This window comes from Leucopleurus acutus (assembly GCF_964270905.1).
Source record: "Leucopleurus acutus genome assembly, chromosome: X".
Lineage (NCBI taxonomy): Eukaryota > Metazoa > Chordata > Mammalia > Artiodactyla > Delphinidae > Leucopleurus > Leucopleurus acutus.
The window spans coordinates 103,793,711-103,937,889 of record NC_139148.1 but is presented as its reverse complement, the minus strand read 5'-3'; the positions used below and the strand labels follow the sequence as shown (position 1 = coordinate 103,937,889).

The following is a 144,179-nucleotide window of genomic DNA, read 5'->3' as shown; positions in this document are numbered from 1 at the left end:
CTTTCTCACTAAGCATAATTTGGTGATTCATCCAGGTTGTCGTATGTATTCATAGTTTGTTACTTTTTCTTGCTAAGTAGTATTCCAAGGTATGGATGTGCCAGTTTGTGCAACCATTCATCCACTGAAGGACAGTGGGCTGTTTCCAGTTTTTGGCTATTACAAATAAAATTTCTATGGGCATTCGTGTACATTTTAGTATTTTTTTAATTCTCAATTTATGTCACCCAAGAACCCAAGAAAGCCTCCTTCTCCTGTATACTAGGACTTGTTGAAAAAAATCCATGTTTACCTTACCCATACTGGCACAATTTTATGAGAAACAAGTTAGACTAAGAAAAGAACATGGAGTTACACTGTATTTTCTCACTGAATTTTTTAATTTATCTGTCTCTGTCCCTCGACTATGAACTATATGGAGGCAGGGATCATGACTGAATTGCTTCTACTCCTAAGGCAGGGCACAGGACCTAGCATAGAGTAGGTGTTTAGAAAATGTTAGGATCTCTAGGGTGGGTGGGGCCCAGGGATAGATGTTCTATGAGAAACTCCACGGATTATAATAGGCAGTCAAGGTTGAGAACTACTATTCAGCTGAATAAATTAATATATAAAGGAGAAGAAGGAAAGCTCATGATAGGAGAGGGCAGACTCAGGACAGAGGTGTGGATAATGATGTTCTATTATCCTTCTCCACCTTAAAGAGAGAGTTCTGTGTCCAGATTAACCTCTAGACTGCATGGTAGAGATCAGTAATTTCCAGTGCTGTGTTTGAGAAGTGCTATTGTTGAATTCCTACCTCTGACTAGGGCAAAGAAAAGCCAGCTTTTGTCTTCCCTGTGGTGTTTTCCCTATTTGAAAGGCTGCCCCACTCATCTCTGGAGGCCCAGACACCTTGAGGAGTTTGATGGAAAAAGCAACTGGTGATATGAATTACCTGGAGGCGCTTATTTGTTTAGATGGCATAATTACATTTGGCAGAGCTTTGGAGGAGAGGAACAATGGCTCCTTATATTACTGGATCGCCTGTAAAACACAGCCTAAAATTGTCCCTTGACAAATGCCAGTCCTGCCAGACCTCAATAAAATACATTGGACATATAAAATCACAACAGGGGCTGGGCACAGACTGGGGAAAGATGACTGAATGTGCAGGGCCCAACATTTAAAAACACTGGGGGGATTCTGTAGACACTACAGGACCTGATTGAAGGACTGTTCAAAGATTGCAAAACACCTCAGTGAGTTGGTTCCTGAGATCAGAAACAGAAGACAGAGCTGAAGAAGGAGGGGAAGGCTTGTAAAAATACCAGGGCCTGTCAGTCAGGAAGACTTGTTCTTGGGGCTCAACTGTGTTGCATATCAGAGTAAAGCTGCTGGGGGAGGCCTTCAAGATGGCGGAGGAGTAACACGTGGAGATCACCTTCCTCCCCACAAATACATGAAAAATACATCTTCATGTGGAACAACTCCTACAGAACACCTACTGAACGCTGGCAGAAGACCTCAGACTTCCCAAAAGGCAAATAAATCTACACGTACCTGGGTAGGGCAAAAGAAAAAACAGACAAAAGAATAGGGACGGGTCCTGCACCTCTGGGAGGGAGCTGTGAAAGAGGAAAAGTTTCCACACACTAGGAAGCCCCTTCACTGGCAGAGGTGGGGGGTGGGCACAGGGGAAGCTTCAGAGCCATGGAGGAGAGCGCAGCAACAGGGTTGCAGAGGGCAAAGCAGAGAGATTCCCGCACAGAGGATCAGGGCGACCACCACTCACCAGTCCGAGAGGCTTGTCTGCTCACCCGCGGGGGCGGGTCGGGGTGGGAGCTGAGGCTCGGACATCGGAGGTCAGATCCCAGGGAGAGGACTGGGGTTGCCTGACGTGAACACAGCCTGAAGGGGGCTAGTGCGCCACAGCTAGCCAGGAGGGAGTCCGGGAAAAAGCCTGGACCTGCCTAAGAAGCAAGAGACCATTGTTTCAGGGTGTGCGAGGAGAGGGGATTCCTTCCCTGTCTGCCCAAAGAAGGCAGAGCACCACCTAAAAGAGCTACAGAGATGGGCGCAAGCCGTGGCTATCAGCTTGGAACCCAGAGACAGGCATGAAAGGCTAACGCTCCTGCTGCAGCCACCAAGAAGCCTGTGTGCAAGCACAGGTCACTATCCACACCTCCCCTCCCGGGAGCCTGTGCAGCCTGCCACTGCACTGTACCATTTTTCTAGGTTCCCATAAATGCATTAATACACAATATTTGTTTTTCTCTTTCTGACTTACTTCACTCTATATGACAGTCTCTAGATCCATCCACGTCTCTATAAATGACCCAATTTCGTTCCTTTTTATGTTTGAGTAATATCCCATTGTGTATATACACCACATCTTCTTTATCCATTCCTCTGTCAATGGCAATTAGGTTGCTTCCATGACCTGGTTATTGTAAATAGTGCTGCAACAAACATTGGGGTGCATGTGTCTGGCTTTCTCTGGGTATATGCCCAGTAGTGGGATTGCTGGGTCACATGGTAATTCTATTTCTAGTTTTGTAAGGAACCTCCATACTGTTCTCCATACCGGCTGTATCAATTTACATTCCCACCAACAGTGCAAGAGGGGTCCCTTTTCTCCACACCCTCTCCAGCATTTGTTGTTTGTAGATGTTCTGATGATGCCCATTCTAAATGGTGTGAGGTGATACCTCATTGTAGTTTTGATTTGCATTTCTCTAATAATTAGTGATATTGAGCAGCTTTTCATGTGCTTCTTGGCCATCTGTATGTGTTCTTTGGAGAAATGTCTATTTAGGTCTTCTTCCCATTTTTGGATTGAGTTGTTTGTTTTTTTAATATTGAGCTGCATGAGCTGTTTATATATTTTGGAGATTAATCCTTTGTTTGTTGATACATTTGCAAATATTTTCTCCCATTCTGAGGGTTGTCTTTTCTTCTTGTTTGTAGTTTCCTTTGCTTTGCAAAAGCTTTTAAGCTTCATTAGGTCCCATTTGTTTACTTTTGTTTTTATTTCCATTACTCTAGGAGGTGGAACAAAAAAGATCTTGCTGTGATTTATGTCAAAGAGTGTTCTTCCTATGTTTTTCTCTAAGAGTTTTATAGTGTCTGGCCTTACATTTAGGTCTCTAATCCATTTTGAGTTTATTTTTGTGTATGGTGTTAGGAAGTGTTCTGATTTCATTCTTTTACATGTAGCTGTCCAGTTTTCCCAGCACCACTTATTGAAGAGACTGTCTTTTCTCCATGGTATATACCCTTGCCTCTTTTGTCATACATTAGTCGACCATAGGTGCGTGGGTTTATCTCTGGGCTTTCTATCCTGTTCCATTGATCTATATTTCTGTTTTTGTGCCAGTACCATATTGTCTTGATTACTGTAGCTTTGTAGTATAGTCTGAAGTCAGGCAGTCTGCTTCCTCCAGCTGTTTTTTTCCCTCAAGACTGCTTTGGCTATTCGGGGTCTTTTGTGTCTCCATACAAATTTTAAGAGTTTTTGTTCTAGCTCTGTAAAAAATGCCATTGGTAATTTGATAGGGATTGCATTGAATCGGTAGATTGCTTTGGGTAGTATAGTCATTTTCACAATATTGATTCTTCCAATCCAAGAACATGGTATATCTCTCCATCTGTTGGTATCATCTTTAATTTCTTTCATCAGTGTCTTACAGTTTTCTGCATACAGGTCTTTTGTCTCCCTAGGTAGGTTTATACCTAGGTATTTTGTTCTTTTTGTTGCAATGGTAAATGGGAGTGTTTCCTTAATTTCTCTTTCAGATTTTTCATCATTAGTGTATAGGAATCCAAGAGATTTCTGTGCATTAATTTTATATCCTGCTACTTTACCAAATTCATCGATTAGCTCTAGTAGTTTTCTGGTAGCATCTTTAGGATTCTCTATGTATAGTATCATGTCATCTGCAAACAGTGACAGTTTTGCTTCTTCTTTTCCAATTTGGATTCCTTTTATTTCCTTTTCTTCTCTGATTGCTGTGGCTAGGACTTCCAAAACTATGTTGAATAATAGTGGTGAGAGTGGACATCCTTGTCTCGTTCCTGATCTTAGAGGAAATGCTTTCAGTTTTTCACTGTTGAGAATAATGTTTGCTGTGGGTTTGTTGTATATGGCCTTTATTATGTTGAGGTAAGTTCCCTCAATGCCCACTTTCTGGAGAGTTTTTATCATAAACGGGTGTTGAATTTTGTCAAAGGCTTTTTCTGCATCTATTGAGATGATCATATGGTTTTTCTTCTTCAATTTGTTAATATGGTGTATCACATTGATTGATTTGCATATATTGAAGAATCCTTGCATCCCTGGGATAAATCTCACTTGATCATGGTGTCTGATCCTTTTAATGTGTTGTTGGATTCTGTTTGCTAGTATTTTGTTAAGGATTTTTGCATCTGTATTCATCAGTGATATTGGTCTGTAATTTTCTTTTTTTGTAGTATCTTTCTCTGGTTTTGGTATCAGGGTGATGGTGGCCTCATAGAATGAGTTTGGGAGTGTTCTTTCCTCTGCAATTTTTTGGAAGAGTTTGAGAAGGATGGGTGTTAGCTCCTCTCTAAATTCTGATAGAATTCACCTGTGAAGCCATCTGGTCCTGGACTTTTGTTTGTTGAAAGATTTTTAATCACAGTTTCAATTTCATTACTTGTGATTGGTCTGTTCATATTTTCTATTTCTTCCTGGTTCAGTATTGGAAGGTTATACCTTTCTAAGAATTTGTCCCTTTCTTCCAGGTTGTCCATTTTATTGGCATAGAGTTGCTTGTAGTAGTCTCTTAGGATGCTTTGTATTTCTGCGGTGTCTTTTGTAACTTCTCCTTTTTCGTCTCTAATTTTATCGATTTAAGTCCTCTCCCTCTTTTTCTTGATGAGTCTGGCTAATGGTTTATCAATTTTGTTTATCTTCTCAAAAAACCAGCTTTTAGTTTTATTGATCTTTGCTATTGTCTTCTTTGTTTCTATTTCATTTATTTCTGCTCTGATCTTTATGATTTCTTTCCTTCTGCTAAGTTTGGGTTTTGTTTGTTCTTCTTTCCCTAGTTCCTTTAGGTGTAAGGTTAGATAGTTCATTTGAGATTTTTCTTGTTTCTTGAGGTAGGCTTGTATAGCTATAAACTTCCCTCTTAGAACTACTTTTGCTGCATCCCATAGGTTTTGGATTGTCGTCTTTTCATTGTCATTTGTCTCTAGGTATTTTTGTTTTTGTTTTTTTTTTTTTTTTTTTGCGGTACGCGGGCCTCTCACTGTTGTGGCCTCTCCCGTTGCAGAGCACAGGCTCCGGACGCGCAAGCTCAGCGGCCATGGCTCAGGGGCCCAGCCGCTCCATGGCATGTGGGATCTTCCCGGACCAGGGCACGAACCCGTGTCCCCTGCATCGGCAGGCGGACTCTCAACCACTGCGCCACCAGGGAAGCCCTCTAGGTATTTTTGATTTCCTCTTTGATTTCTTCAGTGATCTCTTGGTTATTTAGTAACGTATTGTTTAGCCTGCATGTGTTCGTGTTTTTTATGTTTTTTTCCCTGTAATTGATTTCTAATCTCATAGTGTTGTGGTCAGAAAAGATGCTTGATATCATTTCAATTTTCTTAAATTTACTGAGGTTTGATTTGTGGCCATAGATGTGATCTGTCCTGGAGAATGTTCCATGCGCAGTTGAGAAGAAAGTGTAATCTGCTGTTTTTGGATGCAATGTCCTACAAGTATCAATTAAATCTATCTGGTCTATTGTGTCATTTAAAGCTTGTGTTTCCATATTAATTTTCTGTTTGGATGATCTGTCCATTGGTGTAAGTGAAGTATTAAAGTCCCCCACTATTTTTGTGTTGCTGTCAATTTCCTCTTTTAGAGCTGTTAGCAGTTGCCTTATGTATTGAGGTGCTCCTATGTTGGGTGCATATATATTTATAATTGTTATATCTTCTTCTTGGATTGATCCCTTGAACATTATGTAGTGTCCTTCCTTGCCTCTTGTAACATTCTTTATTTTAAAGTCTATTTGATATGAGTATTGCTACTCCAGCTTTGATTTCCATTTGCATCGAATATCTTTTTCCATCCCCTCACTTTCAGTCTGTATGTGTCCCTAGGTCTGAAGTGGGTCTCTTGTAGACAGCATATATATAGGTCTTGTTTTTGTATCCATTCAGCAAGCCTGTGTCTTTCGGTTGGGGTATTTAATCCATTCATGTTTAAGATAATTATTGATGGGTATGTTCCTATGACCATTTTCTTAATTGTTTTGGGTTTGTTTTAGTAGGTCCTTTTCTTCTCTTGTGTTTCCCACTTAGCGAAGTTCCTTTAGCATTTGTTGTAGAACTGGTTTGGTGGTGCTGAGTTCTCTTATCTTTTGCTTGTCTGTAAAGCTTTTGATTTCTCCATCAAATCTGAATGAGATCCTTGCCAGGTAGTGTAATCTTGGTTGTAGGTTCTTCCCTTTCATCACTTTAAATATATACTTTTTTCCTATATTTTTTGGTTGCATGTCTTTTGATCACCTCTTCATCCAATACACCGTTTGTAGTACAATTTCTATAGAGAGAACAGAAAAACAACTCGGTTTTTTTCTGAGAGTTTGAAAAGTATTTTGCAGCTTCACAACTCACCACCACTGGTCAATGTCATGTAAATTTTTTGGATTGTTATAAAATTTGGGAAATCCTCCATCATTTCTTTTATACATAAGCTGTAAGATTTTACGATGTGTCACGTTTTTTAAGTAATAACTAATCTTAAATAAGCTTTAGATTTACCACTTCAGAAATGTTTCCACAAGTCATTCCTATACTCGTACAGCCAGCAATAACTTAACTATATGCAGAAGTGATAGCAAACCACATAAGTATATCCCACTAACTCCAAATAAATGTATATGCAATTTAATTTCTCTTTGGTTTGATCCCCAAAAGAATAGCTCTGATGAAGACAGAACTCTCCCTAGAAAACAAAGCAAGGTAGGGAATTCCCTGGTGGTCCAATGGTTAGGACTCCATGCTTTCACTGCCGAGGGCCCAAGTTCAATCCCTGGTCAGGGAACTAAGATCCCACAAGCCACTCAGTGCAGCCAAAAAAAAAGAGAAGCAAAGCAAGGCAGAAAATATGAAAAGGCAGAAGTGTTTTCTGGGTAGGAAGAAGGTAGAAGACACTCATTCTTAATATACCTTGTATCATTCAAAGTTAATAAAAGTATTCCCTTCCCATGTACGTTTGAAAGTATTCTAGCGTTGTGAATTCTGTTGTAGAATTTGGAACACCACACCCCAGAAGAATGAAGCCTCTGAGGAAAGCTGGTGGACCTAACTTAAGGTAGGAGAGGTTTCACCCCCATTGAACTTCAAACCTATGCTGTGGCAAAAGATTTTCTAAAGGAAGACAGCAAGGGAATTCCCTGGAGCTCCAATGGTTTGGACTCTGTGCTTCCAATGCAGGGGGCACAGGTTCAATCCCTGGGTGGGGAACTAAGATCCCACAAGCTTCACAGCGTGCCCCCCCCCAAAAAAGAAGAAGAAGAAGACAGCAAAGACCAAAATCCTAAAGGAAAAGATGGACAGATTTAACTGTATTAAACTTTAAAACATCTGTGTGGTTAAAGTAAACAAAATCAAACATCAAACAAAAAAACTAGAAGAAAAAGTACCTGTCATTCATATTACAAAGGCTTAATAGCCCCAGTACAGAAACCCATTAAAAATTTTAAAGCATGAGGAATCTAACAGGAGAACCATCAAAGAACATGAACAGGCCATTTACAGAGGAAGAAATACAAAAGGCAAAAGTTGAAAGAACTGGCCAAGATTTAGGGAAACTAAGCCCTCTCACCCTGTTATCAGGAATGTAAATTAGTTCACCTTTACATGGGGCAATTTGACAATATAAAAATAACACTAACATTTATAAAGAGCTTACTATTTACCAAGTACTCTGTGAAGTGCTTTATACTGATTGAGCTATTCAATCCCCACTCAACTTGTATGGACATTCAATGTGCATCATGTGTAATAACGAAAAACTCGAGATTCCTCAGACACTGAACAATAGGGTTTGGTTAAATAGAACATGGAATCTCTATACAATGGATTGAAATAATTTATATTTACCAACATGGAAAACCCTGTAAAATGCAGTAAGTTTTTAAAAAGGCGACAAAAGAGAATGTACAATATACCTGTTAAGTAACAAAATTCAACTAAGTTGTTTTTTAAAGATTTATTTATTATTTATTTATTTTTGGCTGTGTCAGGTCTTAGTTGTGGCACACAGGATCTTTGTTGAGGCATGCAGGATCCTTCGTTGCAGTGTGCAGGCTCTTCGTTATGGTGCGTGGGCTTCTCTCTAGTTGTGGCATGCGGGTTTTCTCTTCTCTAGTTGTGGTGCACAGGCTCCAGGGCACGTGGGCTCTGTAGTTTGCAGCACATGGGCTCTAGTTGAGGCACGCAAGCTCAGTAGTTGTGACATGCGGGCTTAGTTGCCCCTCGGCACGTGGGATCTTAGTTCCCTGACCAGGGATCAAACCCACGTCCTCTACATTGCAAGGTGGATTCTTTACCACTGGACCACCAGGGAAGTCCCTCAACTGAGTAAGCTTTAAAGATTTTATTGGCTTTATTCAACAATTCATGAATTGGGCAGCATCCCATCTAGCAAATAGAAAGGAATTCTGAAGAGCAGTACAAAATAGAAGACTTTTACAAGCAGAAGGTGGAGGGACAAGGAAATTACTAGCAACTAGTGGATTGTTTCAAGCAAGGTCACCTTCCTTTGGGGGACAGCAGGGGTCTATCAGGTGGATTACCTCACTACGGCTGACCAGACAATTCCAGACTGACTGGAATTACATTCCTGGGAGAGGCTGAAACTGCAATTAGGTTAGGTATTAAGTCTCAGTTTGGTGATGTGGGCTTAGCACAAGTGACTCCATTTGGGGCCTATTGTCTCTTTTTTAACAATTCCCCCCTTCTGATGAGACTCTCAGCTTAACTGGGAGATGTGATCAAAATTTAAGCATTAGTGGCACTTTCAGCTACCACTCTGAACTTCCCACAGTTTTTGCTGATCCTCTGTGTAGTATTCACAGGTCATGACTTTTTAGCTGAACCTCTGTGTCATTCACGGGTCATAACTTCAGGTTCACAATTTTTTAGCTGGTCGTTCTCTTCGTTCTTTCCTGACATTCCAGTCTTAGAACATTTGCTTGGTGGTGAGCAGCTGCAACCATGCATTTAAAGCTTTTGAGAGAACACAGCACACCAGGGAGACTACTATGAGTGTGGTAAGCAGGATAATTCCCAAAGTCTGGAGTGCACTTTGGAGTCATGGTCCCCAAGACCCAAACCAATCAACTACATCAAAGAAAGAACCCGCTGAAGGAGTTACTTTCTTAAGCCAGTGGCTTATTCAGTGATCTTATACAGCTGAGTTTCAACTTCAGCAGTACTAATCCAGGTGCAGCAAATGGTGCTGGCCACAGCACAAACAACTCCTTGCTCAGCTAAAAGATAATCAAGGGTTATCTTTTTATCAAGAGCAATCTTGATCAGAGAGTGTAAGGATTTTTGTTGGGCAGCTATGGCTTTTGCAGTAGATTCTGTAGTATTTTCGAGAGTTAAGGAGAGGTTCCTGATCATAGCCTTACTTGTATTCACTCCTAACCAGGGAAGTAGGGACCTGCCAAAGGAAGTGAATCCTGAATCATGAACACCTCCTGGGAGGTCTTTTCTAACTGGACGATGTAAATTCAGGGGAGTTGACCAATGAGGTGTCTCAGTTTGATTGTGGACAGCTAGGGGCACAGTTAGATAACCTAAGAGGCATTGATTGCTCAGTTATGCACCAGCCATCTAGGCATTCATGGGCTCAAGGAGAATGACAAACACCACAGACAAAGATAAATCCTGTCAGGGCACAAACCATTCCCACCAAGGTGGTATTTTTAATGGATTGTTGCATTTGTCCATTCAAGCCAGGGGTCAGTTAGGTTTTCAGCACAATTGGAAAGTAAACCTCTAAGCCTGAAATGAAAAGTTGTTCTAATTCCTTGCAAAGATGAGTGCTGCTGGTGAGAGCTTTTCATGATTGGGGGACGATCTGATTTAGATAATCATAAGAACATGGGGGTGCATATGTACTATGATTTATACAGGTATTTGTATCTAACTGGGCAAGTACAGTTATAATTGAAGAAAAGTCAAAGAAGGCACAGGATGTTCTGGCCATGAAAGTCAGACTCTAAGTGACTCCTGGTGGGGGCGGGGGGGCGTCAATTGGGAATAGAAGAGAAATTGGTCACAGGGAGGACCAGGGGGTCTTTTGGCATCACAGATAGGCATTTTTGATGACAAATCCAGCAGTCTGAAAGGTTAACTCTATTAGCAATGGCCTGGAAGAGTAAAGGAAAGAAAGAGAAGGAGAGAGTTTCATGTTTAGCTAAAGTATGAAGTCTTGATCTGGCATCTTGGCAGTCTACATCAATGTTAGCTACTTCCCTTCCTCTGATTTGGAGTCTCCAGTGTCTACACAGGACCAGTTGTCGGGTGCAGCCTTCTTTAGCTCTGAGATGTGTACCCAAGGTTCAAGTCCCTGAAGTTTGGCTGCCATCTGGATAAATGAGGAAGACCTGGTATAGTCCCTTCCAAGAAAATTTAACAGCAGCCTTTATTCTTAGTGATTCCAAATCAGAAGGGTGGGAGAAAATTGGAAACGTTAGTTTGGAGAGTTATAGCCAGATATTTGAGGAAACTAAAAGAATTGAGGATCCAGTCCAGTTTACAGGTATATAACAAAACTTCAAAGACAGTTAACAGGACTAAAATCTAGTAGCTACAAAGGTGCAAACATAATTTTTCTCTCTACAATCACCCCCATTTTTTTACCAAGATAATCACAGTAAAACTAATTTGTTTGCATTAAAACTGGCCTTGTTATTTACATAAGTGCAGCAAGAATAGTGATTGACCATATAAGTTCTTTTTAAGACAGCTTTGCTGGAACTTTTCATAAGAAATCTCAGCTTGAACTCTTAAAAGCCTCTGAGGACAGGAAGCCTAGCCAAGATTTTGCCTATAGTTGTGTGAATTCCTCTCTTCTTCAGATCCCCAAAATATCCTGAGCTTTCTAAGCCTGCCAGGAAGTGACCTTCCTTACTTACCTGGTAAGGCTGCCGGGAATCCAGTAAGCAAAGTACCAGGTCGATGTTTCTGAGAGGCTTTATTGGCTCCATGAAGTCAACCTTAGTACCTTAAAGCTGTCTGGTCATATCTGAGTCTATGCATGTGTCTCTCAAATATGACTTTCCTGTCAAAGCCTTGGTATTGTAATATAGCCAGTGTTTCTAATTGTGTTCTGTTACAAGGAGAACAAACAAATCCTTATTGAACTTATTCAAATAACTAATTAGGGCTTCCCTGGTGGTGCAGTGGTTGAGGGTCTGCCTGCTGATGCAGGGGGCGCATGTTCGTGCCCTGGTCCGGGAAGATCCCGCATGCCGCAGAGTGGCTGGGCCCGTGGGCCATGGTTGCTGAGCCTGCACGTCCGGAGCCTGTGCTCCGCAACAGGAGAGGCCACAACAGTGGGAGGCCCGCGTACCGCAAAAAAAAAAAAACTAACTATATTGCCATGAAAAGAATACTCAAGAGTTTCTAAATTATGGAGGGATTGGGTAGGGAGAAAAAGTACATGTTTCATCTTTGCTTACAAAGGTATACTTTACCAAATTGCTGCATGTCATAGCTAGCTTAAGAGAAAAAGTTTCCTTAAATCTGGAAAAACAAAACATTAAGGAACCAGCAATATTTCAACCAAAAAGTCATTAAAAATTATAATCATCCTCCTCAGTTCATTCAGACCCATGTAATTAATACTTGTTCTGCTTGAATCCAATTTTTCCATTAGCTCTGGAAATTCTCACTGAGTTCAGCTTTATGATATTAAAGTTATCAGAAACCTGTACTTGTCAAAGTTCATTCCGTGAATCTCCTTGAAGATGGAAGTACTTTGCAGGAACATTTTTACAAAAGTATCAGAGTAAAAGAGTAACTGTCTGTAAAAAGACTTAAAAAATGCTCATTGTTAAAGATCTGATGAGAATTAATTACAATGGAATTGATGAAGAAATTTGGTTATTTCTGTGACATACAACATTTTAAGATAATAACTGGAATTATTACTGATAACATACCAGGACACTTCAAATTCCCAGGAATTTCATACAATTTCTGGATCACATATATCTATACAAATACAACATAAAGAAGGCTTAGTACTACTTATTTGACAATGCTTCCCATGTAATGTAGCATATCAAATATGCCTAATAAGTTTAACATCTCTCTTTTTCTAAGGAGAGTAATTCTGTTGTGATTTTCCAGGGGCTTCTGGAAAAATCTCAAAGTTACTTCCAGGTCAAAAAGACTTCATTTAGAATTTGATTTTTTTTTGGTGGGGGGGGTAGTTTTCAAAAATATCAAAAGGCTTTAAAAATATTTGGTCAAATAGGATCATAGGTCACTGAAACAATACTTAATTATCTATTTAGCCATAGTGACAATTAGACTTCACAGGCAAATACAGAAAATTAAATACTTGTAAACAAACAAACAAACAAAATACCTTAGCTCTTTTAATAGAGAAGACTCAATTTTCTTAAGTAATCAAAGACTTGATAAAGACAATGTGAAACAGGAAATTATTATTATTATTTTTTGCGGTACGCGGGCCTCTCACTGTTGTGGCCTCTCCAGTTGCGGAGCACAGGCTCTGGATGCACAGGCTCAGCGGCCATGGCCCACGGGCCCAGCCGCTCCACAGCATGTGGGATCCTTCCGGACCGGGGCACGAACCCACGTCCCCTGCATCGGCAGGCGGACCCTCAACCACTGTGCCACCAGGGAAGCCCGAAACAGGAAATTATTTTGATAAGACACAAAATCTTTATCTTCTAGGCAAATTACTTAAAGAAAAACCATTTACAATCTCTTACAAGAGCAGATCAATAGTGCACAAAATCTTTGTCCTTTTAACAGAGAGAAAACCAAATTCTAATATTGCACCAGCTACTTTTGATATTAAAACTCATTTTTCACTCAAATAAATTCATTTTAATATTAGCCAGCTTAACCATGCATAAAATTATTTCCCGAGATTCCTTTCCCATAAACCTTTTACAACTTTCTTGTTTTACGTTTAGATTTTGTCCTATGTTTTCCTTCTTTTCCATTCTGAAATAACCAGCCTTAGGACAAAATTACTTCCCTTTCCCTCAACAAAAATGCATTTCCATTCCTCATACCTTCTTTTACTGAAAACATACATCCTACTTTCCTTGCATACGGAAACTTTCCCTTATTATTTCTAGTAGTTTTAATTACATATAACTTTTAACCCTTAAAAACTTTAATTTCTACTGAAAATAAATAAGTAAACAATTGTGAACTATTTTATACATTAGCATTTTGTGGCAAATTTATAAACATTTTATATTTTCTAGAAACATATGCTTTTTCATAGTGATTTTTTTTCAGTGTGGCACAAAACATGTTTACTAATAAACCCAAATATCTTTAGCTGCTCTGTAAAACAAAACCAAAAGTGGATAAACCTACATTCAGTAATTAGTGTTTCAGTATTTCATCTTATTTGGAAATTATCTAGATATTTAATGACTATCATTTAATTTAACTTAGCAAAACTTTAAGGTTTCAGGTTACCAAAAAGATTTGGGGAAACTGCTTAAGCAGATATACTGTAAAATATAATTATTGCTAAAAAGTTCACCTAAAAACTCTTATCTCACTTACATCTATTTAATTCACTTGTTTTCAACAATTATGCTTAGATTACTTCATCATACCAAGTTATGTTTCTTACTGACAAGTTTTATAACAGAGATATCATGAACTTATTTGACTAATAAACCTAGGTAGAATAAAAGTTGTATGTCTGCATTATATTCAATGTTGATAACTCTAAAGACATGTCTATTTTAATTAAACCAACAGATTTAAATTAGCTTTAATACCAAATATTTTCCTAGATCACACGAACCTGAAAAGCATTTGGGTTAGTTTCTATTATATTTTTTGAGAATTTTATAAATACTTAATTCATATAGGCATTCATTTTCTTTAAGCCAATTAAACAGAACTCTTTTACAAATTAAGTTTGGCAATACCATCTGGAGGTAAAAAAAAAAATACCACACATCTACAACATATATAGAGACACACATAAACATACAGATGCAAACTTTATAGTTGAGACTTTATAGTTCTTGTCCTAAAATTTTAACCATGAGACAGATATGATAATATAAAACTCACTAGCTTATAAAAGAACAGTTGAAATAAGTATACCTGCTCCAATGGCTATGGCTAAAGCTTCTTCTAATATTTGTGGAGAAGACACTGAAGATTTGTATTTGTCCTTAACAAGTAACCTTATAGAAGCTGTAGACCAGATTTGGGGCAAGAGAGCTTTTATAGCAGTTTGTATTTTTTAAAAGCCTTCCCTCCACTTTTTTCTTTCATTCTCAGGAATTGGCAATGGTCTAGATAAGAGTTCCCAGAGAAAGACTAGATAAAACATTTACTTCTCAAAGGCTCAGGGAAAGAATGCAAGTTCCTCCAAGAAGGACTTTTGTTCTTTAAAGATCAGAATTTTTACAATACTTACAAGCTTTCTGAGATAAGTAGGGGAGGTTTTGGGATAGGTAAAAAAGATAGGTGGACTTTGCATTTTTTCTGGAGCCACATTTCTGGTTTTGCAAAGATCTGTAAGATAAGGACAGTTGCTTTTAATTTCTCAAGAAATTGGGTTGCAACTTAAATGGCATCATAGGTTGTTCCACTCATCCAACCACATTATCTTCAATCTGCTTTTCTGTATCAGGGAGAAGATTCCAACTAAGATGAAAACCAAAATATTTCTATGTTCTGGATTTAGAAATATTTGTCTTTGGAATGTTTTAGTAAATCCTTCCACAAAGCCTTCAGAAGGTTTTTCTTTCCCTCTGGGTGTATAGTTTTCATTTTAGCTTGGGGGAGAAGGCCTTTAAAAAAGTTCCCAGGGCTTCCCTGGTGGCGCAGTGGTTGAGAGTCCGCCTGCCAATGCAGGGGACACGTGTTCGTGCCCCGGTCCGGGAAGATCCCAGGTGCCGTGGAGCGGCTGGGCCCGTGAGCCATGGCTGCTGAGCCTGCGCGTCCGGAGCCTGTGCTCCGCAGCGAGAGAGGCCACAACAGTGAGAGGCCCGCGTACCACCAAAAAAAAAAAAAAAAAGTTCCCAATAGGCTTTGAATATCAGCTTCTATTTGGCCAACTTCTGACCGCAGAGCTACTTTAAAAAAAAAAAAATCCTTTCAAATATCTTGTCAGGTTTCATCCGGGAAAAACAGTAAATATTTCTGGCAGTATTGAACAATTCCTTGGACTAAAGAGGCGCCCCCAAAGAGGGTGCAAACGTATTTTATTTTCCTTTCTCTACAGGATACAACAGACAGAGATCTGGGAGAGCCAACTGTAGCAAGAATTATTACCCTTAGCCAGCTTCTGCCAGTTTTCCCAGGATCCTATCTGCAAGCTCTGAGTGGGGTTTAAAGTAGAGAGTGTAAGCTCTGGTATCTACCAGAATTTGGTAAAGTTTTTGATTGATTTTAACTTTAGTTTCCCCTTGGCTGCTTAAGGGAATAAAGTAGCAGTTTACTAGAAAAATCCCTCAGAGTCTCATCAACTCTGGCCCCTCCTTAGAAGGTAGATATGGGGGCATTCAAGCTGATGTGAAGAATTTGCATAGGACCTTTGAGGATCTCTTTTCCAGTATCCTAGTTGATTACAATAGATATCAATCTCTAGGACAGCATTTTGATGATGGACCCCTAGGAGGGTGTAATTCAGGAGGCCTTGGTGTTGTTTTAGATACCTTTTGTGTCTTTGATTTTCCATTAGCCTTTTACAACAAAATTTTCACTGAAGCTATTTTGGAATCTAGAAGCCTTTTGGAAGCTTCTACATATCAATTAAAATAGGTATCCCATTCTGTTTGTTTGATTTGGGAAGCTTTGCTTTTTAGTGAACCTCTTAACTGAACGATCTTGTCTAGTTGGAACATTCCTCATAATGGCCATTGTAATTCTAGGATTTTTTTTAGCAAGATTCTGCCATTTTTGTAGATATTTATAGCTTCCGGGACCATAGTTCTTACACATAAAATAAGCAGGTGTGCCAAAAGGTGGTGCATTCAACTCTTTGGAATTTAAGGATCCCATTTCTTTTAGCTAAGCCTTTTTGGTCTCTTGGAGCCAAACTACAGTAGTCTGTCCTTAATCACAGGGGAAACATTCCAAGAAAGACCCCTAGTGGATGCCTGAAACTAAGGATAGTACCAAACCCTATATATATTTTTTCCTATACGAACATACATACATATTGTAAAGTTTAATTTATAAATTAGGCACAGTAAAAGAGTTACTATAATAACTAATAACAAAATAGAACAATTATAACAATATACTGTAATAAAAATTATGTGAATGTGGTCTCTGTCACAAAATATTTTATTGTACTATACTCACCCTTCTTGTGATGATGTGAAATGATAAATGCCTATGTGATGACATGAAGTGAGGTGAATGACGTAGGCATTGTGATGTAGCGTTAGGCTACTATTGACTTTCTTATGATATGTCAGAAGGATCATCTGCTTTGGGTGATCCTAGATCATCGAGCCATGATGATGTTGATGGCTGGATGTCAGGAGCGGACAATGTCACTGGTTGGGGATCCTGGGCAGGATGGAGCTGGAGGGCTCAAGGTTTCATCAAGCTACTCAGAATTGTGTGCAATTTAAAATTTATGAATTGTTTAATTCTAGAATTTTCCATTTAATACTTTCAGACCATGGTTGACTAGGGGTAACAGAAACTATGGAAGGTGAAACTGCAGATATGGGGGGACTACTGTAATACCTAAGAGGGTTGTGCTGCTGCATTGGGGATTGTGTGGTGTTTTACAGCATACCTCATTGCATGGAAATTTTCTTGAGGTTGGTGATCAACTTATCCTAACACAGGAATCTTAGAGTTAGGTGGTGAGTGCTCCATCAGTTTTTAAGTACTTGACCCATGCCCACCAATTTTGCGACTTTTGGCTTCCAAGAATCCCATTAGCAATAGCCCTTATCTACACAAAACAAGACAAACAAACATGTGTACCTTAACACACCAGCAGTAACCAAGAGATGTTACTGTGGCCTGGACAAGAGAAGGCCCTGTACACACCACCAGCAATTCCCAATGTGGAACCTGGGACTCGGGAAAGGACTGAACCAGCAGACCCAGCAAGTGGGGACTACAGACTGGGATTCTAAACAAATGGGGAACTATTGACAGAATCGCCAGCAGTTCCCAACGTGGAATCTGGGGACTAAACTAAGGGCTGGGGTTTTCCAGTCAAATAGGGGATTGTGGTCTAACTACCAGAAGGTCCCAATGTGGAACTGCAGAAAGCCAATTAGAATGAAAGCTCAAGGCAAAGAGTGGAGCTCAGAACCAAGAGGAACTTACCCACGGCCCTCGGAAATGGCGAGAAAGAGAACTCAAGGGGTTCACAAGGTATCACGCCTGTGTTTCTCATTGTCCCTGAAGCCATCAGAAGTCTCCTTCAGTCCCACTGCTGCCACCGAATCTGTTAAAGAACAAAGTTCAACTGAGTAAATTTTAAATATCTTATTGGCTTTATTAAACAATTCATGAATTGGGCAGCATACCATCTACCAAATAGGAAAAAGCTCTGAGGAGCTGTACAAAATGGAAGACTTTTACAGGTAGAAGGAGGCAGAACAAGGAAGTTATTCTAACAAAGAGCTGGTTGTTTCAAGCAAGGTTACCTTCCTCTGGGGGACAGCAGGGGTCCATCAAGGAGATTACCTCTTTAGTGCTAACCAGGAAATTCCAGACTGACTGGTTAAGATTACATTCCTAGGAGAGGCTGAAACTGTAATTCGGTTTCCTATGTATTAAGTCTCCATTTGGTGACATGGGCTTAGCACAAGTGACTCCATTTTGGGCCTTATCTCCTTTTTTAAAAAATAAATTTATTAATTTATTTGTTTATTTTTGGCTGTGTTGGGTCTTTGTTGCTGCACATGGGCTTTCTCTGGTTGCAGCGAGTGAAGGCTACTCTTCGTTGAGGTGCGTGGGTTTCTCATTCCAGTGGCTTCTCTTGTTACAGAGCACAGGCTCTAGGAGCGTGGGCTTCAGTAGTTGTGGCTCACGGGCTCTAGAGCACAGGCTCAGTAGTTGTGGCGCACGGGCTTAGTTGCTCCACGGCATATGGGATCTTCCTGGACCGGGGCTCGAACCCATGTCTCCTGCATTGGCAGGCGGATTCTTAACCACTGTGCCACCAGGGAAGCCCCCTTATCTCCTTTTTAACATAAAATTTCCATAGTATAAAAAACTGTATGAATATGTGTCTATATATGTATATGTATACAGAAACATCTCTTGGATATGTACACCAAAATAACAAGGGTTGTTTCTACGTGGTGGGAGTTTTAGATGATCTTGATTTTCTGCTTTATACCTTTCTATTATGTCTTCTGAATTTTTGTTATCACTATTCCTGCTGCCCAGGAGTAAGGTCAGCTTGATGAGCATACAACCTGTGCTATCACACAGGGTCCCACGCTTAGAAGAGCCCATGTTTGGTTTAATATTCTGCTGTCACTATTTTGAAATTCTGAGTAATTCATGAACAAGGGGCCCCACATTTTCATTTTGCACTGAGCCCTACAAATTACATTGCTGGTCCTGTCAGGAGTATAGCTTGCCTCTTCAACTCTCATCCGGAAATGTGTTGTTCTACAACCACCACGTGAGAACTTGCTACTCTCATTTTTGTTCCTTCAAGTAGAAGGGTAATACCTCTCAACAAGGAGGCTTTTCACCTATTTTTTCCACTGTCAGCAAGACCATCAATCCTCTCCCTGAAGGGAAGGGAAAGCCTCTGAGGGCAGATTATTTTTTCTTCCCTACTAGATTTTAGTTTTACACTCTCTCCCAGCCCCTGACAGGATGGATTGCAGGTGTCCATAATAGAGTACCTACGTTCCAACATGCCAATTCTAGGAGGAGAAAAATCTGTTCTCCTGTGATCCACAATCAATCCCAGCCACTACTCTAGCATCAAATGCATATGTGTACATTTACATATGTGAATTATTGTTAAGTCATTCTATAATGAGCCTTCGTGCCTAGAGCCTTGCCAAGCAAGGTTTTCATAATATCCCTAAGTAGTTTAGCAACAACTCAGAGCAACAACTAAAGCCAATCTTCATAGCTATCAGTGAATATACCCACGCCCATATTCATGAGATTTCCTTATAGTTTATTCCCATCAACTAAGCTTTTTATTGTCAGGAAGTTTCATGTAATTCTCCACCTGGAGATTTCACTGTGCATTCCTTCCTTTGGATCTTTTATAAAGATTTTTTTTTTAAACTAGCCTCCCCACCAATCCCTAAGAAATCGTATTTTCAAAATGTCAAAATAATGTCCTTAACCTCCTTTAACTCTACGTCTGTTTCTTATTTCTAAGGTGATATCTACTGAGAGGAAAGAGGGTCAAGGTCCTATAGTGACTCAATTCCCTTAAAAACAGTGGTCATGGGAATTCCCTGGTGGTCCAGTGGTTAGGACTCTGCGCTTTCACTACTGTGGGCCCGGGTTCAATCCCTGGTTGGGGAACTAAGATCCTGCAAGTGTGGCATGGCCCCAAAACAAACAAACAAAAACCTAAAAACCAAACAAACCCAAAACAGTGGTCATAAGATCTTGTCAAAAACTTTTGGAGGTCAATTTATATTATATCCATCAAATGTCTTATCTGCATGCTGTTTAATCCTTCAAATAAACCCACTTAGCTACATAAGAATTATAGAAATCACCACATTTCCTCTAAGGAGTTCTTTTGGTTCAAATATCCTCTACTAGCTTTACTGACATGACATCAAACTCCCCAGTTTTTGAGTGACCTCCATTGTTCCTTAACTGTCACATAAACAAAAAACTTTTAATTATGGATATTTTCAAACACACACAAAAGTATAGAAAATAGTGCAATGAAGTTCCAGGTAGCTACTACTCAGCTTCAGCAATTATATTTGCCTATCTCAATCATCACTTTTAAATTTTGTTTCTCGATTTAGAGGAAATTTTGAGCATTAGATTCTAACTAGGAATACAGCCAAATTCATATTCTCACTTGAAATAAAGCTGTCACCTAAGTAGCAGTTATCTAGTTAAAATCAAAGAGCATCCCCATTTCCATCTCTAACCAACCTGCTTTCTAACTCCCTCTCCTCCCGCCCCTGAGCTGCAACTGGCACTTGTCCCAGCTAACTGGTCTAATCCTTTCAACTACTTAAATGTAGGACAGAAGGACTTTGAGAATAGATTTGCTTAGCATACTGCAGAAGAGGCAAAATTGCCCTCTGACCACTGCATCCCAGGGCAATCATTTCAATTCTTTAACTTCTGTAGAAGTGAACAAATAACAGCATTGGAATAAAGCTTATTTTTCAGAACTTTTGTTCAAAGCTCAGTGTAAAAGCATGCCCACGTCTATCCATGTGAAAGTGGATATTACACAAAGTAGGCAAGAAGAGCAAGGCTCAGAGGGAATAAGATGGAAGATTAAGTTATGGATCAAGGGAAAGGAAGTAATGTTTCTAGGCTCCCTCTGGGAGACTTTATCTCCTTTATCTTCCCAGCAACTTCAGGTATAATCTAATTCCCATTTTACATATGAGGAAACTGAGGAAATTCAAACCTCAGAAGTCCTATGGCTCAAGACACCAGTTTGTTAATGTTGCAGGAGGAACTGAATCTGATCTATTTGACTCCAGAGCCATGCCTTTCTAAGTCAGGAGCACTGGAAATTGGTTGGGATCCCCAGGACAATCCTTTCTGAGGCCTGAGCCTGCAAACAAATACCACTTTGTAATAAGACTTTCTCTCTTTCTCACCAGATGGTCCCCTAAATTAGTTGAAGCCTGTGGGCCTTAAATATAAAATAGGCAGATGCATCTTGATTATAATACAGCAGTTTGGTTTTAGTTGCAAGTGTTATGCTTAAAATGCAAGAATGTGATTGATTTACAGAATTTTTTTTAAAGGATAGGGGTTTTTTTGTGCTTGGCCAGCCCAGCTCCTGAATGCCTGGCTGCTCTCCAAAACAGACAGAACTACACCTAGGCAGGCCACCAAAAGTAAGGGTTCTATTTCTCTGGGACAGCCCTGAGCAACAGGACCTTCGCCCAATCCATACTGCTGATGCTGCCTCTATGAGACCCACCGGAGGCAGTTCTTGCTCTTCCTCCCTTAGCCAGACTAGGCAAGAGGTATTTCGTCAAGAAGTCCCCAGCTTGCTGGAATAATATCCACCTAGCTCCTTCTTTGCCATTGGCATTTACCCTAGCCTGCCTGGATCTAGAAGCTGATTCCTCTGGACTAAAGATCGTGCCTCTTCTCCAATGAGTTGAGGGGACAAGAGGCAGCTTTAAAACTTGCTTCTCTTTTACTCACACTTAGTATGCCTGTTTCGTCTGTATGTAAAGACTCCACTCACCTACAGCTATGAAAAACCCCGCTCTAACTTTGGAACTGAGAAATCATTCTTTATTCAGACACGTGCTTCCTCCACAAAGCATAGCAGCTGGGTGCATTGGAGGCAGCAGTGAGGGTGCAGGATCCAGGAGGGATGGGGAAGAAAGCAATTCTGAAAGGGAGTGAGGAGCAGTCTCAGGGAAGGGAGATGTCATCAGAGGGTTAAGCAGGCAGCAGGAAGGAAGAGGAATTCACTATCAAGGAGAAATGGAGAAGGGACTAAGTACCAAGCACTATGCTAGATGCTTCACATATACCAAGTGAGGAGGGACTGGAAATGGAGAGAAATTTATGAATGCTATTAAACTAGTGCAGGCAAGAAGTAATTAGGGACTTAAGAGAGTGGTGGCAGTTTGAATGGGAAAGAGAGGACAGAAGCAGGATTCACTGTGAAGTGAGGCTCGGCCCAACTTAGCAATTGATTGGGTGTAGAGGTCAGGGAGAAGGAAGAAACCAAGAGCTTTGGTTTTCATAATAAGTGACTGGGAAGATAAGAGGAAATGATTGTCAGGAGATGGATTTAGACAAGGTTAATCAATTCAGTTTGGGGCCTATTTAAGCTTTAAAATTTTTTTGTTATGCAAATTTCAAAACATAGACGAAAAGAGAGAATAGGATATTGAAGTCCCATATACTGTTGACTACCTAAGTCAACAATTATCAACTCACAGCCAATCAATACCCTTACCTATTCCTTCTCTCCCCAACGGGATTATTTTGAAATAAATCCCGGACATCATATGATATTATCCATAAACACTTCAGTATGTATTTCTGAAAGATATTCCTAACATAGCCACATATAATTATCTCACCTAAAAAGGTAACATTAAGCCTTTAATGTCATCAAATACTTAATGTCATCAGTAATTATTCAAACTTCCTCAATCGGCCCCTTGTTTGTTTGATTTATATAGTTGATTGGTTAAAACCAGGATCCAGATAAGCAGTCCCATTGAATGTAAGATTCTGTCTGAAACAGCCATATGGAGGTATCAAGCAGGCAACTGAAATTTTGGGTCCAAAATTCAAGAGGTAGAGGCCAGAAATATAGATGTGGAAATCATCTTCCCAAAGAGAATCGTTGAAGCTATTTGAATAGATGAAGCTATTGAGTATGTATTAAAGGGGAAGAATATAACAATAAAAATGGCCCAAGGATAGAACCCTGGGGAAAAACTACATTTTGAAGAGAAGAAAGAGACTGAGCATGGGGACGAGGAGGGATTAGTCTGGGAAAGAAACAAGAAGCTGAAAAGTTGAAAAAGAAAACAAGATAGTGTTGTCCCCGGAACCAAGAAATGAAAGTGTTGCACAGAGGGAGGACCACACAATTTTCCTCACTCAATGTTTTCCCTCAAAAGAGCCTTGTACTAGGACTCAGTCCCTACTCTACTGTGTGACTTTCTAGCTGTGGTACAAGTTGAGCAAGTCACCTCCCTAAGTCCAAGATTCTTCAGATTTAAAAACAGATAAGACCAGTCCTGATTAACAGGCTGCTATGAGGATCAAATGAGAATGGAATCATGTGAAGAAGGCCTTTGTTAACTGCAAAGCACTGGACAAACAGGAGAGGCTGTTCGTTCAATACATCCTTATTGTTATTTTTATTAATTATGTGAAAATATAACTGCTGAGTGGAGGATTTAAAGTTTTTAATATTAGGAAATCCTGAATTTGAAAGGCCATGATTCTTCAAGAGTCTCATTAGATATAATGGCCGGCTCTTAGGAGCATCTATTGTGTGCTAGACACCGTTCTAAATCCTCCACATACCTTAACTCATTTGATCCTCAAACAAAATCTTATGAGATAGGTACTACTATTAACCTTGTTTTACAGATGAGGAAGCTAAGGCTGAGAGAAGTGACCTAACTTGCCCTAGGTCACACAACTAGGAAAGTAGCTGAGCCAGAGCTTAAGCCAAGTCTTTCCTATGCCAGAGCCTGACTTCTTAATCACTACACCAAACTTCCTCTTAAAAATATGCCTTGGAAAATTAGAAGACCACCATATTGCAACCCTAATGAATTATGGATCTAGGCATCAATGGCAGCTACCATCACAAAGACAACCAGACAGGGCTTCCCTGGTGGCACAGTGGTTAAGACTCCACCTGCCAATGCAGGGGACATGGGTTCGAGCCCTGGTCCAGAAGATCCCACATGCCGCGGAGCAACTAAGCCCATGTGCCACAACTACTGAGCCTGTGCTCTAGAGCCCAGGAGCCACAACTACTGAGCCTGCGTGCCACAACTACTGAAGCCTGCGCACCTACAGCCCATGCACTAAAACGAAGAGCAGCCCCTACTCGCCGCAACTAGAAGCCCATGCACAGCAACAAAGACCCAATGCAGCCAAAAATAAACAAAACAAAATAAATAAAACATAAAAAAAAGACAACCAGACATAATGTTCCTGAAGGAAGCACATGCCACCACCTATGAGGTAATTTTGCACCCCCTCCCTCCCCCGCAAAAAATTGAACCTGAATCAAACAAAGCTTTTAGATTAGGGTTATGGTTGCCAGATGAATTTCAAGATGCCCAGTTAAAACTGAATTTCAGATAAACAACAAATAATATTTTTAGTGTAAGCATGTCCCATGCAATATTTAGTATGTCCCATACACTAAATTTGGGACACAGTTATACTAAAAAAGTATTCATTGTTTATCTGAAATTCAATTTTAACTGGGAACTCTGTATTTCTATTTGCTAAATCTGGCAACCCTACTTTAGATCCAACTACCCATTTATAAGGAACACAAACGGCAGAGAAACATATTAAAGGAACCAGAATAAGGCTATCTGCACCAGACTGGGTAAATGTACAAGACAAACAACCAGACTTCTTTAACAAAGAAATGTCAAGAGCGAGAGAGAAAGAGAAACCTATAGACTAAAGAGACTTAAAAGACACAAAACTCTATCACTATGTGTAGACTATTTAGATTCTGCTTCAGATTATTAAAATACCACGACACTTGTGATATTATTGGTAATTTGATCACTGTCAAGTAATTCCATAAGTATATTAAGGAATTATTCATTTTTTAGTTTTCTAGTGGTATTGTGGGTTTTTTTAAGAAGCCCTTATCTCTTATACATTTTGAAATGTTTATGGATGAAATGACATGTCCCAGAAGTGCTTCACAATAATATGGAAAGGAGGGAAGCGGAAAGAGTATAGATGTAATAAGATTGGCTTTGAATTGAGGATGTTGAAGCTTCCTTAAAAAGTACACGTGATTTCATTATACTTTTCTATTTCGGTATATGTTTGAAGTTCCCCATAATAAAAAAAGGCTTTTGAAAAAAACAATACCTAAAACAGAGCCTGACCTACTGTAAACACTTAATACATATTTGTTGGCAGGCAAATGGGTTTAATTTTAAAAAAGGAAAGCTTCCAGATGGTCATCAAATGGAAAAACATTTTAAAATGAGATTGCAAGCATGAATATGCCTGAAAACACAAATGAGATTCATTTAGGGACCAAACTATACTCAAATGGAACCAATAATGAATTTGCTCAGACAAGGGAATTTGTTTATTAAAGATGAACAGTTGTGAAATTCTGGGCAGAAGAGGTTCATATATTATAGCTATTAATTTTGGTAAACACAGAAGACATTTTTAACCCTTCAAAAAGATGTTATGCAGAAAACAATCCACCTTAGATTTTCTTCAATATTTATTATTCCACTGAACTGTTGTAGAAAGTCATGTTAATTTCCCAAAGGCCTTTGGACAGATTTCGAAAATTTGAATGTTCAAATGCAAGTGATCGCCAATTACTAAAAATTAATGACTTCTCATGCTGAATAATGCATGCACTTGGCAGGAGGACTTTACCAAAAATGCAGTGTTGTCAGTTTTTAATGCAATCTTGCCTTAGCTGCTGGGTACATGAAGGCAACCAAATTCAAAAGCAACCCTCAGCCCCCCACACACAAGGAGCAGGTTAGTGTGTTTACTGAAGTGTTTAGTGCAGGTGAGATAAGCTGTTTATTTTATGCTTAATGTTACACTATATGGATGCACCGTAATTAATTCAACCATTCTCTTATTGATGGATATTTCCCACTATTATCAACAACAATGCATTTGACCTTATACATTTAGCCTTACATTCTGGTGCTTTAATTTCTGGGGGAGAGATTACAAGAAATGGGTTAGCTGGGCCAAAGAATATTTATAAATATTTTTAATTTTAGCAGAAACTAATTGCATGTATTTTTAAAATTAGGGCTACGATGTGGAATGGAATTTTAAAAATGAATCACCTAACTACAAATCAACCATCTCACTAACCTCACTTCAAATGCAAAGTATGTTTAAGCTCTGATTTAAGTAGAGAACTGGGTTCTTAGACAATCTCTCATTGACAGCACTTTTGGTGTTGAAAATTCCATGGTTTATTCTGTTTCAGAGCATCTTATATCAGTACTTCCAGTTTGGTATTCCTTCCTGTACTAGAAGGAAGCAGCATCTTAAACTGACTCCTTGCCACTGTCTCTGAATTCTGAGTGCCATTTCTGTCTTTCCTTGGTCCCTTTTTGCAAGGAGCGACTGGCTGTCCGCACTCTTTAAAAGGTATTTTTACTGGTATCTTTTCCTCGTATTCTTTTTGTCCCTCTAATTTTAAAGATCTTTTTATTTGCTGTTCTTCAAATTCAAAAATAACAAATGCTTGTTATAACCAGTGAAACAAGGCAATAGGAGGATGTATAAACACAAAGCTAATCATCACACGTCGACCTCCTGATGTGATCAATATTAATAGCCTGCTGAGCAGCCTTCCACAACTCCCCTTGCTCATACAAACAGATCAAACATATGTGCACATATGTAAAATTCTGTTTGTTTTCACCAAAGTATAATCATACTATACACATTATTCTGCAACTTGTTTCACTTAACTATATATATATATATATATATATACACACACATATATTTATATATATGTGACAATAGACAATATATGTTATTTAAGAAAATATAGTGGAGATACTCTGCAGTCATAAGTTCTTTTCCAGTTCTAGAATTCATTTTTGTATTCCTTTGGAGAACATACAGTATTTGTAATGAATTGTTTAATGTCTTTCTTCCCTGCTAGACTGAGAGCTCCTTGAAGGCAGGGGGCTAATTTTGTTCACCACTATATCTCCAGAATTTAGGGTAGTGCTGCCAGAACAGTAATTGCCTTTATAAAATCTATTTGTTCATTGTTTCAGTGCTTCTTGAAACCTTCAGTCTACTTAAACTGGGTCATTGCCAATACTCAAATGTACGTGTCTTTAGGAACTCAGGCCTGAGTAAATCACCACTCAAAGTTATTTAGATGGAAACTGGTGACAGTACATTTTAAAAATTTGTAAGACTTCGTGCTTTTTAGCAAAAAACCCTTTCTGCCACAAAAAAATGAATTTTAAAGGACAGATCACATGTTTAGCAGAAAGAAAGCTAGCTCTACACTTATAATTAGAGCTGAATTCTAGTCCCACCTCTGCCATTAATTACTGTGTGGCCTTTAGAAAGTTCCTTATCCTTTCTGGTCCTGGTTCATCTGTTGCTCTAACATTCATTAATTCCAAAACTATGTACTGTCCCCTGCGTGCAGCACTAGGTTAAGTGCTAGTGATACAGGGGTGAGTGATATAACAGCTAACAGTTAACGAATGCTTACTGCATGCTTGGTTTTTTGCTAATGGAGTCAAAGGCACTATCTCATTTAATCTTCCATGATAGCACTACCGTGATACTTTCTGTACTTTACAAAGGAGGAAACTGAGGCATAGCGAGGTAAAGTAATTTTCCCAGCATACCAAAGGACGCGGTGAAGACAGGATTGGAAGCCGGACAGTGGGGCTTCAGATGCCGTTCCAACAACCTTAGTGATCCTTGCCCTCATAATTCAACGACTATTGGCCTGCATTTAATCCCAGCACAGTACTGGGTGGAGCGCCCTCTTGTCAATGGGACGGTGCAGTGCCTCAGGTGCTTGTCAGAGAAACCATTGAGAGACCTGACACGATCTCAGTCAGGTGAAACACTACCTCGCTCTCGCAGTTTCCACAACCGGAAAATGAAGCGGTGGGACGTGTCAGCGGGTCGTACGCACGCACGCCTTTCTGGGCGTCCCATTGGGTACGGGTGAGCGTGCGGGTCACGCAGCAGGACGCGCTTCTCTGAACTCGGCACGGGGCGGGGAGAAAGGGCGCGCTGCGTGCGCGCGGGCCCTTCCGACGTCGACGCGGGCGGGCGGCTCCGCCTGGCCTAGGGCTCCTTTGCCCCGCCCCGCTGCCCGCGCCGTTGCGGCGTCTACTTCCGGGCCCTCACCACCTTTAGCGAAACCAACGAGAAGAAACCGCCTGCATGTAGAGCAGCCCGACCAGGAACGTATCCGAGTGGCGCGCGAACGTGAGAGGAAAGCCGTGCGCGGCTGCGCTTTACCGCCCCTGAGCCGCTCTAGACGCGGGTGAGTGCTGGGGCATCGGCTCGCACCTGGAGCTGCCCACGGAGCAGCACCCGGAGCGGCCTGACCCCGCCCCTCTCCGGGGAAGGCTTGGGCCCTGGCCCACTCCCAGCGTACTCCACGCGGTGTGTCCGGGCAGGTGCAGTGTGAGGAACAGTGAGGGGGCTAGTTAGAGCGCCGGCTTCCTAGAGGCGCTCCCTCGGCCCCTCCTTGGGGTGTTGAGATGACCATGTTCTCTCCCTCACTTTCGTTCTCCATTTCACCCTCCTCCCTTTTCCATACTCCACCCCAACCGCCTTCATCTAAAGGATTCATCTCAAAAACCACTCCGGTCGTTTCTGCCTCGCTTGTGCTTGTGTGCGGTTTTAAGTTTCCCTTGCCTCTGCACCAAATATCCTATCATGTGCATCTCTAGATGCTACTCCTTAGAAAAATTTGTGCAAATGATTCATAAGTAGTATCCCCATCAGGAAGAATTCTGACATACATATACCATTATCAATCTAAGAGACACTAGTGAACTATTATATAAAGGCCAGACATATTGAAAATTGTGTAATATGAAATGCCAAAATCCTATATAAAATAATTCATTTTGGAGTGCATCTGACAATTCTAAAACAAGCAGAGCTTGTTTCCTGTGAATTTTCTTTCCCTTATTAGAGCTGTGTTTGTTGACCAAGTTCTGTGAGTGACACAGGAAACCTGTCCTGCCTCTTTCCCACCCGACTTCCCACCCCTCCTTAGGAATTACATCTGTCAAGTTGTTCCACACGTTGTCCTTCTAAGGTAATGGAGGTCAAAGTCCATTTCCTCTAGAAGAAAACCAAGGGATGGTTTCCTTGTAGCAGTACAGTGATGCTGGATGCAAAATATCAATTATGGTTAACAGATCCTACATGTTTTTCCATTTGTAGGAAAACAAGGTTATTCAGTAACTTTTTATTAAATTCTCAATAATATGGGTGGAAGCACTGTTGAGATCTTTATTCTGTAATAGAAAAACCATTAAACTGATGCCAGGATATCTGATTTCTAGTTCGGTTCTATTGCTGACTGTGACTTTGGGTCAGTTACCTAACCTCTGTGGACCCTCTGTTTCCCTATCTGTAAAATGAGAAAAGTGACATTAGATAGCTTCTAAGGCCACTTTCAACTTTAAGAAACAAAGGGAAAATCTAAGTAGCTCAGTAGAACATTCCTTGTGGAGATAGAAGGGAGATTGGGAAAATCTCAACAGTTGTATTTAATGTTGGGTTTTCTTTTAATTTCTAATTGAAATAAAAGTGTAGACTTTTCCCTTTTTACTTCCCCAAAGAATAAGAAAATGCCTTTGGAGGAAATAAAAATGTTCATTAATAGTCCCCAGATATGCCTATATTGACTCAGTTCTCATCCAAATAATTTAGCTATTTTCATTATGGGCTTTTATTATTATACATCAGTTAGTTGAGATACTGTATTGGAAACCATTTAGTCTTAGGAACAAAAGGGTAAATATTAACATATATGGTATCAATTCCAAGATGTACTCAAAACACCTAAGGACAGCAGCCATCAGTTAAATAAAGCACTAGGTTGAGAACAGAGGCCAGCACAGATACCATTGGTGATTTACCAATTGTAGGTGGTTTTATCTGTTCAATTTAAGGTTTTGTTGTAAAAGTCCATTTATATCCACAGAGGTATTTAAATAATATAATGCAAGCTTGTGAAATGAAATTCCTTTAAAGAGAATGATGGACAGACAACCTCTGTAATATCAGTTTCTGGGGTTAGTGCTTTGGTTTAGTACTTGGTTAATTAAATCCCTATAGATGAAGTGCAAAAATAGCCTCCCAGAAAATTCTATGGCAGCAAGATGTTGCTGCAAATTTCCACTTTGTACTGAACAGTAATCAGGTGTCATTGGAAGCAAAAAATTCTTAAGACTCTCTTGTGCTACTTGCACTGACTCGATTTCAAGCTTGGGAGCCTTTTTTTTTTTTTTGACATTAAGAGCAAAATGTAAGTATAGGGGGAATATCAAATCAAATCACTAGACTCCTTTTCTATTAAGTATCCTAAGGATCTTTTTCTTCTTTATAGGAAAAATGCTTTCTGAAAGCAGTTCATTTTTGAAGGGTGTAATGCTTGGAAGCATTTTCTGTGCCTTGATCACTATGCTAGGACACATTAGGATTGGTCATGGAAATAGAATGCACCACCATGAGCATCATCACCTACAAGCTCCTAATAAAGAAGATATCTTGAAAATTTCAGAGGATGAACGCATGGAGCTCAGTAAGAGCTTTCGAGTATACTGTATCATCCTTGTCAAACCCAAAGATGTGAGTCTCTGGGCTGCAGTGAAGGAGACTTGGACCAAACACTGTGACAAAGCAGAGTTCTTCAGTTCTGAAAATGTTAAAGTGTTTGAGTCAATTAACATGGAAACAAATGACATGTGGTTAATGATGAGAAAAGCTTACAAATACGCCTTTGATAAATATAGAGACCAATACAACTGGTTCTTCCTTGCACGCCCCACTACGTTTGCTATTATTGAAAACTTAAAGTACTTTTTGTTAAAAAAGGATCCATCACAACCTTTCTATCTAGGCCACACTATAAAATCTGGAGACCTCGAGTATGTGAGTATGGAAGGAGGAATTGTCTTAAGTGTAGAATCAATGAAGAGACTTAACAGCCTTCTCAGTATTCCTGAAAAGTGTCCTGAACAGGGAGGGATGATTTGGAAGATATCTGAAGATAAGCAGCTAGCAGTCTGCCTGAAATACGCTGGAGTATTTGCAGAAAATGCAGAAGATGCTGAAGGAAAAGATGTATTTAACACCAAGTCTGTTGGGCTTTTTATTAAAGAGGCAATGACTAATCACCCCAACCAGGTAGTAGAAGGATGTTGTTCAGATATGGCTGTTACTTTTAATGGACTGACGCCTAATCAGATGCATGTAATGATGTACGGGGTATACCGTCTTAGGGCATTTGGGCATATTTTCAATGATGCATTGGTTTTCCTACCTCCAAATGGTTCTGATAATGACTGAGAAGAAATAAGAGCATGTATATGATCACCGTGTAGGACATGTGGTGTTATTTGTAGTAACAACTGCATATCCAACACAGCAGTATGTTTCTTTTCTTTTTTTTTCGTTTTCAGTTTGGTGGCACTGGTTTATTCACACATTGAAGTTTAGTAATACATATTGAAATAGGGTGGGGTTTTTTTCCTTAAAACACACATGAGAATTTCAACTGTGTTGGAAAGAAATGTTTTAATAATAATAATTTTACAAATAAAGAATATATTTATAAATAATATATTTATGTGATAAATTCTGAATTATGAACATTAAAATCTGTGTGGCACATGTTTTTGCTGATTGGTTAAAAAATTTAACATGTCTTTTTAGCTTTCTAAGATACGCAAATGAAATCTCTAGTTGTGAATTTGTGATTAAAGTAAAACTTTTAGCTATGTGTTTCTGTTACTTCTAGCGTTGGTTTATGTTCTAAGCCTTCGCAAGTGCCAGTGGATTTGCTTTCTCAAAATACACAACCAAGCAATAAAGGGAATGTTCCCAACCACTGTTAAAGTGAAAGTTGAAATCTATCCCTGAGAGAAAAAGTGAAAATTAATTATAAATGTTAATAATTTTCCTGGGAGCTAATTTAGTGGCCTCCCTCAGCATACACAATTTCAGTGTAACCCTCTGTACTTCTCTATGCAGATATTGAAGTTGGAGTGGTGACTGTAAAGAATGTAATGTCATTTAACTGTATTGTTTCCCAGTTAATCAAGCTCTCAGCTGTGGCTTGGATAAAAATACATCAGTTGAGATTTATTTACTCCTGCAGAGCAAACGAGTTCTGTGGAAGTCTTCTTTGAAGAACTCCTTTCGGAAGTCTGGCAGTTTCACTTACTTGAATTGAGTCTGTCCTGGCTTTTGTTTACCTGTTCAAATTTTTAGATTTTTCCCATGTTCATGATTGCACCATATCCAACAGTTTTTGGTGTGGAGGCCTTAACCTCACCATTCACCTTGGATTACTCTGCCATTTGCCTGATTTCGGTGGCTACCCAAAAGCTTTATGGATGGTGGATACAACAGCTTCTGTGTTTATAAATGTGTGAAACACTTGGAGCTGACTTGTCCTACAATCAGGCCTGCACATGCCATATTAAGTCAGATCCATAAGCCCCCATAGGGTGTGAAACCATGACATTTTAGAGGTTAATTTTTCTTATAACTGGCTTCATGATGTTAATGGTCTCCTACAGCTTTTGCAAGCCAGAAAGAATTTCCTCAAGAGGGCCTCAGGCTTCAAATTATTGATCATCAGAGTAGTGTGTAAAACCCTTTGTTTTAATTTATAGATTTTCCTCACTGGGGCTCTTGATTAAAATGAAAGGTTATTAATTTTGAAAAATAATAAAACCCTTTTATCAAGCACCAAAATATGTGGTCTCAGATGTAATTACTACAAACCAAATCATATTCAGTGTGAGTGCAATGATAAACAGTATCTCACTGAGTGTGACACCCAGTTTACAAGTGTCACATTGCCCCCAACACCAGTATCTTAAAACTTTTTCTACTATATTTATCGCCTTCAATTACATTAGTGTATCAAGGTATAGTTGTAATAAATATATTAGAAAATGCATTCCATTGTTTGATTTCCTAGTGGGTACTAAAGTAACAATTGCTTTTTAAACCAAATTGATGCTCTTGATTGTATTTTTCTTTTTTTTTTTTTTTTTTTTGCGGTACACAGGCCTCTCACTGTTGTGGCCTCTCCCGCTGCAGAGCACAGGCTCCGGACGAGCAGGCTCAGCGGCCATGGCTCACGGGCCCAGCCGTTCCGTGGCATGTGGGATCTTCCCGGACCGGGACACGAACCTGTGTCCCCTGCATCAGCAGGCAGACTCTCAACCACTGCGCCACCAGGGAAGCCCTTGATTGTATTTTTATACATGAGTATTCCTTTATAAAATGTTAGTTGTCTTAAATAATATGCTGTCTCCTTGAACTTATTTGTACCTAGTCTTGTAGATAAATTTGGAATCAGTAACACAGAAAATTGTGCTACAGAAGTCATGGTTACAGATTTGATCATCATGCATTCAACAGCCAAAAACTATAACCCTAACTCCACTCTGTTATTGGGAAGAGAGTCGGGAAGAGTGGAGGTCTAATGGGAATTGATCATGATTGTGAATATATTTTACATATGGCTGGGTAATGCCTACTATATTGGACAACACAGGTCTAACCAGTTCTGGAAGTGTGAGGCCCACTGGCTGAGATGTGAATGAGAGAAAACTTCAAGTTTCTTCTAAAAGTTATATTTATCTTTCTGGTTTTCTTGAATGCAGGGAAACTGCAACCTGACTTGCAGCAGGCCCCAGGCCATCTCCTTGCACAAGTTCAATCGCTAGACCTTCTTTCTCAAAACATTGGATTTGGAGCAAAATATAGATTAGACCCCTTGGCTTTTTTTTTAATGTAGCTAAAATACTGCTTGTGTATCAAATCTGATTTATAATGCCCAGATTCAGGGAACACCTGTATTAGAAAAGTTACTGAAAGCACAGAGTTTAGTAATGGTGTACCACTAACTTTCCACTCAGTTAAAGTATTGTGTTCCTTTTAGTGCTAGCTGACTTGGATTGATGCATTCAATGCATGTCTGAGTGTTTATGTGAAGAGCCTGTTTGTAAAAGTTTAACTTTCTTTTGGCATTCAAAGAAATTCAGGGAAGGTTTTGCCAACCTTCCCACTAAGGAGTCCCCCAAAGTCTAATGAAAAAATAATCACTCAATTCCAGTATCATCAAAGATAAAATACTATAAAGTATTCAAAGGGTAATGGGGGAAATGACTTATTTAGAAAGTATGAAATGATGGTATATGTCTGGGGTCTCTAGCATAACAGAAAGGAAAGTCCACTTTTATTAGTGTGGAATCTATATACTATACTACTCCTTGTATATATTGAGTATCTATGAGCTTAACACTAGACCTGGTATTTTGTGGAAAGCAAAAAGAGCCCAAACACATGATTCATACAGGGAGTCAAATAATCATTTCATGTAAGCTTTGCACGAGCAATAAAACAAGCCACTGTTTACTGTTAGAATATGGTGGTCCTCTTTGCCTTAAAAGTCCTCAATTTGATAAGTGCTATTTCTCTTAACCCACACAATTCCCATTTCTTTGATAGTTTTAACTGATTCCATGCAAGAATGGCCACATTGGTTTTGCCATTGCTTTGGCAATTTAGTGAAAGCCCTGGCAGGAAGAGCAGGGCCTAAAAATAAGACTCAGATTTTCTATGAATGGATGGATGGATGGGAGTGAGGACGGATGCCATTAATTATGGGACAGGCTTGTGTTTGGAAAAAAGTAAGAAATGCTTCTAATGAGTGACTGATAAGAGACATCCACAAAGGTACTCAAAGTGCTGAATAACTGGGGATGTTCTAACAGTCAAAACACCAACCCCATACCATCTGAGGGGAAAAGGGGAAAAGTGGTCCTAACTTGATGAAGACTTTATTTTTTAATTAATTTTTACTGGAGTGTAGTTGATTACAATGTTGTGTTTCAGGTGTACGGCGAAGCGAATCACTTATACATATATATATATCCACTCTTTTTTAGATTCTTTTCCCATATAGGCCATTACAGAGTATTGAGTAGAGTTTCCTGTGCTATACAGTAGATCTTTATTAGTTATCTATTTTATATATAGTAGTGTGTATATGTCCATCCCAATCTCCCAACTTATCCCTCCCCCCAATGGAAGACTTTAAATACTGGCACTGAGAATCTTCTTTTCCATATTTGCCACTCTAAGGTATTCACCTCCAGAAGGAAGCTTCAGGGAATACTGCCTGTTCTCCATCCCAATGCCATCCAACAGAAATATAATGGGAGCCGCATGTGTAGTTTAAAATTTTCTAGTAGCCACATTAAAAAAGACAGAGGTGAAATTACTTTTAGTATTATATTTTACTTAACCCAATATATTCCAAAATATTGTCATTTCAACATGTAATCAACAGAAAAAATGAGATAGTTTACATTCTTTTTTTTATTAAGTCTTCAAAATCCAGTGTGTATTTTACAGTAACAGCACAGATCTAACCAATTCCAGAAGTGTGAGACAACACCCCACCCCAGGGCTGTCATGTGAATGGGAGAAAACTTGAAGTTTCTTCTAAAAGGCCTGTTTATTTTTCTGGTTGTCTTGAAGGCTACGGAAATTGCAACCTGACTTTTAGCAGGCCCCAGGCCATCTCTTTGCATGAGTTCCATCACTGGATCTTCCTTCTCAAAATTAAGTCATTGGATCCTCCTTCTCAAAATTAACTCATTAGATCTGGAGTAAAATATTGATTAGACCCCTCAGCCTTTTTCCTTAGATTATAATTGAACCAAATTGCTCCTGTCAATTTTAATATTCACTAATCCTTTTCCCAACCTATCTTTTGGATGTATTGATAGTCACAAAGCAGCTGCTAGTTCTGCCTTTGCACTTACACTCTACCCTCATCTCCCCCACTTAACCAACCCTCCCCCTTGTATCCTTTAAAAATCCAGGAAAGGCTTCTAAATGGTATAACCTTTAAATGGTCACAAATCACCTAGCCTGAAGGTGACAGAAAAAGTTCCGACCTCAGGACTAAGTTCAATTTCAAAAGATTCTCCCAGAATACCCTGCTAATGAAGAGGGAAACAGAACATTCCTCAGAAGCACACTGCAAGCAACCCAGTCTTACTGCATTCTAATCCTACCCATATTTTCCCACTGTGGAATAGAGGCTTGGCTAACTTACACTTCTCTCCAATAGCCCATAAACAAAGATGGTGATGCAACTGTGGGCCAAGATTAACATTTTATGAAACGTGAGGGGAGATTTTCTGCAAAATAGGCGTTGCGGGAGGGAGGTAGGGAGGTTTAAGCAAATTCTGAGTGTAAATTCTTTATACGTGAAGTATGAATGGAAGGTAGAAAAAGTCTCTTCTAGCATGTAATCTCTTTGTCAAAGAATATTTCTCTTGACTGTTTTAACACTTTACCACTCAAGTATTTTTACAAGTTCTGAATTAATTCCAAGTGTTTTATGTATTTTTTCATATTTACATACCATCTTGCCTGAAGTTCTTGCTATTTTTTTTACATCTTTATTGGAGTATAATTGCTTTACAATGGTGTGTTAGTTTCTGCTTTATAACAAAGTGAATCAGTTATACATATACATATGTTCCCATATCTCTTCCATCTTGCGTCTCCCTCCCTCCCACCCTCCCTATCCCACCCCTCTAGGTGGTCACAAAGCACCGAGCTGATCTCCCTGTGCTATACGGCTGCTTCCCACTAGCTATCTATTTTACATTTGGTAGTGTATATATGTCCATGCCACTCTCTCACTTTGTCACAGCTTACCCTTCCCCTCCCCATATCCTCAAGTCCATGCTCTAGTAGGTCTGTGTCTTTATTCGTGTCTTACCCCTAGGTTCTTCATGACATTTTTTTTTTTAGTTCTTGCTATTTTATTCAACCATGGTTAAATTTTAGAAAAATTCCAGCTTGTTCTAAAAACTGTTTACTTGCATATCAGTGATACTTAGCTTTATTATCAATAAATTAAAAGCTTAATTTTGAAATTTTGGTGCATTTTCAGGTGGCCTCTCATCTTCCTGAAGGTTGATACTTATTTGCTAAAGGCCTTACAGATGTTGAGATACTTAGCTTTTAATGCATTTGTATAAGCACATTTATAGATTTCAGAAAAATTGTCTAGAATTATCCTACTTTTAATGGTGAGAAAACGATGCTGTGTTTAAATTTTATTTTAATATTAAAATATTAGATTTTTTAAAATAAAAAATATATGATAATGTAAAAATAAAAAAAACCAGGCTTTGCAATCAGGGACACTTAGGTTCAAATCCCAACTCTGCCATTTATTAGCAGTGTATCTTCAGGAAAGTTATATAACCCTTCTGGAGCCTTAGCTTCCTCACTTATCAAATGAGAATTAAAATCTACCTCATGGAATAGTCATAAAGATTAAGCAAGATATGTAAGTAGAGCTTGTGCATATAGGAATGTTATTTATTTCCCTTTCCCTCTGACCCATTTGAACAAGTTTAACTAGCACTTTACACAGTTAAATATGTATCAATCCTTTTATTAAGTATCTTTCTGGTAAAATATTAAAATATTGATGTGAATAACAGCTGGTATTGAATATTCAAAGTCACAAGGGAACTCCTTAATTAATAGTTCTAAGATAACATCTGTACATTGAATCTGTGCCATGCAATAAAACAGCTCTTCCTCAAGCAGCTTTTTAATAAAGTAAATATTTTTTAAGGAGAAATTTGGAAGTTGCTTTTAAGAACATTAACTTAGAACATATTCCCCCTTCACAGTAAATTAGACATTATTGGAGCCGAAATTGCCCAAATCAGTATGGTTTCTATCTCCTCACACTTTAATCAAGATGCTTCTATTTATACTGACAAAAACCACTGCTTAAGTGACACTCTTGCATCCCCAGTAAATGCATCTGGGCATTCGGTACTTGAGAGAGAATTGGATTTGACAACACCCAGAAGCTCACGAGGCCATGTGCCTTCTTTCAGACCTCTGCATTTGGGAGCAAGAAAGCAGAATTACTTTGTGGACTCCTTTCAAAACATTTTACAAAATATAAAATTTTTATCTTGTAAAGCACAAAATAAGTGCAGTGTAAGTTTCCAAGTTTTTACTATATTTTAACCCCTACTTTTTTTAAAACAATAAAGCATTGCCAGTGAAAAATATCTTCCAGTCATGTGCATTTTTGAAAGCGATTTAGGAGATAGAGATTAATTTGATGGGTTAGAGACTGCTGTTATCCCACCAAATGAAGCTGTTTCTACTCTATATTCAGATACAATTCAGGTCGAACTTTTTGCGGGATCTTAGTTCTCCGACCAGGGATCGAACCCGTGCCCCCTGCAATGGAAGCACGGAGTCCTAACCACTGGACCACCAAGGAATTCCCAGGTTGAACTTTCTTAAATCCAAAATGTTTACACAAGCAAACTTTAGAAAGATCTCAGTCTCACAAAAGCATTCTTTTTCCTAATCCTGGATAAGTTAGCTCTCTAAGAAAGCTGTCCAGAGCCTACAGGGCAAAAAGGACTCTCCTCCCATCCTCCTCACCCTGCCCAATTTAATCCAGATGTTTAAGTGAACAGTGAATTTTGGCTTTAAAAAATGAATTCTGAATGGGGCAGCATTAGAACTGATGAGAACAGTGTCCAGACTAACAAGTACAAACCAAATCTTTCAGATCATGAAAAACTAAAAATTTGTTAAAACATTGGTATGAAGGGACTCCCCTGGTGGCGCAGTGGTTAAGAATCCGCCTGCCAATTCTGGGGACACAGGTTCAATTCCTTGTCCGGGAAGATCTCACATGCCACGGAGCAGCTAAGCCCGTGCGCCACAACTACTGAGCCTGCACTCTAGAGCCCGTGCTCCGCAACAAGAGAAGCCACCGCAATGAGAAGCCCACACACTGCAATGAAGAGTAGCCCCTGCTCGCCGCAACTAGAGAAAACCCACGCACAGCAACGAAGACCCAACGCAGCCAACATAAATAAATAAATTTAAAAATAAATTAGGGAACCTAGATAAACAAAGTTAAATATTTACCACATTTTGTTTGGGCATACATTCATTTCATATTCCCATTAATATATAATTGCTACATTATTAATATTCTCATGAACAAAAGAGTGAAATATTTACTATAATGAAATACGTCTATAAATTTAGTCATTTGCCATTCTTGTATCTTCTGAAGTACTATGCTTAGAAATATTGTATCCTCGGTAGTGGATTTGTACATGCAGGGGGAACTTGGCTGGATATAATCATTATTTGACAAATGCCATATGACTTTATGTTTGGGGACTATCAAATCCCTCAAATTAGAAATGTTCATAGCTGTCCTTTGGATAAATCCAGCTGCTTGTTTTGGGTCCAGAACATTAAAAAAAGGAAAAATGCAGCTGCCAACAAAACACCACCAAACCACTATAATAGTCTGCTAGAAGAGGGTTTATCAGGCCTTTTTATATTACCACACAATGGGACAACAATCTGAGTTGGAATGCTGAATTGTTGCAACTCCAAGACATCTGGATTTTTTTTAACCTCACATTGGATATAATCTAGGAATATTTTTATATCTGGTTCATGTATAATTTGCAAATTTTAATGACTGAAATTGGAAATGTATTAGTAACTTCCTACTGGCTTTATAAGTTGCTATTGGGCTGTCACCATTACCCAGATTTTTTTAAATGTAAATTTACTCACTAGACTGGAAGCTCCTTAAGGGTAAGGGCCACTTGTCTATTATTCATCTTTGTGCCACATGCCTAGAACCTAGTGGATATTCAATAAATGTCCATTGAGTTGAACTGACCTCGGCTGAGGAAAAGTGTGTCAGATGCACAAAAATGACTAGGTTGTAGGTTGGCTTGACACAAAATGTGTCAAGCTTGACACCCTAACTAAAAATGAACTGAAGACACATTGCCTGTGAGAAAAACAGGCTCTCCCTGTATTCCTACTCTCAGGAATATGGGAAAACTAAGTCACCTTTAAGCATAGTGCATAAAGAGGCTGATAGTTAAACCTCTTTGAATTGGCTTCCTTGCATGACCTAATGTTTAGAAACAGACTGGGCTCCAACCTATGGAGTGACACCCCGGATTAACTCTATAACCTGAGGCCTCAGACACAGGGGGAGCAGGAAATATACATATTTAGTCCATATTACCAAGGCAACAAAGTCAATGTACCTGAACATAGTAGGAAAACAAGCACAGATGATGTTGAATATTTTAAAAGTGTTCCCCACACCCACCATAACAGTGGTTAGAAACATGGATAAATTATTTCTGAAACCACACAATTAAAACTTCTCTAATATATGTGTGTGCTTTGTTTTTCATTGCTAACACTCCATAGGCAATCTTGGTCAATTAACATTATCTTAGTACCAAAAATAAGGTTCAAAGTTTGGTTTTGACATAAATGACTTATTTTCTTTTTAAGCATATAAGGAGCTATAGACCTCGAATAGGCTGCCTCTCCCCCAAATGGGGAAACATCTGAATTTGAAACTAGTAAATCAGCATAAAATGAGACTATCTGTTGAAGAAACCTACCCTGAAAGATCATTTATAATTGTGCTACTGATGAGATTATTTACACTTTTATCCACCAGGAATAAATAATAAAATATAAAAATATAGTAAGCTGTAGAATATAACTGTCATAACAAAGAAAAATATTCTACATAGAACTAAAAAAGGATATAGGAAGAAAAGTATCAGGGCACCTCTACAGGCTAGGAAAGAAAGATTTTGGCAGACATAAGCATTCTAATTAATGATGAAGCAGGAAAAATTCTCCAAGCCTTACCCTGGCCCAGATGAAATACTCCCCCAAATTATCAACCTTCCTTTACTCTTATCCATCTTCACCAAGAAACTTCCTGTTTACTAATTGTTTACCCTAAGCAGACTTACCACTATAAATTAATACATTTACATTCTAACGTGGGAATCTCCAAGTCTTATAGGTTTTGTTACTGGAAAATAGTTTCTCAATCTGAGTCAGACCCTGGATCTATACCCTTCACCCATGTTATATCTTGGGAGGCCCAGCTTCAACAGCCAGCCAAATGGTGTCTCTCTTTTTACTATCCACCCTCACTTTTCTCACCAACTTCCAACCGTAACACAGGTCACCACAATCTTGTAAATGTCTGTATCCATCTGAAAAATAAAATCACATGTCATATATTTGTAAACAACCAAATGAAGATGGCTGAAACACAGTATTGGGTTGGCCAAAAAGTTCGTTCGGGTTTTTCTGAACAACAAACTTTTTTCCAAACAAACTTTTTGGCCAACCCAATATAACAGCAATGTTATTAGGAAGAAAGACCTGTTATCACTGTATAAATTCATAACTGCTGTTTAATTCTCAAAACAGCTTACTGTTCTCACTGAAGTAGGTCCATGGTCTTCATATGCCACTTATGATAGGAGATACGCATTCTTTGGGGAATACAGTGGGGACTCAAATCTGGAAGTTCTGGGCATCTGTGTAGTATGATTCAAGAGAGGGCATTAAATAAATTGAACTGGAATCTGATCAAGCCGATCTGTTTACAGGCTATACAGGGAGTACAAAAACAAGTTAAATTACTTTACAGTGATACAATCAACAAAATCCAGAATGTGGGAAGAAACGCTATATGACAAAACAACTAGATTTCTTACATAATTAATTTAAAGGGAAAACGGAGGGGGAACTTAGAGATTAAAACAGACAAATAACAACCAAATGCAATATATGGACCTTGTCGGATACCAATTTCAAGCAAACCAATGGTTAAAAAAATAAAAAGAGAAACAATTGGGTCCATCTGTCACATAATTGAACACAGTTCAGATATTTGACTTTATTAAGAAATAGCTGAGACTTCCCTGGTGGTCCAGTGGTTAAGAATCTGCCTTCCAATGCAGAACATGGGTTCGATCCCTGGTCGGGAACTAAGATACCACATGCTGCGGAGCAACTAAGCCCGCATGCCGCAACTACTGAGCACGCAAGCCACAACTAGAGAGAAGCCCACGTGCCACAACGAAGATCCCGTGTGCCACAACTAAGACCCGATGCAGCCAAAAATAAAAAATGAATATATATATTTTTAAAAAGAAATAGCTAAAATTTTTAGGTGTGATAATGATATTATGGGGTTTTTTTAAAAATACATATTTCAAAGACATACTAAAGAAACTGGATGAAATGATATATCTGAGATTTGCTTCAAAATAATCAGAGAGTGGGGTGGGAAGGAGTGAGATAGAGATGAAATAATATTGGCCACGAATTGAAGCTGGGTGATGGATACAGAAAAGGTCCATTATACTATGCTACCCATACTTTTCTATACACTCAAAATTTTCCATAATGAAAGGTTTAAAAACAGCAACAGCAAACAAAAAACACATACAAAAGAGAAGGGGAACTTCTAGGTGCCCTGGGGTAATGGGATAAAAATCCCAGTCTAGCTTCCAGCCCCATTAAGTAGTCAGATTCTCTGGGGGGGGTCAGCCATATACTAGCAAGTTCATTTACCAAATCTTGCCCTTCATCTTACATCATTAGCCTGAGAAAGGACATTAAGTTGTCTGAGTTTGGTTACTTACCAGACACCTTTTAATGTCCAAGTTTGTAACCCAAATTTAACTTGAGTTTAAGAAAAAATAAAATAATTTTTGAAGCTAACAGAATTTTAGCATCTGTTGAATTTATTCAGCATAACCACAGAGGTATTGTCTTCATGTTGTCACACATAGACACAAACACAGATACAACACAATATCCATTTTTAGCCCAAGTGCATTCCTTCTGAGGCTCATTTATATGTCTTCATATGCCACAGCCCATCATTTAAATAATGGATATTTTCAATGCCAATTCCTTTGTTGACTTTCTCACTGCAGAAGGAATAAAGCACATAAACGTATTGTTAAGTATTTTTATAGGCTTACTCATGGTAAGTATAATTCAGGGTGCATTGCTATCTTGAAATTATTGAGCCACATGTAGGGAATTTATTTATATTACACTAACATTATCATCTACATTAAACTACATTACTCTGCTGCAGTTCATGTCTTAAAGCGATTCCAGTGATCTAACTAGTGGGTCCACAGAAACAGAGTAATGATGTCACCAAACCAGGAGAACATAAAAGTGTTATAATTAACCCTGAAACAAAATTAATAGGAATATTTTGGTCATGAGTTCCAACGTTTTTAAGTATATTGACTATATTTTGGTAATATATCTTTAATATTTCCTTAATATTTTATACCACCATGTTAAAATATAAGATAAATACTGTGTGGTACTAAATTATGTCACCGTTTTTAAAAACTAGCAGTAAAATATCTTTCCCCACACCTAATCTAAATCATACTAAATAAATAAAATTCCTAAAATACCACACACATACATATAATACAGCTGTGTTGGCGCACAGGTTCTTTTCAGAATGCTAAAGGAAGAATGCAATCCCAGAGACAAAATAGGTTTCAATGGCTTCCTAAGTGTTAGGAAAAATCAGAAATGAGGCTTCTGTGCTTAAATATTTATAAGATATGGTATGAATGAGAGCAAATTTCACCTGTAATTCTGATTCTTCCTGCATAGGTTACCTATATCTTAAAAGCTAAGGAGGCCTAACAGGAGACTTACATATCTTCTGCAGACATCTTCATGACTCCAACACACAGAGCATGCTGTTTTCCTTCTGCCATGATTGCCTGAAAACACACAGCTAAGAAAACTATTTATCTATCAAAATGCCTTGGAGAGGGGGTGTCACATTACTACTTAAGCCACTGTGAACCCAACTTGCACCTTCGCCTAGTCCATTAACTCCTTGAGGGCAGGGACCTAGCAAAATTTATGGGCAGATTGCAAATACTCAATACATGCTAAATGAATGAATCTAATAATCATTCTCTGTTGTTAAGTCAAATGTTAATAATACCATAACCCAATGCCAACAAAAGAAGAAGAAAAAGAAGTCATGCAAAAAAGGAGACAAAATTTCTTGCATATAAATATTAAAAATAGAAATAAATATCAATTGTTCTAGTGCTTTAATCACTAAATGGTGGTTTTATATAAAGGATACATTAAAACAATAATTATATCCCCAATCAATCTTTAAGAGTCCAATGTAAGTTGCAATCTATCCAGAACAACCAGAATGTTCTTGGTTATCATTTGAAGTGTCTAGAATGTTAAACACTGCAGTACATATTTTAAAAAGTAAAGGTTCAAGGGTACACAGCCCCTCTCTGTACTAGTTTTGTAACTTTCCCAAAGTCTATAATTATTTCAAAATAAAAATTATTTTAAAAGTAAAGGCTAAGTACTAGGAAAATTTTCCATTTAGGGGAAACCCCAGAACTATAAACTTTAAAAACAGAAAAATCATAAACATAAAAGGGTAACCTGTCCTCACAGAATACTTTTCTCCCTTGGTTTTCAAGTCATTCATTCATTCAATGTTCCACAAATATTTGATCACCTATTATGTGACCAGTATCTATATCAACACAAGCTGTTCCTAAGATATAAATATATTGATACAACTTATACTACCCCTTAGATATAACTGCCACAAGAGAGAACACCCTCCTTTTGAGCACAGGACACACTCTTAAACCCACTCTAATGGCCTTTCCGCTCCAGTGATTTCCCCATTCCCACCAAGTATGGTTCCTTTTCTCAACCTGAGGCAAATGGCCACTTTATCTATGACAGAGAAGAAGATGTCCTCCTGTCCAGACTAGGTGAATAAAAACTAATCTGGAATATAGCTGAAACAGCACTGTAGAAATGGAAATAATGCAGAATTATTCAGCTCCATCATGAGTTGAATAGATTCTTAAGGACTATCTGGGACTTTATCATTTCTCTTTGAGAAAACATGTTCTGAGGCCCAAACAACCAACTTAAAAATGAACTTTAGGGGGCTTCCCTGGTGGCGCAGTGGTTGAGAGTCCGCCTGCCGATGCAGGGGACACGGGTTCGTGCCCCGGTCCGAGAAGATCCCACATGCCGCTGAGCGGCTGGGCCCGTGAGCCATGGCCGCTGAGCCTGTGCATCCAGAGCCTGTGCTCCTCAACGGGAGAGGCCACAACAGTGGGAGGCCCACGTACCACAAAAAAAAAAAAAAAGAAAAAAAATGAACTTCAGAATAAATGTTCATTGGAACTTCAAAATAAAACCACTGGGATTGCCAATGGTTCCCACTACTCACTTCTAACATTCCACCTGGTGCTTAAGTTCCTTTCCCTTTTGAGTGCTTTTACTCCAGGGTATCTGGGGTAATTCAAACATAAAAGTAGCAAGATGATGTCCAAATAAGTGATCCAATCATATCATATACAACCTCTCTATTAATAATTAAGAGTTTTATACTGTGTCCTGAGTCTGATAACACTGGTCTCTAACTGAGCTGAAATGCAGCTGGGACTCTTTTGTTACTTGTTCTCATTTAATCTCTAAGATGGGACAGAATTTAGTCTCAAGAAATAATGTTGCTTCCCACATCTTCAAATGTAGCCAGAAAGGCATGAGATAACAGTAAGAGTAACCTCCAAAAAAGTACATCTAATGTTCTCTGGGATGACAGATCTTTCAGCAATAACAAGAATACAATGAACACATTTTTCAACAGTTACAGCCTGGGAAGGATACAACAATCGTATCTACTGCAGCAGGGTAAAGTTTAGCTCCAGGAGAAGTTAAGCCTGGACACATGATATTTGCTCCACTGAGTACAAATTTGATGGCTCCTTTATCAACCTGCTGGTGTGGCAGGATAAAAGGATCTAGAAGAAAAGAAATGCATTACATAAATTAGTAAGACTAATGACTCAACAGAAAAAGGCAAAGGACATGAACAAATATTTCCCCAAATTACAGTATTCTGTGACACATGCAAAATAAAACTGAAACACCCTCCTTCACTTATCAAATTGGTATATATTTTTAAGAAAAGTATTTCCCAGTGCTAGCAAGAGTGTAGGAAAACTGAAATTCCCATATATTGCTAGAAGACTTATAAATGGGTACAAGCTTTCTTTAGGACTACCTGGCAACATGTATCAACAGCCTCGAAAAGGTTCAAACTCTGACTCAGTAATTCTACTTCTAGGACTTTATCCTAAGAAAAAAATGAGAGATGTACAATATATTTAGATAGAAAGATATTCATTATAGCACTAATATTTATATTAGAAATAAACTGGAATCAACCTAAATGTCCAGCAATAAAGTAAGAGATAAACGACTTAAAGTATGTCTATAATACCTATATAATAGGACCATGTTTTTGGAGAATACCCTGGGAAATATTCAAAATATATGATAAGTGAAAAAAGCAGAATAAAAACTGCCAGAAATGGGGCTTCCCTGGTGGCGCAGTGGTTGAAGAGTCCACCTGCCGATGCAGGGGACACGGGTTCGTGCCCCGGTCCGGGAGGATCCCACGTGCCGCGGAGTGGCTGGGCCCGTGAGCCATGGCCGCTGAGCCTGCGCGTCCGGAGCCTGTTGCTCCGCAACCGGAGAGGCCACAACAGTGAGAGGCCCGCTTACCGCAAAAAAAAAAAAAAACTGCCAGAAAGACCTGTGGTTGCTAGGGGTTGGAAGAGACGAGGAGGTGGGAAGGATGAATAGGTAGAGCACAGGGAATTTTTAGGGCAGTGAAACTATTCTGTAAGATACTGTAACAGTGCATACATGACATATGCAATCGACAAAAACCACAGAACGTACAACACAAAGAATGAACCCTAATGTAAACTATGGACTTTCGTTAATTATAATAATGTATCAATATTGGTTCATCGATTGAAGCACGGCAATGCAGGATATTAATAAGAAAAGAAGGATGGGAAGGAAGTATATGGGAACTCTCTGTACTTTGTTCATTTTTTCTGTAAATCTAAAACTGCTCTAAAAAAGAAAGTCTATTAATTAAAAAACAAAAACTATTTAACAGAGAGCCCAATTTAAAAAGGAAAAAAATATGCATTTACACATAACACACAGACACACACACAATACAGGAAATAATGGGATGGAAGTACACTGATATACTAACCATGGTTACCTCTAGGTCATGGGAATACAAGTGATTTTACTTCCGTATTCTACAAATCTCTAGAATGAACACATACTCCTTCTGTAATCTTAAAAAATTTATTTGTGTGTGTGTATGTGTGTCTATTAATAATTCGTAACCTAAAAACTAAAGGATCCCCAAAGGATTTAAAACAATATCTATGGGAAAAACTTTTCAGGCCTCTCAGGGCTCTCTAGGAATAATAACAATAATTGGTAAAATGTATTCATTTTAATGTCTTACCACTAGCTCTCCCACTAGTCAGAGAACAAATAAGTCTTTTTCCTACCAAGACTAGAAATTAATTTAAACACAGCTCCAAATTAAACATCTTACTGAAAAAAAGGAAGCTGAATGAATGAATGTGTTTACTACTCAAAAGCCATAATTTGTTTTCTAGATCTCCATCCTCATTAATATCTGTCCTTTAATAATAATGATAATGATGATCCTGATCATGGGGATGATGACAAGTAGTAGTAGTGGATGGACATTTACTGAACAATTACTACATCATAATAATGGCTATTATATATTGAGCACTTACTATGTTCCAGGCATTGTGTTAGGTGCATTACATGTGTGTTACTATCTTATTTAATCCTCACAACCCTGGGAGATGTAACATAAAATTGCTTCCACTTTTAAAGATAAGGAAACAAAGCTTAAGTGACTTGACAAAAGTGACATGCACTGGGAATTGAGCCCAGACCTGCCTAACTCCAAGTTCACACTTTTAACCACCATATCATCCTGCTTCTTGCACAAGAATAACTTTAAGATGTTCTAAAAGGTTGGTTCCCAGCAAAATATTATTAAACAGGAACATCTTTTTCTTCCAACTTATCGTGAAAATGCTTAACATATAGAAAAACTGGAAGAATAGTTCAATGAGCACCTGGATACCATCCACTTAGTTTCAACGATCGTTCATTAGCACTTTGCTATATTTGCTTTATCTCTTTCTATTTATACACACATATTTTTTTCCTCTACCATTTGACACTTCAGACACAATGCTTCACCATAAATAAGCACACATGCCAGACACATACTGGCTTGAAAAGCAGAAATTTTACTTTGCAGTTGAAAAACTCTTGTACACTGGGATAGCATCTTCCTTTGGGTTTTCTTTTGTAATGTAATCAATCTAACAACATGCAAATGTGGGTACATAATAAACATTATTTTGTTTCTTAACACCTGACCTTGGCACTCAACTAACAATAACTGGGATTCCATGCTTTCCCTTATACAGACTTACCTCTATGAGGCAAATCTGGATACAAATGTAAAAGAAAATGCTCACAGCACTTATCACAGTTTGTGAATATATATTCGTGTAATTATCTAATTGTTGTCTATTCTCCCAACTAGACTGTTAGCTTCCTAGGGACAGGGACCATATCTATCTTTGCTTCCTATCACATTCTCAGTACCTAGCTCAGTGCCTGGCACAGAGTAAGTTTAAAAAATAGTTTTTGAATTAAGTAATGAATGAATGAATGCTCTTTCTTGGGCTTTCTGGAATGCATAATGAGAGAATTTGCATTTTTCAGATTTACCACAAGATGGGGAGGGGGGAAATCTTTTTAGTTTTATATTCCATATAGCCTAGTACTAATAAGTTAACTACCAGAAGTCACTTTCAACTCCTTTTGTGTCTTTCCATATGCCCAAATACATATTTTCTAACAAGACTTACATTTGTGAAGTAATCTTAGGGTTGGATAAAAAGGCCCTTCTCTTTGTCTAAAAAACAGTAACTCTCCATTTACTGTAAGGATCTCTATATGTTCATGGCTGTAAGACAAATGTCACAAAGTACCAAGTTAGATATTTTCTTTCAAAAATGAATGTGCCAAACATCCTTTAAATAATGTATAATATGAAGCATGCATATACAGAGATACAGTAAGCTTTAAAAAAAAATTTCAATAAAGATCCAGGGCAAAAAAAAACATTTTTTTTAACGCATACCAGTCCAGTAGAGAAAAAGGAAAAATATGACCTGCTACAATTTTATTTCACATTTTATTATTTTAAATTCCTTTTCAGATAATTAATAAAACAAATCTCTAAAGCACAAACTGAAATAAATCCAACTCTGAATAAAAACATTTAATTAACTCTTTAATAAAACAATCAGTACACAAAGCCACATTTTCACAAACATAGAAAAACACTTGAAAATACAAATATTGATAAGTTTTAGAGTTACTCATTTAGAGTAGATAAATAGTTAATGTGACGATAATTACATTTATTATGAGTGCAATCTAATCATTCAATATTCAGCTTCTCTGAACTTTACATAGAAAAAAATAAAGACTTACCATCGCACTATTTTGACAGGATCTTTCTTAGGCATGATTTGATTAAGCCATGGTTCAATACCTGGAAATTGTTCTAACAATTGGTTCTTAATACCCTTTATAACTGAGGTTTTCAACTGGATGCAGTTGGACACATTTTCTTTTTCATCAAATCTGCCAAATGATTTTTGCAAGGAAAAAAAAAGGCATTTCCAAGAAGACATATCAGAATAGCTAAAGGTATTGTTTTAATTAGTCATCTATTTCCAAGCAAATATTTAGACGTCTAAAATAATTATGAAATAAATTGTTTTTTTAATACCATTTCCCTTTTATTGTGTCCAGCACAAAACCAAAGTCTTAATACAATATTAAAATAAACTGTCATAAAGTCACAATTAGCTGGGCGGGGGGGGCGAGGGGAGAAGGATATGAGGCATATTTCACATTATAATCTGTAATTAGCTACACAAATGCCTCTCCTGGAAAATCTTACTCAACTCTACCCAGGAAGAAACAGATTCCCACCTATAACAGAACCTGTGTAAAAAAACAAAAGCAAAACAAAACAAAATGAAAATACCCTCAAGCGTTGATATACAAAAGACCAACCCAAATATAACAGTGAAAATCGGCCCCTCCTAGGCTATGTAATCTGCTGAGATTCTTTTTTAAGTGATGATGACAACGGTATTTAACATCCCTATTTATTTTTGCTCAAAATGTCCTGCACAAAACCCACCTCCCTTTGCCCATGATCCCCCTTTGCTTTTTGCGTCTACCAAATCTGGAAGGCAAACCCACTAGGTAGGTTCCAAAGAATTTTTGTCTTCCTCACACTGAATAGCCTATGGGGCAGTCACGCTATTTTCAAGACAAGGTTCATCTGGCAGCTAGGCAATAGGTATCACAGTCCGCTAGCTTCCTGTCACCCAGACTCCTTCACTCCCATGACCCAGGAAGTCAAGCCTTCCCTTATTCAGTTCATAACTAGTAACCACAAGGCAGTGAGTGCAGGGCTCTCCTCTCTGCTAAAGAGGATATGTCCCCAAATCACAGTGCAAGGATGTGATTGGTAGAACCCTAGGAACGGAGATAGGACTAGGAAAGGGGGCAAAAGAGAAAGAGAGGTAAGGAGAAAGAAAATGAGGGTGGGAGGACCCAAACCCAACTGAGGATTAGGGACGAAAAGCTTAAAGAAGTGTTGCTAGTTGCCAGTTGAGAGAATAGTTCTATAGAAAACCTTAGGGAGTAAGGATGGCAGGGGCGGGGGAGAGAGAAAGAGAATCTTTGCTCTCGCCCTCTTCCCCACCCCCACCCCCACCCCCTTTGTGAGCAGCCAACGGAGGCCACAGCATGTCCTTACTTCTTGAACATGATCCAAGGTGAAGGGGGCGACGATAGGGAAGGGCCCGGAATGGGGAAAAAATTGAATTAGCAAGGGTCCGGCAGATCCCCTTACACGAGGAAGGCCGGAACTGACAGTCGGAGCTGTTGTCGTTATCCGGAAAGGGAGACAGCCAGCCGCACTTTACGGTTCTCAGAGAAATTTGACTACTTCCGCTCCTTAAAATCGTCGGCTCTTTTGCCGGCCCTTTTTGGTTTACCGATCCCTATCCAGAGCGGGTAGCTGAAAAGGCGGGACTTGTGAAGGAAGAAGAGATAGAGCAATCATTGTAAGAGCAGGAAGAGAAGATGGAGGGGGCGGGGCAATCAATCAAGGCAGTATTTAAGGCCGTTGCGTCACTACGGGTTCCTCAAAGGGTCAAAATTCTTCCGTGTTTCATTGCTACCTACAGTTATTTTTTAGTGGGAATGGTTTTTGTTCCCTGAGACAACCGAATGGATTGGTGCTTACCGACCAGCTTGAAGCCAAGCAAGCCTCTTGACATCATGTTTATGTACTCGTGGGCTTGCCAAATTTAGCAAATAAAAATATAGGACGCCCTGTACAGGACATTTGGATTTCAGAAAAACAATGAATACTTTTTTTAGTATAACTGTACCTCATCCAATATTTGGGACATACTTATACTAAAAAAAGAAAAAAAGTACGTGCTATCTGAATTGAATTGGGCGTCCTGTATTTTAATCTGGCAACCATATTCACTGGCCACAGTGAGGTGCCCCCAAAGAATTATTCACTAGGCTGCTGTCCCCTGCCTCACCCCCATGGCTATAAGTTGAGCTATTATAAATATAAAGAGGTACCTTCCCTGAATGATGGAATGTCCTGTAGCCGATCGATACTAGACTAATCCGATTGAAGAGATAACAGCTAAAGAAACACGTTTTACTTACGTGATTTTAAAAAAGAGCAAATCAAGGGTTTTGATCAGCAAAGAAAGCATAGAAAAATGCAAAACCTAAACAGGCACTACCCAGGCGGTGGGATGGGTGTGCACTGATCTGTAAAACAAATACACCAGTCTCTCCAGGGAGCAAATACTCTATAATGGGGAGATGGGCCTTGGCAATGACAGCAAATGGTATTATGTGTTTGAATTGTACTGCTAACTCACCTTGCCTTGATTCTATGGTAGCAACAATCTTCTGATTATAATTTAGCTTCCCACGAAGATCTGCCCGGAAAGGACTTGCTATTTTCAAATCATATCTGCGTGAACAATTGTCTTTATAAATTAATAAATTGGCATTATGGTTTATACATCAATCTCTTGAGAACGTCCTTAGCGTGAATCCGCATTCCCAGCATCAGTCAACTCTGTGACATTTAAATATCGTTTATGAACATACAAAACTGAAGCCCAGACCCCAAGCTGTGGTTAGTGCTACACTGTTAGGCTTCTTACAAAACAGGAGAACTTTCCTCTACTGGCAACTCACATCGCCCTGGAAGCCTGCCATGTAACAGTAAATATATTATAACAACTATAAACAGTTATAATTAAGCGGTTGGAGGTAGGAGAAAATAAATATTTTGTGTTCAATCTAAACATAACACCTTAGTAATAACAATGTATTCCACTAGTAAATAAAATTTAACTTGATGAACTCCAAAATTTATAATACCTAGATGGACTTCCTAATTTCTTGAACTTCCTAATTTCTTGAACCTACTAATTTTAGACTTATTAAAAAGTATTATGCTGAGTATTTGCAGTGCTAGAAATAAGAGCTAACTTTTAATTCTATAAAAATTATACATAAGGACTTCCCTGTTGGGCCAGTGGTTAAGACTCCACGCTTCCACTGCAGGGGGTGCCAGCTTGATCCCCGGTGGGGGAACTAAGACCCCACATGCCGCGTGGGGCGGCCAAAAATAATAATAATAAGGTTTTAAAAAATAAAAATAGGGCTTCCCTGGTGGCGCAGTGGTTGAGAGTCAACCTGCCGATGCAGGGCACACGGGTTCGTGCCCCGGTCCGGGAAGATCCCACATGCCCATGAGCCATGGCCGCTGAGCCTGCGCGTCCGGAACCTGTGCTCCGCAGCGGGAGAGGCCACAACAGTGAGAGGCCCGCGTACCGCAAAATAAATAAATAAATAAAATTTATACATACTCTAAATTATGACAAATCCCACATGCATGGAATAGATATATAGCTACATGTGCATACATATTTTAATCCACTTTCATATACTCTGATAATCACAGAAACTGAATCTGAATTATGACAAATGCCAAGTTAGGTCATTAGTATTAACGAGGGAGATATTTAGTTCTGTATGTGTACATGAATACCTTTATTCATAACCCATCTACACAGATACATAAGCAGGGCCCACTTTTCACTGTAATGTGTTTCTGGTTTTGTGTTGTAAACAGGATTATTTTTCCAAGGTTATAATTGGGGGTTTACTCCTGACAGAACTCATCTTCAAATAAATCACTGCTACAACAAACAATATGTCATAAAAGAAGAAATACCTCAAAATAAACCTCTTCCAAAATTGAAATAATGAACTTCATTTATTCATGCAATAGTTATAAAGGACCTTTATGTTTTAGACATATATGCTGTCTATACTAGAATTCATGCATAGATGTTCTGTGCAATTTATTTTACAAGGGACATCAATGTACATGCAGCACAGGACACAAAAAACCCAAGTCTAGCATACAGTTTACTAAAATAAGTAACCTAGCTATAATAAGCATTAAATATTTAATGATTGTATTTGCTGTCTTAGAATTTTGAAACAATTTTATAGGATCATCTTGACATAAGACTCTAAAATGCTGCCCAAGGAAGTTTACAGTAAGGCCTCCTTTTCTTCTTCATAAGCTTCCTTGAGCAATAAGCATGGTACCAAAACCCTTCAGAGTATCCAGTAAAAAATGGTTTCTTTAGGAGGTGGGCCATAGCTTTGAACACTGGAGGAGGTGCTTTCACTGCAAGAAAGAATTGGGCCACTGCCAGACCCCTACTGGGTCTCTCATCTCTCAGAATCTACAGCCTGTGAAGTCTTCCATTAAGGTCACTTTTCCCACAAACCGCCCCGCAGCCTTATACTTCAGAGCCACCTGCAGCCTGACTTTATATCCCCCACAAGGTCAAGACATACCTAAGAATCACACCACTACCCCCACCACCAATCACTGTGCAGAGCACAGGTGAGAAAATGCATTGGCCACGGCCTGGATCTTTCCATACAGAGCAATATAAGGAACACCAACCAAACAGCATCATCAACCTCTAGTCCCAAATACAGCTAAATTTGGAGAAAGCTGAGAGACCCCTATTTATCAAAAGACTGTCAGAAGTAACCATCTTGACAAATTTATGATAAGCCAAACTCACTGTGCCTCACTTACATCCCTATTTTCTTTTGTCATCGCCCAATATGTAAGCACCAAGTTCAATCTATTATTATGTGACCTTGGGCAAGTCACTTAAACTCGTGTGCCTGTCTTCTCATCTGCAAAATAAAGGCTCTACTTTATGAGGTTGTTATGAGGATTAAATGAGAGAATACAGGCAACGCATTGTTAAATTATTAGTATTGTTATTATTAAATTACTATTGCTGTCATTGTTATTCCTCTCTTCTAACCTCATTCCCATATTCCTCTGTGCTTCTTCTCCTGCCACCTGACCTCTCATTACTACCTTAATTTCCAGGTGCTTCTGCTATGCCTCCCTGGAACACAATTCCATGATTAACAAACTCTCCTACCCATCCTCCAACTTATCCCTGAATGTCCAGTGATATTCCTGGCTTTCCAATGAGATTGGAGCTTCCCTTACAGCCCTTTCAAGTGAAAGTGATTTACACCAAGACGCTGCATGTACTAGGGAGTCAGGAGGTGATGTGATGCCCTCTTCCAGCCACACTACAACTTCTAGACAATTCCTCCTTCACCCTCAGGTTAAAAAAAAAAAAAAAAAAAACCCTGATTCTTCTTCCTCCAAGTTTCATACTATCTGGTTACACCTCGACTTCCTCTTTGCTGTCCTCTACTCATTCATTGAAGATCCTGGTTCACAGCCTTTCCTCTCCACCCTAGAGTCGTTAAGCACTGCAAGAGAAAAATCACAGTTAAATAAACAGGTACCACCCTGAATTCATAGCCACCAGCCTCAAATGGACCTTCAATATTCCTGGGGAAATCCTTTCATGTTTTCAGGTCACTCTCTCATTCTCCCCAGGGATTCTTTCAAAGCTTGCCCATTTTCCTCAAAACTCCAACACCTCAACAGCCCCTTCAATCTACCAAATAACTCACCTCTTAAAGATAAGATAGAAGTCTCCATATGGGAAACCAACTTCCTACTACCTACTACTACTAAACTAGGAATATATTCAGAGCCATCCTCTACTGTTAAAATGAGAGAGAGCCCTCTTCCAAGCTAGGTCTAATTCCTCCATCTTCCAGATCCCTTTCATGTACAGGTCCTCAGTAACCTTACTCAAGCTGTCATTACCTCTGTCCTCTCCCTCTCTACTGGCTCCTTCCTCTCAGCTCTTTCAACGGAAATACATGAATACACCCACATCGTATAACATTCAAACAACATGGAAGTATAATGACCATAATCATAGCTAGCATCTACTGACTACTTACGCTATGTCAGGCACTGTTGTGAGTGCTTTCATGTATTAACTTATTTAATTCTCAGAGTGACTTTATGAAGTAGATACTATTATTATTTCCATTTTATAGATGAGAAAACTGAGGAAAAAAGAGGTAAAGTAGCTTGCCCAAGATTACCAAGCTATGAAGTACCAGAATCTGGAATATATATATATATATATATATATATATATATATAGTCACTTTGCTATACACCAGAAACTAACACAACATTCTGAATCAACTATACTTCAATTAAAATTTTTTTTAAAAAACACACACAGGGCTTCCCTGGTTGCACAGTGGTTAAGAATCCACCTGCCAATGCAGGGGACATGGGTTCAAGCCCTGGTCCGGGAAGATCCCACATGCCCCAGAGCAACTAAGCCTGTGTGCCACAACTACTGAGCCCACATGCCACAACTAGAAGCCACCGCAGTGAGAAGCCCACACACCGTGCAGCAACAAAGACCCAATGCAACCAAAATAAATAAATTAAAAAAAACAAAAAAACAAAAAACACACACACACACAGCCATGCTAACCAGCTTCATTTAAAATTCATGATCACTAATCTCAAGTGGGCCCTTAATGCTGCCTGGCAATTATAGTATATATCCTTAGACTAGTGCTGTCCAATAGAACTCTCTGCAATGATGGAAATATTCTGTAATCTGTGCTCACCAAAACAGTAGCCATCAGCACATGTGGCTACTTATGTTTACATTTAAATAATTAAATTAGATAGACTTTGAAAAACCAGTTCCTTAGCCATATTAACCACATTTCAAGTACTCAGTAGTCACATGTGGCTAGTGGCTAAGTATTGGACAGTTCAGAATAAGCCATTCAGTCTCCCCTAGATGACTATTTCTCTCCTTCAACCCCCAACACCTTTCACAGACTCCCACCACCCCATCTACCCACTTCTACCAGCATCTCAAACACATGTCTAAAACTGTACTTCTAGACTCTCTCCATTCTGTCCCCTCATACACTCATCTGTCCCCAAACCTATTTTATCCACAGTCGTCAGTTATTGACAACTCCATCCTTTCATGTGCTCAGACCTGAAATCTTAGGAATTTCCTTCACTCCTCTTCCTCTCACACTCCACCCCCAAGTCATTGGTAAGTCCTATTGATTCTTCAAAATATATCAAAAATTCAACCACTTCTCATGACCTTCACAGCTACCATCCTAGTTCAAGCCATCATTATCTACTTCCTGGATTGTTTCAATAACCCCCAAACTGGTCTTTTACCTCTGTCTCGCACCACAATCTGTTTTCAACACAAGCCAGATTTTCCTATTAAAAGTGAAATTCAAAGTAAAGTCTTTTCTCTGCTCAAACCTCTCCAACAGCTCTCCATCTCAACTAGAGTAAAACCGATATCTGTACAATAGCTTACAAGGTCTTTAATTGTCTAGGTTCCTGTTACCTCTTCAATTTCATTTTCTGCTACTCTTCCTTCCCTTTTCTTACTCTTCTCCAGTCACACTGACTGCCTTGCTATTTTCCAACACACCACATCTTAGGGTCTTTGCACTGGTTGGTCCTTCTACCTGGAAAGCTCTACCCCAGATCTCCACATGACCAATTCCCTCACCTCCTTCAGACCTTTGCTCAAACGTTACCTTCTCAGTAAGGTATTGCCATAGTCTCTCCTTTTAAAAACGCCATCTAGGGACTTCCCTGGTGGTCCAGTGGGTAAGACTCCACGCTCCCAATGCAGGGGGCCCAGGTTTGATCCCTGGTCTGGGAACTAGATCCCCGCATGCATGTAAAGATCCCGCATGACGGGCTTCCCTGGTGGCGCAGTGGTTGAGAATCTGCCTGCCAATGCAGGGGATACAGGTTCGAGCCCTGGTCTGGGAAGATCCCACATGCCACGGAGCAACTGGGCCTGCGAGCCACAACTACTGAGCCTGCGCGTCTGGAGCCTGTGCTCCGCAACAAGAGAGGCCGCGACAGTGAGAGGCCCGCGCACCGCGATGAAGAGTGGCCCCCGCTTGCCACAAATAGAGAAAGCCCTCGCACAGAAACGAAGACCCCACACAGCCAAAAATAAATAAATAAATAAATTTATAAGATCCCGCATGCCACAACAAAAAGCCAGCGTGCTGCAACTAAGTCCCGGCGCAGCCAAAATAAATAAATAAATAAGTATTTTAAAATGCCATCTACCACCCGCCCCCACCCCTTTACTCAGTTCGGTTAATAATGACCTCCGCCTTGCCAAAACCAAAAATCATACTCAGTTCTCATTTTACTCAAACTCTCAGTAGTATTTGAGTTGACCATGATCTCCTTCTTGAAACACTTTGGTACCTTGACTTCCTTAACACCACCCTCTCCTGATTCTCTTTAGCCAGGTTCATAGCTTTCCATACCATCTATATACCATGGACTTCCAATTTGAAATCTCCAGCCTGGATATCTCCTCTACACTTCAAACTATCCAAAGTTGACATCTCCACTTGAATAATAGACACTGCAAATGAAACATGTCCAAAATAGAATCCTTGATTTCAGCCCCTTCCCCAACATGCAATCTTCTTCATCTCAATAAATGGGAGTCCCACCCACCTATTTTCTTGGATCAAAAATCCCTGAAGCCCTCTCTTTCTCTTACATCCTTCATTTAGTCCATCATCAAATACTATCACCTTTACTTTCAAAATATATCCAAAATCTGATCGCTTCTCACATACCTCCAACACTATGACTCTAGTCAAATTCACTATCATCTGTCACCTTGACTACCAAACTCATCTCTTACTTATTTTGCTTCTTGCTTTCACTCTTATGCCTGCTGCCTTACAGTCTATTTTTTACACAGCAGGTAGGATGAACCTTTTAAAACATAAGTCAGATCATGTAACTCCCTTGCGCAAAACCCCCAGTGGCTTCCCATCTCAGTTATAATAAGATCCAAGGTCCTCATCCTGCCCTGAAGGCTCTACACAATCTGGCCCCCATCCACCCCTCCACCTCATCTACTACTACTCTCCCTTTCTCTGCTCCAGCCACATTGGCTTTCCTGCTATTCCACAAGCATGCCAAGCATGGTCCCTTGCTTCTCAGAGTCTTATTTTTTTTCATTGGTTCTTGGATGAATAGAATTAAATTAATCATAATCTTTGATTCATGGCACATTCTCTTTATTAATACAAGTATGGTTCATTTTTAATTAGTTTTTTAAATAACATAATAAGTATCCATGAACCTAATAACTAAATCTAACCATATGGCCCTAATCTCATTCCTCTGCCTTCCCCCACCCCCTGGCAAAGAATCATTATCCTGAATCCTGTGTTCATCATTTTGTGGTGCTCCATTTAATACAATTTTATGTCATACATATATATGCACACACACACACATATATATACACATACATATATAGATATGTACATATCTACATACATATATGGATATATATATCTTTCTTAAAAGTATGATTTTTATTATAATGTATTTTAACTTTATACAGCTGTATGCTGTATGTACTCTTTGGGAACCTAATTTTTCCCCCTCCATATTTACTTTTCTGAGATTCACCCATGTATATTTGCATGTTGCTGTGGTTCATTCATCTTGATTGTTGTATAATATTTCATTGTATGAATAACACTTCAAGGCCTTGGCACTTTTGCCCTCTGCCTAGAATGTGCTTCTCTTAGATATCCACATGACTACCTCCTTCACTTCACTCACGCCATTATTCAAATGCCACCTCATCTTAACACTACCTAAAATAGTGCACCATTTTACACTCTCTCTTTTACTCTTCTTTACTTTTCCCCATAGCACTTATCACTACTGCTCTGAATATTCTCACTTTGCCTCTCCGGATCCACTCTCCCCCTTTCCACCCTGCTCTGTGCCCTGCAGCAGATCTTTATGATCTGCAATAATAGGCTTCCTTGCCTTCTGGTTTCCCCTTTGGTTTTGCCTGTGAGAGATACCCTCAAGAGACAGGAGGGTGGGAGAGACTGGAGTTGTAGCATTTATTCCCCAGCTCCCTCCCTGCTGTGATTTTCCAGCAGCTGTGACGCTCCTGTCTGGTGACTCTCTCTTATTGCCATACTTCTCTCCAGGTTGACTCAGGGCCAAGTTATGGTAATGTCTTCTCATTCCCCTCCCACCTGTGGCTGCTGAATCATTTCTTGTCCTTTCACTTACTATTGTTTACAACTTTGTAAATACTCCTTCATTAAATGCTTATCAATCCTTCTGTTTGAATGCACCTCTCTTTTCTGCCAGTACCCTGAGTGACAGGACTGCCTGACGTTAAAATTATTTATTTTTGTTGTTGTTGATTGTCTGTTTCCCCCAGTAGATAGTAAGCTTCAAGAAGGTAGGGGCGGGCTTCCCTGGTGGCGCAGTGCTTGAGAGTCCGCCTGCCGATGCAGGGGACGTGGGTTCGTGCCCCGGTCCGGGAAGATCCCACATGCCGCGGAGCGGCTGGGCCCGTGAGCCATGGCCGATGAGCCTGTGCGTCCAGAGCCTGTGCTCCACAACGGGAGAGGCCACAACAGTGAGAGGCCCACGTACAGCAAAAAAAACAAAACAAACAAACAAACAAAAAAGAAGGTAGGGGCTTCCCTGGTGGTGCAGTGGTTAAGAATCCGCCTGCCAATGCAGGGGACACGGGTTCGATCCCTGGCCCGGGAAGATCTCACATGCCACGGAGCAACTAAGCCTGTAGGACACAACTACTGAGCCTGCGCTCTAAAGCCCGTGAGCCACAACTATTGAGCCTGCATGCCACAACTACTGGAGCCCACGTGCCACAACTACTGACACCTGCACGCCTAGAGCCCACGCTCCACAACATGAGAAGCCACCGCAATGAGAAGCCTGCACACCACAATGAAGAGTAGCTCCCACTAGCCACAACTAGAGAAAAGCCCACGCATGGCAACAAAGACCCAATGCAGCCAAAAATAAAATAAATTAAAATAAAATAAATTTTTTAAAAAAGAAGGTAGGGACTTTGGGACTTCCCTGGTGGCGCAGTGGTTAAGAATCTGCTTGCCAATGCAGGGGACACGGGTTCGAGCCCTGGTCTGGGAAGATCCCACATGCCACGGAGCAATTAAGCCTGTGCGCCATAACTACTGAGCCTGTGCTCTAGAGCCTGCGAGCCACAAGTACTGAAGCCCGTGTGCCTAGAGCCCATGCTCCGCAACAAGAGAAGCCACCGCAATGAGAAGCTCACACACCACAACAAAGAGTAGCCCCCACTCGCCACACCTAGAGAAAGCCCACGTACAGCAATGAAGACCCAACACAGCCAAAAATAAATAATAAATAAATAAATAATTTTATTTTAAAAAAATAAAATAAAAGAAGAAGGTAGGGACTTTATCTGACTCCCTGCTATATCCCCAAGGCCTAGAATAGGCTGAACTCATAATAAGCATGCAATAAATATTTAAGTGAATTATCAATACATATAATACTGCATTTTAAATGCTTACACACAAAAAATTGCTTGCACATACCTCTTTCAAAACAAATGCCATTATTTCTTTAAGCTACATACGTAACAGAATTGCAGAGTTGAGGGTTAAGTGGATATTTCATTTAGTAGATAGCACCAAATTTTCCTCCATTCTCCTATAGAAGGAATCAGGGCTCCATGGAGAAATGGCTGACTCTAGGACTGGAGCATGGAAAATATAAAATGAGTCGGGAGCACCATAAAATTTTTTTTAATTATAAAAAACTGAACAAACATAAAAACAAAAACCGCCTGCAATTATAGAGGTATGTCAAAGGGATATAGGAGCCAACTGAAAGAGCTTCCAATGGCCAAATTTGAAACAATATGAGCAACAAAATTATCATTGGATTATAATTCAAAGTATAAAATAAATATCAACAAATCCATACTGATATTAATAAATGATTGAATAAATAAATTAAAGGAGAGTACACAAATCTCTTGTACAGAAGAATTCCAAATAATTTATGTAGATACTTTCTCAAGCCAGTGGAGCATAACTGCCCACTCCTTAAGCGTAGGATGTGCATAATGACTTCCTTATAAACAGTGGAGTTTGGAAAGAGAGAAAGAGAGTAGTGTTGCAGTAGAGAAACAAGCCAAACACTGTCTCAGCCAGGCAGTCAAGGTTCACCTCATCAATGATAAATCATGTTGATAGCATGTACCCTTGGTATGATGTATAACTATGGAAAATGCATCAGACAAACTCAAATTGAAGGATATTCTACAAAATATCTGACCGGACTCCTTAGAACTGTCAAGGTAGTCAAAAACAAGGGAGGTCTAAGAAATGGTCACAGCCAAGAGGAGCCTAAAGAGATATGACTAAAGATGATGTGGTCTCCTGGATGGGATCCTGGAGGAGAACAAAAGGGGCATTTAGGTAAAAACTAAGGAAATCTGAAGAAAATATGGACATTAGTTATGAATAGTGTATCGATATTGGTTCATTAGTTGTGATAAATGTACCATAGTAATACTAACAATAGGAAAAACTGGGTACAGGGTATATAGGAGCTCTCTGTAATATTCTTATATATTTTCGGTAAATGTAAAACTATCCTAAAAGAGTTTGTTAAATGTTTTAAAAATACCCTATCAGGATGGCTATAATTAAAAAGACAAATAATATCATGTGTTAGCAAGGATGTGGAGACACTGGAACCCTCACACATTGCTGTGGGAAGATAAAACAGTACAACCTCTTTGGAAAACAGTTTGACAGTTCCATATAATGTTAAATATGGAGTTACCAAATGGTCCAGCAATTCCACTCCTAGGTATCTACCCAAGAAATGAAAACATATGCCCACACAAAAACTTGTACATGAATGTTCATAGCAGCATTATTAATAATAGCCAGAAAGCAGAAACAACAGAAATGTCCTTCAACTGGTGAAATAAATAAATATGGCTTACCCATACAATGGAATATGATTCATTCATAAAAAGGAATGAAGTTCTGATGCATACTACTACATGGATGAGCCTTGAGAATATTAGGCTAAGTAAAAGAAGCCAGTCACAAAAGACCACACATTGTATAGTTCCATTTATATGAAACGTCCAGAATAGGCAAATACATAGAGAAAGAAAGCAGATTAGTGGTTGCCAGGGTATGGGGAAAGGTGGGAATAGGATGTGTCAGCTAATGAATACAAGATTTCTTTTTTTTTTTTTTTTGGTCAGCAAAGAGCTCTGCTCTTTATTGAACGTGTTACTAAAGAGGTTTAGTCAAAAAGACCAAAGCCCATGTCATCATCAGACTCTTCACATTCTTCTTTCTTTACGTCTACTTTCCTCAGCTGGGGCAGCAGTGGTGGAGGGGGCAGGACTTCCTGCTGGTGCAGGTCCACCAGCTGCTGGGGCAGGTCCACCAGCTGCTGGGGCAGGTCCACCAGCCCCCACATTGCAGATGAGGCTCCCAATGTTGACACTGGCCAAAGCCTTTGCAAACAAGCCTGACCAGAAAGGTTCAACATTTACACCAGTTGCTTTAATGAGGGCATTGATTTTATCCTCCATGACCATCACCTCATCGTCGTTCAGGATGAGGATGGAGTAGATGCAGGCGAGCTCTAAGACGGAGGCCATGGTGCGGGGGAGTGCTAGGCAGGGGCTGCCCGGCGTGATTCTAGTCGCCCGATGATGTGAGGGCCTCACCCCAACGCGGCCTTAGACACCTAAGTGGCAGCTGAGGAAAGGGACAGGATTTCTTTATGGGGTGATGACAATGTTCTAAAATTAGAATGTGGAAATGGTTGCACAACTCTGTGAATATACTAAAATCATTGAACTGTATGCTTTAAAGGGGTGAATTTTATGGCATAAAAATTCTATCTCAAGAAAGCTGTTATCTAAGGGACTTTAACCAGAAAAAAATTCTAAGTGTGTTGATTTTGGGGGCTCTTTCTGTTGCTAATTTGTAATGTTATTGCACTGTGATCAGAGACTGTTACTCCTATGATTTCTGCATTTTTGCAGACTAATAAATGAGTCATTTTGGAAAATGTTCTATGGGTATTTGCAAAGAAAACACAATCTATGTTTGGACAGGGTAATCTCATATATATTATATATATATGTATATATATATATATATATATTCAACCTTGTTGAGTAGTGTTATGATCTTCTGTATATCCTTACTTATTCACATGATCTGATGATTTCTTAGAGAAATATTTTACTTCAAATATGCCTGAAAGTCTGGCCAGCAACCCCAATCTTATCTCTTATTAAGTTATTCTGAACTATTTCAAACCTTCTCCACTTTTCTCAAATTTTTGCCACCCCTCCCTTAACCATCACATCCTACTTTATACATAAAAATGGAAAGGAAGATGGGATTGCCTTCATCTGCCTGGTACCAAACAAACAACTTACAACTGTCTACCTTCATCCCGTTCCATTTAACTTTTCTCATTCTTCTGACAATAGAAGAACTACCCCTCCTTCTGAGACCCATTTCTCCACCTGCACTTGGTATTCCATTCTTTTCCATTTTCTCAGAAACCTTGCCTTATCAATTATCCTGTTTCTCTCTTGATTCTTCAGCACCTCTCTCTCTGGAGTCTAATTCTTCTCTCCTTGAATCTGGGCTTGTCTTAGTGACTTCTTTAACCAAAAGAATGCAGCAGAAGTGATATTCTGGAATGTATAAGGCTAGGACAAAAGAAGCCTTGCAGCTTCCACCTAGGCCTCTTGGAACACTTACTCTTGGACTCTTGAAGCACCATGTAATGTGTCTGCCTACCCTGAGTCCGTCCTTCTGTGAGAAGACCCAAGCTAGCCACGCAGAGAGGCTGTCTGGAGAAAAAGATGTCCAGCCCGCCCCCAAATATTCTAGTTCTCAGCTATTCAAGTCATCCCAGCTGAGGCCCCAGACATCATGAAGCCAAAATGAGCTTGATGTGCCTTGTCTTAATTCTTGACACCAATAATTATCAGATATAATAATAATTATTATTACATTTTTGTTTTAAGCCACTAAATTTTGGGATTGTGTGTTAAGAATAACTAGAAAAGAATAACTAGAATGGGGACTTCCCTGGTGGCACAGTGGTTAAGAATCCGCCTACCAATGCAGGGGACGTGGGTTCGAGCCCTGGTCCAGGAAGATCCCACATGCCGCAGAGCAACTAAGCCCGTGCACCACAACTACTGAACCTGCACTCTAAAGCCCACAAGCCCGTGTGCTACAACTACTGAGCCCACATGCCTAGAGCCTGTGCTCCTCAACAAGAGGAGCCACCACAACAAGAAGCCTGCGCACCACAACGAAGAGTAGCCCCCGCTCGCCGCAACTAGAGGAAGCCCGAAGACCCAATGCAGCCAAAAATAATTAATTTAAAAAAAAGAATAATTAGAATGGTCAAAAATGACCTTTGTGTTGCTAAATGTAATTGACATGTTTTCATCCTCATTTATTTGACCTGTCAGTAGCTCTTCTTTCAGGGAACCATTGCCTCTTTTTGAAATACTCCCTTCCTTTGGTTTATCTGACACATCACTCTCCTGGCTTTCCTTATACCTCTCTACCCTCTACCTCCTTACCTTCCTTTACTCAACCACTGAATCTTAACATTTAACTCAGTTACAACCCTTCTTCTCACTTTACAGTCTCTCTTTAAGTAATCACATCCATATCTGGGGCTTCAATTACCCCCTGTTCATATATCTCACAAATTGAAGTCCCCAGTTTTTCTCTGAACTACAAAGATTTTTATGCCCACTACACATCTCCTCTTACATGTCTCAAAACACCTCCAATTCAACATATGCAAAACCATAGTCTTTTCTTCCACCTCCCCCTACAAACCAAAACCAATAACCTGGTCTTCTTGCAGTGTTCCCCATCTCCAAGAATGGCACCATTGTCCATCACTTGCCTTTTGCAAAGCCAGAAACCAGGAGTCACCTTTGCTATGTCCTCTCTCTCATCTTCATGTGCAACCCACCCTGAAGCCCTATCAATTTTGCCTGTTAAATCTCTTGAAACTCTCTTCTTCTCTCTCAATGTTGACCACTTGCACCACCTCTAAGATATCTTCCGGCATATAGTTAGAGTCTTCTTGCCACGCCATGTGGCTTGTGGGTTCTTATTTCCCCAACGAGGGATTGAACCCCGGCCCTTGGCATTGAGAGCCTGGAGTTCTAACCACTGGGCTGCCAGAGAATTCCCAGTTAGAGCCTTCTAATTGAGCTCCTTGCTTTGACTTTTATCCAGTCAATACCTTTTACAGTCAGAATTGTCTTTTTCACTTTTAATCTTTTCAATGATTCTTATTGTGCTTAGAATAAGGACACAATTAACATAGCCTCTGAGACCCTGAATATTTACTCCTTTAGTCTCATCTTATAAAATTCCCCACTTGCTGATTGTCTACAGCCGAACCAGCTCTTTTGTCCCTTGTATGCACTGAGCTTCCTCCTACCACAGGGCCTTTGCACAGACTTTTCCCTCTGCTTGAAATATTTTTTCTTCCTCTTCACTCAGTTAACTTCAAATCTCTGGGGAGGTTTCACTTGCTCAGGGAACCTTCCCTGACCTCTCACACCTCTGTGTACCTCTCCTACAGAGCACTCATCACGGTTGTAATTTTACATGTATTTGAATGAATATTTGAATAATGTCTATCTCCCTGACTAGACTGAAAGCTTCATGTGGCAGGCACCAAGGCTGTTTTGCTTGCTACTATGCCCAAAGTACCCAATACAATGCCTGGCACATATTAGGTGCTAAATATATATTTGGGGGGGGAAGTAGGGGAGAAAGCAGGAAAGGGGATAAGGAGGGAAGAGGGAAAGGAGGAAAGGGAGAGCAAGAAAGGGGATCCTCCACCTATGATTGGTTATTTGTAAATTTGTATTCTGTTAGTATCCTAACAGTTTTTGTCACTAATTCATGTTGTTAGGTGCATAAAGGTACATGATTGTCACACGTTCTTAGTGGAGTGTACCTTTTTTTTTTTTGCGGTACGCAGGCCCCTCACTGCTGTGGCCTCTCCCATTGCCTCAACCACTGTGCCACCAGGGAAGCCCGGAGTGTACCTTTTAACAATATTAAATACCCTTTTGTCTCTTTTAATATTTTTGGCTCTGAATTCTATTTTTGTCTGATTCAAACAGTGGGGTTTTTTGTTTGTTTGTTTTTTGCTAGCATTTGGACAACTCAAAGTTTTACTGTTTCTGTGCTTACCACTATTTCTTATATTCCACATTGTCCTCTTTTTTGGATTCATTTCTTTCATTTTGCTGTAATACCTACCTGAGTAATTCACAAAGGTTCTGAATATACCTACAATGTGTTCTGAATATGTCAGAAAATTAGAATCTGAAAATTGGAGTTTTGTTCCTTGTATTACTTCACTCCTTTCCTTTCCCCACTCAGGGACAATTGTTCTATTTACAGTAGTCCCTCAGTCTCCACTGAGGATTGGTTCCAGGATCCCCCATGGATGCCAAAATCCTCAGATGCTCAAGTCTCATATAAAATGGAGTAGTAAGGCTTCCCTGGTGGTGCAGTGGTTGAGAGTCCACCTGCCGATGCAGGGGACACGGGTTCGTGTCCCGGTCCGGGAGGATCCCACATGCCGCAGAGCGGCTGGGCCCGTGAGCCATGGCCGCTGAGCCTGCGCGTCCGGAGCCTGTGCTCCGCAACGGGAGAGGCCACAGCAGTGAGAGGCCCGCGTACCGAAAAAAAAAAAAAAAAAGGCATAGTACTTGCAAATAACCTATGTACATCCTCCCATATAGTTTATTATTATATTTTTTTATTTTCAGGTGTATTTATTTATTTTTATTGAGGTAATATTGGTTTATATTATATAAGTTTCATGTGTGTAACATTATATTTCTACTTCTGTATACCCTACAACATGCTCACCACCAAAAATTCAGTTTCCATCCATAACCTTACAGTTGATCCCCTTCACCCATTTCATCCTCCCCACATTCCTCTGGTAACCACTACTTTATTCTCTGTATCTATGTCTATGTTTTTGTTTGGTTTGGTATGTTCATTTATTTTGTTACAATGGAGTACTATTCAGCCATAAAAAGATGAAATCTTGCCATTTGCAATAACGTGGATGGACCCTGAGGGTATTATGCTAAGTGAAATAAGTCAGACCGAGAAATACAAATACTGTATGATTTTAATCATATGTGGAATATAAAAAACAAATAAACAAAAAGCAAAACAAAATAAATGAACTCCTGTATACTTTTTCTCAAATTGAAGTATGGTGGTTGTACAATATTATATGTTACAGTTGTACAATATAGTGAGTCACATTTTTTAAAGGTTATACTCTATTTATAGTTATTATAAGAACTCCCATATATTTGAAATCATCTCTAGATTACTGATAATACCTAATACATGTCAATGCTTTGTAAATAATTGTAAATACAATGTAAATGCTATGTATATAGTTGCCAGCTCTGTAAATTCACTTTTGCTTTTTGGAACTTTTTAGAATATTTTTGATCTTTGGTTGGTTGAATTGCAACCCTCGTTCTTCTCTATTTTTTTTTTTTTTCCCTGCGGTACGCGGGCCTCTCACCGTTGTGGACTCTCCCGTTGCGGAGCACAGGCTCTGGATGCGCAGGCTCGGCGGCCATGGCTCATGGGCCCAGCCGCTCCGCGGCATGTGGGATCCCCCCGGACTGGGGCACGAACCCGTGTCCCCTGCATCGGCAGGCGGACTCTCAACCACTGCGCCACCAGGGAAGCCCGGTTCTTCTCTTTTATGTTGTAGATTTTCTCCAACTATTTCTGGTAATCCTTTGTTGTCTATGCATATTAGTGAATAAGGGACACACTGATTAGCAAAGATAGCTTGCCTGGGTTCCCTCTGCAGTTGTGTGTCAGACTGCCCTGTCTCCTGAGCAGAAGGACTTTGTGTAAGTGGGTTGTGTGTGCTGACCTGTCAGGCTTCCCTTTAAGGTAAGTAACTATGAATGAAACAGAAAGGCCATTCTCCCTACTCCCCGCAAATTGCCAAAACAATTTTACTCTGGCAGTGGAGAACTTTAGTGTATTTCTCTCCTGTTCAAAGTTCCTTCTCTTTTTTTGTTTTTCCATATATTTTGTGGAAGTCCAGATTACACCACGGTCTGCTCTGTTTTCTTCTAGGATCCTACACTCACAGTAGCAAACTTTTGGAAGCAAATAGCTCACTTTCTTTAGTGTGAAATTTTAGGCTTTAACCTTGGACTGGGTTGGGGGAAGGAGACAGGACTGATCACAAAGGGGCCCAACTGATCCTTCTTTTCTGAATACAATTCTTTAATTGACCAGAGAGCCTCCCCTGCTCTTTGCATTTATTCATTCTGAGATTTTATTTACTCTGGATTTAATCCAGTAAATTTCTCTTGCACGTTTTGGACTGGGCTCCTCCTACTTTCTTATCAATATAATCATATCTGATTTCTATCCTCAACGGATTCTTCACAATTTCTGAACTGCTGATGATACACTTTCCTTTAATTATACCACTCTTGGTCCTTTTGCTATTCTGATGTTTTAAGACGTTTGGGGAGGGGAGGATGGGGACAAAGCACTTAGGCTGCCATCTTGATCTAATCTGACCAAAGTCATTTTCTTATGTCAATTTGACTGAGGCAAGGAGAGTGGCCAGTGCTCACTCTGAGAGGCCAGGGGAAAGGGCATCTTCCAGTGCTGGCTTCTGATTAGTCAGGACTTCTAATAAAGGTCCATTAGGATTGAGAAATCTGGTGTCTGAATATCAGTGCTTCTGAGAGAGACAAGGTGACAACTAGCAGGCATGATCCTCAGAGCAGAAAAATTGTACACAAAAAAGTGCCCCCACTGGGTGAGTTGATTAGAAAAAGGCACTCCTTTGGGTAGGCCAATTAGAAAAATGCTTGCCTTTCTCTGCTGACAGTGGCATCCCTGCATTAGGGCCCAAGGCTTGTGGACTAGCAGAGTATGGGCTAGATTTCATCCTTTCCCACCCCCAACACACATACCCCCTCAGTGGTACACCTTTGTGCAGGGCATATCCTGCAGAACCATATATAGGCAAATAGTAGTCTCTGCCAATGCTACGTACAATGCCCAGAGACAAGGCCTCTGCCATCTGGGGCTTCTCCCAATTCCATGTACAGGGCTGAGAGGTCAGGTTCAAGCTCAGAGACTTTGCTCAAGTGGGCCTCCTATGGCAGCAACCTTTGCTCCCCACTAGCCACTGTCCCAAGAGACAGCCCTCTGACCTCCCTGAGCTCTTGCAGAGCCAACATTGAATTGCAGCTCAGAGATCCTGCCTCCAACAATTGCAGAGCTCTGGTTTTAGAGACTAGGCCCTTCTCACTGGAGACAGAGCCACCCTCAGCACCAAGAGCAAGGTCTTTAATGCAAATGCCAGCAACAACTCTCAGAGACCATCAACCACCACTAGGCCACTCCAAGAGCTGTCCTCAGGAACTAGGGACAAGGCCTGTACTGACCAGGCTACAGTGCCTCCTCCCACAGCCTACCCCACTCACCCTGCCTGGGCCATCCGCTTATCTACCAGAAGTAATTATCGTGGCAACCCTGCAGGAATAAGGCATGGATGTCCACTACAGCGTTTTTTGTTTTTGTTTTTTATTTATTTATTTATTTTGTTTTTCTTTTTGGCTGTGTTGGGTCTTCATTGCTGTGTGCAGGCTTTCTCTAGTTACGGTGAGTGGGGTCTACTCTTCGTTGCGGTGCACGGGCTTCTCATTGTCGTGGCTTCTCTTGTTGCGGAGCACGGGCTCTAGGCATGCAGGTTTCAGTAGTTGTGGCACGTGGGCTCAGTAGTTGTGGCACAGGGGTTTAGTTGCTACGTGGCATGTGGGATCTTCCCAGGCCGCGGCTCGAACCCGTGTCCCCTGCATTGGCAGGCGGATTGTTAACCACTGCGCCACCAGGGAAGCCCCACTACAGCATTTTGAAGGTTCTGAAAATGTAATAAACCAAGAAAATAAAATAAGCTGTATAAAACTAAAAAGGGGGAAAGAGAAAAAAGTATAATTATTTGCAGATGATATGATTATAGGCATTGGGAATCCAAGAAATGCAATTTTAAAACTATTAAAACTGAGGAGTCTATGTAGTGGACATCTGTTGTTTTGGTTTGCCCAGCATTCCTTCCTCCCTGCTTCTGGTAATAGCACTTCTCTTCCTTTGGAGATCTGTTACTCCTTCACTGTCCTTTCAATATAGTCCTGGTGGGACGAGCAATGTTAGTACTTTGCCCCATTCCCCCTTTGCACACACAGCTGGGCACCTAACCCAGGATGGACTAATCATAATATCAAACCCTGCTGGACACTGTGGCAGCTCCAAGAGGTAGCCATATGACCCAGACCAGAGATCTAATACCTTCCTTGGAATATTCCAAATCAGAGGTAAAGAAGTAGCCTTCTCTTTTCTTCAGATCCTAAACCATAAGTAGACCCCAGAGTAGTTGATAGCTGTGTCTCTACCATGTGGAAGAGTCTTAGAGAATGAGGCAATACAGAGAAGAGAGAGGCTGAGAAGACAGATGAAGAAATGAGTGCCTAGGTACTGGCTAGACTTGAGTCTCTGGATCAAGGTGTGTCTGGGATCTGCCCTGTCCTTCCCAGTTATATAAACCAATAAACTCCATTTTCCTCTTCAGCTTATTCAAGCTGGGTTTCTGCCACTTGGAAACAAGAGTCCTAACTAATAATACAAGCTGGATGTAAGATAAATGTACAGAATCCCATAGGTTTCATTTTTCCATTTTTTGAAGCATTATAACGTGGTTCCATTTTGTTTTATTTTCCAACATTTAATATAAAATTTTTTTAACATACAGAAAAGTTTAAAGAATTTCACAATGAACACCAATATACCCACCACGTAGATTTTACAATTAACATTCTATTATTATATTCCAATAGCTTTCTTTTATTCTAGCAATACTAGAAATAGAAAGAGGAAAAAGAAGTATCCCATTCACAGTAGTGGAAAAAGGTATGTGTGAAACGTCAACCGGCACAGACAAATAAGGGCCCCCAAATTCTGCTCTCTCTAGACAAAGGATGAAGAAAGGACCAACCTAGCAAGACAGAAAATTTTAGACAACTGATGTACTCTAGCCAAACGCCACGGAAAAACTGTGCCCCGCCCCTCACCCATGCCACCCTGGGCAGGCTACCTCGAGGCGGCCATCCCACTTCTCCTACCCTGGCCCACTGAGTGGAGACCACGTGGGGAGCCTGGCGCCTCTCCCTCTCCGCGCTGGGATTGTGTCCGAGGAGACCCTGAGGAGAGTCAGAACTTTCACTTCCACTCAGTGGTGTTAGTGCAGGAATTGCACCAGTCTTGAAATAGAACAACTTTGGCTGACCTGCTGATGTCCCATAGGTGGTATTATTCAAGAGAGAATAACCCAGACTTTGGATAATGTATCCATCGATAGCATATCTTTTTGAGTGTTCGTTTTTTCGCTTTTGGCGCCAACTAGGCCTCCGTTAGGTGAGTGGGGTTTCCCCTGAAGGGATTGGTCAGATCTGCTATTAATCATTGTTGAAAACCGTTAAATCCACAGGAAATCCAACCTCAGTGGGCAGGACTTAGCTCAGCGGTCTGGCCCTTGTCGCTAGCGTGTTTACTGAACGATTGTCTTCCGAGACCTGGGGCCTCTCACCGTTGTGGCCTCTCCCGTTGCGGAGCACAGGCTCCGGACGCGCAGCCTCAGCGGCCATGGCTCACGGGCCCAGCCGCTCCGCGGCATGTGGGATCCTCCCGGCCTGGGGCACGAACCCGTGTCCCCTGTATCGGCAGGCGGACTCTCAACCACTGCGCCACCAGGGAAGCCGGAGCCCTGAGGTTTTGAGATTGAACTAGATAGAACAACAAACAACAACCCATCCTGTTGATCCTCGTGGGACGGTGAGTTAAGCGGCTTCTCTGAGATTGTGTAACACGGGGAGGATTTCCTTTAGGAACTTATTGAACGTCGACCTGCTTTAGGGTCGAGAGACAGTAAGCGATGCCACATCTTTAGACAGTTTTTAAGTTATTCTTTATGTTGTATTTCCTTTCATTATTCTCAAACGTTTAGAAGAGGTATATTAGAAGTTACAGCCTTTATTCACCTGAGGTGTGGAGAATTTAGGGGAAAGTATGTGAGAGCTCAATTTATCTGTCGAGAAAACTGCCTCCGACAAAGCGGTGACCACGGGAGGACCCTCAACAACCACAAGTCTGTAGCTTGCTGAAGAGGCCACAATAGAAGATAATTAGAGACCTGGTTCAGATCACAAGTGAACTCGTACTTTGGAGAACCCTCAAGATAGCTGCAAGACAGTTGGAGGGGAGTCTAGTTCTTGGCATTCCAGCCAGCGGGGGCTCAAGCCATCGAAATTCAAAATAGGATTTGATGGGCTACGTCAGACTTCCAGTTTAAGATGTTAGTCTGAACAAATGTGTTTTTTCTCCCCCCAAGTTAGCTTTAAATGAAAGACGAAAAATAAATATTAGAGCCATAGCCGTAAGGGATAACAGGGAACGGTATGATTAGTAGGCCGAAATTGTGAGGATTTTCTTTTTTCTTTTTTTCTTTTAATAAATTTATTTATTACTTATTTTTGGCTGCATTGGGTCTTTGTTGCTGCGTGCAGCTTTCTCAAGTTGCGGTGAGCGGGGGCTACTTTTCATTGCGGTGCGCGGGCTTCTCACTGCGGTGGCGGGGCTTGGGCTCTAGGCGTGTGGGCTTCGGTAGTTGTGGTGCGCGGGCTCAGTAGTTGTGGCTCGCGGGCTCTAGAGCACAGGCTCAGTTGTGGCGCACGGGCTTAGTTGCTCCGTGGCATGTGGGATCTTCCCGGACCAGGGCTCGAACCCGTGTCCCCTGCATTGGCAGGTGGATTCTTAACCACTGTGCTACTAGGGAGGCCCTGTGAGGATTTTCTTGAAGATACGAAACAAATAGGATAAAATTAGTTGGGAAACCAGTCAATGAATCCATAATACCATCCAGATATGGGAGAGGGCAGCTGTAAAAGTGAATTCTCTGTTTTCTCACAGAGACCCCAACGATAGATGATGTCACAGTCATCTGCTTGGGATGGGAGTGCCAATGGAGCCGTCTCAAAAGGTACTGGTGGTAAATAAACTAATAAAACTTAAAGTTCAAATAATTGTTAAGAATATGTTGGGCTTCCCTGGTGGCACAGTGGTTAAGAATCTGCCTGCCAATGCAGGGGACACGGGTTCGAACCCTGGTCTGGGAAGATCCCACATGCCACGGAGCAACTAAGCCCGTGCGCCACAACTACTGAGCCTGTGCGCTAGAGCCCACAAGCCACAACTACTGAGCCCACACGCCTAGAACCCGTGCTCCACAACAAGAGAAGCCACCGCAATGAGAAGCCAGCGCACCACAACAAAGAGTAGCCCCCACTCACCACAACTAGAGAAAGCCTGCGCACAGCAATGAATACCCAACGCAGCCAAAAAGAAAGAAAGAAAGAAAAGAAAGAATATGTCTAAGAAGCTTGAGTAAATTATTAAGCTATTACTAAGAAGATCAAGCAGAATGAAACCATTATAAAAAATTAATAGCAAGGTGGAAATCAGTTTCCTGAGAGGGATCAGGGGATGGTGGTCAAGTGGGCACTTCTGCTTTTGCTTTGCTGTGGTTGTTTTATAGTGAGAATGAACTCATGTAGTATTTTGACAAAAACTTTTTAAAGTTTGATCATATTTAGTGTTGCTAATGGTGTGGGCAATCAGTGGTCATTCTGAAGGTGGGTGTGTATGTGCAACATTCCTTAAGGGTAATATGGCAGTCTATCGAAATTTAAATATACCTTCTTTTTTTTTTTTTTTTTTTTTGTGGTACGCGGGCCTCTCACTGTTGTGGCCTCTCCCGTTGCAGAGCACAGGCTCCGGATGCACAGGCTCAGCGGCCATGGCTCACAGGCCCAGCCGCTCCGTGGCATGTGGGATCCTCCTGGACTGGGGCACAAACCCGTGTCCCCTGCATCGGCAGACGGACTCTCAACCACTGCGCCACCAGGGAAGCCCCCTTCTTTTTTTTTTTTTTAACATCTTTATTGGCATATAATTGCTTTACAATGGTGTGTTAGTTTCTGATTTATAACAAAGTGAATCAGTTATACATATACACATATCCCCATATCTCTTCCCTCTTGCGTCTCCCTCCCTCCCACCCTCCCTATCCCACGCTTCTAGCTGGTCACAAAGCACCGAGCTGATCTCCGTGTGCTATGTGGCTGCTTCCCACTAGCTATCTATTTTTCATTTGGTAGTGTATATATGTCCATGCCACTCTCTCACTTTGTCCCAGCTTACCCTTCCCCCTCCCCGTAACCTCAAGTCCATTCTCTAGTAGGTCTGTATCTTTACTCCCGTCTTGCCCCTAGGTTCTTCATGACCATTTTTTTTTAAGATTCCATATATCTGTGTCAGCATACTGTATTTGTTTTTCTCTTTCTGAATTACTTCACTGTGTGTGACAGACTCTAGGTCCATCCACCTCACTACAAATAACTCAATTTCGTTTCTTTTTATGGCTGAGTAATATTCCATTGTATATATGTGCCACATCTTCTTTATCCATTCATCTGTTGATGGACACTTAGGTTGCTTCCACGTCCTCGCTATTGTAAATAGAGCTGCAATGAACATTTCGGTACATGACTCTTTGAATTATGGTTTGCTCAGGGTGTATACCCAGTAGTGGGATTGCTGGGTTGTACGGTAGTTCTATGTTTAGTCTTTTACGGAACCTCCATACTGTTCTCCATATTGGCTGTATCAGTGTACATTCCCACCAACAGTGGGAATTTCAAGATTGCTTTGGCTATTCGGGGTCTTTTGTGTTTCCATAAAAATTGTGAAGTATTTTGTTCTAGTTCTGTGAAAAATGCCAGTGGTAGTTTGATAGGGATTGCATTGAATCTGTAGATTGCTTTGGGTAGTAGAGTCATTTTCACAATGTTGATTCTTCCAATCCAAGAACATGGTATATCTCTCCATCTATTTGTATCATCTTTAATTTCTTTCATCAGTGTCTTATAATTTTCTGCATACAGGTCTTTTGTCTCCTTAGGTAGGTTTATTCCTAGATATTTTTTTCTTTTTGTTGCAGTGGTAAATGGGAGTGTTTTCTTAATTTCACTTTCAGATTTTTCATCATTAGTGTATAGGAATGCAAGAGATTTCTGTGCATTAATTTTGTATCCTGCTACTTTACCAAATTCATCAATTAGCTCTAGTAGTTTTCTGGTAGCATCTTTAGGATTCTCTATGTATAGTATCATGTCATCTGCAAACAGTGACAGCTTTACTTCTTCTTTTCCAATTTGGATTCCTTTTATTTCTTTTTCTTCTGATTGCTGTGGCTAAAACTTCCAAAACTATGTTGAATAAGAGTGGTGAGAGTGGGCAACCTTGTCTTGTTCCTGATCTTAGTGGAAATGGTTTCAGTTTTTCACCATTGAGTACGATGTTGCCTGTAGGTTTGTCATATATGGCCTTTATTATGTTGAGGAAAGTTCCCTCTATGCCTACTTTCTGGAGGTTTTTTTATCATAAATTGGTGTTGAATTTTGTCGAAACCTTTCTCTGCATCTATTGAGATGATCATATGGTTTCTCAGAAATACTTTTACACATGCACAAAGATATACGTTACAGGATGTTCATTGCTGCATGTTTATAGTAGCAAAAAATTGGAAGTACCAAACGTCCCAAAATAGGGGAATGGTTACATAAAATGTGGTATGTTTTTATTAGCAAATAGTACACAGTTTTTAAAAAGAATTAGATAGGGCTTCCCTGGTGGCGCAGTGGTTGAGGTCCACCTGCTGATACAGGGGACACGGGTTCGTGCCCCGGTCCGGGAAGATCCCACATGCCGCGGAGCAGCTGGGCCCGTGAGCCATGGCCGCTGAGCCTGCGCATCCGGAGCCTGTGCTCCGCAACAGGAGAGGCCACAATGGTGAGAGGCCCGCGTACCGCAAAAAAAAAAAAAAAAAAGAATTAGATAGATCTCCATGTACTATCATGAAAAGATCTCCAATGTATATTAGGTTTAAAAAGCAAATTGTAGAACTTCATGTACAGTAATGATACCATTTTTTAAAAAGACAGTAAAGCTTATTTGTATAAATATAAATATATATGTACATAAATGCTGAGGAAGGCTGTGCACCAAACTTAACAGTGAAGGGACACTTCCACTTTTTATCCTGTGTTCTTCTATATTGTTTTTGTATTTTTTTTTACAAAAATGTGTTTGTGTGTCATTTGTATAAGTAAACAAAACCGAAAGGTAACCATTAATAGAATATAAATAGTTCATAGAACTTCCCAGCCACTAATAGTTAAAAAAAAGGAAATTCAGTCAGTCCAGCAAAAGTAAGGAAGGGGGAAAAGAAACAACAAGAAAGTGTGATAATTAGAATTTTTTAAAAATGACAGGAATATGTACATCCATATACAGTTGTCCCTTGGTATCCACGGTGGATTGGTTCCAGGACCCCCTCGCCCCACCCCCTCCCCCTCCCTCTCCCTCCCCCCTCCCACCACCTCCCCTCTTCCCCCCTCCCCCTTGCCCTCACGTCCCCCCCACCCCCTGCAGGAATAACAAAATACCTGATGTTCAAGTCCCTTACCTGAAATGGTATAGTACATTCCACCCTCCGGATCCACTGATGCAGAACTGGTGGATACAGAAGGCTAAATGTACTATGCTGCCCATAAAAATGGTGAGGTAAATCTATGAATACTGACACGGAAAGATGTCCATGATATAACATTAAGCGAAATAAAAGTCACAGAACAATTCACATAGTGTGAACTATTTTTTTAAAAAAGCAAAAACTCTGTATATAGCTAACTATATAGAAAAAGATCTTTAATTAGCAAACTGTTAACTGAGGTTACCTTTGGGGATTGGGGGGAGCTGTCACCTCATTTTATAGTCAAAGGTTGTTGAGACCTGGACATCTCTAAATGTACAGCTGATCATATTACTCCCTTCACTGCTTGAAGCCCTTCAGTGGGTTACCCATGACCTAATGGAGTGAATCCAAACTCTGGAGCATGCCGTACAAAGTTCGTCATGGTCTGAACCCTGCCTGTCTTCGTCTCCCGCCATCCTCCCTGTAGGCCTATTGCACATCAGTCACACAGCATGGTCATGCTTGCATTTGCTTAAATGGGCCATGATTTTCCTCATACTTCCATGTCTTTGTACACATTGTTCCCTTTTCCAGGTAACTTGTAGATTTCCAGATCTCACCATCCTGATACTACAAATTAAGTTCAGATTTGTATAATTAGTATACAAATAACAATTCCAAGCCCCCATCTTGTGGACCATGGGAAGTCTATTCTTCCACCAGGTTGGAGGGCGATTCCTCCAGCTCCTGAGTAATTTCAGGGAATCCAGGAGAAATGTTCCAAAAATCAGTCCTAGTTGTCGTTTTCCATCTCTTCCAGGTATTCATTCTCCAAACTGCTATGCTCTAGCGTTCAACTGATCACCACTTGCTGTCTTTATACTTAAACTTTTTTTTATGATATAATTTTAATATATACATAAGAATATGTGTGACATGTAATTTATGGAGCATAATAATAAAACAAAAATCCAAGAACCCATCATCAGCTTAAGAACTAGAACACTACCAATGCTTTTGAATCTACCTAAATTCTCCCCCTTTGCTTCCCCTAAAGCAGTCCCCTATCATGGATTTTGTGTTTATTATTTCCCTTCTATATTTTAAGTTTTATCACATTATATATCCATGAGTTTTCTTATCTTTGAACTTTACAAAAAATTACCAAATTGTATGTATGTATTCTGTGATTTGCTTTTCTCATGTAACATTATTTCTGTGATTTATGCATGCAACTGCAATTTATTTTTCAATGCTGTGTAGTATTTTCTTGTGTGAATATACCACATTTAGTCATTCTGTCGAAGAATATTCTCTTGCCATTCTTTGAAGTCTGTGTCAAAGGTGATGCAGACTAGGAACAGAAAATCCTTAGTGTGTTTTGAATCACTTCGTCCTTTGTGCCACCACTAAACATTCTCCATGTATCTTTTTTTAGCACTTAGCATATTTAAGAGCAAGGGTCAGCAATTTTTTTTTCTGTAAACGACTAGGTAGGAAATATTTTACGCTCTGCGGGCCATATGGTCTGTTGCAGCTACTGAACTCTGTTGTTTTAGCACAAAAGCAGCCACAGAAAATATGTAGATGAATGAGTATGGCAGTGTTCCAATAAAACGTTCTTTATAAAGATAGGCAGCTGGCTGAGTTTGGTCCACTGGCCATTATTTCCCAAACCCTGCTCTAGTTCGTCTGAATTCCTGTAGCATTGTCCAATATTGTGGTCATATGTGCATCTGTATCATCTCATTTCTTTCTCATTATCTTATTTCCCATGCCTCATCACCCCCTCCTCCTGCCCTTTGTGATTCTGAGTTCCTGTATCTAATGATGAGCCCAACTTGTCCAATTCCTGAACCAGTGTGGCTCAAAGCAAGAATTATTATCAGTAGCCACAGCTCCAACAGCAAGTAGGGTATAGAAGTAAGGCTCAGTGCTAAGAGGCCTAGGAATTGCTGTACCAGATTTGAGACTGGGATGCTGCCTTGATTTCTGTCCTGAGCACTCCAGGGTTTCTGGTTAAGACTGAAACTACTCCTGAGAACTATCTCCTTGCAATTTCCTGAATACCCCTTATTCTCTCTCACCTTCAGGATTTAACTGTGCTCCCCATTTTCCTTTTTTGTGCCCCCCCATCCTTCCCACTCCCCTTTCCTGGCTAGTTCCCACTTACTCTCTGGGATTTAAATTTACTTTCTCTGGAAGCTATTCTTAACTCCCCACCCCTACCCTTTCTCCACCCCACCACACCCGACCTTCCTAGGCTGTGCAGATGTCTCTCCTCTGTGTTCCTATTACCAGCCTTTATCTGCTCTGCCCTGTAGTTGTATGCCTCGCCCACTAGGCCAGTTGAGAACTGTTTGAGGGCAAGGATTGTCTTTGTATACTCAGTGACTGGATCATAATGGGTCCTCGGGCAAGGTTTGTTCAGTGTTTGCCTGGATTTGGCTAGGAGGAGCTGGATTCAACCTTTGGTGAAGATCAGCCACTGGCTGAGGGTCCAGCCAGGGAATGGACTGATTTTCTATAACCAAACTGCCACTCTCTGAAGGTACATTGCTTGGTGCTGTGTGCTGTGTGCTTGATGATGGCCTGAACTAAATCCAAGCTTGGGCTCCTTTTGGGCACTGTGATTTGGCTCATCTCCATAAAGGAGTTGTTTCATTATTCCTCATTTTTTCCTCCTGGTGAGTGGGGCTCTGAACGTTTTTTCCTAACTTGTCTATTACTTGAAACATTTTTATGGCATGTCTCCTTTCTAAATTACAAACTATGGGAAGTACTGTATTTGGAGTTAGAGAAAAGCTGGGTTTGGTTTAAGTCTGTGCTTTGTGACTTTGGCAAGTCATTTTAACCTCCTGCCCTGAGCATGTTTCTCATCTGTAAAATGGGGATGGCACTTGACCTATTTCACAGTGTGGTTATGAGGATAAAATAAGATTGTGTGTGAAAGTGCTTTGAAAAACTGTAAAATCAACTGCAAATGGAATTTCGTATTAGTTCTGTATTCCCTTATGACATCTGTAGTCCCTTATGACATCTAGCACCATGCCTTGCCCAGAGTAGTTTGCTCAATACATTTTTATTGAATGACCAAATGAATTGGCAAGAGAGATAATGCTATCTGTGGGAATAAAGAACATTTAATAGAATCAGGAAAAACAGATCATTTGGCAATAGAAACATCCATATGGTGAGTGATAATTCAAAAGTTGGGCATTTATGGATAGCTCCAAACCTACATTCCCAATGTCTGCTCTTTGTTTTGCTTATTTAAAAAATTAAAATTTTCTTTTAACATGATTTTGGCAGCTGAGAGAAGCTGTCAAATTTGACTTGATGCTAAATATGCAGTCCTCTCAAAGCAGGGTTGGCCCCAGGCAATACTGTGAGGTCAGCAAAATGTACTCTCAGAAATCTTTCCTCCCTTGATGGTAACTGTCCTCCCCTACCCACATTGCAGTGCCTACACATAGTTCTGTTTACCTCCAGGCACTTAGGACTTTTGTATTATCCTTTGTTCCCAAGAAGCATTCACCTAAAAGGGTCAGGAACTAAGTCTTCCTGGCTAATTTGCATTTGAAAAAAGGATTCCTAGAGAAGGTGGCTATTTTTATCAAAAGGAATGAATAAATAATTGTGAAATTTCAGGCATTAAAAGGAATACAAAGGCTTATCAGCCTCATTCAAATCACAGTGGTACTTATTTCACCTACAGTTGTGGTCTCAACCTTGGAGTTATGTAGAATCACCCAGAGAGCTTCTTAAAAAAACTGATAATTGAGGCCCTACTCACTGAGATTCTAATTCCGTTGGACTAGGTGCAGACCTGGGCAAAGGTGTTTTTTTAAAAACTCCCCAGGCAATTCTGTTGTGCAGTTAGAGGTGGGAACCTCTGATTTAAACCTGAATTGGCCCTGCTCTTAAGAAAAGCTGAAGCCATTGGAAGATCAGACCTTAAAGCAGGGTGGGGGTGGAAGGGCTGTGAGAGTCATTGATAAAGTGAGCAGAAGGTTAAAAATAGGCCCAGCAACTCCAGAATAAGCAAGTGCTTGGCAGCACCAAAGGAAGAAGTAATCTGTGACTGATCCGTCCCCCACTCGCAAACCCCCAGGGGAAACTGCCTGCCCCTAACTGTTGCTTCTTAAAAATCTACTTTCCAGATGGTTCACAGGTTATAACAGTAGATAAAATCTCTTGAGATAAGGAGATAAGTACTCTAATGGTTGATGTACCCAAGTCAGTAAATATTCAGTTGATGAGATAACTTTACATAGAATGGATTTTGTTAAAAACAGGAGATCTGTGTCATTTATTTACATTTTACTGAACACCATAGGTTCAGCATTTGTTATTAAATTCCTTGCTTTATAAAGCAACTCCAGGATGGACAAAGGGTGAATTCACATTGTGTAGCTGGATCATCATTGCTTAAGCTTTGGCCTTGGTCATCCCCTATCAGTCCTTTGCTACTGATAGCATAACAAAACCCTTATTATGACATGTTTACTATGTCACCACTGCTAGGTCTGACTCCTCTGTATTTCCCTCCTTCAGAGATGGTCCTTCGGAAAAGTGGGTAGAGAACCTGCTTTCACCCAGCAGTTGTCTTTTCTGGATGCGTTCTTAATGCTTGCTGCGGGAACATCTTTCTGAGCAAGCAGTTATCTCCTGTTTTTAAGGAAGATCCCACCCATGGATAACAAGGCTTCACAGAGTGAGTATTCACTGACAAATCCCTCCTCAGAGATGTCTGGAGAAGACCCCAAACCACGCACCCAGGGGAATCTCCATGATCAAAAAAGGGAAACTGGTTACACTCTGCCTTTTTAGAGAGATGCCTATAAAAATAGGGGAATGGACATTAGATAGTCCTCTGTCTTTATTTGTATCTCTTCCTTTATGCATATACTTACCTTTATAAATAGCTACAGATTTATTTATTTACTTGATTAAAAGAAGGCCAATAATAACTGTACCTCATCTGGCAGCATTGTAAAGTTTTATTACTGTTTCTAAGATATGAGTTGAACTCACCAGATGAAAGATTCTGTATATGGAATATGTTAAGTGCCCAATCGGGTTTAGTCTGATAATGGCCATAATTGTATGGTGTCCTACATTGCACGACTTGATTATTGTGGTTTCATTGAGTTAACCTTGAAAAGTGTATTTTAATGCTGAGAATGTCTTTAATGTTGGTTGGCAAACATTTGGGTATATAGAATATAAGCTTATGTTTTAGTTAGCCCCAATTAGTCGATTCTTGATGTAAAAGATGTTTTAGAAAGCAATGTGGGTTTTTCTTCCTTTTAAATTGGTCCGAAGTTCCAAAAAGACACAAAGTCCTGGTCTTCATACATCACATAGTAATATCTAAGTTGGTTTGTGCCACAAAATGTAAATGTTAAATTAAAAAAATTACATAAATTACGTATCCATATTAAGATGTGCTAAATATGTGAGAATTGACCTGGCACAAAATAAATTAAGACTGTAAAATGTTAAAAGGAAGTTTTTTTTAATTAATTATTTTATTTATATAAATTTATTTAGTTATTTTATTTTTGGCTGAGTTGGCTCTTTATTGCTGCGCACGGGCTTTCTCTAGTTGTGGCGAGCAGGGGTTACTCTTCGTTGCGGTGCAGCCTTCTCAATGTGGTGGCTTCGCTTGTTGTGGAGCACGGGATCTAGGGCGTGCGGGCTTCAGTCGTTGTGGCACACAGGCTTAGTTGCTCTGTGGCATATGGCATCTTCCCGGACCAGGGCTCGAACCCGTGTCCCCTGCATCGGCAGGCGGATTCTTAACCACTGCACCACCAGGGAAGTCCTCAAAAGGAAGATTTTTATTAACCACTAAGAAAAAAAAGAAAAAATATTTTCCTATGAAACTCACTTAAGGATATTTCATGGAAAACTTAACTAGTAGGTTAGACTACTGGGTCATTCAAAGTGAGCTAGAGCTCAAGAGTCAAGTATCTGTGCTTTTAGAGCTAACATGTAATGTGGAAGACTGAAGGGCTTAGATAACCGTGTCAGATTGGGAGCTATGATTACTACCACGTAGTTGAATATTAACAGGATTCAGCTATCCTGTATGTTAGTATAAAAGTTTATCTTTGTATGGCACTAATTTTTGTAATTTTTAAAATAGCTAGCACTTCCATACACCCTTCTGAGGAATATAATTACATGAATTAGAACAAGGCCTACTTTTTTTTTTCTTTTTTTTGGTCTTGAAAAGTCCTTGGTTAAAATACAAATCCTCCTAGAAAGGGTACCACTTTGGGCCATTATCAGTTGGCCCATCCATACACCCTTCTAAGGAATATAAGTACATGAATTAGAACGACCTTTATCATTGTCCTGAAAAGTAGCCAGTTAATCCTCCCTTATGAAGACATGGCATTATTTTATTCTCATTCAATGAAATACTCAATTCAGTAAGTATTTACTCTGAATTTACACAGTTGTTCAGCACCGTGTGAAATGTGAGACAGAATAAAAGAGGGTTTAATATTTTCAGATATCTTCCCTGGCCTTAAGAGTTTACAGTCTCATTTTGGACAGGAACAACAACACGGTTCATTCGAAACAGGTAGGAGTCCATCTTCCCCCTTTGAGGCCTCTTATCTCTCTTCTCTGTGGCCCTGGGGCCTTAGTTCCATTAGAGCCTTGCTTTCAGCCTGTTGTCATCAAACAGCACAAAGCTGATAGTGGCCCAAGTTGGTGCCTTTTCTAGGAGGATTTGCTTTTTAACCAAGGACTTTTCAAGACAATAAAAAATAAAAAGTGGACCTGTGTAAACAAAATTAAGAAAACTGATTTATTCTTAGGGTTCTGATTTGTCTATCTCAAACTGTACAATACAAACTGCTTTTACTCCATCCATAATCCTGTCACTACCCTGCTTTTAAAAGCCCAGTTTGGTCTCCATACGATCTACCCTACCCTACAGGGTAGACTCCAAAATTTTTGGCTTCATGTTCCAGGCATCCTTGAGCCTCATTTTTCTTACTTTCAACCAGACATACTACTTTCCAGCCTCACTGCACTTTCCATTTTTCCATAAACAGGCCAGGCCCTTTCACAACTCCCTGCTTTGCCCCTGTTTCCACTGCCCAGGATGGCTTTCACCCTCTCTCCTCTTGTCTTTTTGGAAACTTCCTCTTTGAGACCCAGCATAAACCTCAATTCCTCTGTGAAGCTCTTCCTGACTATTCCAGAATTCTCTCAAATGTCTTGTTTCACCTGTTGCTGCAGCACTTTGTACGTTGGTTATAGTACTGTTATAGAAATTAGTTTTGAGACTCTTCTCCCTCTGGCTTCTTGATGGCAGGACCTGGTGTAGTGTCTGGCATACAGAGTCTTTCAGTACATGCTCCTTGAATGTTTCCGCAGTTAGAAAGATCAACAGGTTGGCAAATTTAGTTTTATTTGACATTGTGTTCTCCTACATCCCCTCCCCCCCAATACCCTCAGGTTAAATAAAAACTCCCAACAGGGGATTTACACGGTTTATTGTTGCTAATTTAACCAAATTTAGAGGTTTGTTCTTAGGATTACTTCATTTTAAAATTTGCACTCATGTACTATATTGGTAGAAAAGATTGACTTTTGCCAATATTGTTGTCCTAAAACGTCTTGAGACAAAACGTATGAACCAGGATTTGGTAAAAGAAGTGGCTCTGTTTAGTCTGTAAATTACTGAGTTAATGATTGATGGGGCTTGGGGTTGGTCCTGGGAATTGTGTTAGGGAGAAGTGTTAGTTACCTTCCTGTTTCTTGGCCTTAGAATGCACCCTTAACTCGGGCTTCCCTGGTGGGACAGTGGTTAAGAATCCGCCTGCCAATGCAGGGGACACTGGTTCGAGTCCTGGTCTGGGAAAATCCCACATGCCATGAAGCAACTAAGCCCGTGCACCACAACTACTGAGCCTGTGCTCTAGAGCCCGTGAGCCACAACTACTGAAGCCCGCGTGCCTAGAGCCCGTGCTCCGCAACAAGAGAAGCCACCGTCGATTAAGACCCAACGCAGCCAAAAAACAAATTAATTTTAAAAAAAAGAATGCACCCTTAACTCTAGCCAGCCATCTTAGAAAATGCTCCTGGTAGGAAGGTAAAAGGATTTGCAACTACATTACTGAGAAAGGTATCAAAACACTCAGTATTGGGTCAGCTGTGTCCTTGACATAAAAGAGAAACAATTTATAGCTCAACCGAATGAAAAACTCATTTTTCTTTCTATATAAGTTCTTTTTCTTTTCCTTTCCTATCTTAACATCATGACATTCCTCCCTAGCATTAGGCATAATGGCATGATTCTATTTTCCTCCATTTCGGGTTACTCCTCTCGCCTTGCAACCCCTCCTTATTCCTTTATCGCTTTCAAAGTTTCCATTCTCCGTTCCCTTACTTTTACTCCCTCCCTCTTTTTTCCCAGCTAGCTCACCCCGCCCCTCACCGTCACCACCTTCCCTCCCCTTCAGGCTCCTTCCCGCTCCTTCTCCCGCCACCACCCCTCCCTGCCCGCCTCGCGTTCAGGAAGCTCCAATCAGGAGCTCCGAAGGTGTCTCGAAGGCCCGCCCCCTCCTCCCTTTCCACTTCTCTGCCCCCCCTTCTCCCTCCCCCACCCCACCCCCACTCAAGTCCTGCGGACCTGGGGGCTTCGGGATCTGGGCGCTATGAAAAGTGTCTGCTCAGTCACTTCCGGTAAGGGCGTTGCGGCGCGAAGCTTCCCGTGGGACTGTTTAGGAGGGGGTGGAAGTAACCGGTGGGCCGGGGGAGGAGAGTGCTGCCTGGGAAGGGGAGCGGGAGAGGGAGGCGGAGGGAGAGCAAGCGCGAGCGTCTCGGGCGCCTCAGCGGCCCCTTTCCCGCCGCCTCCCCACAAGCCAGCTCCCCCGCCCCCCGGCCGCCTGCAGTGCTGCTCTCCACCCCCCACTCTCGCGGACTAACACCGCCCCTCCCTCGCCGCCGCGTGACCGGAAGTGGCGCCATCTTTAGCTTCTTGTGCTATTGACAATAACAAGCTCCGGTTCTCTCCCCCTCCCCCCTCCCCCCAACCACGGCATCTCCCCTCCCAGAGAGAGGGAGAAAAGGAGGAGGAGCTGCAGCCTCACAGACTTACTGAGTCGCTCCTGCAGAAAGGGGGGAGAGAGACCGAAAAGCAGGGGAGGGGGACGGCACGGCCGTTTACCTGTCTGCCTCCTCATTCGCTCTCCCCCCTTGTTCTGCTCACTCCTGGTGTCAGCCTATCCTCCTTCCCAAACCCTCCCATTCCCCCGGTGGAGCCCCCCCTTCACTTTCCTTCTCGTCCTCTGTGTTTCTCCTCTCTTTCTTCCCTTCCCCCTCTAGCATTGCCACCTTCTCTCCTACACGCACTCAGGCATATAAACGTAGGTTTTTGATGCTCGTCTGCCTGTTGACCCCGCTATTTTCATGTTTCCAACAGGTTTTTCTTCCCCCAATCCCTCAGCTGCTGCTGCTGCTGCTCAGGAGGTCAGATCTGCCACTGATGGTAATACCAGCACCACTCCGCCCACCTCTGCCAAGAAGAGAAAGTTAAACAGCAGCAGCAGCAGCAGCGGCAGTAACAGTAGTAACGAGAGAGAAGACTTTGATTCCACCTCTCCCTCCTCTTCCACTCCTTTACAACCCAGGGATTCGGCATCCCCTTCAACCTCGTCCTTCTCCTGCCTGGGGGTTTCAGTGGCTGCTCCCAGCCACGTACCGATACAGAAGAAGCTGCGTTTTGAAGACACCCTGGAGTTTGTAGGGTTTGATGCGAAGATGGCTGAGGAATCCTCCTCCTCCTCCTCCTCATCTTCACCAACTGCTGCAACATCTCAGCAGCAGCAACTTAAAAATAAGAGTATATTAATCTCTTCTGTGGCTTCGGTGCATCACGCAAACGGCCTAGCCAAATCTTCTACCACCGTCTCTAGCTTTGCTAACAGCAAGCCTGGCTCTGCTAAGAAGTTAGTGATCAAGAATTTTAAAGGTAACCAAGGCCAAAATCCATAATCACCTAAGGATTTGACACTTGAGTGGTCACGTGCTCTATTTCTGTTAATATATTAAACAGTATAGAGGTGGCCTAATGTTTTATGCATAATCAATGAGGTGGAGGGAGGTCCTTTTTGGGTGGAGGGTTCATTTTCCGGGGGTGGTTAGTATCCTTGTGCTGAAGCAGACACCAGGTGTTTCTGTGCAGTATTTTGAGGTCTGTCTCAGCCTATCGTATCTAATCTGTTATGCCTTATAACACTGACAATCGATATGATTGATCCGGATTTTACAGGTGAGAAATTTGTATTCTAAAAAGGTTTATTTATTTCAGGTGCATAGTGAACCTTGGCACTGCTGGGATTTTTATTTTTATCCTTCAGTAGGCCACGTTATCTAGTCCCTAGAAATGCAGGTAGGACTAGTGATTTTTTTCATGTTCAAAGAAGACTTATAGTTAGATTTATAATGTTGAATACTACACTCTTGAAACTCATTGTGGAAGCAATAGTTGGAGAAAAGTATTTATGATCTCTTCATTTCTTTCCAAAGGTAGGATTTGGAAGTGAAAATACTGTGTATACACAGTAGTAACTCTGTGTACCACTAGTCTAAAGATAGGAACAATTACTACATCTTTTTTGTTTTTAATCACTGAAATGGGTCCTAAAGTACTGACCTGCAGCTTTTAGGAAAATTTGTTCATTTCAAGTTTTTGAGATATGTGCTTGAGAGTACTGTGAATGCATTGATGCAAATGTAAAATCAACAATTTTTTTAAATGTAATTGAGCTGAATTACTTTTTAATCTCTTGAGTGTGTTTCTGTTTCTCTTTTTCGACACTCTTAACTGGCAAGTAGTGGATGCTAAAATGTTTATTAAATGGGCAAGTAAAATGAATGAACTGAAGTAATATTTACCAGAACAGTGCCTTGTGGCTAAATATTAGTATTGAGAAAATTAGATTCTCCATGCTTGTATTTTCAACATTAGTGTGGAAATCAGTAATATGCTCTATTTTGTTTTAAGCAGAGTATAGTGTTGTTTATTTTTAACCTTTTCTTTTTTCTATCACTCCTCTCCCACCTCCAGGCTCTCAAGTGTTGTAATCTTTCTGATTTAATAGTAGACTTTTCTGAAGTAAATATGAATTGTAATTGACTAATTTGTTCACTGTTTTATTTAAAATATATCAATTTAATAGCCAAGGATTTTTAAAGAGATGAGCTATGACCCTAATTGCATTGTATACCGGTTTCAGAGATTTTGTTTGGGTTTTTTTCTCCCCCTCCCAAAATAAAAACACATTATTAAGGTATCTGGATGTTTTAATTTAAAAAAACCTCATTGCTGGTCAGTGAAGTTTAAAGCCTGGATTAAGATGTACCTTTCCATTCTGAAAGTGCTACATAGGTTCTGGAGTTGTTTGGATGTTTTAATTTTTTAATATTTTACTCTGCTCATAAATGCAGTTTAAATTAAAACATGAATTAAGATGTTTCTCTCCATTCCTGTAGATACTACATAAATAAGGGGGTCAAACAGACCTGAGTTAGAATCTCAGTTTTACCATTGACTAGCTATGGTGACCTTGGGCAAGCCTTACTAAATGAGTCTTCCAGCTTCAGTTGCCAAATAAGGATAATAATACTTTCCTTAGGACATTATTAGGATAATTAAGATGTTTATAAAGTACCTTGTACATAGTAGGCACTCAGTATTTTACGTTTCAGGTACAAAATTCATGTTGACTTTGGTTTACACATGATGGAGTAGGATCAGGATTGTTAATTTTTTATTTGTCATTCTTGAATTTTTATTTTTTGAAGCAATTCAGTCAATAGCAGGAAAAAACCCTCACCTTCAGTTTTAATAGGTGAGTCAAAATGACTTACACAGTATTCTGGCATTTCAAATTTTATTCTTTATACTAAGCTTAAATATAATGGTTACTTTAATAGTTAGATATAATACTTATAACAATTTACCCTTAAAGAGCAGTAATACTAGTATTTTGTGGATCTTTTCATTACTATATCCTACATATTATTCTGATTATCAACCTTTTACATATCATCTAGATAAGCCTAAATTACCAGAAAACTACACAGATGAAACATGGCAGAAACTGAAAGAAGCAGTGGAAGCTATCCAGAATAGTACTTCGATTAAGTACAATTTAGAAGAACTCTATCAGGTATGTATTAACTTGGATTACCAGATTTGGTTAGCGTAAATTGAGGTGAAATGTATATGGATTTTACTTTCTGAAATGGGCGCTTATGTAGATTTTTGGTTCCCTTCTAATTACAATTTCTTGATTAATATATGCACTCTGTTTTATAATCAGACCATATGTTCTGACATAAACTATGGGTACAGTCTTATTGGTATAAATTGGGCTTATCTTGGACCCTTCTAATTAGGATTTACAGTTAGGAGTACCTAGCTGTAATAAGTTTGACCTATAATAGAATCCTATAGCCTGGATCCCAAAGATGATTTCTGGTGACATGTCATTCTGTTGTGATACTTCTTGCTAAGTGGTGTTACCTATATAGGAAAGCCCTCAAGAAATGCAGATATTCTCCATATACTTTATTCTACGTCTTTGCTGTTAGCATACTTTTGCCATTTCTTTCTCTTGTTCTTTATGTTGTCTTTTCTCCTGGTCTACAAGACATACCTTAGCCCAAAAATGATCAGCAGGTTGTAGTTCAGCAACTTGGTCTGAGGTTCAGGTTTGTTTCTTTTGCTTAACAAATGGATCTGTATTTGAAGTGTTGAACGTAAATATACAATTAAGGGCAATTCCTGATTTAGACTTCTTGCTACCAAGATACTTTGACCTACTGTATTTTTGCCACAACCAATTCAAGAAGTTACTTTCCATTATAGAGTCAGCAGTTTCATATTAAAAAAAAATCCAATGGCTTGAGTTTTTGTATTGATGAGTACTTTGTAAGAAATTATGTTCGTTCAGTTTATCAGAATTCGTAGTTTTCATCTATTCATTTTAGTTGTAGAGATAGTTTGGTGATGGACAAACAGTGGATTAGGAGTCAAAAGACAAAGGGATCTAGTTTTGGCTCTATTACCCTTGTGGTCTTGGGCAAGGTACTAAACCTCTCTCAGCTTCTGTCTCCTCCTTTGTAAATGGGGGAAGAACTCCTGCTCTATCTACCTCACAGCGTTGCTTATAAGACTCAAATAAGATGTTTGTGAAAAACACCTTGAAGCACTATGATAGAAATATAAGTTGATGTTATCACTAGTTAAACTTTTTCATAAGGCACAGTATGACTTTTTCACTTGTAATAGGTCAATTGAGATCACTAGTTTCTGTTGCTGTTTAAATTTAATGCGTCAATGCATGCCAAACAGAATGGTGCCGAATACATAGTAGTGATGCTGTGTAATATTATAAGCATTATAATGCTATGTAAGTGTCAGGGAGTAGTCAGTAGTAGTACTAAGGTATTAAGGATAAGCCCACCTCATTTGGCTCTGTTGGTATATTGCACATGTGGCTCCTGAGTTGTACAGTAATAAAAGTAGAATTACATGTGGAAAGGCCTTAAGCGATTATGTGGTCCAGTATCTTTTCTTTGTATAGTGTATGTGACAGCCTACAAAGTAGGATTATCTCATTTAAGCATTATAGAAACCCTTTGTGAAGTAGATAAGGTAGTAGTTATCATCCCTATTCTATTGAGGAAATGGAGTCTCAGGGACTCCAAAGTCTAGAGTCGTGTATTGGCAGAGCAGGGGACTTAAACCAAGATGCCCAGGTTTTTAGTCCAGTGCACTTTCACTAATACACCACAGCACTTCACATACCTCTGTAGTGCAGTGTTTGAAGCAAATAGTCTTACTTTAGGAAAAGAAACTTTGTCATCAAAGAAGGTAGTTTTTTGGGGCTTCCCTGGTGGCGCAGTGGTTAAGAATCCGCCTGCCAGTGCAGGGGACACGGGTTTTTTTTTAAAGACAGTTGGGTCTTCTTACTTTTTAAAAAAATTAATTAATTAATTTATTTATTTTTGGCTGTGTTGGGTCTTTGTTTCTGTGCAAGGGCTTTCTCTAGTTGTGGCAAGCGGGGGCCACTCTTCATCGTGGTGCGCGGGCCTCTCACTATCGTGGCCTCTCTTGTTGCGGAGCGCAGGCTCAGTAGTTGTGGCGCACGGGCCTAGTTGCTCCGCGGCATGTGGGATCTTCCCAAACCAGGGCTCGAACCCATGTCCCCTGCATTGGCAGGCAGATTCTCAACCACTGCCCCACCAGGGAAACCCGGGGGACACGGGTTTGAGCCCTGGTCCAGGAAGATCCCACATGCCGCAGAGCGGCTAAGCCCATGCACCACAACTACTGAGACCCCGTGCCACAACTACTGAAGCCCGCGTGCCTGGATCCCATGCTACGCAACGGAAGAGGCCACAGCAATGAGAGGCCCACGTACTGCAGCGAAGAGTAGTCCCCACTCGCTGCAACTAGGAAGAAGCCCGCACACAGCAATGAAGACCCAACGTAACCAAAAATAAATAAATAAATTTTAAAAAAGAAGGTAATTTTTTTTCATTCGTGCTTGTATATGGTGTTTCTTTGGATTTGCTGGCATACAGCATCTTTAATTTAAGTAATGTGTTACTTTACATATTTCATATTTCTGACATTTTTAAAAAATTTATTTATTTATTTACTTATTTGGTTGCTCCAGGTCTTAGTTGCGGCAGGCAAGCTCCCTAGTTGCGGCTCACGGGCTCTTTAGTTGTGGCATGCTAACTCTTAGTTTCAGCATGTGTGTGGGATCTAGTTCCCTGACCAGGGATCAAACCTGGGCCCCCTGCATTGGGAGCTCAGAGTCTTAACTGCTGCACCAACAGGGAAGTCCCCATATTTATAACATATTGATTGTAGTTGCTAATGAACCCTATTTACTTTACCTTGAATATTTTTCTAGAGCTTTTGGGTTAAAAAAATATTTTTCCTGGTAAGTTGATTCTGTTAAATCCCTTTGTGTTTCAAGAGCTCATAGCTCACATTTTTTGTGTTTTTCCTTTCTTATACTTCAGAATTCTTTACCTGCTGTTGTTCAGTTGCATTTCTTTAGCCTAAAGTCAGTGTTACAACTTTTCACTCTTTGCATTTTTCATAATACTTTCCTACTTCTGTAATAATAAATTCAAAAGCATTTGTTTCTAGCTCTTTTGCTGTTTTTGACCTTAATTTTATAAATGCTCCTTGGGATTGTTCTCAGAAAGAGTATTTTGATGTGTTCAAGTTCAAAAAAGAGGATAAAAGGATAAAGGGAGTAAAATTATTTCATACCATCTGGATTTCAGGTGCTTGTTGGATTTTTAACAGGTTGAAATGTAATTTAAAAGTACTCTTCTAAAATTGAAACAATATAGAAGTATGTAGTGTACCAAACAAAAGTTCTCCAAACTCCTCAGCACACAGCCCCCACCCCCGTCCCTGAAGTAAACACTTACTTGGCATATGTCTATGCAGAACTTTTTTCTATGAATGAAAAACCATTTTGCTTTAAGGCTTAAGCATGGAAGTCTTCCCTAGTGTGGATTGCATATACTACCTCGTAAGTTTTTAATTTCTAGAAAAGAACGTGCTGTTCTGAGTATATTTGCAATAAGTAAACATTGTCTTTTAAAAGTGATTTAAGTGTGACTTGTACCTGAGTTTAAAAATTATCTTTCCGGGCTTCCCTGGTGGTGCAGTGGTTGGGAGTCCGCCTGCCACTGCCGGGGGCGCGGGTTCGTGCCCCAGTCCTGGAGGATCCCGTGTTGCCGCAGAGCAGCTGGGCCCGTGGGCCATGGCCGCTGGGCCTGCCCGTCCAGAGCCTGTGCTCTGAGGCGGGAGGGGCCACGGCGGTGAGGGCGGTGAGGGCAGTGAGGGGCCCGGGCCCGGTACCGGTACCGCAAAAAAAAAAAAAAAAATTATCTTTGCTCCACAACCTTGAAATCCTGTTAAGAGTGAGGCAGTGGTTCATGTTGTTTTGGTTTGGGTTTTTTTGTTTGTTTGCTTGTTTGTTTTTGATTGACTACAGATAGGAGTATGGTTAAATGCACTGACTTTTGAGTTGTTCAGCCTGCCTTAGATTTGAGATCTGCCACTCATGATAACTTTGGGTGAGTTACTTCTCTAAGCCTTGGTTTCCTCATTTGCAAAATGGGGAGACTACCTATATGGCAGGGTTGTTCAGTTGTAAATAAAATACTGCAAAAACGTACTTACTACACTGCCTGCTGTATGTCCGTGTCATCAGTGATGATGATGATAAATAGTATTTGAGTCTTTAAAAAAGGTATCTTTAAGATTATGTTTTATTATACATCTCTAAAGCCACACATGTTTTTAAATTCTAAATCCACACTGGGCCAGAACAGCTGGCTGATAAATAGATTACATCCCAAATATGCATCAGAAAACATCATTAGCCAAAGTGAAAAAATAATAGAAAAAGAGAACTCTCTAGGAACAGTGTCCCTCTGCACTGCTCAAGAATGTGTCTTGTTTTTATATGTAGTATCTTAATAGTTGGCATCTTGGTTTTGGTGTGTGACTTTTTTACTAAGTGATATTTTAAGTAATGGGATTATTTTCCTCATGTTCTCAGCCTTGTGTGAATAGCTGTGTAGTGTTTTTAAATCAGCTACCTTTTTTGGAGCTGGCTGGTTTCTGTATGAGTGTTACATTTATTCTTAGTATAAATTTTTAGCTATTATCTTTGAAGGTAAGCTTAGTCCATTCTTCAATTCCGATGAAAATGATTTCATCATTAATAATGAGAACTCTTGTTTGGTTAGCTTTTTGCGAAATAAATTTTAAGTAATGGAGCCTTTCAATTAATGATTCATTCATCAAGTACATGACCGCAAGACTGGAAGCAAATAGTGCATCCATCTGAGTATAGGTTATTTTCCATTGTAAAATCGGGTTTCTTAAGCAGTCAGTGGAGAGCAGGTAGTAGATTCTTAGCAGAGGTGACAAGCTATTATATTCTATGTTGATGACTAGGTATTATGTTCTGTAAGTTTAACCTTTGATGTGTTTAAACTTAGTCTGTCACGTTACTATTACTCCTGTTTTTACTGAATTGTTAATACTATCCCTGCTATTTATCCCAACTACAAATTCTTAGTCCTTGATAATTTGTCTTATTTAAGCTCTTTTTACTAGATGTAAAAAGAGAAATAATTTAGGTTTCATTGTTCAGCTTCCTTTCTGCAAATTCTTAGTTTTTGATATATTATGATTATCTTATATTAGGCATTTTTACTAGATGTAAAAAGAGAAATAATTTAGGTTTCATTGTTCGGCTTCCTTTCTGCAAATTCTTAGCTTTTGATATATTTTGATTATCTTATTTTAGGCATTTTTACTAGATGTAAAAAGACATAATTTTGAGTTTTATTGTTGTATCAGTTGTTGAAAAGTTTTGTGGTATGCTTTTCTTTCTCTCTTTAAACATTATGGTTTGAAAAATAAGCCCCAACCTGTTAGGCCAGTGACCAAAGTTCAGCACCCTGGTGGGAATTTAATTTCTTAAGTGTCTGTTGTTGCTAAATCAGAAAATTTTCCAGATTTCCTCCCTTACCATTTATTTTTGCATTCTTTGTATTTTTATCCTTATTTTAATCCTCTTCATTTTTTTATTCTAGTCTTCTTACCCTCATTTCCACTCTTTTCCTCGTACCAAATGCAAGCTCCTGTGCCTTTGCTGTTTCTAAATCTTATATTCTGCAAATTTCAGGAACTATAGTTTTGCATTTCGTTTGCTACACGTTTATATTTTCTTAGGAGTATTTTTTTCTTCAGACAAACATGTGTTTGATGCAATGTATGTATTTTGGAGGAAAGGGGCTGGGATTTAGAGGAATAAAAGCTAAAACCTTATTAGAATGTTTTTATCTTATATCCAACTACCTGCAAAAAGGATTTAAGGCAGCATATTTAACCAGTAGTGATTGGGAGCTTAAGTAAAAAGATAGTTTTATTTAAGAGATTTATAGAATTATCCAGAATGTTTAATACAAACAGTTACCTGTGAAACAAGGTTATATTAGTAATAATTATACCAGATCAAACTTCTAGGGATTTCCAGAGTGTTTAGTGAAATGTAAAATGATGCATGTCTAAACTAAAAGTGCTTTTCAAAGGTCTGGAATAAAATAAAGTTTACCTCAAGCTCCTCAGTAGTGATTTAACACTTATTCATGTTTCTATCCCAGCACCTAACAGGACAGAGTACTTAGTAAACACCCCATTCTTGTTGAATCAGTGACTGTGTGACTGCTTACTGTGTGCAAAGCTGGACAAATGCCATGGGCATATAGAGATCACTTAGTCCTTGCCCCTAAGGTACTTATATTCTAGTAGGCTCATGAAATTAGTAGTTTGTGACCAGCATTTTTAAAAAAAGGTAAAATAGAAAATATCGGAGTACATCACACATAGTAATGGTAAGTACAGTTTCATGAAGATTTTGTTTCAATTACATAAATTTTATGTATAATGGATTGTGACATAAAATGTATTTCTTACTGTGGCTTGTCAAAAACTTTTGGAAGCCACTGTTTTAGGCACACATGATTGCTCCAAACAAACCTTGCTTGAAAGTGAGCAAAGCAGAGTATTTAGATCACGGGGTGTATGGAAGATTATAGACAGACATGAGAGTAAAATAATGGTACTATTGAGCCTTGAATGCCATGCTAAAAAGTATGGTGGTGGGGAAGATAGGGTTTTATTGGGGGAGGCAAGTACTTAAGTTTTTTGAATAGTTAGAATATTCATCTGGTTCAAAGCCCCAAAAGTATTACAGAGCATGTAGTAAAGTTTCACTTCCACTCCATCTTCCAACCCTGCTCCCCCAGCTAATAACCCTCTTGACAAACGTAATTGGGTGTATCATTCCAGAAATGGTTCATGTGTATAAAAACAACTGTGTGGAGGTTTTTCTTTTGCGGTACGCGGGCCTCTCACCGTTGTGGCCTCTCCTGTTGCAGAGCACAGGCCCCGGATGCACAGGCCCAGTGGCCATGGCCCACGGGCCCAGCCGCTTCGTGGCACACGGGATCCCCCCGGACCAGGGCACGAACCCGCGTCCCCTGCATTGGCAGGCGGACTCTCAACCACTGCGTCACCAGGGAAGCCCTGTGTGGAGGTTTTTTTAATTAATTTTCTTCCTTTTTTTAAATTTACATAAATGATAGTAGACCATGCACCATACCATTCAGTCCTTTGTATTTTTTTATACCACTTATGGGATTTCTCCATAAATGGTACCTGAAGAGCTTGATGGAAAAGTTCTTAAGGAACGGAAATTACTAGATCTGGTCTATATGTTAAGCAGTCAAGGCTAAATTAGAGAAGCAGGATGTTCTCTTCCATCTTGACCTTCAAAACTCACCTTAGATCCTCCTGCCTTTCCCTTTCCTTCTGTTGTTGCTTCTCATATCTTAAACCATTCTCCAGCTAAACACAGCTGAAGCTGTATGCATATGAAGACCAGCTTAATTCTCTTATTTCTCACTATTCCCATAAGTTCTTTATCTATTTCCCACTGGGTCTTTGGGACTCCACCTCTTGTGCTCCAGAAGCCTTTCCTGACTTGCCTCTGCCCTAAAGATTGGGTTAGGGACCTCACCTCTATCTTATCCCCGTCATAGCACCCAACACAGTATCTTGTAATTATATGTTTTCTGACCAGTTTTCTCCTTACGCTGTAAGCCCCTTCTGTGTGCAGGACACATTGCTAGTTATAGGTACGTTAGGGGTTTTTTTTGTTTTTTTGTTTGTTTGTTTTTTGGTTTTGGGGGTTTTTTTGCGGTACGCGGGCCTCTCACTGCTGTGGCCTCTCCCGTTGCGGAGCACAGGCTCTGGACGCACAGGCTCAGCGGCCATGGCTCACGGGCCCAGCTGCTCCGCGGCATGTGGGATCTTCCCGGACCGGGGCACGAACCCGTGTCCCCTGCATCGGCAGGCGGACTCTCAACCACTGCGCCACCAGGGAAGCCCTACATTAGTTTTTTGAATATTTACTATATTCACCTGGTTCAAAGCCCAAAAAGTATTAAAGAACATATAGGTACATGAGCACATGGTCTCTTTCTGTCATTAAGGAGAGTTGGGGGACAGGATATACACATTAAGAGATACAATATTGACTCAGGGACAAGTCAGTGTGGTATGATTGGTGATAGTGCCAAATGAGTCACTGGTAGCCAAGGCAATTAAGGAAAGCTTATTGGAAGAAGTGGAACCTAGCTGAGTAGTAAGGGAATATGGTATCTTGTGTAAGAAGATAAATAGATGCGATGAGAACTAATATATGGAAGAAAGAGTAACACAGCAGAAGGGAATGGTGAAGGAGGACTTGGAAAAGTACTTCAGGTGGGAAATGTGGAGAAGGTGAAATACAAAGACTGAATCTAAGCAGGAAAACGAGAAATGCTGAGAAAATTAGTCACTCAAAAGGAACACCAAGATACAATGAGGAGACTACTAAAGGAGGAAGGAAGAGAGTCCATAGAGGACTAATGTGAACCAGTCAGGCACATGAAATAAACATAAACACACACTTAGGCATTTGTGGCCTGACCCAAGGCCCCATGGAAAGTGGTGGCCAGCAGAGACTTAGCCTTCTTATTCCTCCTTAGCTGCTATATCTAAGTGGTCTGCTGTTTCCTGGTAAGGTGTAGTGCCTTTCCTCCTTTGGTATAAGTGGTTTTCTTTAAGCCTTCTTTTCATTTGCTAGTTTATTTGCTGGACGTGCATGCTGGGAATATGACTTCCAGCTACATATTTATAAAATTCCACTCCAACCAAGAGGACTTGGATGGTCCCTTAGAGTCAATTTTAATGGAATTTTTGCCTTGTGTTGTGGTGAGAAAAAAATCCTGGTGTTATACTTAAGTCATTAATAGTTGAAATTGTAGATTATATCAGAGTTCATCCAAAGAGTTTTACCATGCCTGTTGTATTAAATTTGAAAGTCTTTTGATGCACATAAGAAGAAACTCACTGAAATCTCAAGTTTGTGCTTTTGGATCTGAGTATAAAAGGCCAATTCAACTATTAGAATGAAGTAAAAATTCAGTATTTCTTTAGTAATTAATGTTTATCCCATTGTGCAAATTTTAAAACCTCTATTTATTTAAATATTCTTAAGCTGCAATGTTGGAGAAAAATCCCTGTGTATAATTATATCATACTCATTATAATACTGCTAGCAATAAATTCTGCATTGCTCTGTTCAGGAAAACCAAAGAAAGTATAAACAAATTTTATTTCAGTAGTGGTTGGACCACCCAGCCCATCTAAGAAACAATTGGTGAAATTATTTTCAAACTCAAAATGGAATTCTGCTTATGAAAACAATTAACATTTTTAAGAACAAGACAGAATTTATATGTAGCAGTTGTTACAAATTGGTCTTCACAAGGTGAGAATTTGGCTTGATTCCCTCCATCCTTAACCTGTACTGCCACAATAAATGTATTAATTTGTGTGTGTGGGGGGGTTGGTATAGTACACTGGTTATGAAAAATGTTCACTACCCATGTTGATATTTTGCTATTTTACCTTGTGTTTTATTTAATTTATTTATTTATTTGCGGTACGAGGGCCTCTCACTGTTGTGGCCTCTCCCGTTGCAGAGCACAGGCTCTGGATGCGCAGGCTCAGCGGCCGTGGCTCACGGGCCCAGCCGCTCCGCGGCATGTGGGATCTTCCCGGACCGGGGCACGAACCCGTGTCCCCTGCATTGGCAGGCGGACTCTCAACCACTGTGCCACCAGGGAAGCCCTTACCTTGTGTTTTAAATGGACGAATAATCCTTTTTAATAAGCCGACATGGTAGAAATAACAAATAATAGGAATTTGATGTAAATAATCAAGAAATCCCCCCTCCCCTCCCCATTCACTCCGTAAGAAAGTATGTGTTTAATTTTGCAGGCTGTGGAAAATCTCTGTTCTTACAAGATTTCTGCAAACTTGTACAAACAGCTGAGACAGATTTGTGAAGATCACATCAAAGCACAAATTCATCAGTTCAGAGAATATCCTTTTAAAAACAAAAAACCTTGTATTTTCATCTATCCCTCCCTCTCTGTCCCTCACTTTTAAACCCAGCTTGAAATGGAATGCCTGTGTTTTGTAGATTTATTTTTTGTTCATCTTGCCTCTAGAGTAAGAAGATGCAAAATTTGACTTTTTATCTCTAATTAGGGTCCAAATCTACATTGTGCTATTAATGTAAATAAATAAAATGTCTTTATATCTTTACTCTTTTTGAGGAAAGATAATTGGGAAATAATAAACTGAAAACACAATGCTCAGTTATGTCTAAGACTTGTTTTTTGTTGTTTTGGCCTAGTGGCTTTGGCTTTCAGGATCTTAGTTCCCCGACAAGGGATTGAACCCGTGCCCCCTGCAGTGGAAGTGCAGAGTCTTAACCACTGGACCTCCAGGGAAGTCCCTAAGACTTGTTGTTTTTTTTTGTTGTTTGTTTGTTTGTTTCATTTTTTTCAAAGACAGTTTTTTGGTTTTTTTTTTTTTTTTTTTTTTTGCTGCTTTGGGTCTTCGTTGCTGCGTGCGGGCTTTCTCTAGTTGTGGTGAGCGGGGGCTACTCTTCATTGTGGTGCTCGGGCTTCTCATTGCGGTGGCTTCTCTTGTTGCGGAGCATGGACTCTAGGCGTGCACACTTCAGTAGTTGTGGCACGCAGGCTCTAGAGTGCAGGCTCAGTAGTTGTGGTGCATGGGCTTAGTTGCTCCATGGCATGTGGGATCTTCCCAGAGCAGGGTTCGAACCCGTGTCCCCTGCATTGGCAGGTGGATTCTTTTTTTTTTTTTTTACATCTTTATTGGAGTATAATTGCTTTACAATGGTGTGTTAGTTTCTGCTTTGTAACAAAGTGAATCAGTTATACATATACATATGTTCCCATATCTCTTCCCGCTTGCGTCTCCCTCCCTCCCACCCTCCCTATCCCACCCCTCCAGGTGGTCACAAAGCACCGAGCTGATCTTCCTGTGCTAGGCGGCTGCTTCCCACTAGCTATCTACCTTACGTTTGGTAGTGTATATATGTCCATGCCTCTCTTTCACTTTGTCACAGCTTACTCTTCCCCCTCCCCATATCCTCAAGTCCATTCTCTAGTAGGTCTGTGTCTTTATTCCTGTCTTACCCCTAGGTTCTTCATGACATTTTTTTTCCTTAAATTCCATATGTAAGTGTTAGCATACGGTATTTGTCTTTCTCTTTCTGACTTACTTCACTCTTAACCATTATGCCACCAGGGAAGTCCCACTAAGACTTGTTTTTGGAGGTATTTTTTTTTTAGTGGGATCTAACATGTTTTTACAGTTTAAGAAGTAGTATTTTGTTTCATAATTAAGTGCTGTTTAGTTTCATTTAGTACCTAGGGCATTCCGTATTTAAGACAGATGTGCTCTTACGTTGCATATATTACTTGTACTAAGTGCTTTTAAAATATCCTTAACGTATATCTCACGGATTCATTGGATAGTGTTCTTTTTCTAAAGAAGATCGATAGATGTTGGCAGAACCATTGCAGACAGATGGTAAGATGGAAAAAGCATTACATTTCAGCTAAATATTGTAGTTAAAATAAGTTTCTTCAAATACAGGAATGCTAGTTTTAAAAGCTTTGCAATGGGGGGACTGAAACTAATTTTGGTTGAGTTTTCTATTTTAAAACTGCAAGTTACAGGTAAACCAGTATTTTAGAATGACTTGCACCTTACGATCATTTTTATTTTTGTAGCACTTAAGCAAAAAGTATTTATCTCATTAAAAAAGTTACATTTTGCCTGTCAGTCTTGATGGCTATCCCACTCGCTATTTGGTTACTTGTGAAGGTGCCTGATGGTTCTGCATTTTAGATTATTCAGATCACAACCTTTTCCTTTTTCCCTAATCTGGTATTATTTTAAACCTTATATTCTGCAAATTAAAAATCTTAAAATCCATCCCACCCACCCAAAATCCCACGTATACAATTTAAGGCAGTTTCACCCTGAGGACTGTTGCTGAGGAAAAATTGTATGCCCCTTTATTCTGTTTTTATTTTTAGTTACTTCTCAGATTGCAAAGAAGTCATAGACCATTTTAAGTGTCTTTTTTTTTTTCTGGAAACTACAGCAAGAATTAAGGTTTATTAATGGTTTAATAAAAATGGTGTGGGCATATTCTCAGGTAGATGTGTTTATCTGCATGTTTGATCCTAGTAGTATGGTATATATACAAGCAAACCCTGCAATCTTGTTTTATAAAATATTTCAGCTTCACAAAATATGAAAAGTTGTTTGATTTCTTTTTTTCATTGGCAGATCATGATCAGGAGCATTTTTTTGTTTCTGGATAGGACTTACGTTCTTCAAAATTCAATGCTACCCTCCATTTGGTAAGGATACCAGCAAAAAATTATGAAAAGATTTGTAACAAATCATAGTCAAATCTTAATTACACTGATAGAAGAGAGTGATACTGCGAATATTCTCCTAAAAACTCATATTTGGCTTCTAGACTTCTGTTTATAGCAGTTTTACCTTGTTAATTATGTTTTGCCTATGCTAATATTGGAGATAGCTAACATTCCCTGGGCATATAACTTATGAAGAAGTTTCTTTGTTAGCCAAGGGGATTAAAGTTTGCTCTGGATTGTCTGAGTGTGCATCATTTTGTTGCTGATCAAGATTTCACTCATTATCTTTTAACATTATTGTGGAAAATTCCACGTATACACAAAAACAGAAGAGTATAATGAGCTCTTCCCCCCATCATGTGCCTAGCATCTACCTACAGCAATTATCAGAGTTTACTGATTTTTGAGTACTGAAGCCAGATGACAAATGAGCAATTAAGCCTTCATTACCAGTACAGTGAAGACCATTTTATAGCTTTGAACTAATTTTGCCTCTTGATTTGACCAAGGAAGAAATCCACCAAAGAAAATAATACAGTAAAACTTAGTTATGGAGGAAGATGGTAATTTAACTTCAGTTTTCATTAAAGACAAAATGAGTTTCCTGTATGCTTGAATCTAATAATGTTATTTAAAATTAAATGTGTGGATTTTATACTTTTACAATTGCTGCTTCAAAGCCTGGAACCCTAACTAACATGTGGTGAGAAGTTAAGCCTCTCCAGAAGTGGTATTGTCGTCAATTAATTTAAATTATATATATTTTTTATTTTAGGGATATGGGACTGGAGTTATTTAGGGCTCATATTATAAGTGATCAAAAAGTCCAGAATAAGACAATTGATGGCATTCTTCTTTTGATTGAGAGGGAAAGGAATGGTGAAGCAATTGACAGAAGTTTACTGAGAAGCCTTTTAAGCATGCTCTCTGATTTGCAAGTAAGTCAACTACTTCACTTACTACAGAGCTGATTGCTATCCCTAATTTGATGTTTAAAAAGCAAGCTCAGGGAAATTCCCTGGCGGTCCAGTAGTTAGGACTCCACGCTCTCACTGCTGAGGGCCCAGGCTCGATCCCTGGTTGGGGAACTAAGATCCCACAAGCCGCGAGGCATGGCCAAAAAATAAAAACCAAACTCATAGTGCTGTTCCCATTAAGGGCATTCAATAAACATTTATTGGATAATTGAACTCCTTTATTTTGTTATCCCTTCCCAGATTTATCAGGATTCTTTTGAACAACGATTTTTGGAAGAAACTAACCGACTTTATGCAGCCGAAGGCCAAAAATTAATGCAGGAAAGAGAGGTATTTAAAAATCATGATTAATAAATCCACTGTGTCTCACAATAGACCCTACTTTATTGAACATAAGCTTCCCTTTGCATTTATCTTCCCAACATTATGCTGCTTTTCTCTCACTTAGGTGCTCCTTTCTTTTCTCTCTTCTTAAAGGCCAGAATTCTGGATCATAAACTCTATCTATAATTTTACATATGATTCAACCCTGTCACATTTGACAGGGCTGCTTCCAGGATCTTTTGGAGTTGACATTTTCTGAATGATTTATGGGGAGGAAAACAATAATATAAAAAACTATCTTTGTAGGTTCCTGAATATCTTCATCATGTTAACAAACGTCTAGAAGAAGAAGCAGACAGACTTATTACTTACTTAGATCAGACCACCCAGTAAGTATTACATGCTCAGCCTAATAGCCTTAACCTGTGTTGTTGAATCACTTAAGGCACTTTGGGCATCCCCAAACATGTTAGTAACTGTTTTCAGGTATCTTGAGTCTTTAACAATTGTTTTCATAATGCAACCTTCGAGTTGTTATTTTCCCTACTTAATTAGATTTAATCAAGGATTTGATAATTGGTTGTCTGTATGTGTTTAGGATGTAATTAAAAAATAGTATTACAAGCTGATGTGATCTTTGAAATCTTCAGGCCGATTAAAATTCAGTGGGTGTTCATAGGAGAAAGTATTTCTGTGCTTTCCTAAATATTACCAACCAAGGAGTTCCTGTAAGCAGCACAGATAAATTCCTTACTTTCCTAGTGAAAGCAGAGAAATTTGGGAAAAGCCAGCCATAGCAAGACCCTTAAAATATTTGTTTCGTGATGTAACAAATTCTGAAATATGCAATGTTTTCCTTCTAGTCATAAAGTAGAGTAACTCTGAGCACAATAAATTTATACATAGGAATAGGAATATTGAAATTAACATATAATGAGCTATTTGATTTTTTTTCCCCCCAGGAGAGACTATAAATTTTCAGGAAAGTCAAAGTCAATAGTTCTAAACTTTTTTTTTCCTTGTAGAAAGTCATTAATTGCTACTGTGGAAAAACAACTTCTAGGTGAACACTTAACAGCAATTCTTCAGAAAGGTAATTGGTAATTTACAAATAAGAGATTACTTTTAAAATGGTAGCAGCAAACAAGTAGAAAAATTTTTAAAGATTGCCCTTTTAAAAGTTTGGTAGCGTGTGGCTGCATTTCTGAGGAGGGACACAACCCCTTTTCCCTGTTCATCACAGTAAACTTTCAGGAGGTGCCTGTTTCCTTAACTTAAAGATACAGGGAGTGAGATGAGAGGAGACTACCAACTCCAGTAAAGAAACTGGGAATTGGGGAATTCTTGATTTAATTTTTAAGACTGAAGTAATAAGGAAATGCATTCCTTTTTGCACTGAAATGTTTTTGTTTCTAGCATATAAAACCAAGCATTTCTATTAATCCTAAGTGATCTATGAGTATACCCTGAATTTTACTTTGACAATGCTACAAATAGGCAAAAAAGTCTTACCTTTCTCTCCAGCCATCTTTTCTTTTGTTTAAGGTATTTTAGTACATTAATGCAGTTACACTTTTATTTCATTCTGAAAATCAAATACTTTAGAACTTCATTTAAACTTGGCCTATTGATGCATGGTTTTTGATATACCACAGGCCATATCCAATACTCTGAAATATATATATGTGTATACTGATGCAAATATAATGTGGCTATTGCACATATGAGGTATTTATAATGTGTATTTATGTAAACCAATTTTTATAAGTTGGTTTATACATCTCATCTACTATGCTAAATGGTACAAACCATTACACAATTTTTGTTTTTATATAAAGTTCCCTATAGTTAGTTTTCACTTGGAAAGGTGATTGTTTCTTTGAGTTTAATTCAAAGCACATCTCTGTATTAAAATCACAGACTAGTCATAGTTCAGACCAGTATCACAATAACTTATTTTTCATTAAAATATCTGACATTTTTGTTCACTTTTTTAATACCAAATGTTTCAAAATTCAGGTTTAAATAGCCTCCTTGATGAAAACCGAATTCAAGATTTATCTCTCCTGTATCAGCTCTTCAGTAGAGTTCGAGGTGGCGTTCAGGTTCTCTTGCAGCAATGGATTGAATACATTAAGGTATTAACATTAACCTGTTTTTTTCTCTCTCATGGCTTATAATCTATATATTTAGAGTACATATCAGCAAGAATTTCTTATTTGTTAGATCCTTTTTTTTTTTTTTTAAGTAATGGGCATTTTGGGAACAGTCAACCTGAGAATGATAGCTGTGTGGCAAATTAGCAATAAAACAGTTCTCTTCTTGATGTCTGATGTGATTTCTAGCTCCAATAATTATAGCATTGAATGTGGAAAAAGGAAGAGGGCTTTTTTTGGATCCAAATTTCTTTCCTTTGATCTTACACTGAAGGCAGATTGCTGTTTTTTAAAAATTGAACCCGACTTTTTTAAAAGTAGGAAAAAGACCCTAGAGACTTCTACAATAATGCCCCATTATGATATTACATAGCCAGTGGCCATTACTTATTTTATGACTATAAATGAATGGCATCAGTCTGGATGTTCTATAACTTTATTTTTTTATTTTATTGACTTCAAAGCCAGCTTTATCTTAATTTTTTGAGATTTTAAAGTATGTGTATCTACTTAAAATATGATTTGGGAGATTGTTTTCATTGTAGGTAATTAAATTCTAATAGAAAGTCATTTTTGTTTCTTTAGGCATTTGGTAGCACTATTGTAATTAATCCTGAAAAGGATAAAACCATGGTTCAAGAATTGCTGGATTTTAAAGATAAGGTTGACCATATAATTGATATCTGTTTCCTGAAGAATGAAAAATTTATCAACGCCATGAAAGAAGCATTTGAAACATTCATTAACAAAAGACCAAACAAACCTGCTGAACTTATAGGTATTTCTCTAGTCCCTTTTCCCGGTTCTTTAATGTTCTTCTTTTACTCATAAAGTTCCAGTTAACCTGAAATTTTGACAAGGTTTTGTATATTAACACCTAATTTATTTGGAGTTGCATACTTGGTGGTTTCTAAGAAGCTGGATGCAAGGAATAAGTCCTTCATGCTAAAGAATATCTCAAAACCCACATGTCAAACATGGTCTTTCTTTGTAAGACCCTACTTACTTTTATTTATAAAAAGCTTGATAGCTGTTTTACAAGCCTCCTGCAATTTAGAGGTGAGGCAGGGTGCCATTTCTTGAGGCCCACACATAGGGCTCCAGGAAAGGGTAGCACAAAATTACAGTTGCCAGTGAGAAAGGTAGAATGTCCAGGATGAAAATAAACCTAATAATCTGGGCCCATTTAGAGTAAAAGGTGTGGTATACTTCAGTTCTCAGTTTTTCCCACCTGGGTACCACTTAATGTCGAGGAGGAGGTAGCTGAGAAGGTCCTTCGCCAAAAGGATGAAATTTTTTTTTTTTTTTAATTTTTGACTCCGTTGGGTCTTCGTTGCTGCGCGCGGGCTTTCTCTAGTTGTGGCGAGCGGGGGTTACTCTTCGTTGTTGTGCGCGGGCTTCTCATTGTGGTGGCTTCTCTTGTTGTGGAGCATGGGCTCTAGGCGCGCGGGCTTCAGTAGTTGTGGCACGTCGGCTCAGTAGTTGTGGCTCACGGGCTCTAGAGCGCAGGCTCAGTAGTTGTGGCACACGGGCTTAGTGGCTCCGTGGCGTGTGGGATCTTCCCGGACCAGGGATCGAACCCCTGTTCCCTGCATTGGCAGGTGGATTCTTAACCACTGCGCCACCAGGGAAGTCCCAAAAGGATGAAATTTTGTTGATTTACTACTTACCCTTAAAATTTTTGCAAAATTTGCCTCCTACTCTGTAATGTATCTGGTTTGTTTTAATAGAAAAGGGTTTAAGATTGCCTACCATCAGTGTAAAATGAATACTCCAGAAGATGTGCCATGTCTTTCAATGGCTTTGATGACCCCAGCACAGGGCTGTATACACCCCCTGCCCCCGGGGTACCCATATCCCGCATATCCCATTTTTAGTAAGCATCAGTATGGTAGAAAGTACATTAGATGTGGAGCCAGAAGACTTGGGTTTGAATTGAGACTCTTGTATTTTTTAGCTCTGTGACATTGAACAAGTCACTTGGTCTCCCTGACTTTGGAGACTGTTTTAAAAATGCATGTATACGTGTGAAACATTGAAAAAGTCAGTATATCATACTCCTATTTGGTATTTATAGTGACCAGTACCTTATGGATACATGATCACTAAACAACAAACTTTCCCCCCATTTTAGCTAAGTATGTAGATTCAAAGCTTCGCGCAGGCAACAAAGAAGCTACAGATGAAGAACTTGAGAAAATGTTGGATAAGATTATGATTATATTTAGATTTATCTATGGTATGTATTTTTGTTTTAATATTTTTCTTTTAAAACAAAGCACTCAACAGAGAAACTAGCGAGTATAACCAACCTAGAAGGTATATTTATTTGGGGGTTAGCTATTTAAAATTCTGTTACATTCCTTGCATTTAATTTATTGGGGTACTTGAGGAATGTTACTTAATTGCCTTGTGCTTTGACTTTTCCACTATTAAGAGCCTTGAATTTTGCTACTTATTTTAATCTCTAGAATATTGATGCTAAAGCTACTAGTTGACTAAAGCTTTTCTAAAGAAAAGTTAATTCAGTCTTAATTCTTTACAGCAAAGAACTTTTGAAAGGTTTGGCACAAAAATCTACCTCTAATGTTTCTTGCATTTAGCAAACTTGGATAAAATCTATAAATTTAAATAACTTGGAGTAATGGTGCGATTTATTAAGCACTTTGAGTCAATTTTGTCAAAACCTTATATTGGAGTATTATGAGAGTTGTGTTTTATTATTTAACATAGGCAAGGATGTTTTTGAAGCCTTCTATAAGAAAGATTTAGCCAAGCGCCTGTTAGTTGGGAAGAGTGCATCTGTGGATGCTGAAAAATCAATGCTGTCCAAACTTAAACATGGTATGTTTGTCATTCTTTCTGTTCCTTTTCTTCTTTGATTTCTGAGAGAAAATGTTAGCTTAGTTTTTAAAACTCTTTCAGTCAGTTGCCTCTTTTGTTAATCATTGTATGTTCTTATGATAAAGACGTAAATTCAGTAAGCTCATTAGGTTTCCAACCTATTTACATATCCAGAGCTGTTGTGATTTTTTTTTAAATAAAGCATTGTTCTTTTATTATTTGTATAAAAGTTTCCCATTTATCTTATGCCTAAGTAGTAGATAAGGTTACTACAGGATTAAAGATTTGACTCTGAATTAGTGGGGCATACACTTTGGGGTAAGGATTTTTTGTTCTTATGAATAGTTACAGATCATATTTCATGCTAAAGTAAGTTTTATATTTCATGTTTTCAATTCTAAATTCTGTGTTTTTACCACTTTAAAATACTGTAAATGTACAAACATCTTTAATAGAATGTGGAGCTGCTTTCACCAGCAAACTTGAAGGAATGTTTAAAGACATGGAACTTTCTAAAGACATCATGATTCAGTTCAAACAGGTAAAAGTGAGTTAAACTCTTACTTAATTCCTCCAACTTAAATGTATTTAGTTATCTCCTTACTTTGGTTTGTACTGAAGAGGATAAATAGAAACATGTATTTGTTATAAATACTTCATAGCAACTTAGATGATAGTCACAGTAGAGGAAAAAAATCACGAATGAAATGTAAGTATATTTGACCTACTTCAAAATTTATTCTCAGTATACACCCAAGATAACACAAAAATAGAAATAAAATGTATTGAACAGAAGTAAGGACAAGAAAAGCTGTAGTTAGTGAGAACAGGGCTTCTAGCATCTAATCGCTGTTGGTGAGTTGCATATTCAAAGCTGGTGATGGGGAGGGAGGAGAAGTGATAGAGTGGTTGTATAAGGCCTTTAGGGACATTGGGAATGAAAAGCTAGATCCATAGTTTTGCAGATGTTGGTAGAAGCTGGTTTTAAATTTTTGAGATTATAGGTAATAGTGATAGCAAAGTAGATTTTCCTCTCCTAGGGTTTTAATAATGACTTCTTTACCACTATATTGCTATGGTGGGAAATGAGAGTGGAAGACTCGAGAAAGATCAGGGTCAGTAGGATCATGGGCCCTGTAGTAGCTACAGAATAGGGTTTATTTGCTTTGCCCTTTCCCCTTCTTCCTTCCCCATTTCAGGCCACCCCCTGCAAACAGGCAGTGGAGCAGATGAAAAACCAGAGACTTGGGCTGGCTGGTGGGGTGAGGAATGGGGGTTGCTGCCAGGTTTTCCAAGCCACACAGGGGTCTCCAGAGATGGGGACTGCAGGTGGTATGGGGAAAGGAATGGAGAAGAAATCCTGTAACAGCCCAGTCATATGTGAGAAATTATTTATTTAAGTCGTTAATGCCTCTAACAGAGTCGCGTGATCTTTGTGTGCCATTGTAGCAAAATGTTACCCAGTGTACTTTTCTAGTGCACTTAATATAGGCTTCATTTATAGTCCTTTTATTAGTTGCCTTTTATTTTAAAGATCGTCAGTATTCACATGTAGTTTTGTAATGGGGAACTTCTTAAACGGGTCATTATTATGGCATGAAATGTATGCACTTTTATTTTTTAAGATCTCAGTGTGTGTGTTGATCTTATTGTAGTATATGCAGAACCAGAATGTACCTGGGAATATTGAATTAACTGTGAATATCCTGACGATGGGTTATTGGCCAACATATGTGCCTATGGAAGTTCATTTACCACCAGAGGTAAGAGTTGCTGTTTAGGACTTGAGTTATAAGCATAGAAATACATGACATTTCTATTTTGCTTATCATTGAAAAATATGTAGTTTTTTAAAAGTTTGTTGTCAGTAAGCACGCCACCACCAAATGTCAACTGTTTTTAATACTTTACTCTTTTATTTATATTACTCTTGTACTTATATCATTAGAGCATAGCTAAAGATGCCAAGTTTCTGAGTTCAGGGCCAATTTGCTTGACTCTTCTTTCAGTTCCCCAGATTGTACCCATCACTCTGCCCAGCTCTCAAAAATTCTTGTCCGTATATCACCTGGGGGTTGGACTGCTGAGTGATGGATGCTTGAGTAAATCCAACCTAACTCCTGGGGAAATGTCTTAACCCAGGACGGAAGCTTAGAAAAGGGTTAAGGCTAGAGAGATAGATACTGAGAGTCCTCCATGGAGATAATCATGGAAGCCCAGGGAGCAGATCTCCCTCATTAAGAGGGAGAATGTGGAAACAGGAAGAACAGGCCTAAGGCAGAACTTTGAAAAAGGCTCACATTTGGTAGGTGGTAGGAAGAGGTACCTGTGAGGGAATCCAATGAAGAAGCAATGACGAGATAAAGGAACCAGCATGTTGCAGAGACACAGAAGACATTGGAGATGAATGTTTCAAAAGAGGGGATGATAAATTGTTGCAGACAGATCAGAGAGTGTAAAGACTGATTAATGCCATTAGATTTGGTGGTTATTACCTTACATCAAAGTGATCAGTGGACCTGCTCTGTATAGTCTTTAAAACTTCCAGAAATTTTTACACCAGATAAATATAAAAAGTGGTGAACGTAATATTGGATACAGAGCTTAAATAAAGTTTTGTTTTATTTATTGTAGATGGTAAAACTTCAGGAGATTTTCAAGACCTTTTACCTAGGCAAACATAGTGGCAGGAAACTTCAGTGGCAGTCAACCCTAGGACACTGTGTGCTAAAGGCAGAATTTAAAGAGGTAAGTGGATGTTCCCCAAACTTAGTTTTCACCTTCATCTTTGATATTGAGGTCATCCCTCTTAATTTGAAGGTTTAAGGTGTTTTATAAATTTGTCCTGAATATCTGCATGAGATAGTGATAGCTTGTCACAGCCCTGTGTATATTATAAGAATGTGGTCTTTTCCACTGTTGATTGGGCCCTGCTGCAAAACCAAAACCAATAACCCTTTTCTCCCACACCCTTTCCCCACCTGTGGATGCAAAATTCATGCTGCCTCTTCTTTTTTTAAAATTTTATTTATTAATTTATTTATCTATGGCTGTGTTGGCTCTTCGTTTCTGTGCGAGGGCTCTCTATAGTTGCGGCGAGCGGGGGCCACTCACTATCGTGGCCTCTCTTGTGGCGGAGCACAGGCTCTAGAGCGCAGGCTCAGTAGTTGTGGCACATGGGGCCAGTTGCTCCGCGGCATGTGGGATCTTCCCAGATCAGGGCTCGAACCCGTGTCTCCGGCATTGGCAGGCGGATTCTCAACCACTGCGCCACCAGGGAAGCCCCCACGCTGCCACTTCTTGACAGGAAACTTCTTTTCTTGTTGCTGGGAGCTAGAGAATAGAGTGGGCGTTAAGGGGAACAGTTCTTATATCAATTTCAAAAAATCCTACAGCTTTTCATGACTAATCTGAATCAGAAGAGTTGAAAATGCATTGAAATAGTGATTTCTTGTTGCTCATGATAAATATCTGTAATGACACATAAAACCGAGTTATTAATTTTCATTACTTTGTTGTTTTAATTATAAGGCTTAAAAAAAGACCTGTAGAAAGGTCACCCAATCCTTCCTCCTGTTTTAGGTAGGATCACACCTAAACCCTACACTGAACATACTGGCCTTTCTGGATAATGTTAATCCGAGTTTCTAAATCCACTAATTGAAAAATGCTTTTCCAGTAAGAGATTAGTTATTTGATTAATTTTCATGCAGTTTTTAAAAAAATGATGGCTAAACACTGTTGTTTCTCCAACAGGGTAAAAAGGAACTCCAGGTCTCTCTTTTTCAAACACTGGTGCTGCTAATGTTTAATGAGGGAGAAGAGTTCAGTTTAGAAGAGATCAAGCAGGCTACCGGAATAGGTTTGTGTTGAATCGTTTGATTAGCATGCATTTTTCGGTGTCCACTATGTGCACTCCACTTGGTTAAGAGCTCTGGGGGACTATAAAGGGATAATCCCCCTCCTCAGCACTTACAACCATGGGGAAAGGGAGAAATGACAATTTCACAACCAATAAGTACCAATCTGTGGTGCTGACAGAGTGTGTTAGGAGTTCAGTGAAGCAAGAGATAACTCTGGACTGGCACAATTGGGAAAGCCTTCATGAAGGAGGTAGGACTTGGGCTGGGCCTTCAGATTTAAGTTAGGGAGAAGGCATATTTTGCAAGAGGAAATACCATGAGAAAAGGCGTGGAGGAAGGAATCAGCACAGTGTGGGCAGGAGTCATAAAAAGTTTAACTGCAGCATAGAGTAGTGAGATACAAAGTTAGATAGGTAAGCTATGGAGAGCCTTACAGATCTAGCAAGTGAAACATACATTGTAGGATCTCAAGTGTGTGACATATTGGAAGTGACTTATTTGGGCAGCTTGCCTATAATCAGTAGATAGTAGGGCAGCTTGAAGGATGAAGAGATTCCAGTCCAGAAGCTAATGGGGTAATTCAGGCGTAAAGTGATAACGAGCTTAGACTAGAATGAGGCCAATGAGAAGAGACGAAGCATCTCTAAGGAAGCAACTACTAGATATGTGGAGGATGCAGGAGAGGGAAGAGTTAAAAGATGATTCCAGGGTTTCTCAACAGAGGAGGTTGGTAGATTCATAACTAACAATTGGAAAGAAAACAGTTTTATGGGGAAGATGATGAATAAAACGTTGGACATACTAAAATTGATGATAGTAAAAGAGCCAGCTGGAGGTATCCTTTAAATGTAGGACTGGGGAAAATGAGATGTCATTTCTGAAGATGTGGTGGTTATTCACTCGGAATGATAACTGAAGCCTTTAGAGGACGACCAGGAAAAAAGCCATTGGATAGGACAAAGAGGAAGTTGTTCATGATCTTGGGGAAAAAAGGAAACAGTTTTATTAGACGGGTGGGGTAGAAGCTAGATTGAGGTTGAATGTAGCTGTGCGTGTTGATGAGTTAGTAACAAATAACTAAGCCACTCTTTCTTCTTCAGAGGATGGGGAGTTAAGAAGAACACTGCAGTCATTGGCTTGTGGCAAAGCTAGAGTTCTGGCGAAAAATCCAAAGGGTAAAGATATTGAAGATGGTGACAAGTTCATTTGTAACGATGATTTCAAGCACAAACTTTTCAGGATAAAGATCAATCAAATTCAGATGAAAGAAACGGTATTTCTTTTGCATTCTCCTCATTCTAATGTACTGGAATTATATATGTTCATAATAAATATTTATAAAGAAGGTTTTAGCCTAGAATACTACCACTAACATTAACATTATCTATGCCTATGTCTAGCTCAGTGTATTTCAGTATTTGATTTTGCAGATTTTGAGGGGGCGGGGGTGTACACAATTGGGCCTGATAGTTTTATATCCTGCTTTTTGTGTGTTTAAATTAAGACTTTAGAATTTTTAAAATTTATTTATTTTATTTATTTTAGGCTGCATTGGATCTTCGTTGCTGCTCGCAGGCATTCTCTAGTTGCAGTGAATGGGGGCTACTCTTCGTTGCGGTGCACAGACTTCTCATTGCGGTGGCTTCTCTTGTTGCGGAGCACGGGCTCTAGGCATGCGAGATTCAGTAGTTGTAGCACACAGGCTCAGTAGTTGTGGCTCGCGGGCTCTAGAGCACAGGCTCAGTAGTTGTGGCGCGTGGGCTTAGTTGCTCCGCGGCATGTGGGATCTTCCCAGACCAGGGCTCGAACCTGTGTCCCCTGCATTGGCAGGCAGATTCTTAACCACTGTGCTACCAGGGAAGCCCCAAGTCTTTAGAATTTTTCCATGCCATTAAGCATCTTTATAAAATGGCACATGGCCACACAATATTCTTTTACACAGCTATAATAATTTATTCAACCAATGTCCATTGTTGGGCACTTAAATTCATAACTTCTTAGTATTGTAAATAAAACAGCAAGATACATCTCTGTACCTAAATCTTAATCTCTCTGATCCTTTCCTTACGAATTTACCATGGAAGTAGATTTTTTGGGTTAAAGAGTGTGAACATTTTAAGAGTCTGAATACGTTATGCCATTTTGTGTTCTAGAAAGATTGGACCAATTTACACTGTCTAATGTGAGTGCCTGTCTTACTGTGCCCTTGCCAGCACTAAAGATTATATTTTCTTTTTTTAATCTTTGCCAGCTTGCTTGGTGAAAAATTGGAAGGTTTAGTTAGTGTTTCTTTGATCAACAGTGAATATTTTGTTTGTTTTTACCATTTGAATTTGTAAGAGATTTTTATTAAGGAAACCAACAACTGCAGCATTTCCTGAAACCAGTTGGTTTCAATTCCAACAAGGTTTAATGCAGTACTTGAGAAAAAGTTTTATAATAGGGATAGAAGTCAGGGTCGCAAACAAGTTCCCGTCTCGTTAACATTCACATCAAAGGCGTGCTGTTCCCTTAGATTACTGTGTTATTTTAAAACGTGTGCTGTATCAGAAAGAAACTAACTGCAAAAAGCCGAAACTAGGGACTTCCCTGGCAATCCAGTGGTTAAGACTCTGCGCTTCCACTGCAGAGGGCACAGGTTCGATCAGGGGAATAAAGATCCTGCATGCCGAGTGATGAGGCAAAAAAAAGAAAAGCCCAAACTACTCTTTTAATTTAGGTGCTAAAGAGGAACATTCTTGCTTTAGCATTAGAATTGGTTAACTGACTTTTTTTAAACTGTGCGTTTCTGATTTATATATTACAAAATAAAAATTAATGAAAAATAATTTGGGACTTCCCTGGTGGCACAGTGGTTAAGAATCCGCTTGCCAATGCAGGGGACACCGGTTCGATCCCTGGTCCGGGAAGATCCCACATGCCGCGGAGCAACTAAGCCTGCGCACCACAACTACTGAGCCTGTGCTGTAGAGCCCGCGAGCCGCAACTACTGAAGCCTGCGCTCCTAGAGCCCATGCTCTGCAACAAGAGAAGCCACTGCAATGAGAAGCCCACACACCACAACAAAGAGCAGCCCCCGTTCGCCACAACTACAGAAAGCCTGCACAGCAACGAAAATGCAAGGCAGCCAAAAAAATACAATACAATAAAATAAAATGTTAAAAAAAAAGTTTGACTACTGGTTAGCTTAGCTGGTTAGTATCATACTTTGAGTCAGATGTCAGAATCAGTCACTTTTACAGATAAGCTAATGTCGTACAGAAATCTGGTCAATAACCTCTTGTGACACATTAAGATTTTGAGAAGAGAGTAAAAGAAAATGATAAATTCTGCATCAGCTGTCTCTCTTTCTAGAAAAGCAGCTCAAAGATGGTATTTTTCTATTAACTAATATTGGTGTTACTTCATTGATACAGGACATTAGGCCAGATAGGAGTTATGTTTGTAGGGTTTTTTCTGTCCTTGTCAGTATTTATAAGGTTTCTTTTGATAGTTCAGCATATTTAAAGCATTAACTGTGTCATGTCCCTAAAATGTACAATTTGTATAAGTAATCAAGTTTCACTTCAGGTGCAGTTCCTAAGTTTAAAACTTTTTTGTTAGGTTGAGGAACAAGCAAGCACCACAGAAAGAGTATTTCAAGACAGACAGTATCAAATTGATGCTGCAATTGTTCGAATTATGAAGATGAGAAAGACACTTAGCCACAATCTCCTTGTTTCAGAAGTGTACAACCAGTTGAAATTTCCAGTAAAGGTAGGTACTTCTGTATTTTATTATTGAGCTGCTTATATATAAAAAATATTGAGCTTATTACATATAAAAATTAGATTTTCAGACACAAGTCTTACAAACATAGAATAAAACCTCAAGACCATTTGGAGGGACAAAAGTTTTCATTTCTTATGCTCATATATATGATTCCAGAAAAACCTTTGTTGGCATATGTGGGCATCTGTGACAAAAGGGGAAAACAATTTATAAAAGCTCCTATACCTGAAAGTTTAGCTGCTAAGTGAGTCTTTGAAATTTTCAAGTTTATTCACGTTATTTTTTTGAGCTTCTTTGTTATTTTTGTTTCCTTTTTCTCCTTGAAATACCTAGCTATTTGACAGATTTGGTTATTTTAATTAAGTTAAATCTATTTAGTTAGCTTGTGTAAGTGTCCATTAAAAACTATACAGATAACTAGTAATCATTAGGCATCTTTTTTAAAGCTTAGCGGTAGTTCTGGCAAACAAATTAGTCGTCACATGGACATGTTCCATTATAAATGCCCAGTAATAAAGCGCCTTAGACAATGTGGTGTTGTACTGGACTGTATCTCATGTTTTAGAAGATTCCCAAACTCTTATGATGATAAACACTTCGTAAAGTTTGGATAGACTCTTGGCTGTTTGGGTTCTCATGAGCTTTGGGCCTAGGTAAGTTATTTCACCTCTTCAGCTTGTTTCCTCTTTTGTAAAATGGAGATGATAATAGTACTTATCTCGTAGGATTATTGTGGAGCTTAAATGAGATAATATATGTAAAACTTAGCACTGGGCCTGGCACGTAAGTGCTCATTAGCTGTCACTGCTAATAAGGTAGGCTTTCTCTCTCCTCCAAACCTAATACTGCCTTCTCATTACCACACACTCACCCTCATGTTCTGCCTTAACAATCATTTCACCTCTGGCCAGAGAGATCACTGATGCTAGCTAGCTAGGGAAGGTAGAGGATCACTGTAATAAATATTGTGCTGATATTCTAGGTCTTTCACCATAATTAAGAGAAAGTCATTTTGATTTTCAAATCTTGGAATTCAAACTTTGGTGAAATTTTGGCTGCCCCATCAAACTACTTTCCCTTTTTACCTTTCTTGATCAAGTAGCCATTTTACACAATCTAAAAAACTGTTAGCAAGCAAGATTATATTGTCTTTATAGGCTAGATACAAAAGACAGTGGAATTTTGTTACCCAAGAGCTAAGAATGCAATCATGAGAATAAGCTATAATCTTTCTCAATGATTTTTCAACAAATAGGATTCAAAAATTCAAATCATTTATAGCAGGTAACAGTTAAACCTTAAACCTGAAATACGAAGATCTGAATTAGATGATACTTCACTTATCAAACCATTTGTTGTAGTATTCTTGTAAATAGTGATTTCCATAGTACATTTTTTATTTAATTTATAAATATGCAACCTGACTTTGAGAACCAGCTTTTGTCCAAATTTAGGGTCTACTTATTTTCTCAAACTATCTTGGCAAAACTAAATAGCATTCTGTTTCCTTAAACTATACTGTGTTCCTTTTGTGAAGTTATGGTAGTCTTTTGTATTTGTGCAGAGAATAGCTGGTTCTTAGAAGACCTCTTTAAAATAGAAAAGTATTGTATAACAGTATGACAGGGGACTTCCCTGGTGGTCCAGTGGCTAAGACTCCCCGCTCCCAGTGCAGGGGGCCTGGGTTCAATCCCTGGTGACGGAACTAGATCCCACATGCCACAACTAAAGATCCTGCACGCAGCAACAAAGACCCCTCATGCTGCCGCAACTAAGACCCAGCACAGCCAGATAGATAGATATAGATAGATAGATAGGTAGATAAATAGATAAACAGATAAATAAATAATATAAGATGTGACAATGTATCTATAGTGTAAAAACATCTTTTAACCTTGTTTATTTTCATTATACTTTCCTCTTTAAAAAATCAAGGAGATTTAAAAAATAAAAATTAAAAAATATTAAGGAGATTAAATACATTAAATCAATGAGCCAAAACTGTTCTTTTGGGGTATTGGTAAATGGGCTTGAGCTAGTGATTATGAGCTTTGCACTGAAAATTTGCCTTCTCTTACAGCCTGCTGATCTTAAGAAGAGAATAGAATCCTTAATTGACCGGGACTACATGGAAAGAGATAAAGAAAATCCAAACCAGTACAATTATATTGCATAAAATGTTGGCCTTGGAGCATTTGGTGTCATAAACAGTAACCAGTGGATAAACTAACCTGTTATTATTTGACTTCTTTTATACTACCAATGACCAAATGAAGCAGTGTAATGGAAATAGTTGAGTGACTTTTCAGTGGTTAACATGCCCATTTAAAGAGTAATACTTACCTTTAAGAAGAATGTTGTTGAACTCTTTGCATGTTATTTAGTATGATGTGCAGAAAACTCTTAAGAAAGTACCTGGTCTTCATGATTCCTATTTGGAACTGGGGAAGAGGTCCCTATGGCTATTAAAAAAAGAGGAGGGGGGTTCTTATACACCATTAATTATGAAGCAAAAGGTTTATTTGCTTAAAATGTCATTTAAAGATACTTAAACTGCATGCAAACTTTATTTACTGTACAGAGTTCTGGATGTATTTATCAAATAGAAAAACCACCCTGGACTTGGTTGTTCACCTGTTTTGTGATTTCCCTTGAAGAGAAAAATAAGTTGTCATAGCTATTGATATTTTACTAAGTAATGTTCTGTTACACTGAACGGGATGTTTTTAAAAATTTTATTTGGAAACAAGTTTTCAAGCAGAGGGACAGTTGCTTACATAGTCTTGTATACACACATCCTAAAATGTTCCCATGGGATGTGTGTATATGGTTCAGCCCTGAGTTTACTGTGCTGATTAACAGGTACTTATAAAAATAGCTGAAATAGAAAATTGCTGGTCAGTTGTACTAGAAGAACATGGTAGGAGAGAAAAATCCAACTCTTTCTTCATATTAAAAATGAATATAATATGAACATCGCAAAAGAGACCAAAACCCACGTGTTGTGTAACTTTTTACAAGAGCAAAAATTCATAAACTAGTTTTCAACTTCCTTTAGACTTTAATGTTGTTTGGACAGTTTTGTCTTTAACTTGGACCAATTGTAGATTGTTACAGGCTTCCTGGGATTTAGCATTCCTATTTTCTCTACCAAAGTTTTTTTTTTGGAAGCACCTCAGCTCTCCTTTTTGTTGGCATATAAGCATTTCCTTTCATCCTTATTTTAACTTCCTAAAGCCCTAGATAGAACTAGATCCTTCCTCATTTCCCCCATACACCCCCTAGTTGGGAATTTCAAATTCTGTATTATGCTGATCTTATTCCTTTCAAAATTGCTTGAAGATAAAGAGTTCTCATAGCCACTGGACACCTAACCTTTCAGGGGAATGTCCTAGGATTGTTCATACATAGAAAATAGCAGAAGTATTGTTTTTCAAATTGATAATGTGAGTAAAAGTCTTCTCTTTTACCATCAGTGGTTTTTTGTTTTGGGGTTTGGGGTTCTGTGTTGCTTCCTTGTTTGTTTTTCTTGAAGCTTTGAAGGGAATTGATCTTGGAGGAAAAGCAGAAATTTTGTTTTGATTTTTAAAAAAATCAGAACTGCTTTAATGCTTTTTCACCGCCATGGCCTCTCCCGTCGTGGAGCGCAGGCTCAGCGGCCATGGCCCACGGGCCCAGCCACTCTGCGGCATGCGGGACCCTCCCGGACCGGGGCACGAACCTGCGTCCCCTGCATCAGCAGGCGGACTCTAAACCACTGCGCCACCAGGGAAGCCTGCTTTAATGCTTTTTTGCAGCAGTGTATTTCCTTGACTATTTGGAACCATTAAGAAGAATACCTAGGTCCTAACCCTCAACTGAGACTTTTGGCTCTTGTGTTTGCTATTGATTGTTTTCTTGAGTTCTCAAAGACCTGTGACCAGCTATTCTTTTTAAAGTTGCCTGTTTTCTTTATAACTACATCAAACTTACACACTGTTGTCCACAGTATGTGGTATTTAGAATGCCTTCCTAACTATTTTTGAGCAGCCATTGCCTGTATTTTCTTTTCTTTCTTTCTTTTTTTTTTTTTTTTTTTCGGTACGTGGGCTCTCACTGTTGTGGTCTCTCCCGTTGCGGAGCACAGGCTCCGGACGTGCAGGCTCAGCGGCCGTGGCTCACGGGCCCAGCCGCTCCGCGGCATGTGGGATCTTCCCGGACCGGGGCACGAACCCGTGTCCCCTGCATCAGCAGGCGGACTCTCAACCACTGCGCCACCAGGGAAGCCCTGCCTGTATTTTCTTAGAGCCTCCCTGGTTTCCTTAACTGAGCTTATCTGACAAGGAAATGCAGCTATTTTTTTGCCCTCTCTCCATACTGGACCATCTAAGTCAGTGTTCTAACTCATCCCTGATGGTCTGTGAGATACGTAGACTGTTCCACCAGACTCGATAATTACTCTTAAGGAATTTTTAGGTAGAATTGGTACCATTAGGAGACTCTTGGTGTTACCTTTGTTATCTTGAAAGCTGGTCCCTTCCCTGAGGCTCTTAATTTTTTGAAAACTTGATGCTATTTCAGCTGAAAAAATTGGTGAGACTATTAAACAAATTGAGGGGAGCTGTTTAAGAAATTGAAAAGTAATCGCAAACAACATTGGATAATTGTGACTTTCAGTTCTGTATCAGTTGAATTTTTGTGCTCTTTTCCCTGTGTACGTGGTGGTTCTATTTTTCTCCAATAAAACTTTTATTTAAAAAAAGTTTCTGGAGAAGATCTTTAAAATTCAAATATTGTAAGAATATTATAAAACCACAGAACTTAACATCTTCTTCCTAATGATTTCTTTAATGAATTCACAGTTGTCAATTTTGTTATTTTTTAAGTTTCTCTTTAATTTTTGTGGTGGTTTGATAGTAATGCTGTAGGAATGTGGAGGGGAAGGTATGGTAACAGATGATTCCCAGGAATCCTCAAGGTGAGTATTTATTCTTAAATGTTCTATTTTAGAAAAATCAAGCACAAGTAGAAACATTGTTTCATCCAAATCCTCAGAATGAAGTAGTTTCATAAAGTCAGTATGAAACTAGTCTAGATTTAAGTTGAGAAGAATTGGTGTTAATTCTTTAAATACTTACTAGAATTCATGAAGCTATCTGGTCCTGGGCTTTCTTTTATGGGGAGTTTTTTGATTATTGATTCAATCTTTTAATAGTTTTTTTCAGATTTTCTATTTCTTGAGTCAGTTTTAATATTTTGTCTTAAAATAACTACCCTGACTTTTGTCTAGTATTTGCTTGGTATATCTCTTTATTGCTTAACAGCCTTTTCTTATATTTTAGGTGTGTCTCTTCCATATTAGATGGATTTTCTCATCTTTCCCCTAATCTGACAGTTTCTGTCATTTTTTTCATAATACACATTTATTTTTTTATTGAGGTATAGTTGAAGACAATTTCTGTCCTTTAACTGGAAGATTATATCCATTTGCATTTGTTTCTAACATCTTACTGGTTGCTCTTTATCTCTTCTAATTTTCTTTGCTTTTTCTTCTTTCTCAGCTTTAAAAAATATATATTGAGTTTTGTTTATTTTTTTATTCCATTTTCCCCACTACTTATTTGGAAGTTATATATTCTATTTCTTTTCTTTTCCTGATTACCCTTGATATGTTAGCATATATGCTTAACAAAGTCAAAAATATCTAAATTTTCCTCCCAATTAATATAAAGATGTTAAAACACTTTAATACTGATCACCTCTCCCCCAACTTAACACAGTGTTGTTGTTCAGTGTTTTAGTTTTGTCCTCTTTTAAAAATGAACACCACAAATTAAAACATTAGTCTTTGCTCAAACACCACCTTCTCAGTGAAGCTTACCATAGCCATTCTATTTAAAATTTCAACTTGCCCACCAACGCCACCACACACACTACCAAATCCACACTCACCCTGCTCTTTTTCCTTTTTTACATATCATTTGTTACCTTTTACATACTATGCAATTTACTTGTTAACAATACTTACGGCATATTGTCTGTTTACTCCGCTAGTGTAAAGTTTAAGCTCCATTAGGGCAGAGACCTTTGTTTTGTTCATTGATGTATCTCAAACACTTAGGGAAGTTTCTAGCCATAGTAGGTGCATTAGGTTCCTGTGGCTGCTGTAACAAATTACCACAAATGTAGTGGCTTAAAACAACAGAAATTAATTCTCTCACATTTCTAGAGGCCAGAAGTCAGAAATCAGCTTTACTGGGCTGAAATCAAGGTGTTCACAGGGCCACACTCCCTCTAGAGCTACATTTCCTTGGCTCATGTCCCCTCCCTCCACTTTATTTTCTTTTTCTTTTTTTGTTTTCTTGTCCCTTCCTCCAAGTTAAAAGCTGGTTCCATAACATCTTTTTTTTTGCTGTTTTTTTTAATGTATTTATTTTATTTTTGGCTGTGTTGGGTCTTCGTTGCTGTGCGTGGGATTCCTCTAGTTGCGGGTAGCCGGGGCTACTCTTCGTTGCAGTGTGTGGGCTTCTCACTGCGGTGGCTTCTCTTGTTGTTCAGCATGGGCTCTAGGTGCTTGGGCTTCAGTAGTTGTGGCACATGGGCTCGGTAGTTGTGGCTTGTGGGCTCTAGAGCACAGGCTCAGTAGTTGTGGCACGTGGGCTTAGTTGCTCCACGGCATGTGGGATCTTCCTAGACCAAGGATCAAACCCATGTCCCCTGCATTGGCAGGCAGATTCTTAACCGCTGTGCCACCAGGGAAGCCCTCAACCATTATTTTGTTTTTCAAATATTGCCTCTCCTCCATTCTTTCTCTTTTCTCCCCTTGGAACTAAGTCAGACATGTAGAGTTTCTTATTTTATCCTTTATCTCCATCATATTTTCCATCCCTAAGGCTGCATTCTTGGTAATTTCTTTAGAACTGTTTTCCAATAAACTAATTGTCTTCAGAGCCCAATCTTCTCTTTAATTCATTCACCAAACTTTTAACTTCAACAGTTTATATTTTTATTTCTAAAAGTCTTATTTGCTGCTTATATAAATCTGCCTAGTCATTTTGATGATCTGCTGTTGCTTGCTCATTTTTGTGGTTCTTTCTTTTAATTAAATATTTTTCTTACACTAGTAACTTTGTATCCTGTATCAGGTAATTCCAATATCTAAAGCACTTGGGGGATATAAATTTGTTTCTTTTTTTACAGAAGTTCCTTATATATGTTAGATCATCAGTGGCCAATAGAAATATAATGTGAGCCACGTGTAATTTTAAATTTTCTAGTAGCCATTTTAAAAAAGTCAAAAATAAACAAGTGAAAATAATTTTAATATATTTTATTTAACCCAATCTATTAAGGTTCTCCAGAGACATAGAACAAGTAGTGAGTGTGTGTGTGTGTGTGTGTGTGTGTGTGGAGAGAGAGGGAGAGGTTTATCATAAGGAACTGGCTCACACAGTAATGAAGATTGAGAAGTCCCATGATCTGCAGTCAGTAGAGCCAATGGTGTAGTTCCAGTCCAAAAAACCAGCAGACTGGAGAAACAAGAAGAGCTGTTTCAGTTGGAGTTCAAAGGCAGAAAAGGACTGATGTCTCACCACAGCAGGCAGGCAGGAGGAAATTCCCACTGACTCATGGGAGGGCCAGCCTTTTTGTTCTATTCAAGCCTATGATTGGATGAGGCCCACCCACATTAGGAAGGGCAATCTGCTTTACTCAGTCTACCAATTCAAATATTAATCTCATCCAAAAACACCCTCAGAGACAACACCTGAAATAGTGTTTGACCAAATATCTGGGTACACTGTGACCTGGTCAAGTTGACACATGAAGTTAATCATCACAGCCATCATAGCCAAAGTATTTTTGTTTCAACATGAAATCAGTATAAAAATTATTAGAGAGATTTTACATTTTATATGAAGTCTTAAAAACCCAGACTGTATTTTACACCTCCAGCCCATCTGAATTTGGATTAGTCACATTTCATGTTCTCAATAACTGCATATGACTAGAGACAATTGTATGATACACTGTAGCTTGACTTTTTACACTTTTTAAAAAATAAATTTATTTTTTGGCTGCGTTGGGTCTTCGTTGCTGTGCACAGGCTTTCTCTAGTTGTGGCGAGCAGGGGCCGGGCTACTCTTTGTTGCTGTGTGCAGGCTTCTCATTGCGGTGGCTTCTCTTTGTTGTGGAGCACAGGCTCTAGGCATGCAGGCTGCAGAAGTTGTGGCACATGGGCTCAGTAGTTGTGGCTCTTGGGCTCTAGAGCGCAGGCTCAGTAGTTGTGGCGCATGGGCTTAGTTGCTTTGTGGCATGTGGGATCTTCCTGGACCAGGGTTCAGACCCGTATCCCCTGCATTGGCAGGCGGATTCTTAACCACTGTGCCACCAGGGAAGTCCCACTTTTTACACTCTTATAGATGACTTTTTATGTACAGAATTTCTTAATTTAGTCAAATTTATCAATCTTTTCCTTGATGTTTAGAACTTTTTTGTATCTCGTTGAAAAAGTATTTCCCTACCACAAGGTCTTAAGAATATTTTTTTCTTGGAAGCTTTATTTTCTTATGTTTATATTGAAGTATAGTTGATTTACAATATTATATTAGTTTTGGTATACAGCATAGTGATTCAGTATTTTTACACATTATACTCCATTAAAATTATAAGACAATGGCTATAATTCTCTGTGCTATACAATATACCCTTGTCGCTTATGTAGTTTATACATAATAGTTTGTATCTCTTAATCCCATACTCCAACTTGCCTGTCCTCCATTCCCTCTCCCCACTGGTAACCACAAGTTTGTTCTCTATCTTTTTCTGTTTTCGTTTTGCTATGTACATTCATTGTACTACTTTTTTAACTCTACATTTAAGTATTTGTCTTTCTCTGACTTATTGCACTAAGCATACTAATCTCTAGGTCCATCCATGTTGCTGCAAATGTCAGAATTTCATTCTTTTCTTATGGCTGAGTAATATTTCATTGTATATATATACCACATCTTCTTAATCCAACTGTCTGTTGATGGACACTTGGGTTGCTTTCATATTTTGACCATTGTAAATAATGCTGCTGTGAACACTGGGGTGCATGTATCTTTTTGAATTAGTGTTTTCGTTTTTTCTGGATATATACTCAGGAGTGGAATTGCTGAATCATATGGTAGTTCTATTTTTAGTCTTCTGAGGAACCTCCATACTGTTTTCAATTGTGGCTGTACCACTTTACATTCCCACCAACAGTGTAGAAGGATTCCCTTTTCTTCACATTCTCACCAGCAATTGTTATTTGTAGACTGATTGATGATAGTCATTTTGACAGGTGTGAGGTGATACCTCACTGTTTTGATTTGCACTTCTCTAATGGCGATGTTGAGCATCTTTTCATGTTCCTGTTAGCCATCTGTATGTCTTCTTTGGAAAAATGTCTATTCAGGTCTTCTGCCCATTTTTTATTGGTTTTTTTTTGATATTGTATGAGTTGTTTATGTATATTTTGGATAGTAATCACTTGTCGGTCATATCATTTGCAAATACTTTCTCCCAGTCCATAGGTCGTCTTTTCCTTTAGTTGATGGTTTCCTTTGCTCTGCAAAAGATTTTAAGTTTAATTAGGTCCCGTTTGTTTATATTTGCTTTTATTTCTTTTGCCTTTGGAGACAGATCTAAAAAAATATTGCTACAATTTATGTCAAAGACTGTTCTGCCTATGTTCTCTACTAGGAGTTTTATGGTTTCAGGTCTTACATTTAGGCCTTAATACATTTTGTGTTAATTTTTGTTTATGGTGTGAGTCTCTTGTAGGCAACATATTCAAGTGTATTGTTTTTTTTATCAAATCAACCACCCTCTGTCTTTTGATTGGAGCATTTAGTCCATTGCCATTTAAAGTAATTATTGATAGTTGTGTACTTACTGCCAGTTTATCACTTGACTTCCAGTTGTTTTTGTTAGTTCTTCTCTGTTCATTTCTTCTTTTTGTTTCTTCCCTTGTGGTTTGATGATTTTCCTTAGTAGTTTGCTTGTGTACCTATCTTTCTAGTTTTTGTGTATCTGTTGTTGGTTTTTTATTTGTGGTTACCATGGGGTTCATGTGTTGGCCTATAATTATATCTACTAATTTTTTATTTTATTTTATTTTATATTTTGGCTGTGTTGGGTCTTCGTTGCTCTGTGTGGGCTCTCTCTAGTTGCGGCGAGTGCGAGCTACTCTTCGTTGCGGTGCACGGGCTTCTCATTGTGGTGGCTTCTCTTGTTGCAGAGCATGGGCTCTAGGCGTGCGGGCATCAGTAGTTGTGGCACGTGGGCTCAGTAGCACACACTCAGTAGTTGTGGTGCACAGGCTTAGTTGCTCTACGGCATGTGGGATCTTCCCAGACTAGGGCTCGAACCTGTGTCCCCTTCATTGGCAGGTGGATTCTTAACCACTGCGCCACCAGGGAAGTCCTATATCTACTAATTTTAAACCAGTAGTCATTTAAGTTCAAAAACATTCTAAAAGGTCTACATTTTTTTTACTCCCCTCCCCACATTTTGTGTTTTTGATGTCCTGTTGTATATCTTCATGCTTATCCCTTAACTGTTTATTTTAGTTATAGGTGCTTTTACCATTTTTTGTCTTTTTATGTTCATACTGTCTTAAGTGGTTGATTCTCAGTCCTTACTATATATTTGCCTTTCCTAGTGGGATTTTCCCTTTCCTATACATTCTTCTTATCCACTTAGAGAAGACCCTTTAATGTTTCTTTCAGGGTAGGTTTAGTATTGATGAAATCTTTTAGTTTTTGCTTGTCTTGTTCTTTATCTTTTTCTTTTATAAATGGTAATCTTGCTGGGTACAGTATCCTAGGTTGCAGGTTTTTCCCTTTCAACACTTTGAACATATCATGCCACTCCCTACTGGCCTGCAAAGTGTCTGCAGAGAAACCAGCTGATAGCCTTATGGGGATTCCCTTGTATATGATTTTGTTTTTCTTTTGCTGCCTATAGAACTTCCACCATGCAGCATGCAGGATTTTCCCCGACCAGGGATCCAACCCATGCCCCCTGCAGTGGAAGCCCGGAGTCTTAACCACTGGACCACCAGGGAAGTCCCAAGACCTCTTTAGTTATCTTTAACTTTTGCCATTTTAACTATGATATGTCTTGGTGTGGGTCTGTTCGCGTTCGTCTTGTTTGGGACCCTCTGTGCTTCCTGTATAGATATCTGTTTCCTTCTTCAGGTTTGGGAAATTTTCAGCCATAATTTCATTAAATACATTTTGAATCCCCTTCTCTCTCTCTTCTCCTGGGACCCTTACAATGCAAATGTTGGTACACTTAATGTTATCTCTTAAATTGGCTTCATGTTTCCAATTTTATCATGATCTTAAATGTAATACATAAAACTTCTAGAAAAAAACAGGGAAAAATCTATGGGGATTTATGATAAAAAGTTCTTAGATATCAAATCAAAAATATGATTCATAAATGGAAAAAGTGGTAAATTAGACATAAAGTTAATATTAATTGAGCATTGTTATGATTTTATTTTCTCACTTTCGTTTATTAACTATAGCTGTGTTTTGTTGTTTTAGATTTTATAGTTATACATCTTTAACCTGTCATATTCTACCTTTGGGTGATATTATACCATTTCACTTACGGTATAAGAATCACACAGTAGTGTTCTTCCATTTCTCCCCTCTGGATCTTTATTCGTTTTGTTTTTATATATGTTGGAAACTACACAAAACACTGTTCTTGTTTTTAAGTCACATATCTTATAAAGAGATTTAAATGATTTTTTTAAATCTTACATATTTACCCATGGAGTTATCACTTCCAAAGCTCTTCATTTCTTTGTATACATCCAGATTTCCATCTGGTATCACTTTTCTTCTGAAGGACATCATTTACCATTTCTTTTACTGCGGGATCTACTGGTGATGAGTTCTTTCTGCTTTTTTACATCTGAACTTATTTCACCTTTGGTTCTTATAAGTTATCTATTTTATATAGTAGTGTATATATGTTGATCCTAATCTCCCAATTCATCCCACCACCATCACCCACACCGCTGCTTTCCTCCGTTGGTGTCCATACATTTGTTCTCTACATCTGTGTCTCTATTTCTGCCTTGCAAACCGATTCATCTGTACCATTTTTCTAGACTCCACACATATGCATTACTATATATTTGTTTTTCTCTTTCTGACTTACTTCACTCTGTATGACAGTCTCTAGGTCCATCCACATCTCTACAAATGACCCAGTTTCATTCCTTTTCATTGCTGAGTAATATTCCATTGTATATATGTATGACATCTTCTCTATCCATTTGTCCGTTGATGGGCATTTAGGTTACTTCTGTGACCTGGCTATTGTAGATAGTGCTGCAATGAACATTGGGGTGCATGTGTCTTTTTGAATTATGGTTTTCTCTGGGTATATGCCCAATAGTGGGATTGCTGGATCATATGGTAATTCTATTTTTAGTTTTTTAAGGAACCTCCATACTGTTCTCCATAGTGGCTATATCAATTTACATTCCCACCAACAGTGCAAGAGGGTTCCCTTTTCTCCACACTCTCTCCAGCATTTGTTGTTGGTAGATTTTCTGATGATGCCCATTCTGACTGGTGTGAGGTGATAACCTCATTGTAGTTTTGATTTGCATTTCTCTAATAATTGGTGATGCTGAGCAGCTTTTCATGTGCTTCTTGGCCATCTGTATGTGTTCTTTGGAGAAATGTCTATTTAGGTCTTCTGCCCATTTTTGGATTGGTTTTTTTTTTTTTTAATATTGAGCAGCATGAGCTGTTTATATATTTTGGAGATTAATCCTTTGTCCGTTGATTCGTTTATAAGTATTTTCTCCCATTCTGAGGGTTGTCTTTTTGTCTTGTTTGTAGTTTGCTTTGCTTTGCAAAAGCTTTAAAGTTTCATTAGGTCCCATTTGTTTCTTTCTTTTTTAATTTCCATTTCTCTAGGAGGTGGAACAAAAAAGATCTTGCTGTGATTTATGTCAAAGTGTGTTCTTCCTCTGTTTTCCTCTAAGAGTTTTATCGTGTCTGGCCTTATATTTAGGTCTCTAATCCATTTTGAGTTTATTTTTGTGTATGGTGTTAGGAAGTGTTCTAATTTCATTCTTTTACATATATCTGTCCAGTTTTCCCAGCACCACTTACTGAAGAGACTGTCTTTTCTCCACTGTATATCCTTGCCTCTTTTGTCATAGATTAATTGACCATAGGTGCGTGGGTTTATCTCTGGGCTTTCTATCCTGTTCCATTGATCTATATTTCTGATTTTGTGCCAGTACCATACTGTCTCTTGATTACTATAGCTTTGTAGTATAGTCTGAAGTCCGGGAGTGTGCTTCCTCCAGCTCTGTTTTTTTCCCACAAGAGTGCTTTGGCTATTCGGGCTCTTTTGCGTCTCCATACGAATTTTAAGATTTTTTGTTCTAGTTCTGTAAAAAAATTCCATTGGTAATTTGATAGGGATTGCATTGAATCTGTAGATTGCTTTGGGTAGTATAGTCATTTTCACAATATTGATTCTTCCAATCCAAGAACATGGTATATCTCTCCATCTGTTGGTATCATCTTTCATTTCTTTCAGCAGTGTCTTATAGTTTTCTGCATACAGGTCTTTTGTCTCCCTAGGTAGTTTTATTCCTAGGTATTTTATTCTTTTTGTTGCAATGGTAAACGGGAGTGTTTCCTTAATTTCTGTTTCTGATTTTTTGTTGTTGGTGTATAGGAATGCCAGAGATTTCTGTGCATTAATTTTGTATCCTGCAACTTTACCAAATTCATCGATTAGCTCTAGTAGTTTTCTGGTGGCATCTTTAGGATTTTCTATGTATAGTATCATGTCATCTGCAAACAGTGACAGTTTTACGTCTTCTTTTCCAATTTGTATTTCTTTTTCTTCCCTAATTGCTGTGGCTAGGACTTCCAAAACTGTGTTGAATAATATGGTGAGAGTGGACATCCTTGTCTTGTTCCTGATCTTAGAGGAAATGCTTTCAGTTTTTCACCACTGACAATGATGTTTGCTGTTGGTTTGTTGTATATGGCCTTTATTACGTTGAGGTAGGTTCCCTCTGTGCCCACTTTCTGGAGAGTTTTTATCATAAATGGGTGTTGAATATTATCAAAAGCTTTTTCTGCATCTATTGAGATGATCATATGGTTTTTCTTCTTCAATTTGTTAATATGGTGTATCACATTGATTGATTTGCGTATATTGAAGAATCCTTACATTCCTGGGATAAGTCCCACTTGGTAATGGTGTCTGATCCATTTAATGTGTTGTTGGATTCTGTTTGCTAGTATTTTGTTGAGGATTTTTGAATCCATATTCATCAGTGATATTGGTCTGTAATTTTCTTTTTTTGTAGTATCTTTCTCTGGTTTTGGTATCAGGGTGATGGTGGCCGCATAGAATGAGTTTGGTAGTGTTCCTTCCTCTGTGATTTTTTGGATGAGTTTGAGAAGGATGGGTGTTAGCTCTTCTCTAAATGTTTGATAGAATTCACCTGTGAAGCCATCTGGTCCTGGGCTTTTGTTTGTTGGAAGATTTTTAATCACAGTTTCAATTTCAATCCTGGTGACTGGTCTGTGCATATTTTATGTTTCTTCCTGGTTCAGTTTTGGAATGTTATACCTTTCTAAGAACTTGTCCATTTCCTCCAGGTTCAGTTTTGGAATGTTATACCTTTCTAAGAACTTGTCCATTTCCTCCAGGTTGTCCATTTTATTGGCATAGAGTTGCTTGTAGTAGTCTCTTAGGATGCTTTGTATTTCTGCAGGATCTGTTGTAACTTCTCCTTTTTCGTCTCTAACTTTATTAATTTGAGTCCTCTCCCTCTTTTTCTTGATGAGTTTGGCTAATGGTTTATCAATTTTGTTTATCTTCTCAAAGAACCAGCTTTTAGTTTTATTGATCTTTGCTATTGTCTTCTTTGTTTCTATTTCATTTATTACTGCTCCGATCTTTATGATTTCTTTCCTTCTACTAACTTTGGGTTTTGTTTGTTCTTCTTTCTCTAGTTCTGTTAGGTATAAGGTTAGGTTGTTTATTTGAGATGTTTGTTGTTTCTTGAGGTAGGATTGTATTGCTATAAACTTTCTTCTTAAAACTGCTTCTGCTGCATCCCACAGGTATTGGATCATCGTGTTTTCATTGTCATTTGTCTCTCAGTATTTTTTGATTTCCTCTTTGGTTTCTTCAGTGATCTCTTGGATATTTAGTAACGTATTGTTTAGCCTCCATGTGTTTGTGTTTTTTACAGTTTTTTACCTGTAATTCATTTCTAATCTCATAGCGTTGTGGTCAGAAAAGATGCTTGATATGATTTCAATTTTCTTAAATTTACTGAGACTTGATTTGTGACCCAAGATGCGATCTATCCTGGAGAATGTTCTGTGGGCACTTGAGAAGAAAGTGTAATCTGCTGTTTTTGGATGGAATGTCCTATAAATATCAATTAAATCTGTGTGGTTTATTGCATCATTTAAAGCTTGTGTTTCATTATTAATTTTCCTTTTGGGTGATCTGTCCATTGGTGTAAGTGAGGTGTTAACGTCATCCCCCACTATTATTTTGTTACTGTCGGTTTCCTCTTTTATAGCTGTTAGCAGTTGCCGTATGTATTAAGGTGTTCCTATGTTGGGTGCATATAATTGTTATACCTTCTTCTTGGATTGATCCCTTGATCATTATGTAGTATCCTTCCTTGTCTCTTGTAACATTCTTTTTTTTAAAGTCTATTTTATCTGATCTGAGTATTGCTACCCAAGCTTTCTTCTGATTTCCATTTGCATGGAATATCTTTTTCCATCCCCTCACTTTCAGTCTTCAGACCCACCCTAGGTCTGAAGTGGGTCTCTTGTAGACAGCATATATATGGGTCTTGTTTTTGTATCCATTCAGTGAGCCTATGTCTTTTGGTTGGAGCATTTAGTCCATTCACGTTTAAGGTAATTATCAATATGTATGTTCCTATGACCATTTTCTTAATTGTTTTGGGTTTGTTTTTGTAGGTCCTTTTCTTGTCTTGTGTTTCCCACTTAGAGAAATTTTGTTGTAGAGCTGGTTTGGTGGTGCTGAATTCTGTTAGCTTTTGCTTGTCTGTGAAGCTTTTGATTTCTCCATTGAATCTGAATGAGATCCTTGCCGGGTAGAGTAATCTTGGTTGTAGGTTCTTCCCTTTCATCACATTAAGTATATCATGCCACTCGCTTCTGGCTTGTAGAGTTTCTGCTGAGAAATCAGCTGTTAAACCTTATGGGAGTTCCCTTGTATGTTATTTGTCGTTTTTCCCTTGCTGCTTTCAATAATTTGTCTTTAATTTTTGCCAATTTGATTACTATGTGTTTCGGCGTGTTTCTCCTTGGGTTTATCCTGTATGGGACTCTCTGCACTTCCTGGACTTGGGTGGCTATTTCCTTTCACATGTTAGGGAAGTTTTTGACTATAATCTCTTCAGATATTTTCTCTGGTCCTTTCTCTCTCTCTCTTCTCCTTCTGGGACCCCTATAATGCGAATGTTGTTGTGTTTAATCTTGTCCCAGAGGTCTCCTAGGCTGTCTTCATTTCTTTTCATTCTTTTTTCTTTATTCTGTTGTACAGCAGTGAATTCCACCATTCTGTCTTCCAGGTCACTTATCCGTTCTTCTGCCCCAGTTATTCTGCTGTTGATTCCTTCTAGTGTATTTTTCATTTCAGTCATTTTATTGTTCATCTCTGTTTGTTTGTTCTTTAATTCTTCTAGGTCTTTGCTAAACATTTCTTGCATCTTCTCGATCTTTGCCTCCATTCTTTTTCCGAGGTCCTCGATCATCTTCACTATCATTATTCTGAATTATTTTTCTGGAAGGTTGTCTATCTCCACTTTATTTAGTTGTTTTTCTGGGGTTTTATCTTGTTCCTTCATCTGGTACATAGCCCTCTGCCTTTTCATCTTGTCTGTCTTTCTGTGAATGTGGCTTTTGTTCTACAGGTTGCAGGATTGTAGTTTTTCTTGCTTCTGCTGTTTGCCCTCTGGTGGATGAGGCTATCTCTGGGAGCATTGCCTCTTAATGTCTCCAGTTCACTTCTTTTCTTCCAGATTACCAAACTTAGTAGAACCACAGGCGCTCACTCCTCTCCTGCAGTCTGCCAAACCTCCAAAATGCCTTTTTTCCTCTGGTTGCTTTTAAGTTTTTCTCTTTGCCACATGTTTTGAGCTCTTTCATTATGGTGTTCCTTATGGTGTTGTTTCTTCTAATTGGGGTTCATTGAGCTTTTGGGATCTGTGGGTTTATAGTTTTCATAAAGTTTGGAAAGTTTTTTGCTATTTTTTTTTCAAATATTTTTTTCTGCCCTCTCCCTCCTTTATGGACTCCAATTAGGCCATTTGAAATGGTCACACAGTTCATTAATGGTCTTTACATTTTTTGGTATTTTTCACTCTGTGTTTCCTTTTGGATAGTTTTGTTTGCTTGTTTGTTTTCAAAAGCAGTTTTTATTATTATTAGAAGTTTCAATTTATACCTAAAAATGGGTCAAAAATAAATGAGCTCTTAAAGACTTGGGTTAAGCATCTCTGCTATCATTTACAAATTGATATATCTTAATATTAATGAAAACTAAATGATTTAGTGATCATATACATCTGATATTTAACTGTTATTATAAACTACCTTGTTCTGTACAAGTATTCAAGGACAGGGAAGATATTTAATAGAATAGATTATTTCCTCCTTTAAATCATTAATGCAAGTAGCATTTATCTAGGTCACAAACTAAACAGGTGATGACAAGAGAATAATATCCACAACTCAAGTTTAAGAGTTCTTACTTAATGGCTATATTTTTTATGTATAGTCCCTTGTCTCTTGTTACTGAGAAGAATGTTTCTGATATATGAACAATTATAAAATAAGCCAATAAGGGCTTCCCTGGTGGCGCAGTGGTTAAGGATCTGCCTGCCAATGCAGGGGACCACGGGTTCGAGCCCTGATTCGGGAAGATCCCACATGCTGCGGAGCAACTAAGCCCGCGAGCCACAACTACTGAGCCCACGTGCCACAGCTAATGAAGCCTGCCCATGCTCAGCAAGAAGAGAAGCCACTGCAATGAGAAATCCCTGCACCGCAGTGAAGAGTAGCCCTCGCTTGCAGAAGCTAGAGAAAGCCCACATGCAGCAACGAGGACCCAACACAGACAAAAATTTTAAAAAGCCAATAAAATTAATTTTCTGGTTACAATTTTATACTGTTTTCAGTCTTTCAGTTAATAGTTTCAGTTCTCTAAGTAGTATATTATCAAGAAATCAGAAGTTATATATTAGGAACCATGAATAAATCATTGTATAAGATTTCTCAAGCTTTGGAACATGCAATGTTTATTGTTTTAATTTTTTCTGCTTTTCTAATCTCCTGCCTGTTTTCTAGGATAAAGACACCAACAATAAGAGGGAGGGTACACTACATTAAATAATTTTTTGGTAAAAGAAAAGGCAAACCATATTAAATATGAACCAGTTTGATGTGTTTCAAGCAAGATATTAGTAACTACATATCTATAAAGTAACATAAATCTTCAATTTCCAGCATTATAGCAAACATGATACTTAGAAATGTTAGATGAATGATATTTAACATATTTAGTATTATGACAATAAACTCTTCAAGTTCAGGTCAGTAAGAATGTAGCCATCTTTCTGTCACTTCTGCAATCAGAGAAAGTATATTTGCTTCCCACACAAATCCCTCCATCCTGTTGCCATAGCTCTCTTTAGTTTTCAGACATATGGCAGACACCTGGTCTAAGGGTGCTGAATTGCCTTAAACACACTTCAAACTTCCAAGTCATCTCAGTGGAAGTAATTATCCCAAGGAAGTTTGAGGTGAAGGAGTTACCAACTCATCCACTTCTCCCCTCCCTACCCCAACCCCCTCCCTTCATGATACATAGCATGGCCACATACTTTACAAAGACGTCTTCAGGAAAATTCTAACCCTTTTTTATTTGTGTGTATATATATTTTTTTTTTTCTTTTTTTTTTTTTTTTTTTTTTTTTGCGGTACGCGGGCCTCTCACTGCTGTGGCCTCTCCCGTTGCGGAGCACAGGCTCTGGATGCGCAGGCTCAGTGGCCATGGCTCACGGGCCCAGCCACTCCACAGCATGTGGGATCTTCCCAGACCGGGGCATGAACCGGTGTCCCCTGCATTGGCAGATGGACTCTCAACCACTGTGCCACCAGGGAAGCCCTATTTGTATATTTTATACTACAAATAGGATGAGAAATTTTAAAAGTTGTACAGTCAGCCTTGAAATGTTTGTTCACTACACATGTGTTGATCTTCATATTCAGATTGGTCCTCAGTCAAATGAAAGACATATTCCCAAATGATATCCTCTTAAAATAACTAATTTTTTAAAATTAGGTATAGTTGGCAAAATTGTAAGATATTTAAAGTGCATTGTGATTTGATGTGGATATATATATATATATATATATATATATATATATATATATATATACTGTGAAAGAATTTCCACCATCTAATTAACACATCCATCACCTCATTTATTTTTTCTGTGAGAACATTTGAGTTCTACCTTCTTAGCAAATTTTAATTATACAATACAGTGTTAAGTATAGTGACCATGGTTTTGTTTGTTTATTATTTATTTTTGGCTGTGCTGGGTCTTTGCTGCTGCACATGGGCTTTCTCTAGTTGCGGCAAGTGGGGGCTACTCTTCATTGCGGTGCGCAGGCTTCTCTTCGCAGTGACTTCTCTTGTTGCGGAGCATGGGCTCTAGGCACGCAGGTTTCAGTAGTTGCAGCATGCGGGCTCAGTAGTTGTGGCACGCAGGCCCCAGAGTGTGTGGGCTTCAGTAGTTGCGGCATGTGGGCTCAGTAGTTGTGGTGCACGGACTTTAGTAGTTATGGCGCACAGCTCAGTAGTTGTGGTGCACGGGCTTATTTGCTTTGCGGCATGTGGGGTCTTCCCAGACCAGGGATCAAACCTGTGTCCCCTGCATTGGCATGTGGATTTTTAACCACTGGACCCCACCAGGGAAGTACTATAGGGACCATGTTTTATATTAGATTCTCAGACCATATTCATCTTATAGCTAAAAGTTTGTATCCCTTTTCCAACCTGTCCCTATTTTCCCCACCCCTGTCCCAGCCCCTGGCAACAATTTTTCTGCTCTCTGTTTCTATGAGTTTGACTTTTTTTTTATTCTACATGTTACTGATACAATACCGTATTTCTCTTTCTCTGGCTTATTTCTCATAGCATGATGCCTTCAGCTCCGTCCATGTTGTCACAAATGGAAAGATTTACTTCTTAATCATAACTGTTTTGTTTGTTTATACACACACACACACACACACACACACAGGCACCACATCTTCTTTATCCATTCATCCGTTGATGGACACACCTATGTTGTTTCCATACCTTGGCTGTTGTGAGCAATGCTGCAATGAATATAGGAGGGCAGATATCTTCTCAAGATCCTGTTTTCATTTCCATTGGATGTAAACCCAGAAGTGGAATTGCTGAATCATATAGAAGGGCTATTTTTAAGTTATTGAAGAACCTTTATACTGTTTTTCACAGTGGCTGTGCCAATTTACATAAGTGTTCCCTCTTCTCCACATCCTCACCAGCATTTGTTATTTGTAGACTTTTTGATGATAATCATTTTGACAGGTGTGAGGTGATATCTCATTGCTTTGATTTGTGTTTCCTTGATTAATGATGTTGAGCATCTTTTAATGTACCTATTGGCCATTTGCATGTCTTTTGTAGAAAAATATCTGTTCAGTTCCTCTTCCCATTTTTTGATTGGATTTTTAAAATTTATTTATTTTTTTATTTTTGGCTGCATTGGGTCTTTGTTTCTGCATGTGGGCTTTCCCTAGTTGTGGCAAGCGGGGGCTACTCTTCGTTGCGGCGCACGGGCTTCTCATTGTGGTGGCTTCTCTTGTTGCAGAGCACCGGCTCTAGGTGCGCGGGCTTCAGTAGTTGTGGCTTGTGGGTTCCAGAACGCAGGCTCAGTAGTTGTGGTGCACAGGCTTAGTTGCGCCACAGCATGTGGGATCTTCCCACACCAGGGCTTGAACCCGTGTCCCCTGCATTGGCAGGAGGATTCTTAACCACTGCACCACCAGGGAAGTCCTGATTGGATTTTTAAAAAATATTTATTTATTTGGCTGCATCGGGTCTTAGTTGCGGCACGTGGGTTCTTTGTTGCGGCATGCGGGATCTTTCATTGTGGCGCATGGGCTTCTCTCTAGTTGTGGTGTGTGGGCGCAGTAGTTGAGCGGCGTACGGGCTTAGTTGCCCTGTGGCATGTGGGATCCTAGTTCCCCGCCCAGGGATCGAACCCACATTCCCTGCATTGGAAGGCAGACTCCAACTGCTGGACCACCAGGGAAGTCCCTTGATTGGATTTTTTGTTTGGTTTTTTTTTTTGTTTTGTTTCTATTGAGTTGTATGTGTTCTTTATATATTTTATGGTTCTAGGTCTTATGTTAAATTATTTAATCCATTTCGAGTTGATTTTTGTGCATGGTATAAGATAGGGGTCCAGTTTCATTGTTTTTTTTTTTTTTTTTTGGTCAGGTAGTTTCAATTGCTATGCCTTCCAAATCATTAATATGTTCTTTGGTAATGCCTAATTTGCTGTTAATTCCATCCAGCATATATTTCATATTACACATTGTAGTTTTTATCTCTATGAGTTCATTTTGTGTCTTTTCTGTATCTTCCATGTGTCTACTTAATTTTTTGAACATGTTGAATATATTTATAACTGGTTTAATATTCTCTGCTAATTCTAACATTTCTGCTTTGTTTTTGATCAATTGATTATTCTCCTTATTATGGGTTGTGTTTCTTTGCCTATTTGCACATCTAGTTATTTTAATTGGATGCCAGGCACTGTCAGTTTTACCATTTGGGTCTTGGATATTTTTGTACTTCTGTGAATCTTCTTGAGCTTCCTAGTGTTGATTATTTTCTGCTACTCCAGCAAGACCTATCTGTCTACTCTACTCAATGCCCTGTGAATCATGAAGTTTTCTATTCTGGCTGGTGGGAACAGGCACTATTCCTGGCCTTATGTGAGCACCGGGCATTCTTTCTTCAAATTCTTTCAGATAGTTCTTTTCTGTGTGAGTTATTTTCCTCATGTGAATGCACTGCTTAGTTTTCTGCTTAACACTTGAGGGGCACCATCTGCAGATCTTTGGAGGTCTGCCTCTGTGCAGTTCTCTCCTCTCTGGTATTCTTTTGTATGTGCTCCAGTTGCCTTGGAGTCTCCAGATGCTCAGCTGTGCCTACTCAATCTAGGAAGTCTGCCAGGCTGCCTTGGTTTCCCCTTTTTGGTAGACAGGCTCAATTCATGGACCTGTTACAGTAGTGCAGGGCCCCAAGCTCCAAAAGGGCCCATGTTTGGATTTAATGCTCTGTGGCCACCATCTTGAAATTCATAATAATCTTATATTTGTGTTTTGTAAGTGAAATCCTGTGGTGCAACAGAGCATATACACTGGGGGCTTGGAGCCAGGGTTCACATGTGGCCCTTCCTCTCTCTGTCTCACTGCCTCTTTGGATAGGTTCTTGCTAACTACTCTCCTATCTCTGGCACCTCAGCTTCCTCCCTCGTCCCCCACCCAGCAACTAATGATACCCTCTCTCTCCAGTGGGGGCTTGGGCATGGGCACAGGGAGAGTCAGAATCAGATGCCTATTTCTGTGGAATCTCAGGGTGGGGCATGGTGGCAACCATCCCTGCCCCAAGCTGGCAGTTCCACAGGAGATTCAGCTGGGATGAACCTCTTGCCTACTTTCTTCCAGTTACCTACCCATCCTGGCACAGAAGTTGTAATACTCTTTGGGGCTGCCTAAACCACAGTGGTTTGGGGTGTCAGACCCATGGGAAGTGGGGATTTCTGGCTCGTCTTCCTGGGGGCACTGATTCAGCTGGTGGCATGAGGGAGAAGCCAACAGCTGGTTTGCTGCAAGCGTGTGTGTGCATGCCTTGTCAGAGGGCACAGCTTCTGGGTACCTCTGAGGGTCTGCACTTGCCCTTCAAGTATCCCATGTCTGAGGGAATGTAACATTAAATAGCACATAAAAACCACCATGATGGGTTAAGAGAAAGAATGTGGAAGAAAGGAAAACATTTTTCCTTTTTTCTTAAATTTATTTATTTATTTATTTTTGGCTGAGTTGGGTCTTTGTTGCTGCACGCAGGCTTCCTCTAGCTCCGGTGAGTGGGGGCTACTCTTAGTTGCGGTGCGCGGGCTTCTCATTGCAGTGGCTTCTCTTGATGTGGAGCACAGGCTCTAGGCACATGGGCTTCAGTAGTTGCGGCTGGTGGGTTCTAGAGCTCAAGCTCAGTAGTTGTGGTGCACGGGCTTAGTTGCTCCGCGGCATGTGGGATCTTCCCACACCAGGGCTTCAACCCGTGTCCCCTGCATTGGCAGGCGGATTCTTAACCACTGCGCCGCCAGGGAAGCCCTTTTCCTGCCTTTTGAATAAGGGCTTTTACTTTTTCATTTTGTGCTGGGCTTTGCAGCTTATGTAGCCGGTCTCGATCAGAAGACTCACCTTATTTTTTAACCATCTTTCAGGGATCACTTTTTCTTCATTGCCTGATGTATCTTAAAAACTCATTGTTTCATGAATTTTGTACTTTTTTTCTCTCTCTTTTTTGCTTGTTTCAGGCAGAGGGTGAATTCAGTCCTTGTTACTCCACCTTGGCTGGAGGCAGAAGTCTTCTACATTTCCATACGTTTATCTTGAGTATTATGCATTAGTATTGCACATAAGTATTATGCAACTGCATAAGAAAGAGTTCAATATCAGATTAATGACAAGCTAAACTAATAGTAATATTTGGAATTCTTAGGGATAAACACATCAGAAATGGGTACAAATCTCATTAAAATGCAAAACATATAACTCAGGGAAATCATTTCAAAAAATTTGACCAGAATCTGTCCTCAGGCTTTAATATCTGCCCCAGTGCCCTGGGACCCTCCCAGCTAGCCCTGGGTTCCAGGATAGCATATAAAGAGTTAATCCACAAATGGGTCATTCTGTTCAATTTCCCTAAAGACACAAGCTGGCAATTAATCATATAAGACCAATTTGTCATCAAATCAATTGTCCAAAGGTCTCATAATCCAGAACACAGTGTTTTGAAAGGACACACGAAATCTATCATGCCCCCACATAGCCTGGCCAGGATTGCATTTGAGGAGTACAGGTCAGTGATGGACAGTTTTCGCTGGACAGATTAGGAATGTCACCAAAAGGCCAGTGCGGTGGGAAGTGCCTAGTAGCTGGGGGACAAAATCCAATGGCCACGGCCTCTGCTGCTGCTGCTTCCCTTCCTCATCCCACCAAAAGAGCACACCAGCCCCTCCTCCACCTCCCCTCAGGCACACGCTCCTTGACCATTAAGAATGTCCAACCCTTGCAAAGGCTCCAACCATTAGCGTTTAACCAATCTATGAAGAAGTAAAATTATGGTGAGCTGGAAAGAGCACTGCACTTAGAAATAAAAGATTTGAGTTTAGGGAATTCCCTAGGGGTGGCCTAGTGGTTAGGATTCCAGGCTTTCACTGCCATGGCCTGGGTTCAATCCCTGGTCAGGGAACTGAGATCCCACAAGCTGTGAGGTGCAGCAAAAAAAGAAGATTTGAGTTTACTTCTCTATCACTACCTAATGGTGGGACCTTGAGCATTTCTGGGCTTCCCTGTCTTCATCTGAAGATGGGGAAAATAATTTTCTTACCTTCATTTGCATGATTGTTGTGAGGATGAAATTAGATAATAGGGAAAACTTGGTGTAGTGTGAAGAGCATGTTGGATTCAACAAAATTATGCTTCCAATTCCAATATAAACACTTTATAGTTGTGTGACTTTAGGGAAGTTACTTAACCTTTCAGAGCCATAGTTTCCGAATCTGTAGAATGGGATAATATCTGTCTCACAGAGACATTGTGAGGATTAAGTGAGTTCCAAAGTGCCTGACCTCTAAAAAGCACTCAAGAAATTATAATAAATTACAAAATCTAGGTAATATTTTGTAAAATTCTATACAAATGGAACAAGGAGATATGCAATGGGAGGAACTTGCTTTTTTTTTTAAAGGCTGTAGCCCTTTTTCATAAAGATTGATTATCCTGGTTCTTTGCCATAACGTCTTTTTTTCCCATAACATCTTTAAATTCAAGATTTCACAATAATAGTTTTCAGAGAAGCTCTGATAGTAGTGTCATAAAAGGATTGAAAAATGACTTCCAGAAAGTGGGCAAAGACCTCTAGCTCTCCCCAAAATAAGGTGCTCTAGGAACTAGCTTAGGACACCGATTTCCTCAGACAAAATACATAGTTCTTGACTTTTTTGGCCTCCATAGGCTCATCATTGTTCACATGTTACATGATCTAGTGTTTGCCCATCAGAATGTTTACTATTCTTCAACTATTCATGTATATTTTTGTGCAGCACTTGTAATTTTCATATTCTAATTTCCTTTCTATTGTAACCCTACGTCACTTATTACTAGGACTTTCAACACTCTCACTGCTTTTGTATGTATCAGATATATGTTAATAATGTTCATTAAACTGCTCAAACCTAGGCAAAATCACAGCAAACACATCCAATGAATGCCAATGCCAGAGACCAAAATGACAGTCAATAAGCTGCTGGTGGCAGACAGAGTTAATGACATTTGCCCTCCATACAGCTTTGTGGCTCTAAGAAATGTCTCAAATAGAGGAGTTTCTGTGTGTATAGGGAACTTTACTATATGCCAGGCATTATGCCAGGAGCTGAAATGCAGTCGGGAGCAAGAGAGATCTAGTGTCTGCTCTCCCCAAATTCTCAATCTAACAGAGGGCACAGATCAGGAAAGGGCAACTGCCATGCAGTGTGATGAAATGATGGGGAGCTATGGAAGCACAGAGGAAGGTCACCTAAGCCAGACTTGCAGAGCAGAGAAGACTTGTGGAGGAAGTGAAGTCTAAGCTGAGACCAGAAAGAGAAGTAGGATTGAGTCAGGTAAAGATGGAGGAAAGAGGGTCCTATGCAAGGAACATGACCTGTTCAGGGAACTGTATTTCAGTCCTGCTGGATGCAAATTGTGATGAGAAAGGCTGCAGAGGGAAGCCAGAGCCAGGCCACACAGGGCCTTATAACCCATGGGGAGGGAGTGAGGAGTAGTTGGGTGCTCTGGAAGGAGACACTTGGAGTCTCAGCTGTTTATTCTATTGATACTTAGTAGTGTGAACTTGGACAAGTTATTTAAGATTTTAAGCCTCAGTTTCCACATGTGTAAAATGAGGACAATGCTCTAATAATACTTCATAGGCTTGGTTAAGTGTTCATGAGATAGCACACATACCTAACACATAGAATGTGCTTAATAAATATTAGCAATTATTATTTCTATCTTATTTCATCTAATATGAACTTGACATATTTTGGCTGGTTGGAAAATTGCTGGTCTCATAGATTTGTATAGGATATATGTATATATGTATATACATAAATACACACATACATACACATATCTATTTTCAAATTATATTTTTTTCTTCATTTTGTTGATTATGAAACAGAAGTTTTATACATTGATATACTCCTATTTGGCCTCCCTTTCTTTTCTGATTTGTCTTCCATGGCTTTATATCTTAAACATTATCATGCCTTCAGCCATAGTATCTTCTGTCTTCCTCAGTCTTTTTGAAACTTGCTGCTTCTGTGTCTTCCTACTCTTTGCATCTAAATTGATAGCCTTGGGAACGAGTGCCCTCTGGCTTTCATCTTGTGTCAGTTCAAGAGACAATGTCCCATTAACTGTGATCTACAGTCCCTGTGATCTGCGGTTTCTGCTTACGTGCAGAAACCCTCAGTCCCAGAGAACGTGAAGGCTGTTAAAGCTGCAGGTTTCACAATACAAAACCTCTGGCTATTATAAAATTGTCCTTGGCCTTGAATTTTCAAAGGTATCACACAGCTACTTATTAACCTACATTTCACGTTATTGTATCCGTACACAAAGATTGTTACATATAAAGAGACTTTCCTAGAAGAAAAGGTACAAAGATTTGGAGACCTGGAATCGAGACCTATGTATCAACTATTACTGTGTGGCCTTGGAAAAGTCCTTCTCCCAACTAGGCCTCCCATTTTTCAAATGAAAAAGTTAGACAAGATCCATGTTTCGCAGAATATGCTTTGTAGAATACTCTATTAATTTTGAGGTATCACATACACACAATCGAGAGAGGAGAGGCTACATTATCAAATAAATTTGGAAAATGGGGTGTTAAACAAAATAAAAGTGTTTCTTGACTGTAGGAGTTCTCACATTTTGCAGTGCTAATACAGTACGTGTTCTGAATTTGCAAGACATGACTATAGATTCCCACTGTCAGTTGACTGCAGAACCCTTTGCTGGAAGAGCATCTTGCAATGCCAATATTCTACAAAAAATATTCTTGAAAATGCTGGTCTATGCAGTAATTTAATTTGGTGAATCTTCCTGATCACCAAAGACAAGATCAGGCAAGCAATGTGCTAATGTTAGGATGCCAAGTCAGTGATAAAGTCTGACAACAATCACGAACATAGCCTAATAATAATAATAAAAATGATAATGATATTTATCAATAATTCAATAATGGTTATTGAGTGCTAGATAAGCCAAGGCACTGTGCCAAGTGCCTTATACATGTTATCTCATTTTATCCTCACAACAACTCAAAGAGTTTCTGTTATTTTCCCATCTTAAAGATGAGGAAACTGAGTTTGAGAGAGATCAAGTAAGTTACTTAAGGTCAGAAAGCTACTAAATTTCAGAGCTGGGATTGAAGCCCTGGCCAGCTGCTGCCAAAGCAAATGTGCTAAGTATGCTATACTTACGGTGATAATATAACTTCTTGTCCAAACCAAGACACTTTTGAGAGTGAAGGGAACTCTAAAAATAACCTTATAATTTTTGAAATATTAAGTTTTCCACCAAACTGATTTAATTATATTGGAGTGCAAAACCCAGGGTCAAAAAGAAAATCCTTTTTTAAAAAATGAAAAATCTACTTGTGTATATTAAAGCAAGATGTAAGTTATTGATATTGATTATCTGAACATTTAAAAATAGCATAAGAAGACTTCCCTGGTGGTCCACTGGTTAAGACTCTGTGTTTCCACGGCAGGGGGCGCAAGTTTGATCCCTGGTGGGGGAACTAAGATCCCACATGCCACACAGCATGGCCAAAAAAAAATTTTTTTAACTCCCCTGGTGGCACAGTGGTTAAGAATCCACTTGCCAACTCAGGGGACACGGGTTCAATCCCTGGTCTGGGAAGATCCCACATGCCGCAGAGCAACTAAGCCCATGCGCCACAACTACCGAGCCTGTGCTCCAGAGCCCACAAGCCACAACTACTGAGCCCACGTGCCACGATTACTGAAGCCTGCATGCCTAGAGCCTGTGGTCCACAACAAAAGAAGCCACTGCAATGAGAAGCCCACACACTGCAATGAAGACTAGTCCCCACTCGCAGCAACTAGAGAAACCCAGCACGCAGCAATGAAGACCCAACACAGCCAAAAAATAAAATAAATTAAAAAAAATAAAAATAGCGTAAGTAGAGTAATTAATATTGGTTCATGTTCAAATAGTCTGATCAGTTTCTTAGTCCTGCCTTTTATAATGCATCATTGGTATCTTCGTGAAGAATGTATTTTTTCAATATGGTATTATTA

The 144,179-nt window shown here is 39.4% G+C and overlaps 4 protein-coding genes across 7 annotated transcripts; 2 read left to right on the top strand and 2 right to left on the bottom strand.

Moving 5' to 3' along the window:
• The first annotated feature begins 28,037 nt into the window (after window positions 1-28,037).
• Window positions 28,038-31,379, top strand: C1GALT1C1 (C1GALT1 specific chaperone 1). The gene is made up of 2 exons (XM_082864306.1): window positions 28,038-28,150; window positions 30,236-31,379. Exon 2 carries the CDS (start codon window positions 30,241-30,243, stop codon window positions 31,195-31,197), a length of 957 nt encoding a protein of 318 aa, XP_082720432.1. The 5' UTR covers window positions 28,038-28,150; window positions 30,236-30,240; the 3' UTR covers window positions 31,198-31,379.
• An 11,169-nt stretch (window positions 31,380-42,548) lies between these two features.
• Window positions 42,549-50,923, bottom strand: MCTS1 (MCTS1 re-initiation and release factor). 3 transcript variants are annotated; one of them, XM_082864303.1, is made up of 6 exons: window positions 50,636-50,923; window positions 49,291-49,443; window positions 48,660-48,757; window positions 45,526-45,659; window positions 43,507-43,574; window positions 42,549-42,743 (listed from the first exon to the last, which is right to left on the bottom strand). In XM_082864303.1, exons 1-6 carry the CDS (start codon window positions 50,644-50,646, stop codon window positions 42,662-42,664), a joined length of 546 nt encoding a protein of 181 aa, XP_082720429.1. In that variant the 5' UTR covers window positions 50,647-50,923; the 3' UTR covers window positions 42,549-42,661. The 3 variants fall into 3 exon arrangements, with proteins under 3 accessions (XP_082720429.1, XP_082720430.1, XP_082720431.1); XM_082864304.1 differs by having other exon boundaries at window positions 50,732-50,923; XM_082864305.1 differs by lacking the exon at window positions 50,636-50,923 and adding an exon at window positions 50,074-50,144.
• Window positions 50,924-62,465: 11,542 nt separating this feature from the next.
• Window positions 62,466-62,921, bottom strand: LOC309978280 (large ribosomal subunit protein P1-like; the record flags this gene model as incomplete). The annotated part of the gene is made up of 1 exon (XM_082864686.1): window positions 62,466-62,921. One exon carries the CDS (start codon window positions 62,919-62,921, stop codon window positions 62,598-62,600), a length of 324 nt encoding a protein of 107 aa, XP_082720812.1. The 3' UTR covers window positions 62,466-62,597.
• Window positions 62,922-85,637: 22,716 nt separating this feature from the next.
• On the top strand, window positions 85,638-120,150 carry CUL4B (cullin 4B). Of its 2 annotated transcripts, none has more exons than XM_082864775.1 (21): window positions 85,638-85,714; window positions 86,454-87,002; window positions 89,090-89,205; window positions 98,982-99,085; window positions 100,541-100,610; window positions 101,379-101,452; window positions 102,342-102,411; window positions 102,691-102,780; window positions 103,081-103,163; window positions 103,800-103,867; window positions 104,794-104,912; window positions 105,516-105,708; window positions 107,065-107,169; window positions 107,664-107,774; window positions 108,230-108,315; window positions 109,430-109,537; window positions 110,409-110,522; window positions 111,531-111,636; window positions 112,738-112,910; window positions 115,241-115,393; window positions 117,489-120,150. In XM_082864775.1, the coding sequence occupies exons 1-21, from the start codon at window positions 85,687-85,689 to the stop codon at window positions 117,582-117,584; spliced, it is 2,616 nt and encodes an 871-aa protein (XP_082720901.1). In that variant the 5' UTR covers window positions 85,638-85,686; the 3' UTR covers window positions 117,585-120,150. The 2 variants fall into 2 exon arrangements, with proteins under 2 accessions (XP_082720901.1, XP_082720900.1); XM_082864774.1 differs by having other exon boundaries at window positions 102,249-102,411.
• Window positions 120,151-144,179: the final 24,029 nt, after the last annotated feature.

Excerpts from the sequence above, each read along its gene's own strand:
- C1GALT1C1 (XM_082864306.1), top strand. The coding sequence starts at position 30,241 with ATGCTTTCTGAAAGCAGTTCATTTTTGAAGGGTGTAATGCTTGGAAGC.
- MCTS1 (XM_082864303.1), bottom strand. Across the intron at positions 45,660-48,659 it reads CCTAAGATTACTTCACAAAT|ATCCTTTTATCCTGCCACAC; the intron begins GTAAGTCTTGTT and ends CTTTTCTTCTAG. Across the intron at positions 42,744-43,506 it reads AAGATGTCTGCAGAAGATAT|TGAGAAAGTCAACAAAGGAA; the intron begins GTAAGTCTCCTG and ends TTCCTTCTGCAG.
- CUL4B (XM_082864774.1), top strand. The coding sequence starts at position 85,687 with ATGAAAAGTGTCTGCTCAGTCACTTCCG. Across the intron at positions 105,709-107,064 it reads CAAACCTGCTGAACTTATAG|CTAAGTATGTAGATTCAAAG; the intron begins GTATTTCTCTAG and ends CCCCCATTTTAG. Across the intron at positions 111,637-112,737 it reads CAAGCAGGCTACCGGAATAG|AGGATGGGGAGTTAAGAAGA; the intron begins GTTTGTGTTGAA and ends TTTCTTCTTCAG.